Source organism: Solanum lycopersicum, chromosome 9 (genome assembly GCF_036512215.1).
Source record: "Solanum lycopersicum chromosome 9, SLM_r2.1".
Lineage (NCBI taxonomy): Eukaryota > Viridiplantae > Streptophyta > Magnoliopsida > Solanales > Solanaceae > Solanum > Solanum lycopersicum.
This window is the reverse complement of record NC_090808.1, coordinates 59,714,213-59,824,491: the sequence shown is the minus strand read 5'-3', so window position 1 is coordinate 59,824,491 and position 110,279 is coordinate 59,714,213. Positions and strand designations below refer to the sequence as shown.

The window sequence follows — 110,279 nt, the reverse complement described above, 5'->3', positions numbered from 1 at the left end:
AAGCCAATATTCAGAAAGCAGAGCAAGACAGACGTTTGATTCAATTTCTGATGGGCTTGAATGTGGTATATACTACGATTAGGGGAAGTATTTTGATGATGAATCCCTTACCATCTTTGGCACAAGCTTTTGCCTTACTAGTGCAAGAGGAAAAACAACGAGAGTTTAAGCCAAGTAATCAGTTGTTTACTGAGAGTAGTTCTCTAGCTGCAGTTTCATCAAATTCAGGAGGTAGAAGTTTTCAAACGAATTTTTCTACCTCCAACACAACACCAAGAGGAAGGCCTTTTTTTTATTTTTGTAGAAGGCCAGGACATGTTAGAGCAAAGTGTTACAAGTTTCATGGCTATCCATCTAATGACACAAATGGTTCTATTCGTGATCAGCACAATCCAAGGAACACAGTCCAAAACACATATCCAAATCCAAGGCATAACAATAGAGGAAGAGGTGCATCAGCAAACTCTATACATCATTCCTTTTCTCTTTACCCTCTATCCAGTGATAAAGTACAATGTACACTTCTCTCATGTAAACCTCATTCAAATGCAATAAACTCTTCTTTTGTTTGTAATAAAGACAATGTTGCTGACAACTCTTTTAGTTCTAATTTCTTTCCTAATGATAGTGTGGATTTGTTGTGGCATTATAGACTTGGACATGTACCTTTTGTGAATATAAAAAATATATCTTCCATACAAGTAAACTTCTCCTCAAAACAACCTTTCTTCTGTCCTATATGTCCCATGGCAAGACAATCCAGATTACCCTTTCCACCAAAAACTCACACCACTACTGACATTTTTGAACTATTACATATTGATATTTGGGGTCCATATCAAACACCAACTCATGACAACTTCAAATACTTCATTACCTTTGTTGTGCGGAATTTGAGATAATACGAGAAAATATAAACGCGAAAAACAAGACAACAGATTTACGTGGTTCACCAATAAATTGGCTACGTCCACGGGAAGAGAGGGAGCAGTTTTATTATGGAGAGGCAAAAACAGAATTACAGAATAGGGTTTCCCATAACGTCTATATATAGTGCTAAGCTACGCCCTAACAGGCTTGAGCCCAACATACAGAATCAACAGAAAATTAAGGGCCCAATACAACAACATTGTATACCGTCGGGACCCCCGTCCTTTCTGTTTGTAGCGGGTCCGATTCAAGGCATTCAACAACCTTAGTAGATGATTTTAGTAAATCTACCTGGACACATCTTCTAAGTAGTAAAAGCAATGCTTTTCACATACTTAAAGCCTTTATACTCATGGTTGAGAACCAGTTCAACACCACTGTTAAAACCATCAGATCAGATAATGGTTTAGAATTCACTAGTAGTGAAACCACTTTGTTTTTCCAATCAAAAGGGATCATTCATCAGAAATCTTGTCCTTATACTCCTCAACAAAATGGTGTGGTCGAAAGAAAACACAAATATATTCTTGAAACAGCAAGGGCTCTTCTTTTCTAGTCCAAACTCATAGTGAAATATTGGGGTGAATGTATACTTGCTTCCACGTGTCTTATAAATAGACTACCTTCTTTTCCTCTCCATAATAAAACTCCCTATGAGATCTTATATAAACACAAACCTACCTATTCACACTTAAAGAGTTTTGGATGTTTATGCTATCCTACTACTCCAAAAGCCCACAGAGCTAAATTTGATCCCAAAACCATACCACATGTGTTTGTTGGATACCCCTATGCTACAAAGGGTTACAAAGTCTTGAATTTGTCCACTCAGAAAATCCATGTCTCAAGGGATGTAATTTTCCATGAAACTATGATGTAATTTTCCATGAAACTATCTTTCCTTTTGTCATGTCTAAAGATCCTACTCACTTTCCAAAATTTCCTTTTCATTTTGTGTCTCTTCATGATTATCCAATATCATATGATGATCAAGATCATTCCAGTAATGAAGATGTCACTGAAGTTCCCACAACATCACCTACTATCTCTATATCACCTGCTCATATCACACCTGAAAATTCACTATCCATACCACAGCTTAGAAGATCCCAAAGACTACATAAGACCCCTGCATATTTGTCTGATTATATTCACAATGTACCATCCCCAACTGTTTCACATTCACAACCACCACAACCACCTTTATCATCCTTGAATGCCCTTTTTACTCTTAAACACCATGTGTCTCCTGATGTCTTTAATTCTGATAGTCAGTCCTTTGTAATGAACGCCTCTTATGACTGTGAACCTAATACATATGAGGAAGCATCTATGGATCCTGCATGGCAAAAGGCTATGACACAAGAGTTTCTTGCCCTGCATGACAACAACACTTGGACTCTCACACACCTACCAAAGGATAAGAAGCTTGTTGGTTGTAGGTGGGTTTATAAGGTCAAACACAAGGCTGATGGAGGTGTAGAGAGGTATAAAGCAAGGCTTGTAGTAAAGGGATATACTCAACATCATGGCATAGACTACACAGAAACCTTCTCACCTGTGGTAAAGATGACCACTGTGAGAACACTCATTGCTGTTGCTGCAAAGAAACAGTGGAACATACATCAGCTTGATGTTAATAATGCCTTCATGCATGGAGACTTATATGAAGAAGTGTACATGGACATACCACCAGGTTTGGTCACTCCTCACAAAAATTTGGTTTGCAAACTGAACAAGTCATTGTATGGTCTAAAGCAGGCTAGTAGGCAATGGTATGAAAAGCTGACTGAAGCACTACACACAAGAGGATATAAACATTCTCTTCATGACTATTCACTGTTCTACAGGAAAAGAGATGCATCTAATGTCTTTCTAGGTGTTTATGTGGATGATATTTTACTTACAGGAACAGACACTGATGAAATTGATGAGCTCAAAAGGTTTCTTGACAACCAGTTTAAGATCAAAGATCTTGGCAGATTACATTATTTCCTAGGCCTAGAAGTCTTGTACAAAGATGATGGAATTTTGATTTCTCAGAGAAAGTTTGTGTTGGACCTTCCCAAAGAGTTCAATTGTGATCACATGGCTCCTTTATCTTCTCCACTGGATCCAAATATTAAGCTAAGATCCCATGAAGGGAAAATTCTAGATGATCCTACTTACTGTAGAAAACTAATTGGCAAGTTGAATTTTCTTACACATACTAGACTTGATCTTGCTTATGGTGTACAACTTCTCAGTCAATACATGCAAGACCCTAGAGAGCCTCATCTACATGCTGTTTTTCACATGTTGAGATACCTCAAGAAAGATCCTACTCTAGGTGTTTTCATGTCATCTGCTACAAATTTTGAAGTACAAGTATATTGTGATTCCGATTGGGCTGCCTGTCCTGATTCAAGGAAATCTGTTAGTGGTTATATTGTATTGTTAGGAGACTGTCCTATTAGTTGGAAGTCCAAGAAACAAGAAACAATCTCACTTTCTTCAGCTGAAGCAGAGTACAGATCCTTGAGAAAAGTAGTAGGTGAATTAACTTGGCTGCAGAGATTGTTTGAGAAGCTGAATATATATCAGACTGCACCATTTCCTGTGTTTTGTGATAGCCAAGCAGCCATACATATTGCTAAGAATCCTGTTTTTCATGAACGTACGAAGCATATAGAAGTGGATTGTCATTTTGTGAGATCAAAACTTCAAGAGGGGCTTGTTACACTGCATCATGTTGATACCGCTGATCAGTTGACAGATGTTCTTACCAAAGCACTTACTGGGATTAAACACTCTACACTTTTGGACAAATTGGCTTCGATCACCTCTGCTCCAATTTGAGGGGGGTATTGAGGTTAAATTAGTAATTACACTAAGCTGTTAGTGTAGTTAATTAGCTGTTAATGTAGTTAATTGGTTATCAAATTAATTAGTTAGTTAGGTTCAGAAAGTTTGTTACAAAGTTTGTTTTGTTTGTTATATAACTACTGTAACTTTCAGTTTTGGCATTCAATGAAAACAGCACACATTTTCAATGCCTCTTCTCTAACCAAGCCTTCATCCATGGACGTTTCAGTCTTCTTCAACCTTTAACATTTATAATGGCAAAGTAAAAAATCGGCAGCACATAGTATTTTCATCAAATGGATATATTTCTGATATGTGTTTGTATATACACTTGATGTATACAACTTAACAATACTTAGTTAATGGATTGCTTACTAGATTAAATCATTTATTTAATCATGTTTAAGTGAATTGGTTAGATGTATTGATAATTGTTTACTGTTTAAATGTAGGTTATTTATTTCCCTCAACATACCGTGTATAGGTGTGGCTGGCTATATTGTCGTATCATATATACTTGTTGGATTTGATTGTATTCCTTTTCACAATTCTTGACCACACTCAGTGGATCATGTTTATGTGTGTATCCATTTCAACAACATTAACTTATGTGTCACATAATTTTTCAATGAAGAAACACCAAATCACTCTTCGTTTAAAGTAGCTCCGCTCATGTCGCCATTTCATAATCACAAGTATTACTCCCTCCATTTTACTTTACTAATTAGTGCTTATACTAATGGTGTATTTTTTTTCTTTTTACTTGTTCATTTAGCAAATCAAAAAAGATTCGTAAAATAAAATAGAGCGAATTAGAGTATAACATTAAAAGGGATTTCTAACCATATTAGTGTTAGAATATTCCGACATCATATATCCTGAAGTTTTGAGATAAGTTTTTTAAACGAATAAGATAATTATCAAGGGATTAGTTATTTTGGGATAACTTCTCCCACAATGTATATATATGGGATAACTTATCCAATCACTATAACAAGACACTAAAATTTTATTCCAAAACTATTTTTTTATCCCAGAATTATCTATTCTTATCCCTTGTACCATGCGATCCTTATGATAACTTAATTAGTTTTTAAATAGCAAACCTGATAATTTAGCCTAAAACATGAAGTACTAATATATTTATACTATTTAATGCATATAGTTTAGACTTTATAGATTGCTAAAAGAAATTCTTAATATCACTTTCTTATATCTCTTGTGTGTTCTACAATCCATTTCCCATTTGACCGACAATCAATGACATAAAACGTAGAAATTAAGATCCATTTTGGATATTTGATAGGGACCCTAACCCTTCCTTCGAAGAAATTCTTGATTTTGGAGATCTTTGGGTAGCATGTTTATAATCATGATTCATGAGATTCTCTTGTCTTCTTCCTACCAATAATATCCTTAATATTTATATATTAAATTATACTAATTTATCATTAATTATATCATAATTTAAGATATAAATATGTTTTTGTTATAAAATCAAGCTCATAAGAATATAATCATAAAGAGAAGAAGACAAGAGAAGTAGATAGTAGAAGAGGAATTTTCTTCTTATTCAAGTGTATGTAAGTCTCATCTGTATCTATTACAATAGTGAATGAACAACCCTATTTATAGAGTGAGAAATCACTCCAAAGGTCACCATATTAAGTATCATAATAAATAGATACATACTTATCCAAAAAGGTTCATGTAACCTAGTGAATATGAATGGTTGTTCATGTACCAACCTTATGGACTATCCACTTAATTCAATGTATTTATAACACTCCCCCTTGGATGTCCATAGATAATGTGCCTCGTTAAAACCTTACTAGGAAAAACCCTGTGGGAAAAAATTCTAGTGAAGGAAAAAGAGTACACATATCTTTTGATACGCACCATTTGTTGCCTCATTAAAAACCTTGCCAGGAAAACCCAGTGGGAAAAAACCTCGATCAAGGGAAAAAGAGTGCAACGCGTATTGTACTCCCCCTGATTAAAACATCACTTGATTTCTTGTGATGATGTCTCCAATCTTTGTACATTGTGGTTGGTATATTATTTTTCTAAAGAAAAACCACACATTTCTTGAATATGGTGTGTCATTTATCTCAACCAGACGCGCTTTTGACTTGCTTCATAAAGGACTTTTATTTCTGCAGAGCAACATTTGCTTCATTGATCCCCAGGATATTATTGTGCCTCCACATGCAAACACATAGCGTGATTGAGATAGAACTTTATGCGGATCAGATAAATATTCTGCATCTGCGTAACCAATCAATTTTGTTTTGGATTCCTCGGAATAGAATAAGCCCATAACTATGGTCCTTTGAGGATATTCAATCATGTGTTCAACACCATTTCAATGTCCTTTATCGGGGAGAAACTGAATCTTGCCAGTAAATTTACTACAAAACAAATATCTAGTCAAATATTGTTAGTAAGATGCACTAGTGCCCTGATTGCACCAAGATAGAGTTTCATCACCAAGAAACTCTTCATCCTTCTTTTGAGATCAAACTGAATCATCATTTATGCCAAGTGATCTCATAATCATTGGGGTACTCAATGAATGCGATATATCCACATAAAATTGCATCAAAATTTTTCAGTGTATGTGCACTGTTGTCTGTTAGACAAATATTTTATTTGTCAAATTAACAATCTGTAGGTCAAGAAAAAATTTTGTCTTACCAAGACCTTTTCATAAAAATACAAGGACTATTAGGGTCATTCTTTTGTACCCTTTTTCTTCCTTGACTATTTCAATCCATATAAGGATTCTTGAAGCTTTATTGGAAAAGTTTCTTTCAAACTCTTATATGCTTCAGACACCTCGATTGTTTCAAGGATTTTCATATAACCTTCATTGTCTAGCAAGACATTAAAATTATTCATTTACATGCATTCAAGTTTTCATATGTTGCCAGATCAAAACAAACCTCATTTCATCCACCAAAGGAGAAAACATCTCCACTAATGTCAGGATTTTTGCGATAAACCTTTATGCCCCAAGACACAAATCGTATTTGATATCTTACGGTTATACTATCGCATAATAATTTATTTGTACCCCACTGACATTATACCTTGATTTATGGACTACCAGTCCAAAATGTCACTTTTCTAAGTGAAACAAAATATACTTGAATTATGTATTTTACTTGGCCAACCATTTATCTGTCCACGCTATATGACAGATTTGAATTCAAGATCCTCATCACAATTTATATCATTGAGCGCTACCTCATGTCAAAGATACCGTCGACGGTTATTTGATATCGATTCCAACAAGACATAACTTATCGAGATCTCTTCATTTTTCATTATTTCAGGTACCTGAACCTTTTTCAAGATTGTATGAAGTGTTATGTCAATGTGCTCCTTTATAGAACTTGCCTCATTATCATGACCATATTGATCATTTGCTCCTTCCTTCTTCAAGAAATTCTATATTTGGAATCGATTGGTGTATTACGCTTCCGGCGTATCATAGACTCTGTCCTTCGAGGACTTCACATTGAAGCATTCGCAGCTGAATTATATCATAGGGTCAGTGCATTCCTCTGGCAACTGATTTGCAACATTATGCAACTGAATTATCCCTTGAACTTTAAGTTCACATATTTATTTAAATTGCCTTCACATTTTGAAGGACTATTTGAAGAACTTATAGTGTTCTTCCTTTTATCATTACCACAATGATGACTATTATAATTATGTCCCTCCACGCCCTTATTCATATCATTAATCATTTGTCATCTTTCAGACTAACATTCACTGCTACCACATTCATATGATTGAATGGAGCAAGTTAACAGGCGTATTTCAGAGTTATCACACGTTGCTACCACATTCTTTTCAAGGAATGAAGCAAATTCAATATGATCAATTTCAAGACATTTTGTCAAAAATATATTATTTTTCTTAGTCATCATTTTATCATCGCTATGGTGCATTGGCTCAAACTCAATGTCTTACCCATATAAGGCGTGTTACGCCATAATTCTATGGTCTTGAACCCAATCACGGTGCATCAAAAATCTAATTGATGTCTTATCCTTTTGGCGTGATAGAACTTGAATCTATCGTCTTATCCTCAAATATTTTTCATTATGGTGCATCCGGACTTTAACCTGATGTCTTACCCTTTTGGTGCGATGAAACTTGAATCCATCGTCTTACCCTTAACCAACGGTATAATAAACCGAAATACAACATGACTCATCCTTTGAGTCTTTCAAAACAATCAAAATAACATTCAAATTCATGCTATTAAAATTTTATATCTTCTTCTATTTAAGAAATTTTGTATAGCATGTCATATTCAACCAATAGTAGTATATGTCTTCGGTTCCTGATAATTGTTAGTGACTGAATACTATTTTATTCTAAATCATAAAAATATTCTAGAAAATATATACCTGATTTTATGCATATAATACTTTGATCTTCATAACGAGATCAACCAAAACATGAGTTTAAGAAAAAGTAAAACTCAATCTTAATTGGCTAGAGACTCGTGCTGATAACGTGTTATAAAATCAAGCTCATAAGAATATAATCATAAAGAGAAGAAGACAAGAGAAGTAGATAGTAGAAGAGGAATTTTCTTCTTATTCAAGTGTATGTAAGTCTCATCTGTATCTATTACAATAGTGAATGAACAACCCTATTTATAGAGTGAGAAATCACTCCAAAGGTCACCATATTAAGTATCATAATAAATAGATACATTCTTATCCAAAAAGGTTCATGTAACCTAGTGAATATGAATGGTTGTTCATGTACCAACCTTATGGACTATCCACTTAATTCAATGTATTTATAACAGTTTTAATGGTTTAATAATAAGGGTGCAAGTAAAGTATATAGAAGGAAAGAGCAAGTGTATTAGGAAATTGTTTTCTGGTTGCATTTGAGTATTGATGTTATAGGAATCAAATATGAGTTAATATGTCATTGCAAAAAAAAAAAAAAAGGAGCAAGATATTGTAAATGTCATGTTCACTTAAAAGAAAAGTAGATATATTTTGAATTAAGCATGACATTTCATTATCTAATTATGATTATTCATATGCTAACGTTGGAACATCACGATGTAAAGTTGATAATTGTATTACTTTGCATCATTATCGTGTTGATATGTTTTATAAAATCATTGATTAATAGATATAAGAATTTAATGATCGTTTCAATGAGGTGATAAGTGATTTGCTTAATGGAGTAACTTGCTTGAATTCAATTAATCTCTTTTGTAGTTTTAACTTTAAAAATATAAGGAAAATCTCTGAAATTATGTCCTAATAACTTTGATGGATTCAACATGAGATCTTTTGAAAATCAACTTGTTAATTTATTATTGATGTTTGTTTTTATTTATATAAATAAAATTATAATTTGAATAGACTTGGAGAACTTTCAAGAAAGTTGGTTGTGACAAAGAAAACTATTATCTTATATTTTTTGTGAAGTTTGCTTTGCTTCTACCCGTTATCAATGTAACAGTAGCTTTTTCGTGTAACGACCTGTTTAGTCGTTTTGAGCAGCAGATTTTATTTCTGGAAAAAACTGGCTGGGACGACGGAACCCACGATGAACCGTCATGGGCACGACGGACCGTCGAGGGTGTCTCGTTTCAAAACACTTAGAAATTCTGAAAAATGGATACTGAAATCGACTCTCTGAACTTCGTAACGGAATGGCAGGATGGACCGTCACAGGCGTGACGGACCGTCACAGACTCTTCAGAGAATTGAGTCTCTGAACTCTGTGACGGAGCAGCCGGACGAACCGTCGCAGGCACGACGGCCCGTCACAGGCTGCGTAATCCAAGGCTGGATCGGATTTCTGTAATTATTTTAAAGGGCGTTTTGGACTATTCCGGCTTATAATTATAAAGTTAGTGGTTTAATATTAATAACTCAATTACTTGGGGGTTAAAACAGGTAACCTTAAATTAATTAGTGGGTTATTATTGCCACCTTTTATTCTTAATTATATGCTAATTAAGGTAAAAGAAAGAGGGTTTGAATAAAGAAAATAGAAAGAACAAAGAGAGAGAGGATCGAACGAGAAGAGGAAAACACAAAGCTTTCGGGAATTTGCTTGCTTGATCACTAATTTTCGATGGAGGTAGGTTATGGTTTTATACTATTCGTAGTTAACTCTTAATAGCGAATGATATGTGTTGGGTTGTATTGTAAAGTCTTCTATATGCTTAATTGTATGCTTGCATGAATGTGATTATATAATTGTGATGAAATAAGCATGATGAAGCTATTGAATCCCAAATCTTGAAAACCCCTTGTTAATGATGATGCCTTGGTATAAAAGAAAGCTTGATGAACTAAAGTAATGAGATTGATGATGTCTTGTTATAAAAGAAGGTTTGATGAACTAAAATAATGAGATTGATGATGCCTTGGTATAAAAGAAGGCTTGATGAATTAATAGAATGAGATTAGGGAATCGGGTGTCACGAACCGACACGTAGAATTAGGGGATCGGGTGTCACGAACCGACATGTAGAATTAGGGGATCGGGTGTCACGAACTGACACGTAGAATTAGGGGATCGAGTGTCACGAACCGACACGTAGAATTAGGGGATCGGGTGTCACGAACCAACACGTAGAATTAGGGGATCGGGTGTCACGAATCGACACGTAGAATTAGGGGATCGGGTGTCACGAACCGACTCGTAGAATTAGGGGATCGGAGTGTCACGTTCTGACACATAGTAGTAGGGGAGCGGAGTGTCACGTACCGACACAAGAATAAAGGTGATGAATCTTGAAAGATGTTAATATACTCAATCTAATGAACCTAATTCCCAAATGAGTATGATATGGAGGCTTAAGTTCTCATGTGTGAACTTGGCGGTACTTATTAACGATCATAGTACTTGTTGTTGCTACAGATTGAGTATTGTAGTTGATTTATGATATTATTTGATGCATATTGTTTTCTATTTTGAGTTGGCCGATGATATCTACTCAGTACCCGTGTTTTGTACTGACCCCTACTTGTATGTTTCTTTCTTTGTTATTTGTGGAGTGCAGCAAACGTGCCGTCGTCTTCAACTCAACCGCAACTCTAGCCAGTCTTCATTACACCGGATTTCAGGGTGAGCTAATGCTTCTAGCTTGGACTGGATCTTCTTCTTCATGTCTCGATGCCTTGAAGTTCCGGCATAGACTAGCTTTTTGATTTATTCTAGCTTTAGTAATTTGAGGATAGATGCTCTTGTGATGATGACTTCCAGATTTTGGGGATAATAATAGTTGTTTATTTTTTAGAAGTTATTTAATTGGGTTTTATTAATGAGTTTAAGTCTTCCGCATTACTTTCTGCTGATATTATATTGAAATGTTAAGGTTTAGGTTGGTTGGTTCGCTCACATAGGAGGGTAAGTGTGGGTGCCACTCACGGCCCGATTTGGGTCGTGACAAACTTGGTATCAGAGCATTAGGTTCGTTGGTCTCATCACACAAGAACGAGTCTAGTAGAGTCTTAAGGAACGGTAGGGGGACGCCTTTACTTTTCTTTGAGAGGCTATAAGACTTTAGGAAAATTCCATTCTTTCTTTCCTTCTTTCGTGTTATTACTTGGGTCCAATTGGTATCTAGGTGATACAAATTGGTATCTGACCATCTTCACTCTATTTCGCAGATGGTTAGAACTAGAGCAACAACCGCGCCAACATCAACATCGGCAAGACAAGAAGCGTCTGAGCCAGCCACTGGGGCTGTAGCTTGAGGAAGAGTAGCGGCAAGAGGCCGTGGTAGAGGTCGTGGGAGGACGTCCTCTAGAGGAAGAGGACGAGCACCTAGCCCATCTCATACTAGGGCGGTGACTCCTCCACCGACTGAAGAAGTAGTAAGAGAAGAGGAGGATGGGGAAAATGAACAAGTACAAAATGAGGAATTACCACCCCAACCTACCCCAGAGATGATCAATCAGGTTTTTGCTTATCTTAGCGGGTTATCTGATCAAGTCCAAGCGCCTCCAGTGTTTTCTACACCAGCACCTCAGGCTCCGGATGTACAACAGGCAACTGCTACGGCTCCCCGCATGGATGCCTCATTGGAAATATGCACGTTTCCTCGTCTGACTACGGGGCCTATAATGACAAATGATCAATATGAACTTTTCAATAAGTTCTTGAAATTAAAACCTCCAGTTTTCAAGGGTGCTGAGTCTGAAGATGCCTATGATTTTCTGGTTGACTGTCATGAGCTACTACACAAGATGGGCATAGTAGAACGGTTTGGTATTGAGTTTGTGACTTATCAGTTTCAAGGAAACGCCAAAATGTGGTGGCGGTCACATGTTGAGTGTCAACCAACAGAGGCACCACCTATGACTTGGGCATCATTCTCTAGCTTGTTTATAGAGAAGTATATCCCCCGGACTTTGAGGGATAGGAAAAGAGATGAATTCTTGAGCCTAGAGCAAGGTAGAATGTTAGTTACTGCATATGAGGCTAAGTTTCGTGCACTTTCCAGATATGCCACTCAGCTTTGTTTCAGTCCATAAGAGCGGATTCGCAGTTTTGTGAAGGGATTGAGGTCAGAGTTGCGGATTTCAGCCTTACAGGAAGCGGCTACAGCGAAATCCTTTCAAGAGGTGGTAGACTTCGTGATAGAGGTAGAGGGAGTGAAGCCAGATGACTTCACCATGGCATCGACATCAAAAAGGTTTCGAAAGGGAGGTGAGTTTAATGGTTCTTACTCTAGAGGACAGGGTTCAGAAGGTTACTCAGTCCGACCAATTCAGTCTTCACTACAGACTGTAGTTGGGGGTCCACCTCAGACCGGTCAACACTTCTCTGAGAGACCTATGCTTGAATCCAGAGAGTGTTATGGATGTGGGGAGACTGGACACATTAAGAGGTATTATCCAAAACAGAGTTACAGACCTCCAAATGTTAGAGGTAGAGGTGGTTATGGAAGAGGCCATCATTCTAGAGGACGCGGTGGTCGAGGTAATGGTGGTCACCAAAACGGCCGGGGTGATGGGCAAACTGGAGCCACTACATCACAACATGGTAGGGGCAACGGACAGACAGGTGAGAGGGCCCATTGTTATGCTTTCCCTGGGAGATCTGAAGCGGAGACATCTGATGTTGTCATCACAGGTAATCTTTCAGTTTGTGATTGCATGGCTTCTGTATTGTTTGATCCTGGATCCACGTTTTCTTATGTATCTTCTTCATTTGCTACTGGTCTTAATTTACCTTGTGAATTACTTGACATGCCTATTCGTGTTTCTACTCCGGTGGGTGAGTCTGTAATAGTTGAAAGGATATATAGGTCTTGTTTGGTGAATTTTGTGGGGAACAATACTTATGTAGACTTGGTTATCTTAGAAATGGTCGACTTTAATGTAATTCTGGGTATGACTTGGCTTTCCCCAAATTTTGCAATCTTGGATTGTAATGCTAAAACTGTGACGTTAGCCAAGCCTGGGACAGATCCGTTAGTGTGGAAGGGTGACTACACTTCCAATCCGGTTCGTATCATCTCCTTTCTTCGTGCTAAGAGAATGGTTAGTAAAGGGTGTTTAGCTTTCTTGGCACACCTCAAGGATGACACTACCCAAGTACCTTCAATTGAGTCAATTTCGATAGTCCGCGAATTTTTAGATGTGTTTCCTGCAGACCTTCCTGGTATGCCACCGGATAGAGATATTGACTTCTGCATTGATCTTGAACCGGGTACTCGCCCCATTTCTATACCCCCTTATAGAATGGCTCCCGCGGAGTTAAGAGAGTTAAAGGCACAACTTCAAGAGTTGCTAAGCAAAGGCTTTATTAGACCAAGTGCATCTCCTTGGGGTGCTCCGGTGTTATTTGTGAAGAAGAAGGATGGGAGTTTTCGGATGTGCATAGACTACCGGCAGTTGAACAAGGTAACTATTAAGAACAAGTATCTCATTCCTCGCATTGATGACTTTTTCGATCAGTTACAAGGTGCTTGTGTCTTCTCTAAGATTGACTTGAGATCCGGTTATCATCAATTAAAGATACGGGCAACGGATGTGCCAAAGACTGCTTTTTGAACTAGGTATGGGCATTATGAATTTGTAGTAATGTCTTTTGGTCTTACGAATGCCCCTGCTGCTTTCATGAGCTTGATGAACGGGATTTTTAAGCCATATCTGGATCTCTTTGTGATCGTATTCATCGATGATATATTGGTATACTCAAAGAGCAAGAAGGAACATGAAGAGCATTTGAGAATGGTATTGGAAATGTTGAGGGAGAAAAAGCTTTATGTCAAATTCTCCAAGTGTGAGTTTTGGCTAGATGCAGTGTCCTTCTTGGGGCATGTGGTTTCTAAGGATGGGGTGATGGTGGATCCTTCTAAGATTGAGACGGTGAAGAATTGGGTAAGACCTACTAATGTGTCAGAAATAAGAAGCTTTGTTGGTTTATCTAGCTATTACCGCCGATTTGTCAAGGGATTCTCTTCCATTGCTTCCCAATTGACGAACTTGACTAAGCAGAATGTTCCATTTGTATGGTCGGAAGAATGTGAGGAAAACTTTCAGAAACTCAAGACTTTGTTGACTACCGCACCAATCCTTACCTTGCCAGTGGAAGGTAAGAATTTCATTGTCTATTGTGATGTATCCTATTCGGGTTTGGGTGCAGTGCTAATGCAAGAGAAGAACGTAATTGCTTATGCTTCAAGGCAATTAAAGGTGCACGAACGTAATTATCCGACCCATGATTTGGAATTGGCTGCGATAGTGTTTGCCTTAAAGCAATGGAGACACTATCTATATGGAGTTAAGTGTGAAGTATACACGGATCATCGTAGCCTACAGTATGTCTTTACTCAAAAAGATTTAAATTTGAGACAGAGGAGATGGATGGAACTACTGAAGAACTACGATATCACTATCTTGTATCACCCAGGAAAGGCTAATGTTGTGGCAAACGCCTTAAGTAGAAAAGCAGGGAGCATGGGCAGCTTAGCCCACTTACAAGTTTCTAGACGCCCATTGGCTAGAGAGGTTCAGACTCTGGCTAACGACTTTATGAGGTTAGAAGTAAATGAGAAGGGAGGATTTTTGGCCAGTGTGGAGGCGAGAACTTCTTTTCTTGACAAGATCAAGGGGAAACAGTTTGATGATGAGAAACTAAGCCGAATTCGGGATATGGTGTTGCGAGGAGACGCTAAAGAAGCAATAATGGATGAGGAAGGTGTTTTGAGGATTAAGGGAAGGGTATGTGTACCCCGCGTTGATGATTTGATCAATACTATTCTTAAAGAGGCTCATAGTTTCGGATATTCTATACATCCTGGTGCAACCAAGATGTACCGTGACCTAAAGCAACACTTTTGGTGGAGTAGAATGAAGCGCGACATTGTCGATTTTGTTGCCAAATGTCCAAATTGTCAGCAAGTAAAGTATGAACACCAGAGGCCCGGAGGAACACTTCAGAGAATGCCCATTCCTGAATGGAAGTGAGAGAGAATTGCAATAGACTTCGTGGTTGGTCTTCCAAAGACATTGGGGAAGTTTGACTCTATTTGGGTAATCGTTGATAGGTTAACTAAGTCTGCTCACTTCATTCCGGTCAAGGTGACTTATAATGCAGAGAAGTTAGCCAAAATTTACATCTCAGAAATTGTTCGATTGCATGAAGTTCCACTCTCCATCATATCAGATAGAGGTACGCAGTTTACTTCTAAGTTTTGGAAAACATTGCATGCTGAATTAGGTACTAGGTTGGACCTTAGTACTGCATTTCACCCTCAGACCGATGGTCAGTCTGAGCGAACAATTCAAGTGTTGGAGGATATGCTTCGTGCATGTGTGATAGAATTTGGAGGACATTGGGATAACTTCTTACCCTTAGCAGAGTTCTCATACAACAATATCTATCACTCAAGTATTGATATGGCTCCATTCGAGGCATTGTATGGGAGAAGATGTAGGTCTCCCATTGGTTGGTTTGATGCATTTGAGGTTAGACCTTGGGGTACTGACCTTTTGAGGGACTCATTAGAGAAGGTGAAATCTATTCAAGAAAAGCTCTTAGCGGCTCAAAGCAGGCAAAAGGAATATGCCTATCGAAAAGTTAGAGACTTGGAGTTCATGGAGGGTGAGCAAGTCTTGTTGAAGGTTTCTCCCATGAAGGGGTGATGCGGTTTGGTAAAAGAGGTAAGCTAAGCCCAAGGTATATTGGACCATTTGAAGTACTTAAGCGAGTAGGGGAGGTGGCTTATGAATTAGCCTCGCCTCCAGGGCTGTCCGGAGTGCATCCGGTATTTCATGTGTCTATGTTGAAAAGATATCATGGGGATGGAAACTACATCATTCGTTGGGATTCAGTGCTGCTTGATGAAAATTTGTCTTATGAGGAGAAGCCTGTTGCTATTTTAGATAGACAAGTTCGCAAGTTGAGGTCAAGGGAAATTGCATCTATCAAAGTTCAATGGAAGAATCGACCCGTTGAAGAAGCCACTTGGGAGAAAGAGGCTGACATGCAAGAAAAATACCCACATCTGTTTACAGATTCAGGTACTCTTGTTCGCCTTTGTTTTTCTCCTTGTGATCGTTCGGGGACGAACGATGGGTAAATTGGTATCTATTGTAACGACCTATTTAGTCGTTTTGAGCAGTAGATTTTATTTCTGGAAAAACTAGCTGGGACGACAGAACCCACGACGGACCGTCATGGGCACGACGGACCGTCGAGGGTGTCTCTTTTCAAAACACTTAGAAATTCTGAAAAATGGATACTGAAATCGACTCTCTGAACTTCGTAACGGAATGGCAGGACGGACCGTCACAGACTCTTCAGAGAATTGAGTCTCTGAACTCTGTGATGGAGCAGCCGGACGGACCGTCGCAGGCATGACGGCCCGTCACAGGCTGCGTAATCCCAGGCTGGGTCGGATTTCTGTAATTATTTTAAAGGGCGTTTTGGACTATTCCGGCTTATAATTATAAAGTTAGTGGTTTAATATTAATAACTCAATTACTTGGGGGTTAAAAGAGGTAACCTTAAATTAATTAGTGGGTTATTATTGCCACCTTTTATTCTTAATTGTATGCTAATTAGGGTAAAAGAAAGAGGGTTTGAATAAAGAAAATAGAAAGAACAAAGAGAGAGAGAGAGAGGATCGAACGAGAAGAGGAAAACACAAAGCTTTGGGGAATTTGCTTGCTTGATCACTAATCTTCGGTGGAGGTAGGTTATGGTTTTATACTATTCGTAGTTAACTCTTAATAGCGAATGATATGTGTTGGGTTGTATTGTAAAGTCTTCTATATGCTTAATTGTATGCTTGCATGAATGTGATTATATAATTGTGATGAAATAAGCATGATGAAGCTATTGAATCCCAAATCTTGAAAACCCCTTGTTAATGATGATGCCTTGGTATAAAAGAAGGCTTGATGAACTAAAGTAATGAGATTGATGATGCCTTGGTATAAAAGAAGGCTTGATGAACTAAAGTAATGAGATTGATGATTCCTTGGTATAAAAGAAGGCTTGATGAATTAATAGAATGAGATTAGGGGATCGGGTGTCACGAACCGACACGTAGAATTAGGGGATCGGATGTCACGAACCGACACGTAGAATTAGGGGATCGGGTGTCACGAACCGACACGTAGAATTAGGGGATCGGGTGTCACGAACCGACACGTAGAATTAGGAGATCGGGTGTCACGAACCGATACGTAGAATTAGGGGATCGAGTGTCACGAACCGACACGTAGAATTAGGGGATCGGGTGTCACGAACCAACACGTAGAATTAGGGGATCGGGTGTCACGAATCGACACGTAGAATTAGGGGATCGGGTGTCACGAACCGACTCGTAGAATTAGGGGATCGGAGTGTCACGTTCCGACACATAGTAGTAGGGGAGCGGAGTGTCACGTACCGACACAAGAATAAAGGTGATGAATCTTGAAAGATGTTAATATACTCAATCTAATGAACCTAATTCCCAAATGAGTATGATATGGAGGCTTGAGTTCTCATGTGTGAACTTGGCGGTACTTATTAACGATCATAGTACTTGTTGTTGCTACAGATTGAGTATTGTAGTTGATTTATGATATTATTTGATGCATATTGTTTTCTATTTTGAGTTGGCCGATGATATCTACTCGATACCCGTGTTTTGTACTGACCCCTACTTGTATGTTTCTTTCTTTGTTATTTATGGAGTGCAGCAAACGTGCCGTCGTCTTCAACTCAACCGCAACTCTAGCCAGTCTTCATTACACCGGATTTCAGGGTGAGCTAATGCTTCTAGCTTGGACTGGATCTTCTTCTTCATGTCTCGGTGCCTTGAAGTTCCGGCATGGACTAGCTTTTTGATTTATTCTAGCTTTCTAGATACTCTTAGCTTTAGTAATTTGAGGATAGATGTTCTTGTGATGATGACTTCCAGATTTTGGGGATAATAATAGTTGTTGAATTTTTAGAAGTTATTGAATTGGGTTTTATTAATGAGTTTAAGTCTTCCGCATTACTTTCTGCTGATATTATATTCAAATGTTAAGGTTTAGATTGGTTGGTTCGCTCACATAGGAGGGTAAGTGTGGGTGCCACTCACGGCCCGATTTGGGTCGTGACATTTCGGTAATGAAGTTTATCAAGAATGATCTGCAGAATTGAATGGCCAATGAATCCTTAGATGGATGCGTAATGCCTTCTGTAGAAAAAAAAAAGTATTTAAAGATATTTCTAATGAGTGAATTATGAAAATATTTTAAGAGATGAAGTATCTTCGAGTGATATTATAATTATCAATTTACATATTTTGTGTGTATATGAAGCTATCAGTTAATATATTTATCCGATTTCATCTTCTTCATTGATATTTTGGAAGTTTCTATTTTGAGATTATTTATTTTGAATAGTTGTTAATTTTGATATAAAACAGGGAAAATTATGAACAACTTGGAACACTATATAGAGATCAACAATTGAGGTATGATTATTTATAGTTAATCTTGATAATTTGACCAATAAGGGATTTTTTTTCCCTTACTTGTCCTAAAGCATGCAACTTTGACGAAAACTTTTATTTCGCTATTAAATTTAGTACGTGATAATTTTTAACTCAAGGGTCCAACGTCGTTGGGTAAGATGAGTTCCACTCTGATATTATGTAAAAGTTAGATTTTGAACCTCACTCACATACCAAAAGATAATTTAAATGAAAAAAAAGTTCTTATAAGAAAATCACATATCTCATTAATCGCCAAATGTGAAACTATTTTCTAAACTCTTTAACACCGATCCTAGTGGTATCAACTCATGATTCTTGCCAAACTGAATATTTTTTACTAATATCATCCCAAAGATGTAATTAAATGTTGTATTGGGCTGCTTTGACCTATCATGTATTCAAATTATTTCCAACTCATACAATATTACAATTTACATCTTAATAGTTAAATAAAAAGAGTATGACCAACAAAAAAGAGTTTCAAAGAGAAGGTCAAAAGCTATTACTATATATTCTTTTTCACAGGTTTCGACTTCCTATTGGATATATATATATATATATATATATACATGTATTTTCATGTATTTGTTATACATTATCCTAATGGAGTACCAAATAGAGTGAATAAGTTAGAAAGTTGAAAAAATGTGTCAAATAAAATATTAATAATATATAAAACTAATGCATAGATTACTTTTTTAAATATTATTACGAGTAATTGTTTGGTCTGATCCAAAATCTTTGAACAATCTATATATGAATCAACGAAATGGAGAAAAGTATTTATGCAAAGCTGCAACAAATCCCCAGCTTTGAAAACAAGGGCGCCGTGGTGTTTTTAGACTTTTATGCTGCATTTTCTAAGGGAAAATCCTGCAGGATCTTCTCTCCATCACGAGAGACTAAAGTAAATATTAGCAGATCTCATCGTACATTAATATTTTTCAAATGTTATATTGTAACATTAAGAGTAATAATTTGTTAAAGATCTTTTTATCTATGACATTAACCAATAATTTGTGTCATTCATTCCTATCATAACATTCCTTATACTTCCACATTGGTGGACCACAAAATTTGGAATTAGTAATACTACTAATTCACAGAGATAATACGCAGAGACGCACTGTTTATATGTGTGCACACATATATTTATATACAGGTAGAGAGAGAGCAGCATTTAAGATTTTATTTTTAACTCATTGCAAAAATTTATATAAAGTTGTAAAGTTTATTGTGTAAATTTGTTTTTTCCTTCTTTACTAGTCGGAGAAAAACGTTAATTTTATAATAAAAAAAAACAGAAATGAGAAAATTAATTACACAGATATCCAGAGAAGCAATTGCTAAAATCTAATACAGAGAAGTAACAATTCCCAGAATTGTTTTACCAGAAGTTTTCTAATAATCATAATCTCCAAAGTCCAAATGCCACCTAAAAAATTACATTACTAATAAACAATACCTCAAAGAGGTAAATTGTTCTTTCTAAAACAGAGTACGAAGAAGGAAAAATAGCGCCTAGCTGATACTTTCAACAGGAAATGGATAGGACCAGATAGACAAAACTGAAATAACCTTGAGGAGAAGTCTGACCGTACTCTATGTACAAGGACATTTAGCTAATAATCTGGTAGATATCAAAGGAATAGTGGGATAATTTTCTTATTAGGTCAAAAGGTAGACTATATGTTCTCGAGTAGACACATGACATTACCTAGCTTGAGGTATTCCTCCGTGCAGCATAAGATCGATATGCTGCCAGTCCAACTACAGCAACAGCAGCCACAACTGCAATTTTGGTCGAAAGTCAGATGGAATACAATAATTTGATTCAAAAAAATTGGCTCTAATATGCCAGGCCCTATCTTCAGTGCTAATGTTCATTCATGCAGTTCCATTTTCTACTTCTCTTTGGAGATATCTTTGGGGGTATTAGATTCAAAGTACCTGAAGTAAACATAAGCGAGCGATTAACAAGGTGACGATATCGTTTCTGGCTACGTCCAACTTCAGTTTCAGGAACACTTAAATGAGGGTGCTCTGCAGCAGTGACAATTCTATTGAACATGCTGTTCAGATCCCTCTCCTTCACACTAATGTGAATAGGTGCATCTATTCCAAAATTCTGACATATCTGGACAAATATTACAAAATTTTATCAAAACAGCATATGTAGAAATAAAAACCAAGCATAAAATCTTTTATGTTCAAATCATTTAAAACCCAGGGTGTATTCACAACATCCGGTCTCTGCACAAAATAAAACACAATTTGATCAAAATAAATACCTTTGCTGAATCTTTTATTGCCATTGGATATGAATCAAGATCATCCTTTGCAGCAACAAATAGACAAGGCACCATGAAACCACTAACTTCCCCTCGCCTTGCCACAGTCATCAGCAATTCTGATGCTCTTTTTAAAGAATATTCATCGGAGCTAAAGGGGGGAAAAGAAGAAAAAAGTACTCACACAAAAGCAAAGCATTATCAAGACAACGATGAAGAAGAAGGAACCTGTCTATATCCAAGGTGATGGACTATGCCAATGAATTCAACTATACTCTAAAAGCTGCTAGTCACTTAGATCTTGCATTACTCACCTGTCATATGCAAACACTGCTACATCACAAGATGCCAAAGATTCCTTAGTAGATAGAATCATCTTAACTTCATCTTCTGGAATCTCCCTGAGTACAAGTGTTTTCTTAGTTCCCTGCAATAAAACCTATTTAGTAAGATGGCAATTACTTGGATGACAATCTAAGGGTATTAAAGAGTCCAGGCCAACCCGGAACCGAACCAGCCAGAGGGGGCAGGGTTGGGCTGGGTTCATCACAAAAACCAACCTGCACGGTCTTAGCTGTACTATCGACAACCCGAAATCAGTCCAAACCCAGTAGCATCACATCACTCCTGAACTGGTTACCCAGAACAGCCCTGACCCAGTTCAACGGTCAAATTTTGTTTTTTTAATATGTATTAAGAAGTTACAAAACTAAAACTGGTCTAGCCTGGTCCAGTAGAACCCGGCCCTGCACCGGCCTAACTATACCCAGATAAACCCAGCTCGGTTAGAAACGGACCCTCCCGACCCGATAACCAACCCAGAGTTCTAGTCCCAGCCCAGCCCCTTAACACCCGTATGTCAATTTCGAAAGCATTCAGCAAGGGAATACAATTGTAAATGCAATGATCGCACATATTGCACAGGATGCGCATCCATGGATCAAAGAAAAGCATGACTTTATTAATTAATCCTATGCCTATTTGTAATGAATCATGTGCATAGAAGCTAACACGTGTAGAAGCTCTTACTCATATTTGCAGCACACTGGCACACCAGTTTTAGAAAGATCAACTAACATCCTATCAAGTCAAATGAGAATCTTCTGAGAGCACTTACCCCAAGACGGTCAACAACATTAACAGCATAGTGCTCGTCAGTTGTCACCGCATAATTTTCTGAGAAAGGCCTTTAGCGAAAAAAAAGTTATGCATCAGAAATTGCCAGGCTAAGAAAAGTTAAGAAAATGACAGAAGGGAGATATGGTCATTTGGCTGGCCAATTACAATAAAAATGGAAATCTGCTATACAAAAAAAAGAATTTTGAAAAAATGCCTAATAGCCATAAACAAGAACTATTATTAACAACAGCAATTCACTAGCTTAAATACCTTCCCAACAACGACTTCAGCAAGGCCGACTTGCCAGATCCTTTAGGACCGAAAACAAAACACTGGTAAACATTTCGATCTGTCTGTTGTTTCTTGCGATCAACTGATTTTCTCCTGGTAAGACGGAGTGCTGATGCAGCACCGCAGTTATACCCAATATATATCAAGTTGGCCAAACTCTGAGCTGGTTCCAGCAACGTCATAAGAGCCCACTGATATTGCAAGAACAAACAGTTTTGATCTTTAAAAACATGCCTTAACATAAATTTTTTTTTGTCCGATAGAAGTAGATGTCAACTAGAATATGTGACTTATAAGCATTATATATGATAGCAGACTAGTAAAATCCCATTTATTAATTAAAAAAAATCCTAGAGAGCAATCTATACATAAATATCCTAATGACATTGTACACAGTTTTAAGAAGAAAAAAGGAAGGAGAACCAAAGTCGATTAAATTTCGGGTATCTACTACATTTGACCAAGTTAACTGCGCAAAGCATGTAGGACATGTAAGCAAGAAAGGTATATTTCCAAATTATCTGATCTTGAAAGGAAATGATACTGGATCTGTTGGAAGAAATTTAAAAGTATTATGAAAGCCTCTTGACAGTGCAACAACCAGGAGAGGGGAATGAAGAAAGAAAGATAGCAGTAAGAACCTCAGATAGGAAAGCAGAAAGAGACAAGCCCCCCAATGGAGTTCTTTCGACAGCATCCTTGTAGGGAGCTTCACCCCAGGGACTGCAATTTTTCAAACAGAAAAAACCAGGTTTAGCAATCAGCTCAGAGGGAAGGGCAACTGCAATCAGAGAGAAGATGAGTCGAGAACACTTCTCGACATAAGATTTAAACAATGAGGATCGGCGATAATGAGAAAAAAATTATTTCACCAAACCTGTACTAAAAGAAAATAATGTAACTGAAAAGAGAAGTTGTCTAAATAAATCTGCAAGCATAATTCTAACGCATCCTTACTAAAGTAAAAAGATTGAAAACTTCACATCCTTGCAATTAGCTGCACACAAATTACTCAGAGCTACCATTTTCAAGGATAACTTTAAGAAAAGACTCGACACTCCATATGAGATTCATAATAGAGGTGTTACAAATCTGCTAAAAGCGGTCTCATTCGATCCATTTTTATGTGTCAAGCAAGAGCTTATAGGCATATTTCACAAATTCCCCCTATAGGATTGAAATAATTTTGTAAGTTACCTTAGGAAATAGATGTAAAAAAAGTGAAACAACTTCAATCAATGAACGGACAAGATTTGTAACAAGTAGTATCCTAATAACTAGACCTACAGTCTTAGCAGGAAGTGTGCACCAAAACCATCCAAACATACATAATTCAAAGAGCTCAAAGAAACTTTTTTACCTTTCCGGTGCAGTTGAAAAAAGATCATCAAGCTCAGAATTTCTGAGAACTCCATCCTGCATAAAACACAGATTATAGATTTAGGAACAAAAAAAGAAGTTCAAAATTTCTGCTATTATCCAAAGAATGTTAAGGCTTGGCAAAAGTATTTGCATAAGAACCAGTCTTACTAGTATTTTGTTTTAATAACTGTGATGTCCAAATCAGCTTGCACACACCAGGACACCTGCTACCCCCACCAGCAGGTATCGAGTTACTCTATTCATCAGAATTGGACAGATGGGGAGAAATCACCTAGTATTTTTGCATCCACTGAGACCTCATGGATCTCAATCCACTTCATTGACCATTATGAATAATCTCATTTGGGCGGCGGGTTGGGGCATAGGAAAAAACTCATTCACTGAAACAGGAAAGGATCAACAGACCACTGACATTTCAAATAGGAAATTGTTACACAACCAAATTCTGACATTTGTCTGAACTATCCCCAAAAAAATTCCACTCAAACTAGAGCATGCCACCCTACGTAGTGACATATTTGAAGGGGTTCCTAAACTTATCCAAAAAGTAGTAGCTAATTAAAACTTCAGTGATAGAATATATCTCAGACAGGAAAAATATGTAGAAAGCTATTTCCAAATCTCTCCTAGTCAATGATAGGAAAACCAACAACTTAGATATAGAAAAATAACAGTGTAAAAGACAAACTGAAACCACCCAGATAAAAAAGAGATGGGGATATTATTAAGAAAAATTGGCAAAAAGATTGCTTTCGTGTTGGTATATGATGTAACATGAAGATCTAAAAGATTATCCAGAACTCTGCTTCAGTGTTAGAAGTACACACCTTTTGGAATAGTACTGACTGAGCATATTAATTGGTTTTGTGTAACAATAAAACTTCTTCAAACAAAGACAAGAAGAGAGCTTCGGCATTCAAAATATGTTAGCCTCGTGAAAAAAACTAAAAATGTTTTGCCACCCTAAAGAAACAAAAATAAGGAAGAAAATAATACACCTGCAACTTGACAGGGCTTAATTCTGGAATCAAAATTGCGCTCCTCTTTCATCCAGATATGAGGACAGTAACGAGAAATAAATCCTTAATCTCTTTACAAATCATGTAAGCTTGGACAAATTCTTAGTGTTCTTCCAATGAGCTGAGTCTGAATCTTTATACAAGCCAACCAATTGGCGTCTGACCATCTTCCGTTCACTCTTTATCCTCTTCAAGTTCACTTTGAAATCTTTAAAAAACTGGGGACAAATGGAATTTGGCTCAATTTAATTCCTTGAGTTCAATTTTTCATTTCTAATTTGGTTAAATGTACATCGTGACTACATAATTGTTCATTAGTCTTAGCTACTAAGTTGAACAGACTCTTTAGCTTTGATGCCGCACCCGTGTTGGATTCTCCAAAAATACACTACTTTTGACGAATCTGAACGCACCCCTTGACATTTTTGAAGAATTCGAGCAACATTCTTATGGACTTCCTGTATCAAAGATTGCTCTCTATTTTAACGACCCAAGAGTTCTGTGAGATCAATTCACTGCATAACCTTTAGTTACTCAGAGCAACCCCACCCTCTAGAGACAATGGATGCATATAATGATCCACTTTATTATCAAGTCATATTAAATGCATAAAAGAAACGGTTACTCCCTTTCTCCCAATTATGTGATACTTTTCGTTTTTCGAGAGTCATACAGTTTAAGTTTGAGCGTGAATTTGTGCATGGAATCTTCAATATATTTGAAATGAAATTTATATATTTATAAACTACGTAAAAAGTACTATAAGTCATAATAATTCATATTCAAAATGTTTAAAAGATCCATGAAAAATTACCATCAAAGATAAAACTTGTTCGAATCTCGAAATTCAAAAAATTCCACATAGAATGGGACGGAGGGGGTAAGTACTTCTATGAAAGAAAATGCATGAAAAAATGGTGTCATACTTTATCAGTGTCAAATGTGCTGAAGACCCCTTTCAAGAACTCTACTGCTTCGCTGGTCAGTTCCAAACTCTGCAAGTAGACAAACATTATTGAGAAGGGAACTAAAAGTAAGACAGCGATCCACTAGAAAAATATGAGTATAGCACCGCAATTTTTCTTGTAACAAACAATATTCTTTAAGACAACTTACAACTTCAGAAAAATGAAAAAAAAATGAAGCAGCATTGGGACAGAGAAAGACGGTTCCTATCATCTGATCCTTGATAATTTTCCATTATAGAAACTGCGAACAATGGAGCTGATTCACCATGAACCAGAAACTCTGTGCAAACTAGGTCAACAAATTATTGATATTCGCCATGATTTTTCCTGTTAGCCTCAGTGCCAAGTTTCTTCCAAACACAGACAGCCAACTATAACCCTAACAAAATCTTGCACGAAACAAGTATCATAATAATCATCTGCTTCAAAAATAGTCTCACCTGATCGGGAGCTTTTTTGAATGGTATTGTGAGGTTATCATCCTTCAGCTTAATTTCATCATTGTACCCAAATTTCCTTAACACGGTCCAAGTGGTCTCAAGTCGACCCTTCTCTATAAAAAGTGCATGAAGAAAAAGAAACCCTGTCAATGTAAGGCCCAGGTCATTTACACCTTGAGGTAGCTTCTCCTGTACTACTCTTTTGACACCCACTATCTCAGCGGGCTGCAGCGGAGCATTGAAGCACTTAATCTGCCAATTTTGATGGAAATAAAAAATAGAAAAATGCTAGATAATAAGGTTTCTTGAAAGAAAGTAATCGAGTGTTTTAATAAACTCGAGGACTACAAAATGAAGAATAACCTGAAATTCATTAAGCTCTTCATCATTGAGAGCGTCATCCATGTCATGATCACAAAGAATAAATATCCGTTTCAGTGCTCTAACACAACAGGGTTTAAGAGCCTGAGTTTCATGATCAAAGAGTGGAGCCGTTGGATGAAGTACAGCTTTCTGAGCATAATAAAACACTTCAGGTACCTGTAAAGGTTAAAAGAATATCATTCTGTTGAACTAAAAAACCTTTGCAAGAAAAAATCCCTAGTAAGAAGTTGCACCCACCTGAACTAGGTTTGCAGCAGAACATTCTATGCAAGTCTCAATCTCGCGGAATTGTTGCATGATTGGAGCCATCACTTGCTCAAGATTCATATGATGCTCCTCATCTCGCTTATCTAGCTTACAGCCAACAACAATTACCGGCACCTTGATCTAACCATGGTAATTAAAGTGATTAAATGCATAGAAGTCATATTCTCATTTATCAATGCAGACTATAGAATTATCCATCCAAAAAAATTGCACTAAATTACTTCCCATAAAAATGATACTTGAACGACTATATAATAGCATGAAATAAAAACCAAACAACACTTTCTAGGAAACAACGCCACAGTACTAAAACTAACTCATGAATACATAGGCCTAATAATAATACAGTATTCAATCCATTTAGAGCAAAACCACTTAAACTATTCAGGAATTAGCAAATTTTGGCCAATATTTTTAAATGTGTGTTTTACCATTCCAATAGGAAGATATTCAAATTTTTTGTTTGATTTGAAAATATCAAAAAAGAAAATAATAGAAGAATGAACAAAAATATTTTTCAATTTAACTATATTTACAATGAAAGTAAGGCACACAAAATTGGACACCTCTAAGCGACGGAACTCATAAAGCCAGAAAGTAGTCAAACGATTGAGTGTAGAAGGCTGATCGCAAGCATAGGTAAGGACAACAGCATCGGCTCGCTTCAATTCTTCAGCAACCTTACCTCTGCTCTCCAAACTACATATCATCACATACATCAAAACATTGATAACATGTAAACAACAAATCAACTCTTCAAAATCCAAAATACACAACACGAACCTTGAGGAAGTATCAATGATCGTAACAGGAACATTATCGGGATAGAGATCGGCAGGAAGTCGAGTCGGAGGAAGTACCGGTGGAACTTCCTCCGCAAAAGTTTCACTAGCGGCAGCTGTAATGAGGCTTGATTTGCCAGTAGCACGGTCGCCGACGACGACGACACGGACGTTAGTACGGCCACTGGAGATTGAACCGCCGAGCATTTGAATGAGATATGGTAGATTTGACACTGCAAAATGGGAATCAAATCGAATCGAATCAAATAAAAATATATCAGTCACTTACTATTTTGTTCCTCTGTGGAGGAGGAGTTTTCTGTTGCTTTTAATGGAGGATGTGTATGTATGATTGAGGTGTACAACTACTATATGGAATTAGTGGGAAGGTAACTGTCGAGAGTCTAATCCATGGCGGATGGGTATTTTTTTAGGAATTGGGCTACTAGCCCACTATGAAAATCTTGGCATAAATAGCCATTTAGTATCAAAACCCTTGTTTAAGTAATAGCCAAATATGTTAAGATTTAAAATTTTAATCACCTCACGATTGAACTTTTATAATTGGGACACTTTCACATATAGCCACTTAAAAATAACTAACTACTCTTTATAGCTATAGTTTGATAATTATAATTTGTAGCTACATGTTATATGAAGGAAAGAGGCGAGCGAGACTGGGAGAGAGAGAGGAGAGAGGCGAGAAAGAGGGGGGAAAGAGTGGGAAAGAGGTGAATTATATGTATATTGGTTAGATAATTGTATATTATACATATGTATTTGTATATATGGCAAGAGAGATTGAGAGAGGAAGGAGAGAGGCGGGCGAGACTGAGAGAGAGAGGAGAGAGAAGAGTGATATCGAGAGAGGAGAGAGAGTGGGAGAGAGGTGAATTGTATATGTATAAAATTGTATATAACTATATATTATACATATACATTTGTATAAATGGTAAGCGAGATTGGGAGAGGGAGGAGAGAGGCGAGCGATTGAGAAAGCGAGGAGAGAGGCGAGCGATTGAGAGAGGAAAGAGTGTGGGAGAGAGGTGAATTATATATGTATATAAGTTAAAAATTGTACGTTATACATATTTATTTGTATATCTTGGCGAATTATACATATACAAACATGACTAATCATACAAACTCGAACACAGACCACGTAATTAATGTATAATGTTAGTCGCAAGTGGTAATTATAACAAACTATAGCTATGATGAGTAATTAAATAGTATAAGTTTGTTTAACTGCGTAATTTTCCCTTTTTACTTTGCCCATTTCTTTAATATTTTTTGTTTGACTTGACCAAAGTGTGACATGTTAATTCATAAGTATTGTGAGGAAGCGCTTGTTACTTACACGACATGATCGGATGAGGTCACAATTCACTCAATACAATTATTCGGGATAAACGTAAATTTGGAGTTTCAACTCATAAATATAATTCTATTCAGACCTTCCATGAAAGTTAGGCTCTAAGATATCATATTTTTATTTTTAGCCGATCAAAAGATTCATATGGAAGTTTTGAAGTTTAAATTTCTTACTTTAGCTTCTAAGTTTTTTTCTTCTTCTTTTGATATATTGCAAAACACAAACAAAAAAAATAAAAATATGCGTGTATTGCACTTCTTTGCCATGACAATGAAAAGTGTCTAATAGATATTTATTTTGAATAATAAAAGTGTTCAATAGGTACTATCTCAATTAATATGTCTAAGTGAATTATGCAAGCAATTTTGATACACTCAAAAAGAAGAAAAAGTTAATGCTCCTCTATTTCATCTGTTTTAATTGCTTTTGTTCATCTTTTTTTATTTGCTATATCCTTTTCTTTTATAATAACATTTCACACATAAATAAGAGATAATGTATTGTAGTGATTGTGGTTGTTCTATCTTAATTATATCACATGAAAAATATAGTATGAATTAGCATTTAATTTTCGTTTGATTTTTATTCGTTTTTCTTTATTTTTTTATTTTAAAAAATGTGCATTGAACATGGAACTAAACTAATTCGGTTCATTTTCTCAATTTCAATTTGGTTTAGTTCAACATTCTTAAAGATTTTCTATGTGAATTTAACTATTTGAATATTAAATCTAATCTTATTCGTTTATGGATAATTTAACTACTAATTAACTTTTACTATTTTTTAATGGCAAAATGTAATAGACTTTTCTACTTGTATGTGTTTATATTCTAAATTCTTCTACTTGGCTGTTTGTCAATTGAATCCTTAAAATCAATGAAACCCTATGTTTTCTGACCTTCTGACTGTTGACTAAGTTTAGATGACAACTTAACTATTGAGTTGGCACAAATGCGTGATGGCACGCATAAAGGAAGCGTAAAACATAAAATTTTAGACAAAAAATATTTTTTATTCTTTTTAAAAATAGATAAAAACTAATAAAAATAATTTCTTTTTTTCAGTTCTTTCTTCTTTAATTTCCCACCCACCCTTGACCCATTCCCATTTTTTTTTTCTTTCTACTCTCAAACCCCCATTTCTCTTCCTTCTCCCCTTTCCGTTCCTTTACAATTCTTGTTTCTCTCTTCTTCTTCTTCACATTTTCTCCCTATCGGATAGTAGATTTATATTTTCTTTTTATTTTTTGAGGCAATTATAATCCATAAAGTGATAAAAATTTAATAATCTTGAAAAATAAAAAGTGATTATTGAATGTCTTTGTGAAATTAGGTGAAATTTGTTATGTAAAATAATATTAGAGTATATTGATGTATTTTAATGGCTATTTGTTAACATCAATGAGAAAAAGAAATTTATGATAGTTCAAGTTGTAGATGTGAATATTGGCAAAAAAAAATACGATTGAAAGTTGTGAATGAAAAAATTTTTGGAAAAGAAAATGGAATGATAATGTTAGCTATTTAAGAATGTAATGATACTACTGAAAATGAAAAGTTCCGGTGGTATCTCAAATGTAAAAAAATGGAGAGAGGTGAATTTATGAAAGAGGAATGAAGTGAAAAAGAAAGAAAAATCAATCTTTTTTTTAAAAAAAATCATAAGAAATGAAGAGTCATTTAAAATGTGACATGGACAATGATATGTCATTTTTGTCAAGTGTTTGAAGTTCACACAGCGAAAGAGAATGGTCCATAATACAAACTTATCTATAGATCATTCTGTCTTTTTTTAATTAAAATACCAAAATCCATAGCTAAACATCAAATCAAAGAATTAAACTTTTCTTTTAAATATACCCACCTGATTATAAATGTGACTTTTCAAAAGAAGTCCTGACTCTAAACTTCCACATTCCCCCCCCCCCCACCCCAACTCACTGTAACTATCTCCAACCCTTTTTCCTCAACCCTTTACCAAATTTTCGGGGCTTTTTTCTCCAACTAAACAATGAAGAATGAGCGGATATTTATAAGGGGAGATTTAGGGCAGAAAGAGGGGGAAACCGATTGAATTTGAATTTCAAATTTGAATTCTCTTTAAGGAATAAGGTTACCAGCTCGAAAAATTGTATACCTCTTCAGCAGACTAATAATCGCAGTCGTTCGATTTCTAATGAGAGGACAAAGGCGATGGGATATCTCGACACCTGGATTCCGTGCAAACGGATAAGGAGAGAGGGAGAGGACGACGCCCTAGGCTGCTAGACTCACGCTCTGATTTTCATTTGGAGTTGGACGCGATTTTTTTCGTTATTTATGACCACTCATAAGCATAAACCCACACGAATATTTTTTTCTTTGCTATTTATGCCCCTAAAACCCACGCACTAATATTTTTCTCCAGTCGGTCTTCTATCTTTGTGACCTTTCTTGCTCGGCTATCTCTCACTCTCAACAAAAATACAAGCCAGAGAGAGCTTCTCTCTTCGTGTTTGGAGTGAGTTGTCGAGCTCCTTTTACCTCTCAGTTCCATAACTGAACCTCCGTCGATTGCCAAGTGCGACGTTTTCAGGGGTTTGTACCCTTCATTTTAATCTTTACCTTTTTTTTTTGGACTATTTGACATCCTATATTGGAAAAGCAATGAGATAAGGATTTGAGCAATTTTGATTTCGGAGCTCAAGGTTTAGAGATTCAAGTTCTGCCATGGAAGCCGCTATTCTCTGTTCTTATACACCGCTTTCCACAACGGCGGACCTTAGGATTCGAGGCAAGTCTGTATACTTTTTTTTCTTTTTTCGCTCTTTTTTGTTTTCAAATTAATCACCGGTTAGTCTTTGCTGGATTTATTGTTAAAACTACGAAATGTTAGAAGAAAATTAAGTAAATGGCTTTGCCATTAATATTCTATTGTGTACTTATTTGTTTAGCATAGTATTGTTTTCCTCAATTATGGAATGAGTGTCACATGCACTAAAGTTAATTTTCCGATAGAGACATTGATTGCTCTCTCTCGTGTGCGTGTGTGTAATGAAGGGAGATTATAACCAGCATTGATAAAGGAGTTCACTCCCTTCTTGCAACAAATTATAGAAACAAAAGAGAAAACAATGAAGGGCAGGGGATTCTAGATTGCACTAAGTAAACAAAGAAGAAACCAAAGATGACAAGTATTATGTACCCTATCAATGTGGTTTTGATAGAGCTGGCTTGAGATCATGTGTTCTGCAGTGTTGACTCATTTTCAACTGAACAAGATATGAAGAGAGCTGAGCAAATAAGTAGGTTAACTGGAGAACAAAATAATTTCTTCACAATCACAACATACTCTGCTGATATAAGACAACTATCTTTCGCTTCAGCTTTGGTTTTAAATAAATTAGATATTACTGGTTTTTCCTATTAAAAATATGTTACTATTACTTTAGTTTGATAAATTGTGAGGCCTTCTTTGTGTTTCTAGAATTTAATGATGCATAACTGAAGGAATGTTCTAGTAGGGTATATTTGTTACACTAGAATGCTCCAAGATCAGATTTTGAAACTCAATATGTATGTAAATTGCGAAGCAGCTGATCTCTTTCATGATCTACTCTTCTTTAAGTGAGCTTTCCAGGTTCTGTTTAGTTGACATAACTTTACTTGGCTTGAGGGAGTTATCCTATAATTACAATTATCATTACAGCACGTTTACAAGAGGATGTAATTATGTTAATACCTTCCTAGGAAAAGAAATTGGTAGAATTTTTAGTTTGGTTATGAATTTTGCGTATTTTGGACTGGACTATATATACTAGAACTCTTTCTTTTGCCATATACAAATTGTGGCAACATATAACTTGGATTATGTGCCAATCTTAACAAACCTAAAGCATATTTATTTGTTTCATCATCCTATTACTCAAGCTCTATGTTGCTCTTGCTGGTAGAAACACATTTAAGACCAACTTTTTTTTACTTTTGACTAGCAGGAAAGTTTGCTGGATGTAATCTCCACTTCTATAATTTGCCACTGAACAGAATACACATTCCTCTCAAGTTAAAATTTTCTGAATCGAGTAGAAGGCACTTTTCTTCACGCAAGGGGCTGATATTGTCTCATGGAAAGAAAGAATTGTCCAGCTATTTCACCCATCAACTTTCAAGCGACTATACAAGTATCAGGGCAGCATCAGGAGAAACACTACATTATGGACAGTCTTCATCAGTGAGTGAAGATGAGGGAGTGTCACTAACATCTACAGATGCCAACGAATGTGTGTCTTTGCAGCCTAAGCAGAAGCAATTTAGAAATAGATTCTTGAACTTTGTAAGACTGGGTTCCGTTGTTGATAATGCTGCTGAGTCTTTTTTCAAGAGTGAGATAAGGAGAAGGCTGTTTATGACTGCCATCTTAATTGTCATTAGTCGTATAGGATATTTCATTCCTCTTCCAGGATTTGACAGGAGGTTGATTCCAGAAGACTATCTCAGCTTTGTCTCGAAATCAGTTGGTAAGTTGTCGCCTTTTAATCTAGACGGATTGTTTCCTAGTTAATTTAGATCAGTTTTGAAGTAAGTTGGTTGAGCTTATTGGTTCTTCAAACTCGCTGAATGGAGTTTTCTCCCATGTAATTATTAATAAACCGTCCTTGCAGATCAACTGGGTGATTCCACTCCAGAACTTAAACTTTCTCTTTTCCAACTTGGGGTCAGTCCTCAGATAGCGGCATCCATTCTTATGCAGGTCAGCTTGCTTTCACCAGATATAAATTTTTCGAACCAGGATATCAAAATTTGGCTTATTATATTATGTGAAAAGAAGTTTTTGTTTCCATGTTTTGCTTAAGTAAATATATTTGTTGTGTCGGACCACCAGAGGGATGTACCAGAATAGCATTTCTTCAGAAAGTGAATTACAAAGATCTTTTTGTGGACCTACCTTAGTATGTACTATACAAATGTGAGGTGAAAAAATGTAGTTGAGTTCCCATACGTGCACCACTGGCCCTTAGGAAATTCTGGCGTATAAAAAGTTAGGAGGAGAAATTCTAGGCGAAAAATGCCTAAACAGCATCTGCATCTATCAAAGTGATTTCTATAAGAGATTTAAGGGATCCTGGAGGCAGAAATTATCTGAGTTGGATCTAAGTCACCAAGTAAAATAATTATCAGATTTGGATCTATAAAAAGGAGAGGTTATCATTTGAGTTAGGTAAAGTGAAAATAACTGCTAAATTTGCTGTTCAAGATAATAAGGAAAGGTATTTGAACAACAACGGTAATCATACTTAGTGAGTGCCCCCTTGCAAAAGTGCCTTATCCGTTCGTCCAACATCATTTTTTTAAATTCATATTTGTCGATTTGCGTAGCCATTTTACTGAAGGGTTTTATCTTCCTAAAAATAAAAGGAGTTCTTTAAAAGTATTTTTATAGAGGTGGAACAAAATATGTTTGCTCTTCAGTTGATTGATATTGTTGCTGAATGAGCAAGTGATTCATGTGTCCTCCTGGTTTGAGAGACCAAGGCATATGAAATTGTTGGATTTAGCCTTCTGTTGATGCCTCAATTTGTGCTAAACTAGTGAATGCCAACTTCCCTGTACAGGTATTATGTCACGTTCTTCCTTCTTTAGTGAAGCTGAGAAAAGAGGGCTTAGATGGGCATGAGAAGATCAAGGGTTATATGTATGTCTAGTTTTTCATCTCAATAAGTGAGATGGATTGTTTCTTTACTTTGGTGGTCAATTTTTTTTTTCATCACAAACTTGCACAAGCTTATGAAACTTTGGATCTATTTTAGATGGTGGATCTCGCTTGGTTTTGCAATTTTGGAAGCTCTTATTCTCTCTTGTCACTCACTTCCATATTCAATATATGCTGCCAATCATAGGTAAGAAGTACAATTTTTTCGTGTAATAATCAATGGGAGCATACTTTTGCTATTTTCATTTTCATTCTACACAAAAGGTCACTATTATTTTTATTGTGTAATTTGAGAGTTCATTTTCCAGTAACATCATTCTAACTCCATTTCTTCCAAAAGGTCACAAAAATTGTTCCCGTTCCACATTCTCAACAATAGTATACTCAGTGAAATCCCACTGTGGGGTCGGGGGAGGGTAGAGTATAGCATACCATACCCCTACCTCGTGGAGGTTACTATTTCCGAAGGACCCTCGGCTCGAGTACACATATCAAAGTAGGCATGAAAAAAAGAAAAACGACATTTGAAGAAAATAAAGCAACTAATAAAGAAACAATGACGACCACATAATAGTGCAATAACCTAGACACAATACACAACCGTCGATGATGGAATCATATCAAGATATTATAAGAATATGGCTTAACCCCTTGAAAAGCAAGACTACTAACATTCTACCCTAATACGTGACCTCCACACCCTTCTCAATGCTTTTTCAGCTTACCTCTACCTCTCCTTGTACCCACTATATTCAACTTCTCGCACCTCCTCGCTGGGAGCATCTGTGCATCTCTTCTTCACATGTCCAAACGGTCTTAGTCTTTCTCCCCCCCATCTTGTCCACCACGGAGGCTACTCCCACCTTATCCCAAATATCCTCATTGATGATCTTATCTATCCTAGTGTGTCCACACATCCATCTCAGCATCCTCATTTCCGCAACTTCCATCTTTCAAAAATGGAAGTTCTTGATTGGCCAGCATTCTGCCCCAACAAAATTGGTCCAGCCACCACTCTGTATGCTATTTGTGAATGACATAGCACTAATTGATGAGACACACAATAGAGTTAAGGCTAGGTTGGATATATTTACATCTTTCACAGTTGAGAGGGTTTGTAAATTATTGTTCCTCATCCCCAGTTGTTTAGGCCAAAGTTTTTTCATGCTGTTGATGTATTATTTGCATGATGTTGGCCGAAATTAGTACCACTCAGAATGACCTTCATTTTGCTGCAGGGTTAAGCATGTGTTCATGACTATGTCTCTTTTAGTTTCTGGTGCAATGACTATGTCATGGATCTGCGACAAAATAACAGAGTCTGGATTTGGTATTTATTTCCTTCGGTGATTCTTTCTGTATCTTAATTTTCTTTTCTTCCTTTTTAAACATCTCTTAGAATTCTAATTCAACTTTTTCCCCCAATTTTAGGCTTTTTCCTGTTAGTCTGTTAAAGACAAAGATCCTTGTCCCTCCGAAAAAAGAATAGAAATGGAGTTGCTTGGGGAAGAGTTCAAAGAAATGGTCAATAACCTTTTGAGTTTTGCCAATTGTGTTGAAACTTAACTTTAGGGGACGCGGATCACGTTTTGTGACCAAAAAGAAAACTAGGCCCGTTTGATTGAAACATAAGGAGTAGTAAACTAGTGAAATGATGACTCTTTTTTATTCTGATGAAAGTTAGTATCACTCGCTGTTGAAGTTGTTATGGCATACTTGTGGCAGTCCTATTATAATTCTTCTGCTCGAACCCGAGATTGTAAGAATTTTGAAGAATTATGTAATTGACTAGAATTGGTTGACCCCAATTTGGCTTGGATACTTGCTTGATTTATTGATGTATTTGAGGAATTATGTAACTGGCTGAAAATTAGCTGACCCCAGTTAATTTGGTAAGGGAACTTAGTCCATTGATTGATGTAAGTTATAACTGAATGATAAATTTGGTTAGTACTTCCTTTTTTGTTTCCTGCTCTTCCCTTTTATGTTTGCTGACGACTAATGGGGATGGTTCAGGTCAAGGATCAACTTTGATTATTTGTGTGGGCATTTTGACTGGCTATACAGATACATTGCAGAAAATGTTAACTCAAATATCAGGTGGGTTACAAATGAGATACTGTAGCTTTTTAATTTTTTCTGATCATTTTACTCTACTGGTAAGGATATCAGCATGCTATGTCTGAGAATTGATCCCTTCTTCTGTCCCGAACCCATTTTAAAGTTGTGGAGTTTGGTCATGATCCGAGAAATAGTCAGAAGTACATAACAATATAATTTGATACAAGTATTGCATAGTCCAGTCCCTCTAAATTGTTGATTAAAGTTCCCTTTCTCCTTAACATATACAGAAAGTAGTGGGAACTGGTGGCTCTATGTACTTGGAGTACTGGGTGTTTTTACTGTCGTTACAATGTGGGCTGTCGTTGTGAGTGAAGGGTGCCGGAAAGTTAAGCTGCAGTATTATGGTTTCAGAGTTGCTTCTGGTGCAAGGTGACTTGAACCCTGAATTGCTATGGATTGTGCATTTTCTTTTTATTGGAAGCCAGATTTTCTGTTGAGTATTTTGAAAGCTTCATACGCATATTATATGTATCTTAATGCTTATGTAAATGTTTTTACAAGCTAAGATTTCGGGGGACAGAGAACTCTACTTGAGTAACAAGGGAATTTTAAATTTAGAACCGGGCAATACTATAGTGAAATCTTATGATGGAATTTTAATTACTGCTGTAACTGGAGTTATATGTAGAGTGGAAATTTCTTTATCAAGGAATTATTGAGTAGCTCAATCATTGACTATCATAAATGCATCTAAACTCTATTATGTTTGTACTTCTCCCGATTGAAGCTTTCATGTGCATGCAATACTGAAGTAGCTGCTTTCTCTTGCATGCTTGATCATGTGTAAGTGAGTGTGAGTAATAAAAAGAATATTACTGCACGCCGTCATTAATATATTTGTATGCTCAAGGCATGTACTTGTCCACCAAATGGGAAAAGTTTGTGACTCTGCTTGAGTTTGTAGCCTTCTAGGACAAGATTGAACTATTTTTTTTCACTTAATTGACATTTCATGTTTGAAGAGAAAGGAATTTGCCTTGGTTTTGTTGATGATAAAACATGTATGGCTTGTGCCTGACGACTGCCTGCCATGTAAGTATGGATACATACACACACACATTCATACAAGTATTCACACTCACGTATACAGAAAGAGACTGTCCAGTTGTTACTTGTGAGAACCTGAATAATTGAGTTGGAATTAGATTTTTTATTTGTCTTGATTTGACTACAATTTATATTTGTACTACCTTTTTTTTTGAAACTGGAACTTTGTATATTTTTCAAAAGACAGTACTAAGACTGTACTAGTCAATAATTACAACATGTACTTCAAATCCTACTATCTTTTACTAAATTGAGTCTAGTACATCAATTATGGAGATAGTAGCATTTGAGGATAACTGATTACACCAAAACATAGTACTAAAGTGAGTCAATTACATCAATTTGTACTGCCTAAGAAGTCAGTTATGGTTGAATTAAGTTTTTTTTTTTTTTTTTATACAGAGATATATTGTACTCATTTGGGAATAGCATATTATATATTGGCATCTGATTTAAGTTACTCATCTTGAGCAGAGAAGATTCTCTAGTTCCAGCCGTGGAGCCTTATATCCCATTCAACATAAATCCAGCAGGAATGCAGCCTATCCTTGTTACCTCTTATCTGTTGGCACTTCCCGGCATTCTTGCAAGGTTACTTTATATTCATCTAAATTAGATTACAGTCACATCACTACTTTAGTGGTTATTTGCGTATAAAATATAAAACTTCAGTGGTTCTTTACCAGTGTTTTGGAAGTTGGATCTTACCTACATCAGTGATATGGAGCCATCATTCTACCTGAGCTTCAGTTGACTCAGTTTTTTTTGAGGTTTTCAGCTACAGATTTCTGACACATACTTCCTTTGGCAGTCTTCTTGGTTCAAGGTTTTGGGAACACATTAGAGACGCTTTGAATCCTGACACTTCACATGGCGCAGATCCATGGGTTTACTATACAGTTTATGCTTTCTTTGTCTTTCTCTTCAACATATTTGACATTGTAAGTTTCCATTAACTTAGCATGTAGAAGTAGATTTTTAAATGTTACATGCACAATATTTTTTCCTTGAAGATTGCTGTTCAATTGGAGTGGATAGAACATCAATGGAATCAATTCAATACACTAGGTCCTTTTTAACAAGGATGTTTCTGGACTGAGAAGTTTCTACCTATTCCCTTGGATGTAAAGGTGAATAAAATAAGTAAAAGATACAGAGACTTGCTGGTGAGTTTATGATGTTCAGGGCTGAGGTTGGGAAAATAGAAACTGAAATCAACCTTTTAAGGTTACTAATTAGGTAGCCAGGAAGTCAAAAAGGATAGAAGATCACACAAGGCTGAGGTTTCTCTGAGTAATAGTAGTGGGAGAAAGAGTAGTCATTTTAGGAAAGATGGAAGTCACTTAGAAAAATTATTAAAAACTGATTATTTGATGTCAATCTCATATCAATTTCTATGCTTCTGTCACTTGAAGAAAGAAAAGTTTTTGAAAGGTTTTTAGGGATATTATCTCTTGCTCAGTTTTACTTAACGGTAAACTTGTGACCAGGCAAACATGCCAAAAGAAATTGCTGATTACTTAAACAAGATAGGTGCTAGAATTCCGAGTATAAAGCCTGGAAAAGCCACAATTGCATATTTGACAAAGATTCAAGCTTCAACGCGATTCTGGGGTACATATCTTCTCTCTCTCTCTCTCTAAACCTATATTTCTTGTTTGTGCAATTCACTAACATGGTACTTTTCTTTTCTATTTTATTTTATTGGATTGTTGTATAGGTGGTCTGTTATTAAGTGTTTTGGCGACTACATCCTCCATTCTAGACCATTATTTGCGGCGCATCAATGAAGGATATGCAATAGGATTGACATCAGTGCTAATAATTGTAAGTTCTGGGTTTTATGGCATGCATAGTTTCTTTCGGAGCACACACAAGTTCCTCTCCCTCCTGCCAATAGGCTCTCTACCCAAAGGTTCAGGGAAAAGCAAATGAAAAAATAGGAACAAAAAGAATGTGTGTGGATACCTTAACTTGATCTTTTTTGACATTAGTACTAGTGATTGTAGGTTCATGGTTTTCATGCATGAGTAGTTGCTCTCCGAACACACACAGATCTCCCTCGCTCCCCCACTAGTTAGGTTCTCTAACCCCAAAAAGAGCATGATGCAGGTGCCTTTACTTAATCTATTTCAAGCCGATTTGATTAGCAAACAACTCTTGCTTCTACTCATCTTATTCTATTTAGGAACTAATTGAAGAAGGGAAATGACTGGTGTTATCTTTAAATGGATTCCTCATTCTCTTTTAAGCAACCAATAAGTGTTGAACACTCTCATTATGCACTTGAAATTGGTCTCATCTTGTTCCTTGGATAAGCTAAATGTCTCATCAATTGTCCAGCATTGGCATATACCTACTGTTGGATTGCTCTATAAGAGAGTTGGATCAATATTCAGTCAGTCGGAAGTTCTCCCAATTCACACCCAAGTCCATTTTTTCTTTTTAATACGACTGGTACTCCATGAATTGATCCTGAGCCAACTGTGCAACAATCATCTCTGGTCCTCCAAATATCTCCTTAACCCTATTTTAACCCTCCATGATACTATATATGTGGTATGGATTCAACTCCTCAAACGGTAATTGTCTCTATGCTGTGTGGGCTATCCAGAATTGTATCACTGCAATCTCTTAGTCTTGTCAATTCCTTCTAAGAGGAATGTGCCTGTAGTTACCTGCTCTACATTTTGATATATATGCAGAATGTTCTTGTAGTTATCTGCTTTATATTCTGGTTTACATGCATCATGTTGTAAAGCTATATTGTAAATAGCAGGGAATCCACTCCCTCATCTTTCAGGAAAATTTAATCCTCTGTCCATTGCGATGTCATAAAGTAATGTATTTATATTGTGGGGTTGCTTGGTAGAATATTATAAGCTTAGCAAGGTAAATATGAAATTTTACTACTGTTTCAAAGGATTTGTTGGAAAACATGGTTTAACAGTAATGAAGTAATTCACATGATTTTTGAGTCCACTATGAGGGGATATCTATTCCATATAGCAAAGGAAGTTAACTGCAACTGAATCCACGAGGAGGTAATATGTAATTATCCCGTTAACTTATATAGGGCAAGTTTTTCAGGTAGAGAACAAACTCAGATTAAAAGATGAGTTGTTTTTCTGAGGTTGTCTGGTAATTTTTATCAACCTAGTAGAAATTATTACTATTATACTCCTGGGAATGTAGTAGAATGGTCATTGTCTTACATATGTCGTACTGAAATATTTCTTCTTCCTGCCTTCTGCTTTGCAGGTAGGTTCAATTATTGAATTGAGAAGATCTTATCAAGCATATAATGTAATGCCAAGTCTAAGTATGGCTTTGAAGCGTTATGGTGTATGAGATTGGAGTGTGGCTCTATTCGAGGTATATCTACGGTGTCATACATGGTACATGGTCTATACCTTATGACTTCTCTCATACATTACTTGGTGTTTGTGCAGTAAATGGGATTCAGTTCTTGCTTGCATCATTGGTTCTGAGAATATATTGCATAGTCTAGGATGTTCTTGAGCGAAAACTTAACTGCCAGTCAACTTTTAAAACTTGGAAGATCGAAGATATCGCAATCAGTCAACTCTTCTCGGTGAAGACACATTTTCCATATGTAGCAAGCAATAACCCATCCTTTGGCTGACAACACAATTCATCTGCTTCCTGAAATTGTGTTTCCAGGATACAGGATAACTAGCATGAAATAGCTGAATTTAGACAAAGGCAAGCATGACACGGAGGGTTTATCGATTTGTTTACAGGGCATCATCATTTGTCTTTCTTACGTCCCAATGTTGCCACAAACTGATGAAGTGATGTCTGAGCGTTAATAGAGTTCAAGATACCTGCAGAATACGCGTGTTCACCTTGTATATAATTACATTTTTTTTTAACAATACTGTAGATGGCCAAGTTATGGCATGAAGCAAGTCTATTCTTCTCTTGGCATGCAAAACAGGATGTGATTTTGCTATATTTTTGAGGGGTATGTTTACAGTCTGCTTGTGTTTGTTGAAACGTGTACATCAGTGTGAGGTTTTAACCATATTTACGCGCTGAGCACTAGTCTGTACGAAAAATGTTCCTTTCTTTTCTCTCTATTTAATGGAGTTAGAAACATTGCAATTATGTCTGATTTGGTTTCCTCCTTCAGAAGATTTCCATTCTTCCCCAAATTAATTCAGAACAAAAGCAAGGAACGAAGTATTTTCGAATTTCGAGTTAAAGGTTAGATAACGGTCTGTTGATGAATAAAATGTCCAGTCACATTCAAATCTTCTATTTCCAATGAGTTTTGACAATTGTTAGGAGGCATTTTTGCCTATAGGTTTTAAATATTTTTTGCTTTATTTGAAATTTATGAAGGTGGAGCTGTGATTGATCATATATGTAAAGGAGAAATACAATTTATGAACATTGAGCTACAAAACAAGTCATGAGCAGCTTTCCAAACTAAAAAAATGAAAAACTATTCTAGAAAAAAAAATGAATACTTCTAGTGTGTTTGGTACGAAGGAAATGTTTTTCAAATTTCTTATGTTTGGTTGGGATAAAATTTTGAATTTTTTTTTAAATCATCTCATTTTCCTCAAAATTAAAGAAAATGACTTTCCTTTAAAATTTTTAAGGAAAACATTTTCCAAAACTCTCTTCCAATTTCAAATGACCTTTTTTTTTTTGGGAAAAACATTAATTTGAAAAAAATAATCAATTTCAAAATTTTATTTTTCATTCGATCCCTGACAGCCCCACCCACGCACCACCGGCCAGCCCCCAACCCCACCCCTCCCCAAAAAATTAATTTTGCTTTTCAAAATATTTTCAACTTCAAATTTTTATTTCTAAACTCATCCCCCCCTCGGCCAGCCCCCCATCCACCCCCAACCCCAACCCCCTAAAAAATTAATTTTGTTTTTTAAAAATACCATCAACTTCAAAAATTTATTTTTTCACTCCTACCCCCTCTCCCTGCCCCATCCACTACCACCACCCCACCCCCTCCACCACCACCACTCTAAAAAAATAATAATTTTTTTAAAAATATTATCAATTTCATAAATTATTTTTTACTACTAGTAAAAATAAAAAATGTCTCTCAAAAACATTTTTCATTCATAAATTAAACACTAAAAAATCATTTCTAGAAAATATTTTTCTAGTTACCAACCAACATGAAAAAATAAGTCTAAAATTTACTTGTTTTCGAGGAAAAATATTTTCTAGGAAAACATTTTCTCCACACCAAACAAACCCCTAAAGTTCAAATGACTTCAAAGAATTCATTAGGTTAGGAAACAAGTTATAATTATTTATCTCAAAATTAATTATCTTATGATTATTATTCCTTTCTTGAGATAAATATAACACTACAATTTCAAAATAAGTTATTTCACGATTTTATCTCTATCAGATATAAGATAAACTCATCTTAACGAACTATATGGTAGTATTGTTTATACAAGATATTTTGTTATTTGAACTTTTATTTCTCTTAGGCATAGATTTTTAAAGATACTCTCCCCATTTCAAATTAATTAAATTTTTGAAGCATTTTTTATTTTTCAAATTTACTTTATTGTTCAATTTTCAAAATTATTTTAAAAATATTCTTTCAAGTTTTAGCCTTTATTAGTTAGTATTGAAATTAGTTATTAATTATTTTAATCATAAATTTAACAATAATTAGTAAAAGTATAAATGAAAAATTATACCTTATTTATGTCTTAAATCTCCATTTCTTAAAAAAGAAATAAATCAATAACTCAATTAATATGAAAGAGTATAATTCTTGACAAACCAATATAAATATTTTGTGAGTATCATATAGTAAAGGGAAGAGGGAAATAGATCGGAGCCAAAACCAAACCAGTGCGCTAAAAATGTTAATTTGAATTTGCAATAGAGCTTCCTATTCTGCAGGCCTTAGAGATGGAAGATAAAGGAGAAGGGGAAACAGATTTCACCGTCATTGAAACAGCCTCAGATACCCTCGATAGCTCTATCAAATTCCATCTTGTTACTGATATCTTAGGTTTCGTCCTCTTTATGCACCAGCAAATCCCTTCGTAAGTATATAATTTATCGCTGTTTTCCTAATTTGATTTTGGTTTATGGTTTTTTTTTTGTTTGCTTGCTTTAACTGATCCTCTTTCTGTTGTTTGTTTGATTGTGCAGCTTACTGCAGGATCTCACTCTTGAATTTGATGAATTGAACACTGAATTTGCGGAATTGGTAAGTGAACACAAGCATTTTTGCTACTGTAATGGGCTATTTTTGACTTTGGGGAACAGATATTGGAGATTTTATCATCTCATATGGCTTATGTACTTTTACAAGTATGCTGTATTATTTTCGAAAATAGTCACAAGGCTTAATGTAAGGTACCTTGCTTTCTATGGAGTGAGATTTTGATATTCAAAGTTCCATATTGAATTTAGGTAAGATGATGTAGTAAATCAAAAACTAAATTAACTTATACTCCTTTGGATCACTTTAACTTGTCCACTTTAGACAAAAACGATGATTCGTATAAGTATTTTACCACAATATCCATATTAATTGACGCGAGTTGTAGTTTTGGACAATAAGTAATTAATGTTGAGAGTAAATAAGAAAAAAATAATTGCCATTTCTTGATATGTTAAAAGTGACAAGCCTATTTTTGAAACATTGGACAAATAAAAATGAACGGAGTGAGTATCTTCTTTTGATAAATCAAAACCAAACTTAACTACTTATTTCAAGTTTTGAAGTATATTATGAACAAATATGGTGTCTGATATGTATGATTAGATACTTTTTGCTTTTCTAAATGAATGTTTAGAACTCTAATTTTGTTTGTGTATAATGTAATTAGGTTTCAGGTTAAAAATGGTAGAAATAAAAGTAGTTAAGGAAAGAGACATGTTACTTGCTTTTGAAACCATTGTTATTTTCTTTAAGCATCCTTTACAGTACTCATATCTTTAGGCTTGGCAGTATGACCTAGTTCTTAATTTTTCTAGGAGACAGCAATTATACAAGCGGAAACATGTTCTTTACGTAGAAATCATGCTTCCAGAAAGAGGGAGGTGAGGATGGGAATAAGGAGACTGGATAAGTTAATGAACACTATATCCAGTCTCAGGACTGCTCTTCAATTAATGATCACAGAATTTCCTGCTATTGAAAGAGTTATTCTGATTCTTGGGTCCAGTCCTCTGCGCCCTCTTAATGTGTATGAACTCAACTTTTCGTGTGAAACGGCAGCTTCTGGAGGAGAATTTACTAGGAATCGAGTTGTGGAAACTCTTTCAAAGAAGGTTCCTTCGTTTGTTTATTTATGTTGCATCTCACATTTCTATATTGATATATCTGTATTTATCTTGTCTGCATGAATTTGGGGTTTCTGTTTTTATTTTACACAGGCCATCCGTGTCTTAGTTTCAAAGGGTGCAGGATCTAGCTCCTCTGTTGGTATTTATTGGAAATTACTATCCATTAGATATATGTTATACATAAAAGGTATAATTTCTGGCCATTCATTGCTAATTCTCATATCCTTTTAGGTCCTACCAAGTTGTTCCTCTTCGTTGAAGCTCCTTCATCAGTCAACTTGCATCTGCATTTTCTTCCAAAAAGGGATTTTAGGTACAGCAAAAAGGTAAATTCCCATAGATTGTCCCTATGATTTCTAAATTATTGGATTTCGGTTCTTCAGATGCATATTCTCCTGGTTAGCATTCTTTATGGCTGTTAAAAAATGTCATTATTAGCTGGTCCAGCTGTGCTAGTCAATCATTATTGTCATCATGCTTCTGTTATATCGATAAGATGAGAATGAAATTTTTTGTAAGCTGATGCTTTACGTAGAAGCTCCTTCCCCTATCTCTCTTTTTTTCATAACTTTCTTTGCCTCGCAATGATTGTGCTGGTTGATTGTTTTTACATCCCTTCTCTTCCTCACTTCATCTTGTTTGTATGCATCTCGCAAAATTTGAATCAGTATCTGGACCAAGATCTGATGTAAATGAGATGATGGACCTTGAAGCTCCTTTTAATTCTAAATGATAAATAATTGTCCTTTGAGAGTCCATCATACTTCTAACTTCACTCTCCAGAACCTTATAATTATGAGCATCACAATATTGATCTATCTTACTTCTGTATATGTTTTGCCTCACAAGCAATTTGCATGTTATGGTGCAGATAGTGCCTTTCAAAGTGCGGTTTAGTTGTCGAACCAAAAATCTTGAAAGAGAAGTGTGTGCTGATGATACTCACCCTACTAAAGCAATCACATCACATAGTTCTAATGTCGATGATGTTATCTGGTACTTCCAATTTTTTAGCTATGATAATTCTGTAACTTTTGTTTGACTATGATGATAAGTGTTTTCTTAGTCTATTCTTCCCATTGACATTGCTAGACAGAAATCTGCCTAGAAAAGTAAAATTCAACCTTTTGCTCAATATGTGTTTTGATAAATCTGGAAAGAGTTTTCTCAACCCTCAGCACTAAGATTTCAGTTTCACTGTTTGCTATGCAGATTGTCATTTGTATTGAAATTTAGTAAACCTTAGAACTTATGATGGCTCTCATTGTGGTTCTAACTAAAATGACAATTAAAATATTATTATTAAATTGAGCACTATTTGATGTAAACCTTCAAGTTGGTGAGAACTTTGTTATAACAATTCACCTTTTTTTTTACCTGCATCACTGGGATGAGATTTGAGTTTTGACCTTTTCCCTCTAGCTAGCTAGTGATAACCAAGGTATACAACAACAACATATCCAGTGGAATCCACATGTAGAGTTTTGGGAGGGTAGAGAGTACGCAGGCCTTACCACTATCTCGTGGAGGTAGAGATTATGTTTTCGAGAGACCCTCAACTCCAGTGTAGCAAATCCACGTACAAAGGAGTAAGAAAACAGTTAGGAACAGACATAGCACATTACAAGAGACGCTGTGCATATGCTGCAAGAAAGGAACAAGAATAACAAAATGGTGCCACAATCAAAATATATAAAAAAACCAACTACAATATTATAGCTAGTAAAGCGACAAACAACTAAACCATCAGAAATCAAGACAGCAGTCCACTGCCTACTAACCTTCTACCCCAATACACACGTCCTCCTCATTCTTCTATATAAGGCCATGTCCTTCGTAACCTGAAGTTGAGCCACTTGTCTAATCAGCTTTCTCTAATACTTTTTTGGTCTACCTCTACCTCTTCTCGTACCTACTATAACTAACCTCTCGCACCTCTTCACTGGGCATCTGCACATCTCCTCTTTACATGTCCAAACCATCTCAATCTCTCTTCCATCATCTTGTCCACTACAGAAAGCCCTCCAACGACTAGCTTAATCATCATCATCATCCTGTCATTAATCCTCCTTACCTCCACCACTTGCTCCCTAAGGTCCGCATCTACTAAGATGCCTACTTCATTCCTATCCCTTAAGCCTCCTGAGTACCACAACTTAAACCCATCCACATTCCGAGCCTTGGTACCTACCCACTTAGTTTTCTGGACACATGCCTTACCACTCCTACCCCTCGCCTTTCTAAATGCCTAGGAGAGACATAGAGGGAGGCTTGTATCTGTCTTGATCAAGCTAATGATTTCACTAGCATAGCACATAAGGTCAAAGAGATGTAATAAGTTTTTTCGCTGTAGACTGACTTTCCTGTTAGCAGTACCACGAGAACGAGGTAGCACTAAAGCTGTACCAATTTTATTTTATGAATCATTATTAAATATTCTTCCTCATGAGATGATATATTGGCTAATGATGCTTTTTGTTGCCATCTTTATTGTTTTGGTTTGAATTAATTTGTGACCCAAATGTTATACGCTGTCTGGCATCCTAGTTTAACCACTAGATGAGGATTAAGCATTCCTTTTTTCCTTTCCTGATTTGTATATAATGTTTGTCATATTGACATTTCCAAACTACTGGGGACCCTTAAAAGCTATGTTGCTCGAACTCTTCAAAAATGTCGACGTTATGTGTCAGATACTCCAAAAGTTCTGCATTTTTGGAGAATCCGACACTGGTATGACAACATTTTTAGAGAGTCTGAGCAACATTGCTTAAAAGTGTCAATATACTTACCAGTTAGATTAGGGCAGCAGGTGCAATGGCCTGTTATATGCGTAGGTATTTCCATGTTATGTTATTTCAACCTCAGGTTTAAGGCAAAAAATAGTGTTGAGATGAAGGATATTACAGAGAATACAGTACTGTATTGTTACATTGGCAAGGTCCACATCTGCTATTCTTAATGATATTAGCTTCAATGACCTGTCAGGTTTCAGTGTCGGCATATTATCAAAGGCTTGGCTTCCAGGGCATCCCCAACTGAAGAGTGAAAGGTTAGCTTCATCGCGCAAGTAGTCTTAACTTGTAGTAGCATAATGTTGATATTGACATCAACCATATACCTTTTCCTTAATTTCCTTTCCTAGATTCGAGTATAGTGATATTGGCCTAGTTTTATGAGTGAATCTAAACTTGTACTAGTGATTGTTTCTGGTGTCGCACCTTCATTTATTGAGTGGTGGGCTCTTCATCAAAATTGTGAAGTTCTTAAGATCTATACATACTGTTCAAATAGAATAGGATTTAACCGTAGTTACTGGTCTTTAGCTCAAATTGTGTATGAAATATATGTATTAGTTATATTACTACTAGCAATTCCCTGATAGTGTCGACATATTTCACAGGTAATGCCACCTATAATTTCACCTTAAAAAGCTAGAAAAATAGGGTTGAAACCGGCGGGTGCCTGTTGTGCTACGGTAAATCTGCACAAATAGGTAGTTGTTAAATTGCTATGTAAGTTTTGTCTCTGCTTATGGAATCTATGTGAAAATGACCTTTTTAAGTTTAATGAAAGAAAATTGAACTAAATTTCCTCCACCTCTCCGTGTATTCTTCAGAAGCTAACATTAATGCACACTTTTGTCCAGAGACCTTTTTAAGTTAGAAAAGTGAAAATGACAGATCCTTCAAGCGAGAAAGGTGCTACGCCGTGGCCTCCTTAAGGTCATTGGGAACTACTTTAACGCTGTTTATTGACCATAGCAACACAATGTTCAGGAGGAGGTAGCAATAGTATTAGCAGGATTTGGCTTGAGCTTCTTTCACCTACTGCATTACTCACTTCTTATTCCTTTTTTTTCTCAGCTTACATGTAGAAAAAAACCCAAAGGGTCGTTTGGTAGAGTGTATTAGAAAAAATAATGCAGCATTAGCCTTGTATATCACTAGTACCTTGTTTGGTACTCTTTTCCAACCTATGTGTAACTAATGCTTGCATTAGTCATACACTCTATAGTGTGTTTGTTGGGAAAGACAAGGCACTAACAGAGAATGCCTGACAGGATAACAGCGGAAGAATACTCAAGTCTATACTTTCCCTTTTCGATTTGAACCAAGAGAAGACAAACAACCACAAGCAATATGATAGTAAGGCAGCAAGTAATTCAATCAAACAAATATAACAAGACAATAATAAACCAATCACACAAGACACCAAGATTTACGTGAAAAACCCTTCGATGTGAAGAGTAAAAAACCACGGGACCAAAAGCTCCACTATAATCACCAAGAGTTACAATATTGTTCTCCAAAATTGGCCACAAAACAAGTGCCAAACAACGAGCAACAACAAAATAAGATTGCACCAAATCTAGAGAATTAAAGGAGCAAAATCACCAATTTCACAGCTACTATTCACGACAGCAAAACTGAAGCTGCAGGCCACCAAATCCAACTCTGTCAGTTCCTAATCAAAGATTGAGATGAAGATAATATGCTGTCCAAAAATCAGCTCAATCGGACAAGAAACGAAGCGGGAATCGCAATTTGAAGTTGGCTGTTAGGGCTGAATTTTGACTGCGAAAAACTGCTCTTTTCTCTCTTTTTGGCTGCTGAAAAACTCTCTGTGTATGTGAAAATAAGACCTAAAATAGGCTTATATTTGCCTAATAAGAATGGGCCTATGGGCAAAAATGGGTTGGTCCAAATTGGGCTTTTATTTATCCACATAGGAAGGGAAAAAAAGACCCATAACCCAACAATTCTCCCCCTCACGACTATGTGGAGGAGACCGCCATCCCGGCGACCATGCAACAATCTTCAAACTTCCCTCTTGGCAAAAATTTAGTCATCATATCGGAACCATTGTCATTTGTATGAATCTTTTCAAGCTCAAGCAACTTAAAATCCAACACATCTCGAATCCAATGGTATCTCACATCAATGTGTTTAGACCGACCATGGAACGTAGAATTCTTGCCAAGATGTATAGCACTTTGACTGTCACAATAAAGCACATACCTCTCTTGAGCACAACCAAGTTCCCCTAAGAATCTCTTCATCTAAAGCAATTCTTTACAAGCTTCAACGATAGCAATAAGCTCAGCTTCTGTAGTAGATAGAGCAACACATTTTTGCAACCTAGATTGCCAAGACACAGCTCCCCCTGCAAAAGTAACCAAGTACCCTGAAGTAGACTTGCGAGTATCAACATCACCAGCCATGTCTGAATCAGTATAAAGAATAGGCTTCCCTGTACCAAAACACAAACTCAGACTAGAATGCCACAGAGATATCTCATAACCCACTTCACAGCATTCCAATGTTCTCTTCCCGGATTAGAAAGAAAACGGCTAACAACTCCAACAGCGTGAGCAATATCTTGTCTTTGTACAAACCATCGCATACATCAAAATACCAACAGCTGAAGCATAAGGAACTTTCTTCATATCTTCCTTCTCATCATCACTAGAAGGACACTGTTTCGTGCTCAATTTGAAGTGCATAGCTAAAGGTGTACTGACAACCTTAGCTTTGTCCATGCTGAATCTGCGGAGTACTTTCTGAATGTACTTCTCTTGTGATAATACCAATTTCTTGGCCTTTCTATCACGGACATTCTGCATGCCAAGAATCTGCCTTGCTGGTCCTAAGTCTTTCATAGCAAAAGACTTACTCAACTCTTGCTTCAACTTCTGAATCCTGCAAGTATTATGACCAACAACAATCATGTCATCAACATAAAGCAACACAATAATAAAGTCACCATCAGAGAACTTTTGCACAAAAACACAATGGTCTGAAGAAGTCTTCTTGAAGCCCTGCTGACTCATAAAAGAACCAAACTTCCTGTACCACTGCCTGGGAGCTTGTTTCAAACCATATAAGCTCTTCTTCAATTTGCAAACATAATTCTCTTTACCCTTGACTTCAAAACCTTCCGGTTGCTCCATATAAATTTCTTCATCTAAGTCACCATGGAGGAAAGCAGTTTTAACATCCATTTGCTCAACCTCTAAATCTAGACTTGCAGCCAAGCCTAGAACCACACGAATGGATGACATCTTCACAACTGGAGAGAATATCTCATCAAAATCAACTCCCCTTTTCTGATTAAATCCCTTGACAACTAATCTAGCTTTGTACCGTGGAACTGGATTACCATCTTCATGTTTCACCCGAAAAACCCACCTGTTTTTCAAAGCTTTTCTGTCTTTAGGTAACTTAACCAAATCAAAGGTATGATTATCATGCAAGGATTTAATCTCATCTTCCATAGCATCAAACCACCTTTCTTTTTCTTCACTTTCCATGGCCTCATCAAGACTCTCAGGTTCTCCCCCGTCAGTCAAGAGTACATACTCATTGGGAGAATAATGTGATGAAGGAATTCTCTCTCTACTAGATCGTCTGAGAGAACTCTCTGGAGCATCTATAATTGGTTGTTGGACAACCACATCATCTTGCACTGGAGCATCAACAACATCATGCCGGTCATTCTGAACATGATCAACATCTTCATTATCAACTTGATTTTCATCATTATGAAGATTTTCTTCCGGTGCGATAGTCAAAGGAACTGGATTAACATCAACTAAGCTCTCACTACTCTGAAAATCAGCCTTGTCAGCTTTGTCAAAATCTTCAATTGTTTGGTCTTCAAAGAACACAACATCACGGCTTCTAACAAGTTTCTTCTCAACAGGATCATAGAAACGATAGCCAAATTCATCTTGACCATAACCAATGAAGATACACTGCCTAGTTTTAACATCCAACTTTGACCTTTCATCCTTAGTAACATGTACAAAGGCTTTACACCCAAAAACTCTAAGATGATCATAAGAAGCATTCTTACCAGTCCAAACTCTGTCAGGACATCACCATCTAAAGCAACAATAGGAGATAAATTGATAACATAAGCAGCAGTATTAAGTGCTTCTGCCCAAAAGAAATCTGACAGCTTAGCATCTGAAAGCATACATCTAACCCTCTCAACTAGAGTTCTGTTCATCCTCTCTGCTAAACCATTTAACTGAGGAGTCTTTGGAGGAGTTTTCTGATGCCTGATACCTTGCTCTCTGCAATATCTATCAAAAGGACCAACTCACCACCATTATCTGAGCGGATGCATTTCAATGTCTTCCCTGTTTGTCTTTCAACCAAGGCCTGAAAACTCTTGAACACATCAAGTACTTGATCCTTGGACTTCAAAGGAAATACCCAGAGTTTGCGAGAATGATCATCAATAAAAGTCACAAAGTAAAGTGCACCACCATGAGATCTTACCTTAAAAGGACCACACAAATCAGAATGTACCAACTCCAGCAAATCAAGCTTTCTTGAAGGCGGATGACTCTGAAAAGAAACTTTTTTCTGTTTACCGGCTAAGCAATGAACACATTTCTTCAACTTTGCTTGTTTCACTCCAGAAAGCAAATTTTTCTTAGCCAAACTATCAATCCCCTTCTCGCTCATATGACTCAGCATTCTATGCCATAACTCTGATGAAGTATCATTCTCCACCAAATTTACCGAGTCTCTGGAGATGGAGCCCTGAAATACATACAAGTTAGACAACTTGTCACCACGGGCCACAACCATCAAACCTCTAGTAAGCTTCCACTGGCCAACACCAAGTGTATTAACATAACCCTCATCATCAAGATATCCCACAGAAATCAAATTCAAGCAAACATCTAGAGCATGCTTGACATTATTGAGAACTAGTTTGGAACCATTGTTACTTTCCAAACAAACTGTCCCAATGCCAATAACTTCAACTTCATGATTATTTCCCATTTTCAACGTTCCCAAATTACCTGGAGTATAAGAAGAAAATAATTCCTTCTTTAGCGTGAGATGAGAAGTAGCACCAAAATCCACAAACCAGCTAGACTCATCACGAACAAGATTAATGGCATTTGCATCACAAGAAACAAGAAGATTATCAACACGATTTTCATTATCGCCTTCTCTCTTTTGTTGTCTCATATCTCTCTTGTGCTTGTAACAATATTTCATGATATGCCCATTCTTGTGGCAATAGTCACATGTAATATTCTTGTATTTAGACTTTGACTTGCTTCTACTTTTACCTTTATCATTCTGATCTCTGGACTTGTTTCTCCCCCTATCTTCAGTAACCAAAACATCGGAGTGTGAAGCTGAAGAAGATGAGGCTTGAGATCTTCTTCTCATTTCTTCATTCAAGACACCACTCTTAGTATATTCCATGGTTACAACACCACTGGGAGCAGAATTAGTCAAAGAAACTCGAAGAGTTTCCCAAGAGTCTGGCAGAGTATTAAGAAGCCAAAGTCCCTGTATCTCATCATCAAACTTTACACCCATTCCGGACAGCTGGTCAAGAACACCCTGAAAATCATTAATATGATCAGAAATAGGAGTGCCCTCTTTATACCTGATATTCATTAATTGTTTCAATAGGAACAACTTGTTGTTGCCAGTCTTCGAAGCATAAAGTGTCTCAAGCTTGTCCCACAAACTTTTGGCATGTGTCTCATTCACAATATGATTTCTAACATTATCTTCAACTCGTTGTCTAATATAGCCACAAACCAGCAGATGCTCAAATTCCCATTCTTCATCATTCAAAGTCTGAGGCTTATTAGAAGCAAACACAGGTAAATGCATCTTCTTGACAAATAGAAGATCTTTCATCTTGTCTTTCCAAATATGATAGTTACTACCAGTTAAACACACCATTTCACTCATATTTGCCTCCATCATTCAAAACGACAATCAACAATAACCAATGCTCTGATACCACTTTGTTGGGAAAGACAAGACACTAACAGAGAATGCCTGACAGGATAACAACGGAAGAATACTCAAGTCTATACTTTCCCTTTTCGATTTGAACCAAGAGAAGACAAACAACCACAAGCAATATGATAGTAAGGCAGCAAGTAATTCAATCAAACAAATATAACAAGACAATAATAAACCAATCACACAAGACACCAAGATTTACGTGGAAAACCCTTCGATGTGAAGAGTAAAAAACCACGGGACCAAAAGCTCCATTATAATCACCAAGAGTTACAATATTGTTCTCCAAAATTGGCCACAAAACAAGTGCCAAACAACGAGCAACAACAAAATAAGATTGCACCAAATCTAGAGAATTAAAGGAGCAAAATCACCAATTCCGCAGCTACTATTCACGACAGCAAAAATGAAGCTGCAAGCCACCAAATCCAACTCTGTCAGTTCCTAATCAAAGATTGAGATGAAGATAATATGTTGTCCAAAAATCAGCTCAATCGGACAAGAAACGAAGCGGGAATCGCAATTTGAAGTTGGCTGTTAGGGCTGAATTTTGACTGCGAAAAACTGCTCTTTTCTCTCTTTTTGGCTGCTGAAAAACTCTCTGTGTATGTGAAAATAAGACCTAAAATAGGCTTATATTTGCCTAATAAGAATGGGCCTATGGGCAAAAATGGGTTGGTCCAAATTGGGCTTTTATTTATCCACATAGGAAGGGAAAAAAAGACCCATAACCCAACAGTGTTAAGGTGTGTATTGCTAATACCATGGATTTCTAGGTATTAGCAAATCAATGGTTTTAATGAAGACCCAATTACCCCTCAAAACCTTTTTTTTACATCTTTTCCACCACAATAGTGGAGGTAGGATATCTTTGTAAAGTAAGTTTTTTATGCAATGCATACTCTTTTTATGCATCAAAACAAATGATGCATAAAAATAATCTATGTATAATTAATGCAAGTATAACTAATACATGCATTAGTAATACACTCTATTTAGTATTATTCTTATATATTTTACCAAACACCAGATGTACAAAATCAAGAGGTCCAATAGGTAATAGATGTTATACTAAACACATACAGTAGAAAAACACCTGGAGAAAAATGAGCATCAGACTCACTAGGCTATTTGACCATCTTGGCTTCAAAGAGGATTAAAATAAAAATGTTTTGCAGCAATAGTAAATCAATGTACATACTGCATACATGATAAGGTGAGGGAGGCCCTTTGAATCTCTTCCTTCGTTCTTTTGAACTTGAAATCCAAGATCAATTATCTGCCCTTGGAGTTGCACCGGGGCATCTATCGTCAGGTCAAAATTGGTATGACTAGTAGTTGGTACCATGTTCATTCTACCTATCTTGTTAAATTGTGTACTAGTAGTGTTATCATACGAAGAGCCCAAGGAACTTCTTAAGATCCTTTGGGGCTTTAAGAGCAAAGTGCAAATAAGAGTGATTTTTATCGGAAAAAGGTGCAAATGGACAAATCAAATACAAATATATATGTGTAGTCTAAAATTAATAATAACCACAAGCATGTATAACAAATGTATGGACAACAAAATTGAGTCCGGAGCCTAAAGGGTATAAAATATTAATAAAAATTACAAAATGGTATATAAAATTTTATATTAACCAAAATGGCAAAATCGCTGGAATAGCAGTGATTTTCTCCGCCGGAAAAAGCAAAATCGCTGCTACAACAGCAATTTTGCAAAATGTGACGCTGCCTAGGCAGATTTTCTTGCAATTTTTTAAAAAAATTAAATCGCTGTCAAGGCAGCGATTTAAGAATTTTTTTTTAATAAAACGCTCCAATTGGAGCGATTTACTTTTTTTTTAAAAAAAAAAATTTAGTTAAATCGCTGCTCAAGCAGCGAATTCCTATATATTCTTAATTAAATTAAATCGCTGCACGTGTAGCGATTTTTCAAAAAAATTGCAAAAATTTTACTACAAAAAAATAAGCAGGATTATTTTTATGAGCGATTTTAAAAATAAAATTATGGAAATAGGTGCCATTTAATTAAATTTTTTTTTTTGAAATCGCTGCTAGTGCAGCGATATTATTAATTTTTTTTTTGCAAAATCGCTGCAGCGATTTAATATATATATATATATATATATATATATATATATATATATGAAAAGCAGCGATTTAACTATTTTTTTTAAAAAAGGTAAATCGCTCCAACTGGAGCATTTTATTAAAAAAATTCTTAAAATCGCTACCTTGACAGCGATTTAATTTTTTAAAAAATAATTTTTTTTTGCAAAATAGCTGCCTAGGCAACAATTTTTTAAATTATTTTTTTTAAAAGAAAAATTCACATTTTGTTAAAGCGCTGCTGTAGCAGCCATTTTGCTTTTTCCGGCGGAAAAAACCACTGCTATTCCAGCGATTTTCCGTTTTGGTTAATATAAAATTTCATGTACATTTTTAAAATTTTTGTTAACATTTATATCCTTTAGGCTCCGGACTCCAACAAAATTGGACTTTTTTAATGATAAAGTGAAGGGAAAAGCGTCAAAAATATCCTCAATTTTGTTTTATTGGTTAGTTATGCCCTTACTATTAAAGTGAAGTTAATTTTGCCCTTGCCGTTAGTAATTTCACCATATATACCCCTCATTTGACGAAAAGCCCCAAATCATCTCAAATTAACCCGATTTCAATAAAAATTATCCGATTTTCTCTTTTCAATTCATACCCGACCCACTAAACCAAATGAGTCAATAGCAAATTAAAACCCAAACCCATCTCTATAATATTATTTCATCTCCATCATCTTCTTCATCTCTAATCCAAAATATCCAAAATTTAGATTACCTCAACACTTCAATTTTCAAGAACTAATGAATATGAATGAGAGAGGTCAGACAAGAAATCATTGACATTTCGTAGCTTTAATGCACCAATATCCTCAAGAGTCAAGAAGAACAAAAAACCCAACAAAAGCCTCGATCAAATAAGTCAAACCCTCCAAACAACTTTGATCTGTTATGGTATTATTAGACCAAACAATACTTTTTAGCCTTGAACCAACAATCTTAACCTCAGTACCACTAGTATACGAATCAAAACAACTCTTTACAGTCAATTTCTCCAATTTCGGACACATTGTATCTAAATTCTCCAATTAAAAATAATTTTGAAGATTTAAATTCGCGAGTACATGACAACTTAAATGTAAGTAAGTTAGCCCCGTACAATCATCAAGACTCAATTTCTTTAAGCAATGGGAAAGATGTCTCCTTGAATAAATCATGTAAGGAAGGTTGTTTGTACATAATAAGACACTACAGTGACAAAAAGAATAAATTTTTGAACCCATTTTTCATAAATGGTGAAGGAGGTAACCAGAATCCTGGATATTTTGACTTTAAATTAAAAAATCTTAAAGATTCACTATTTATAGCCCCAAATCAACTCAAATAGAGATGAAGAAGATGAAGGAATATTAGAGAGATGCGTTTGAGGTTTAATTTGGTAATGATTCATTTGGTTTAGTGGGTTGGGTTTGGATTGAAAAGAGAAAATTGGATAATTTTCGATAATTTCAATTGAAACGGGTTAATTAGAGTTGATTTGGGTCTTTCCGTCAAATGAGGGATATATATGGTGAAATTAGTAATGGTAGGGGCAAAATTAACTTCACTTTAACGGTAAGGGCATAATTAACCAATAAAACAAAGTTCAGGGATATTTTTGATCTTTTTCCCTAAAGTGAAATATCAATTGTTTAGTATAATGACTTCGGAATAACGCTCATTAAGAAAGAGAATTCCGTCTTAAAACCTTGATGATAACACTAAAACGTCCATAACGCTCAATGGTTCGCGCGTCAAAACTATTGATGATAACAATAGTTTTGCTAATAGGTCACGGTGGACTGGTATAATTAGGTAGTATCTTCATTCCACCTATCTTATTAAATTCATCACTAGCCATGCAACTCGATATGACTTGATATTAGGGGTGAACATGATCGAGTTGGTTCGAGTTTTTCAAATATCAAACCAAACTATTTGTGTAAGATTTTTAAATTTATAAACCAAGTCAAACTAATAAAATTCGGATATTTTCAGGTTTTTCAACCTCGGGTTGGTTCGAGTTTTTCAAATAACAAACCATAGTGTCGAATTTTTAAATTTAAAAATCAAACCAAACTAATAAACTTCGGATTTTTTTAGATTTTTGGATTTTTCGGTAAAATTTGCATACAAACATATAATTAACTTGTGCTCCAAATATTTCTTTAGTCCAACCAAAATACAATTATCTAATGTATTTCTTAAAAAAACACAAAATATGAGATGAGTATTAATGACATAAAAATATTCAATAATAAATAATAACGAAATCATCATATAAAATAAATATTGTAAAGTCATAGTAAAAATAATCATAATTTAAAAGTACTAAGTCACGCTAAAATAAGTTTAATAAGTTTTAGTCCCAAATATTTGAGGAAAACTAAAATTAGATTATGTATTTTATTTGTCTAAACCAATGTAAAACTAAAGAACAAATATTCAATATTATTGTCATCCTTAGTGTTGAACTGATTTTCTTTTTGCATTAGTGTTAATTTGATTTTGATTTAAGTTTTATTATAATTATCAACATCTATGAATCATAATCTTTATTGGACTATTCCGAATTCTAAGTTTTAAACTTGAAATAATATATTAAAAGATAAAAATTATGAATAGTATAAGCAATATTTTAAAATGATATCAAAATAAATATTTTTATGTATAAAATAAAATTTTAAAATTACATATATAATGTCGGATTGGTTTGGTTTGGGGTTGATTTTTTTTTAGTTGAAACCAAACCAATCCAAATATAGTCGGATTTTTTTTTTCCAATACGAAACCACTAATCATTTTTTTTATTTGACTCGATTTGCGATTTAATTCGATTTTCGATTCGATTTTATATCCCTACTTAATATTATCCTTATTCTACCTATCCAATCAATTGTTCACAAGTAATGTGGATTGCTATGATTTGGTACTATTGTCATACTATGTATCTTATTAAATTGTTCACAAGTCATGTTAGATTGTATAATTTGATAGCTGATATTTTCATTCTATCTATCTTGTTAAGTATGTATTTGGACATAAAAGGTGTGAAACTTAAAATAAAAAGAAAAAAATAGAGTAGCATTTAAAATTAAGTAGAAAAGGGATATTTAAAATTAAAAGTTTAAATTGTGAGCAAATGGACTTTACTTCAAGAAACTCATCTTCCATCTTTTTTAACAAATTAGTCCAATGTATAATCAAACAATGTCTTGAAAAAGGAAAATACTTCTATAAATCTTATTCTACACTCATCTCTAATTATAAATCATCTTATTCAAAAATAAATAAATTATTTCTATAGATATAATTCTGTATGGATTAAAGAAATGTATTAATTAAACAGAGACTACAGAAATACAAATGAGAGGGTAGGGGAGAAGATTTGCTAATTCAAGAACCACTTAAGGAAGTGAAGTTTCTTCTCATACTTTATTAGGGTAATTATGTTGAACAATTAGTAAAATGTACAACTGTCAGTTAGTGTTATTAGAGTTAGTTAAATTAACAATGATCAGCAGTAATAGTTAGTTCGAAGTTGTTAGTCAATTAGTTAGATATATTTTACTTCTATAAATATAAGAGTAATAGTCATAACAGAAGTGTGAGTTGTATAGAAACTTTCTGGAAGCTTCTACAGTTTAATGTGAAGCATCTTCTTCTTCTTCTTCATTTTTCTTCTTCTACATTGTTACTGTTCGTTATTTGATTACTCAATTCTCTTGAACTTTACATGGTATCAGAGCTAGGAGGACGATTTTAAGAGTTTTCAGTATCAAGTTTTGCTTAGATTCGCTTGATTATGGCAATCGAGGAGCAATCTGGAGGATCGGGTGACAGATCTCAAGGGGAAACCATTAATGGTAACATTGTGACAATTGATCACAATCATCCCCTGTATTTGAGTTCATCTGATGTGCCAGGAGCATTGTCAATTGAGATTCAATTGACAGGGATGGAGAATTATACACTTTGGAGTCGAGCTATGGAAATCGCATTGCTTGGGAGGAATAAATTGGGATTTGTTGATAGATCTATTCTGCGCATCAATTTTGAAGGAGATTTGAGGAAAACTTGGGATTGATGCAGTGCAGTTGTTATCTCTTGGCTCATATGCAATGTGAGCAAGGAATTACTCAGTGGAATACTATATTCAACCAGTGCATATCAGGTATGGCTTGATCTCAAGGAGCGTTTTGATAAAATAAATGGATCTAGGCTTTATTAGTTACACAGGAGCATTTTCACTCTTACACAAGGAGTTTTAACAGTATCTGCCTATTTTACGAAATTGAAAAATTTGTGGGATGAATATGATTCTATTTTACCCCCACCAAGTTGTGATTGTTATAAGGCCAAGGAGTATGTGGAGCAGATGCAATATCAACGATTACTTCAATTTCTAATGGGGCTGAATGATAACTATTCACAAGCTAGGGGTCAGATTCTCATGATGAATATTTTGCCTACTGTAAATCAAGCCTATGCATTAGTGATGCAGGATGAGAGTCAGAAAGGAATTGCAGGTACTATTAATCAAAAGATGGAGTCTTTAGCACTGTACACAGCTAGAAATAATAGGAATCAACAGTTCAATAACATGCCCAGGAAGAACTATCAATCTCTATATTGTGATTTCTGTAACATGAAGGGGCATATTAAGGCTTATTGCAACAAATTGAAGAAATGTGATCATTGTCATGCAACTGGACATGTAAAGGGAAATTGCTATCAGTTAATTGGTTATCCTGAAAATTTTAAAGGAAAAAAAAGGGTGAATACAGTGTTTGCAGGAGGAACTCTATATCCACATCAGTTGACTACTGGAGGTGGTGATTCTACATCATTTTCTATGCAAGAGCAGACAATTAAGATAGGACATATGACTGCACAGGAACATATGTACAATGATCAGGGCACACAAGAACAAGTGTTATTGCAGTTGTTGCATAAGACTTCACCAGAACAAATTCATAATATGATTGATGTCTTGAAGAAGACCACTAGCTCAATGGACTCTCACCACAGTGTTAACATGGCAGGTATTGATAATAGTAATCCTAGTTACTATTTGAAATGGATTATAGACACAGGTGCAATAGATCACATGATAAGCAATTCCAATCATTTACATGTTGGGAAGGTGATGAAACATGCAGGGAATGTCCAATTACCCACAGGAGAGTCAGCCACAGTTACACATATTGGAAGTATTCAACTTAATGAGACTGAAATGATCAATGGTGTTCTGTGTATACCATCTTTAAGTTTAACCTTTTGTCTGTACACAAGCTGACAAAGGAATTAAACTGTTCTGTTTCTTTTTTTCCCACATACTGTGTATTTCAGGATCTCTTGTCTGGGAAGGTCAAGGGGATTGGTGAAGTTGAGGATGGACTATATGTGATGAAATGGAACAAGATTAGAACATTATCTGCAGTTAGGAGAGTAGATGAAGATCCAGTACTTTGGCATCAAAGACTAGGACATGTTCCTATAGGTGTTATTAAAAGAATAAAAGAATTCAGAGCTCTAGATAATTTTGCTATTGATCAGTGTATTATCTGTCCTCAAGCTAGACAAACTAGAGTTCCATTTCCTGTTAGTAATACTAAGGTTGATGATGTATTTGATTTAGTGCATATGGATGTGTGGGGACCATACAAGATTGCTACATACAATGGGATGAGGTATTTTCTTACTCTAGTTGATGATAAGTCTAGATGGACATGGACTTTTCTGATTCATTTGAAATCTGATGTAATTGTTGTTCTGAAACATTTCTTAATACTGATAAAGACTCAGTTTGAAAAATGTGTTAAGGTGTTTAGGACTGATAATGGAGGTGAGTTTGTGAATTCTAATTGTCATGATTTATTTACATTGAATGGTATCATTCATCAGAGATCTTGTCCATATACTCCACAACAAAATGGTGTGGCAGAAAGAAAGCATAGACACTTATTGGAGACAACAAGAGCTATTAAATTCCAAGGTAAATTGCCAGATAGATTTTGGGGTGACTGCATAGAGAGTGCAACATATATCATAAATAGGATACCATTATTAGTTCTGGGGAATAAACCACCATATGAATTGTTATATAATAAACTACCTTCTCTAGCACATATAAGGGTGTAGGTTGTTTAGATTTTGCTACAAATTTGAGAAAAGATGATAAATTTGCAGCAAAGGCAAGGAAGGCTGTGTTACTTGGTTATGTTGTCAGTCAAAAGGGGTACAAATTGTTTGATATTGAATCCAAGACTATTTTTGTTAGCAGGGATGTAACCTTTTGTGAGAAGGAGTTCCCTTTTCAAACCAACAGTATTGATTCTACCACTGCTCAAGATCCATTATTTCATGTCTCACATTCACCTGTAGATGATTGTGAGCTTACACCATGTATTGTGATCAACAATGCTCCCCCTTTATCTAATCATACAGGTCATGATGGTTCACAATCTGATCCCAACAACACAACTACTACTTCAGAAGATGCAGATCCTATATTTGATACTTCTCCTCGAAATCAGCTGCCACAAGTTCCATAAGATATTGTTCTTAGAAGATCAAGTAGACCAGTCAAGCCTCCTCTTTGGCAAACAGATTATGTTCTGTCAAAACAGCCTGCTGGACATTGTTTATACTCTATTACAGATGTAGTTGACTATGACAGTGTTACACCAACTTATATAAGTTTTATCACACAGTTTTCTTTGGAGAAAGAACCTACATCTTATAAAGAAGCCATCCAAGACCCCAGATGGATTCAAGCTATGTAGGATGAGATTCATGCTTTGAAAGATAATCACACATGGGAACTTACAAAATTACCTACAGATAAAAAGGCTATAGGATGCAAATGGGTTTACAAAATTAAATATACAGCTGAAGAAAAGGTTGATAGGTTCAAGGCAAGGTTGGTAGCCAAAGGTTACAACCAAAAGGAGGGTTTGGACTATAAGGAAACATTTTCTCCTGTCGTGAAGATGGGAATTGTTCGAGCTGTCATAGCATTAGCTGCTGCACATCATTGGGATATACACCAAATGGATGTTTTTAATGCTTTTTTTCAAGGTGATTTGAATGAGGAGGTGTATATGGAGTTACCTATGGGTTTTGTCCATACCAGTGAGGAGGGGACTGTATGCAAGCTCACTAAATCACTGTATGGTCTCAAACAAGCTAGCAGACAATGGAACATCAAATTAACCACAGCCTTAGTCAATTCTGATTTTTAACAGAGTCACTATGATTATTCACTGTTCACAAAACATCAAGGAGAAAGTTTGGTGGTGATATTGGTTTATGTTTATGATCTATTGATCACAGGTAATGATCACAACTTGATATTGGAGACCAAGAAAAATCTCAAGGAAAATTTCAAAATCAAGGATCTAGGAAACTTAAGATATTTTTTGGGAATTGAGTTTGCCAGGAATGAAACAGGAATTCTCATGCATCAGAGAAAGTATTCTCTTGAAATGATTTCCGAGATGGGGTTATCTAGTTCTAAACCTGTTAGAACACCTTTTGAGCTAAATCAGAAGTTGACTACTACAGAATTTGATCTGCATTTTCCTCCTACAGATGAGAATTACAGATTGCTAAGTGATCCCAGTGTATATCAAAAGTTAGTGGGAAAGCTACTTTATTTGACGATAACAAGACCTGACATTGCATTTGCAACACAACTTTTGAGTCAATTTATGCATAATCCAAAAACATCTCATATAAATGCAGCAACGAGAGTGGTTAAATATGTTAAACATGCACCAGGATTGGGAATATTCATGTCTGCAGATTTAGGCAACCAGTTAACTGCATTTTGTGATGTAGACTGGACATCATGTCCAAACAATAGGAAATCTGTAACTGGTTATATGATTACATATGGGAACTCTTTGATCTCATGGAAGTCCAAGAAGCACAACACCATCTCAAGAAGTTCAGCTGAGGCTGAGTACAGAAGTCTAGCTTCAACAGTTGCAGAAATTATATGGTTGACTGGGTTGTTTAAAGAGCTGGGAGTACAAGTGAAGTTGCCTGTGCCTATATATAGTGACAGTAAGTCAGCAATACAGATTGCTGCTAATCCAGTTTTTCATGAGCGAACAAAACACATTGACATTGATTGTCATTTCATCAGGGAGAAGGCGCAACAAAGACTCATTCAACCTATATACTTAAACACAACAGAGCAGCCTGCAGATTTATTCACTAAGGGTCTTACTTGTGTACAACATACATATCTACTTACCAAGCTGGGAATGAAGAATATTTTTCATACGCCCAGCTTGAGGGAGGGTGTTAAACAATTAGTAAAATGTACAGCTGTCAGTTAGTGTTATTAGAGTTAGTTAAATTAACAATGATCAGCAGTAATAGTTAGTTAGAAGTTGTTAGTCAATTAGTTAGATATATTTTACTTCTATAAATATAAGAGTAATAGTCATAACAGAAGTGTGAGCTGTATAGAAACTTTCTGGAAGCTTCTACAGTTTAATGTGAAGCATCTTCTTCTTCTTCATTTTTCTTCTTCTATATTGTTACTGTTCATCATTTGATTACTCAATTCTCTTGAACTTTACAAATTAATGTCGTTTATTGAAGATCTTTAAAAAGTTTATCTAGTCTGTATACCATGAAAATTAAATCTTTTTCATTTTATTTGAAAACTTTAAATTGAAATAAAAAATGTGTTTAATTCTATAAAATACAATTCAGATGAGGTTATTTTGTTAAAATAATTTGTATATGGTAAATTTGATAAAGAAAATTTTTTTATAAAAGTGAAAATGAAGTTTCGAATGTTATTCAAATTTCAAATATAACTTCAAATTTCTTCTATGACCTTACACTAATTTTGGGATCATTTTTATGATTAACACTAAATTCCAAATTTCTATGACCTATCATTAATTTTGAAATAAAGTTTTGAAAAAAACTATTCTCAAAAGGTCTATTGTGTGTCTTGACATAAAAAAATCCTTCTCTTTGTTTTTCATGTGACTGCTGGTTGTTGGCCAAACAAAAATCTCCAAAATATTTTTCAACTAGGAATTGTTTCTTTCTGTTCTCTTTTATCTTTTAGTCTGTTAAAGAAAATAATTGTTTTTATTTTTTTATTATACGTTAGTTTTTATTTTCCACGTGAAATTTAAGATCATATGAATAAAAGATATTTCGGTATATAATAAATATTTTTTTTAAAAATCATATGATTGATTAATTTTTTTTTAAATTTCATGATAAATAAAAATCATATAAATAAATTAGAACGGAAGATTTGCATCGTCAATGAAATCGAAAGATAGAAAAGTATGTCTTGATGAATGAGACAAAAAGGTAAGACGATAAGGTTGGTGAGCTATCAAAAATGGAGAAATGAGGAGAAAAAGAAACTATAATTAAGTTTAAGTAACAGTACATTATTTCTTGCACTTAATAGAAACATTGAATTTTATTTATTCAAATTTTAGCTATTAATGCGTATTATTTTTTTAGTTCTGAACTTTAATCATAAAATGTGTTTATTTTTAATTTCATAATTACTTTAATGGAGTTCGAAGCCTAAAGGGCAAAAAAAATTATCAAAAATTCTAAATGGGTATATCAATTTCTTTTTTAACTGAAAGGGTTAAATTGCAACCTCCGTAGCGATTTTGTTTTCAAAATTGTATATTTTTTTTCTTTTTTATAAAAGAATGCACCGATTTTGGTGGATTTTTTTTAAAAAAGGAAAGCTAAAATCGCTGAGATAACAACGTTTTTATAAGAAAAAACTTTTTTTAAATCGCTGTTTAGGTAGCAATTTTAGTGGGAGTTTTTTTTTTTGGAAAATCTCTGTGTTGACAGCGATTCTGTACATTTTTTTGTTCTGTCATTTTTTAAATAAGGCATCTATTAAAGTATTTTTTTAAAATTTTTTGCCAATTATTTTTTTTAAAAAAAATCGTATTAAATATTGATAACTTTTTTCTTCTTCTGATTTTGATCAAAATAAAAATTGCATTACAATTGTTAATAAAGATTTCACTAAATGATTTTATTTTTTTAAAAAAAATCTAAATAATATATATATATATATATATATATATATATATATATATATATATATATATATATATATATATATATATACGCGCGCGAAGGAATGGCAGGATTTTTGTGAATTTTTTTTCTTCGGAAAATCACTGAATTTTTTTAACAAAAAAATCGCTGCCAACTTGCAATTTTGGTGGGTTTTTTAAAAAAAAATAAATCACCGCCAATTCTTATTTTTAAATCATAAAATTGTTTTTGAAAAAATTCGCCAACATTTAATGCGATTTTAAGAAATAAAATGACAGCAATATTTTTTAAAAAAATATTAATTGACGAAAATTGCAAAAGAAGAAATTTTAAAAAAAGAAGAAAAAAAGATCCAAGGAATCAATTTTTTTAAAAAAGAAAAAAAGGTGACAGAGCGCTGCCACGGTAGCGATTTCCCAAAAAAAAAATCCCTCTAGGCAGCGATTTAAGAAAATTACTTTTTTTTTATGAAAACGCTACATGGCAGCGATTTAAAAATAAATTATGAAAACGCTGCATGGGCAACGATATTCTTGTAAAAGTGAAAAAAGTTCGGAAACTATTGCTGATAAGTTAGCGATTTTGCCCTTTTAGTTAAAAAAAATTGATGTATCCTTTTAAAATTTTTGACAATTATTTTTGCCCTTTAGGCTTCGGACTCTACTTTAATGTTATAAGTGCAAGCAAAAATCTTGAGTCATCGTAAACCTAAAACACATTTTATTTCAAAGTATTACTACAACAAAAGAACCAGTAAGAGTCGTTTGGTGTGGAATACAATATACAATAATCTGGAAAACATAGGATTATTTCCTACATTTGGTTGGAGGTATTAAATAGTCATGAAACTATTTATCTCACCATTTATACTTTAGTGATGTGATAAGTTATCTCATATATATGTTAGGGGTGCTTTGCTAGTTTTTGCATTACATCTGCTTATTCGATCCTAACAATATATAGTGGGATAACTTGTTTTGAGATATATAGTTAATCGCAGGATAGCGTATTCTCAATTAAACGATCTTTTAGTGATAATAAATTAATATGCACATAAATAAAATTATTTTTTAAAAATATTTATAGACATTAGTTAAATTAATTTAGTTGTTAGTTGAAAGAAGCTCCAAAGTGAAGTCCAAAAAGGCATGGACATGGACTGCTTGGAGGAAAAATAAATGTTGTCTTAGTTATACATATGATAGACTCCACTTATTTGAAAATGAAATCGAACTTCTTTTGGGTTAATGACAAAAAAATTTATTTGATTTTGCACTATCTTTCAAAGATACCCTAGCTGTGTATTTATTCAATTATTGGAGTTTATCAACATCAAATCACTATTTGCCTTTGACGTTACTTATTTACTTTACCGTTACTTGCATCGTACTTTGCGGATTATATATATATGCTATCCGCATTAAAAGTATAATACATGGATAGATATTTTAATTTAGCCTTCGAAGAAAACTTAAGCTTGTAATATGTGGGCCATATATACAATATAATAGGACAATATATTTAAGACGTGCGAGTGTTCACACATTTTAATATGATATCAGAGTAGATTTTTAACGCGTTTGACTCGTAATATGGGAAATCTCAGTAATCATTGAATTGGTTATTTTAATTTTAGTTATCCATTCACTTCGCCACTAATCACTAACTATCATGAAATTTTTGTAGTCATTGATTAATTATTTGGATTTTCATGTTATTGATAAGGTTTATATTTTCATCGTGTAATTTTTTCTTTGTTTCTCCATCCTCGCTTCCATTTTTAAGTGCTAGCAAAAAGTTTGAGACTGAAGCCTAAAGGCATTTTTTAAAACAAACAAATCAAGATGAGTCGTAAAATTTTTCATGTGCTTAATTCGTGAAAAAAAATTAGACCTTTGTATGATGGGACACGTGAAAATTAAATACAACAAAATAATAATTGTTTGCTATCTTTAATAACTTGAGTTTTTGGATAAGATGATGGTTTGTTTAACTCTTCAATAGCCTCAACTAACAACTAAGTAAACACTTCACAATTTTGAGGATGCATATCGAAATACTTTAACCCATCTTTACAGTGTCAATTGAACACGCTCCAATTTACAAAATGATCATTTATACATTTTCAAAATTAAATTTATGTGTCATGTTAACATTGAGTAGCTAAAAATACAGTAAACATGAATTAAGATATCTATATCTACATTATCTTGTTTGATTTGCTAATACCAGTTTCTTTTGTCTTGTTTGATTTTGTTTCTGAACAAGGAGTAAAAATCTTGACGTTTTCAAATAATGAAAGTATTTTCCCTTTTTTATTTAATTCATGAAGCTTGGTATATGCAAAACAGTGTAGAAATGAAGTTTTAAAACATTTTTCAAAATGAAAAACAGATTTTTCAAAATGAAAAACAGACTTTTAAAACATTCTTTCTCAAGCTAAATACGAGTAATAATTGCCATGTTTTTACAAGTCAATAAAAACCAAGAACTTAAACAAAAAAGACAGTGACTACTTGGGAATTACATTGGTAATATAACCAAAAAAAGATATATTCATATGTATCACTCATAATTGCATTGTTTAAGTTATAGATAATTATACTTTCATACTAAATTAATTACTAGCTACTTATAAATTTCCATCATTTTCTTATTTAATTTAACTATATATATATATATATATATATATAGATAATCTCTCTTAGTGTGTCCCAAAAAAATTGTCTTTTCCAACTTGTCCAAGCTTAGTCACACATGACTCACTAGAGTTGCATTTATAATATTTATAATATGATTGGTGTTTAATTGTTTGGTTTGAAAGAGCTGAGCAAATTATAGACTAAACTTTTTGAGACAAACTAAGAGGTATTAGATCAATTTAATTAACTCTAGGGATTATCTGATTTATTGACTTTTTCACTTCCAATATGCTTGCCTTCCTTCCATATATATTTTCTTTTACCTGCAAAACAAATAACAAAAAGGATTTATAATCTATTTAGTCAAGCTTCTAATATCAGTTGTTCGTAATTAAAAAAAAATTGAAAGCGATAAAGAAAAAACTCTTTTTGCTAGGTAAATAAAATCAATTGTATATATAATATTAGTAAATATTGTAATTAATAACCCCCTCTTCGTCCCTAGATACTATCAACAACTTAATGCTCAGTCACTCTTTTGTATTGATACGTATTAAGATATGATATATCACTTCGTTTTGTACAAAAATACAAAGTTGTTGTTTAAATTCCAATTCTAAATCCGCTTCTATTTTTACTATTTTTTTTATTATTTTCAAAATTATAAATGTGTTATAAGTTATTTTTTGTTCATACCTTAGCTCTTAACTCAGCCAATAAGAGTCCAGTACTAAGAGATGATTGGATTGCTACAACTTCCACCTTTAGTTCCCTTAGAACTTGCATTACATCTAACAACAACCCTTCTTTGTACGGACACCGGAGCTCCACCAGTGCATCGTTTTCGATGATCGAGACTTCCACTTGCAAAACCTCCTCTTCCATCGGTGGAGAACCCGTCATCTTTGCCGGTGCTCCGACTATACTTCCCTCCACCGTACTCTTCATTCTCCTCTTACCCTTCACCGGAAACGCCTTTACTATTGGTGAACCACTCTTTTCATCTATTTATCACGTAAAAAATTCTGTATCAGTTATGCAGATATTAGTTATTCCATGTTCTATGGTATAAATTAATTCTAAACATTATCTCTAATAACTTGTACATGTTGATTATGTTGAAAATAAAACTAATATGACCTTCATCATGCATATTGTATTAAAAATGTCATGTTTCATATGAATAAAAAAATGATCAACCAAACAATGTGTAACTTATGCTGGATTTTATGTAGTTACTTTTCCTCATTTTTGTAATAAAAACAAGCATAATTTTCATACGTAAATAATTTATCTCTAATCAGGAATCAAACGATCCCCTTATAAGTATATTTTATGAATATAGTAATTGATAACTTGATAAAATGGAAGTAACCTATTAGTCTATTACTATTCAGAATTTTGTCATTGAATAAATATGTTTTTGTGAAATATTATTCAGGACACTATTATTTTGTTAACTAAGAAATGATAATGCTAAACTATATATCCTAGTGACAAAATTAGCTCATAAAATCATAATAATAACTCAGTCATTTATTAATTTAATCTATTTGATCTATTTAAACTCAGCTCAATCCGTCCAATTATCAACATGTAGTAAAATATAAATACCTGATTTTTTGGTAATTTCCGTGTGGCGATCACGCGCTTCGAGATCCTGAACTTTCTTACGTAACTGCTTCACATACTCTATTGTATCGCCAAGTATCGATGCTTTATCCATTTTCGTAACGAAGGGTACCAAGGACCTTAAAATAATAAAACGCTCATTCAGCTTCTCTCTACGACGTCGTTCCGCTAGTACATGGTTCCCGCTCGTCTCTTCTTGTTGTGTACAACTATTTATCGTACATCCTTTGCGGAATCGAGACGCTGCGGCCGAAGAGTCGGCCGCAGCAGCGTCTCGTGACTTTGGAGACAGAGCTTCTGATAATTTTTTAGTACTGTGGAGAAATGGGACAGTGAATAGTATGCTTTTGAGCAGCCATTGAGAGGTGGTCCCACTGCCATCGCCGATATCGTGGCGACGACAGTGGGAGAGATTTGGGCTACAAGTGACGGGCCATAATGTGAAAGCGGATTGGGCTGAATCAGGAGAAATAGAGCCCATTATGGTAGCAGAAGAGGCAAACTTGGAACTTGTGTTCGAGAGGTGTTCAAGTACAGCTGAAACTGTTTGAGAATAATGTGTATCTTCTTGTGATAATTCATCATAACTAGGTATACCTGCATTTGATTAAAAAAGATAATTGAACTTTTAATATTAAATTATCATAGTATAATTTACTAAGATGTTACATTTATATACTGATATTTGACGTTTAAATCTTATTTATTATACCTAGAAGAAAGAATATATTTGCTTTTTAAGATGAGATGATTATATAATTGCAATATATACCATCGTCTTTTTAATTAGCTATGTATTACACATTTCATGTGAATTTACCTTTTAACAACATAGAAATACATTATGAGATTATTGAAGAGGGTTGATTTTCCTTCTTTTATTATAATAGTGTGTAATATACAAAAATGATTCTAAATTTTATGATAGTTAAGCATAAGAAGTGTTAGATTAATAAGCGATCCAACTTAAGTAAAATGAAATATTATTTTAAAACAAATTAAATATTGAAATTAGAACGGATAGAATAATAGCTTAAGCTAATACCTGGTAAATGTTGAAGGTCTTGGAAGTTAGCCCAACTAATTGCAGTCTCAGCTTTGAAAGAGTCAGCCGTATTTCCAGCTTGGCTAATACCATCCAAATATAAATCAGTGTCCATATTATTAGAGCCATCATCCGGTGAGCCGAGCCGTATAGCTTCAGACATATCAAGCTGCATGAGCTCACTAGCCTCAGCCGCCATAGGATTAGCCGCTCCAGCCCCACTTTGAATTGCTATACCATCCGAGTCTAATTCAGCTTCATCATTTTCATCCTCGTCATCCTCAGCCTCGTCCTCGTCCTCGTCCTCATTTTCTTCTTCTCCAGTAATTCTACCGTCTTGATCCGCTGGACAAATACCCGCAGATGACGGAGTATTGCTGAAGTAAAAATGTGGCTCCGAAAAGGCGGCGGGATCCGAAGTGGAGTGCTCAGATAAAGCTGGCTTTGGTGGCTGAGCTTGTTGTGGCTCATTGAAGAAACTTTTTACGCGATGTATAAATCCAATATCTTCTTGAACCTGTGTGTGTATCATGTACGATAAATTCATCAATCGATTAAATTATATATACTGATAATATAAATATTATTTAAATTAGTAAAATCAAATTACTACAAAGTGTATCAATATAATGTATATATATTTGACAACTTATTTTAAGTTTTTACCTTTTCTATAGTTCCGAGTTCCACAACACCGTCCAAGAGAGGAATACAAACTACAGTCTGCAACATTTTGAACTTCATCAAATTTTATTTTTTTTACTTTCGTAAATTTCATATCAAATTAAAATTAATTAATCAAATTAATTGAATCACGCAAAATGAAATATTTATCCCAATAATTAAAATTTAATAAGTCAAAGGGTCTGCAGTTTATTACCTGTATGCGGGCACTCTATATAATAGGCATGTCAGTGTTCCATGAATTAAAAAACAAAAAAAAAAAAGAGTCAGATAATTAAATTGCTTTAAAAAATAATAACAATAAATTATTATTTTATCCGTTCAATAAGTTAGTTTAATTCGACAGATCTAAAATAATTTATATATATTTATGTGACTAAAAATAATTTCATATTAAAAGGAAATATTATAAAATTATTACTAAATATAAAATTTATTATTCTTTTTAAAAAAACATATAAATTAAAACCGAAAAGTAACTATTTATTTTTGGGCACAATTTTATAGTAATTTCAATCACGTGTAATGAAATTTTAACGAGCAGACTATACATGACCATATATAGGTCAATGAAATCTTATATGTCTATCTCTGTTTGATTCTGTGTGACATTATCTTTTTAATTGTACGTGGTAAAAGAGTGAGATATTTATATACTATTTAGAAACATTTAATTCATTATGACATAACTATATATATTTATATCACATTTTTATTATGAATTTCAAAAGTTTTACATAATTGCACAAAAACTATAATTCTGATTTTTATTTTAGTTTTATATATAATATTGAGTTATGTTATATCATAAAAATTTTAAATACAAGGAGTTTAAAAAAATATTCTTACACGCGATTTATAGATAACAAGAGTCACGTGGAATGATTTAGAAAATAAATTTACTATATCCTATATTTTCTTCACTCAAGAGTAGATCAACAATATATTCAGTTACGAGTGAAATATGATGAGGATGACGTATATAAAAGAACTTTACTTTTATTTCGTGAAGGTAAAAAATAAAAATTAAAAGATGGTAGTGATTAATACTTACCTTAGCAAGAATAGCTCTACAGAAGACTTTGCTATCAACATCATTTGCTCCCATTATCCATATGTGATGTTTCTTTGAATAAGCCTTGCCTGGTAATCTTTTTTTTTTTTTTATGAAAAAAAAATATCAGAGGTAATGTCATATGATACTATATCTTTATTAATTTATTTTTTAATAACATTATTTAAATATATAAAATGATTTAACAAACTTATTCTCATTTTAATTCTTGTTAGAGGAGGATGAAGTAGTCAATTATCTTGTTACTTAAGGTTGTCAATATGTTATTATTGTGTTGGTGAAAATAAAAGAGGGATTGCTCACTGCTCACCTGGTCATTCAATTAATACTTACTGTCAATTATATTTATTTTTTTTATTTTAATTTTCTTCAATAAAGAAAGTGATTTTCTAAAATGATAATCTGATTATTCAATTAATACTTATTATCTTAAGTCTATCATATTTTTTTTTCTTTTAATTTTCTTCAAATAAAAAAAGTGATTTTATGAAATAATAACTATTTATCGAGTAATCATAATAAATAATTAATCTAGAAATCTTCAATTAAACTGAAATAATAATTACTATATTAATTAAGTAACCATACGTTAAAAAATTGAACATTTCCTTTTAGATTTCAATAAGTAACAATTTTTTAATATGTCCCCACTATTCCTATAGTAATAAGCAACCCATTAATTGTAGAGCAATATTTATTAGACCCTCAACAAGGAAGAAGAGTAAGCATTGAAGTTACCACATTAATTAATTAACTTATTTTATCAGTAACATTTAATCTATAGCTAACGTTGACTTGTAAGAGTTAAATTTTCTATGAATATATGGTCTCTCATTAATCAAAGACTTAGGGAGGTCACAATTGAAGTTGCTTCTTTTGTGTATATATTCTTGCTTTTATTTCGATGTAACAACCCTCATTCACTCTCCAATTACTACTCCATTCATATTTACTCGTTCATATTTAACTCAACAGATTTTTAAAGGTGTTTCTTTTTATTTTTACGATTTTACCTTTTTATTGTTCATTTTTCCTATAATTATTGTCCAACTTTACTTGTTCAATTTTAAAATCAAGAGATAAGTTATATTTTATATCTATTTTATCCTTAATTATTAATATTTTCCAGCATTCATATTACTTATAATTAATTTAGGTGATATAGTAAATTAAAGTTACTCTTTTATTTATTATTTCTTAAGAAATGTGTCAAATTAAATATGGAGAACTAAAAAGATGGGCCAATGGAGTAATATACTCTCTCCATTACCTTTACTTGTAATGTTTCCACTGGACACACCCGTTTAGAAAATAGTAATGGACATGAGTATTATACCATACTATCCCCATAAATTGATGTTTAGTATTAGTTCTTGAAAAATGATTTTGAGAGTAATTAACCAATGATAAGAGTAAAAAACATGAATAAAGTAAATTACGTTTTCTTAATATGTTAAAAGTGACAGACACAAATAGTGAAAAAATAAAAATGAACAAGAAGAGTATAAAATGATAATTTTTCTACATCATCCTTATTATTATGTGTTAAGAAATGAATTGAAAATAATTGTAGTACTTAACTAAGAGTAAATTAGGTATAAAAAGGTAAATTATTTCTTTCTTTTTGTAAAAAATATTTAAAAAGTAAAACATAATTATATGTTTTTAATACAACGAACAAATAAAAATGAGCGAAGAAAATACTTTGTATGGTCATGAATATTGATCATATTGTTCACTTGACTGAAAATTCTTACTAGTAAGTTATTTGTGGTAATTTTGATATGACAATATTAAAAATACAGTAAAAGTCTTATTATTTTCTCTGTTTCATTTTGTTGAAATATTATTAAATTCACTTATATTTAGTTCGAAAGAGAGTAACATTTTTATATTCACGAATACTATGACATGTCTAATCTTATAATTTTCAAAATTTTATAAGCATACAAAATATCATGGCATTTAAATATAAAAAATTTCAAAAAAATATCTCTATTTTTTAAAAAACTAAAACTTCTTATCTGATAAAATTAATGTTAATATATAAATATTAAATTCTGATAAATGACGACTTACCCAATAGGTGGAGGAAAAGAGAAAGAAACACACATGAGATAAAACCACTCAGATTCCGTCAAATCCTCCGGCGACAATGCTGCGGACGGCCTTCTCGCCGGGGGATTTGAGTCACCGGCAGAAAGTGAATCATAAAGTTCTCTAAGTTGTTGGCTTCTATGAAGAGAAGCTTCTTCAGCAGTAACTTCCATTGGCTGCACAGTTTTTCTAGTCTTTATAGCTCCATTATAATATCCATCTCTCCACACTAACACCCTATCAAACAATAATATAGTATTATTAAAAATGTCAATAATGAAAAATTCAATCATGAGTTTACGAGTTTATACATAAAAAATAAGTATACTTTTAAGAATCATGAGTAAGTTATTCTAACTTTAAAATACTCATTACATTAAAATTCTAAATCTTTCATAAAATACATGATTCTTGATATTAAACAAAAGGAAAGAACCTTGATAGATTCAAGAGTTCATAAAATTTAGAGAAATACAAATATCTATAATATAAAATTTTTGAAAAATGATTGATTTCCAAAAAAATAAGTAAAAACAGAATGAAAGACAGTCCAATATTAATAAGGACGAGCTTTCTCATGAAGGAAGTTTCGCGCTCTACTGCTTGTATATCGATCGGGAAAAAGTAGTAAAGACATGGTTTCAACAAAAAAACAAGGTGAATAAGCGATAATGATTGAAGTGCATCCTTTTGTTCTCAGTTCGTAAAAATTACTTCTATCACTAACCAGTTCAGCTCGACTTTGGCTTTTATGTTATCTAGGTTAACTTAGAACTCATAATGCCCAAAGTTTATATCCTTTCATTATTTTATTTGATATAAAACAATTGTTGATAAAGACACACTTATCAAGGAATCAATCATATTTTCCAAAATATATATTACTTTATCAAAATCAAAACTCAAAATATTAAAATTCTGAATTTTATTCATTATTTAAAATAGGAAAATTATCGACATGAAAAAAGATCATATATTTTAAAAATCGACTTTTTCAAATTCAGAACTCAAAACATCTAAATCAATATGATAAAAAATAAAGACATACATACCCTTGTTTTGGACAAAATTGCCAAAAAATACTATAAGTCCATTTAACCGACTGGACGGAATTTTGCAACATGTTTTGTAACTGCAGGCTATTAGGCTGTATAATCTCCATCATTAATCTACTAGATTTAATTATTTGATTTTAAACCTTACACTAAAAAACTAATCAACAAAATTAGCAGAGAAAAATAAATGTATTTTTTTTTTTTGGAATTTTTTAAAGAAGACTGAAGAGATCTTTTAATTTTCTTGAGAGAGATATTGATGAAAAGAATATAGAAGGTGGTTGATTTTTTTTTGACTGGTTGGTGACTACCAGATGGTTATGGACTTAGTCTTTTTATTTTTTTTGTCATGGGTATTGATATCTTCATTTAATAGATTTTGTAACTATTATAACCCATGTTTTCTAACAAATCACTTATTTTTTTATATTAGAGATATGGTCCATTATTTAGGAATTATATTATTATTAGAATGATATTTAACCACGCATACTATTGACCCTATGTTTGCTTACTATCTATGGCTATATGTCAACATCTATGTTTAATTATAAATTTTATCATTGTTAGGAAATTAAGTAGATGAGAGGACTAAGCTTCCCTAAATGATTTAAGTAGGGGTGTCACTATCGAAGAATGGTAGATCGGAGTCAGAGATTTTAATAAGATATTTCAATTTATATAACAATAAGCTAGATTAAACCCTTGTTTCAAGTTAAAGGGATTCGATCCATATATTAGAACTTTTTCTTATGAGTTCACTTCTTCTTTTTCAAATGTATTCAAAATAGTGAACAAAAAATGTACCAAAACAACACCAAGAAGAACATACCATGAATATGAAGAACCTAACCACTATGTTGCACAAACCTTTGTGTCTCGAAGTGTCACTTGTTCAAATATATATCTGCAATGTTTTTGATGTGAAGCAGTGTCACGTGATACTCCTCGTACCTTAATAAATATGTCCTTCACAACTAATATTTGTACCACACTTGACCTTGAGCCAATCCAATTAGGCATTACACTCAGTAAATACAAATAGATATATCTTGGCTTAACAAAAACCCATATCGAAAAGGTCACTGAAGAAACCTATCCCCTAGAACAAGAACCAGGTTCTTGTAAGTTGCTTTTAAGTAAAGACACAAACACTTATTAAATTAAAAACCTTCCTCACTCAAGGAAGAAAAAACCTCGTTATATTAATTCAACTATAAGATTTTGTGATTACAACTCAATAATCAAAAAGCCTTACCACTACTAACTCTCTCGATTGACTACAATCGATTACTTCTACTCTCCAAAAGGTCAAACTCACCTTTTGTTACAACCCTCACTGAAACTCAACCCTACAAGAAGCCAAACCCACTCCTTGTACAATAACTCGTAACTTACAATCAAGAACGAAACAAGAAGATAGTTTTACACGTTTAAAACTTTCTCACACAAGAACTTTTTAAACTTAGCAAACCTATCGATCTTGAAGACTTCTACTCGATGAATACTTCTCACTTTTCTCTCTATGTGAAGTCGTGATCTTCTTCATCTGCGATTGTCCTCTTCTTATAGGGTTTTCTTTTGCCTTGAATCCTAATCAGATAAGGTAAGGATATTATAGTTAAACAAGGATTACCTTTTATAGTACAATCCTTATTACATATAACTTCCTTCCTTAGTAATATATTTAAGGTTTCCTTATTTTGTATCAACTTATACCTTTAATATATTATTTTTGGCTTTGACAAATAACTCTATTTCTTGACTACGTGGCTGCATCATTTTGTTACTTTATTTTGTATCGCATTGGCTGCTGCTTTGCTGCATTAATTATTTTGCATTTCTTGTCTATCATCAAAACATTGATTTCGATTAACTCTATTTCTTGAAGTATAATTATCGGTTCTATCATATTTCCCCTTTTTGATGAAGACAAATCTATCTGTGTGATGCAAACCTCTTCCCCCTTTTGACAAATCAAAAAGAGTCCAATAGCAGCTAAAAAAAACCAAATAACATCCATAGCAACAATTGAAGCTTAGCCAGTTGAGCACAATAAAATGTTCTGGCAACAAAAAGAAGAGTAATAACACAGAGTTAAACAACCAAAATAACCAGGTTCAAACAAGATGCTTTTCAAGTTGAAGTTTGACTAGGCTTGGTTGAAGCAGAAGCAAGCATATCCAGAACTCTGTCAACCCTTGCATTGTTAGCAAGTTGCTGCTGCACCAACTGATCTTTCAACCTGTGAATTTCAGCATTTGAAGTATGAAGTTCAGCACGTAAATTCTGGTTTTCTAACTCAAGAGTGGCATATTTTTCTTCAGCCACTTTGAGTTCCCTGAGTAACTAAGCAACAGGACCATATGTACGTGGAGAAACATTTGCAACCTGCTCCGATTCCATGGGAATGCCACAATCAGCAAAAATGGTTTGAGTGAACATATCTTCACGAGTCAAAATCCTACCTTCTCCCAATGGTACTTCAAATGCATCAAACACTCTAGTTAACAAATTTCCAAAAGCTAATTGATGAGAACCTAGTTTAGGATCAACAATTCTAGCAAGATGTTTGATAATCAGTGTGGGCCAGTCAATGTGTTCTTTGCACTCAAGAGCATTCATAAGTCCCATGTCTCTTCTGGAGGCAATGTGACGTTGGTGACCTCTAGGCAGTATCACCTTATGTACTATCTCAAAGAGAAGCTTATGCAATGATCTCATAATACCCTTTAAAACAGTTTGTGCCCTAGAATTGACTCTACCTTGAGAGAATTTTGCTGGCAAGCTAGAATGATCATCAAAACCCCAATGATACTCATTAATACCCACAGATGGTATATGCAAGATTTCCCCAAGTTTAGTTGCATCAAAAACAATGTCAACTCCCTTCACATTAGACGATACTACACCTCCTTCCAAGATTACCAAATTTGTATAGAAATCTACCACTTCTTGTTCATAAATCAGATTAGGTTCAAGAAATAACTCCTCCCACCCCTGAAACCTTAGTAGTTCCCAAACCTGCTTGACTATATCCATTGATAGTATATCAGGGTGAAAAGTTCTACCCCTAAGCACTGTTTTGGTTTGAAAATACTTTTTCTTTCCCACTTTGAGAAATTTATCCACATTTCTTTTTGCAAATTTTGATTTTGACTGAGGAGTTTCAGAATGTTTACCCTCAGAGACATCATCAGTTTCAGAATCAAGATTCATTGGAGAAATAGATGAGTGAACAGGAGACTTACCCAGAGACGACACTTCACACTAGATGTTGCATCATCAGTTGGTTTGACCACATTCGCACTCCGAGTCACTGGCCTGTGTGGACGAACCTGTTTAACTGCAATGTGCTTTCTTGTCCGTCTTGGTTTTTTAGGGTGAAGTGTGCTCAGAAGAATGTCATCATTGATTGGAGAATGTGGAGATGGTGGTGGATTTTGAGGAGTGGTTTTGTGAGATAGGGAAGTAGAGGGATTTTTTGGGACAGTGGTTATGAGAGTTTCTGGATTTGGTGGTAATGGGGTTTCTTGGACAGGTGGTGGTGGTGATTCTATGACAGGTGGTGGTGGAGATTTTGCAACTGGAGGTGGAGATGTTTCTTTCACTGGTGATGGTGGAGATGTAGACGGATCTGATTTGGGTAAGGATATAGATGGTTTGGTTGGGAGTTGGCTTTATTCCCCTTGATTAAGCACAATATCAACGACGGGGTTCTCTTCCCCCTGAGAAGATGCACTGTCATATGAATTTTCGTCATCTGAGTAAGCAACGAGTGGATTAACCATGGTGATGGAGAGGATTTTTTTTATTTTTCTGAAGAATGAAGATGAGAAAGAGTTGGTGCTTGTTTAGAGAGAGTGCTTTATTAGGAACGATTTTGATGTTGTATTCGAGGGGTTTGAGTAATTATGGGGGATTGACATCGAGGAGATGTGTGCTTTGACGGTTGCACCTGCTTTTCAGAGACGTGACATAAGAGAGAGAAGATGATATTGTTTCCCCCCCTCCCCCTTTTTTTTGACAGCTAAGTGTAAAGTAGTTGTAGAACCAACTTTACTGAACCTGGTTCATATCTCCTTAGAACTTGGTTGGACAGAATTCAATCTAAAAAGATGAGCCCTAACTCAAGTCTTTTTTTCTGAAATGATTCTCTTCCTAGTGCCTTGGTGAAAATATCAGCAACTTGATCCTCAGTTTTGCAGAACTTCATTACTATGTTTCCTTTTTCAACATTATCATGAAGAAAGTGATGTCTAACATCTATGTGTTTGGTGCGTTTGTATTGAACTGGGTTTTTGGCCATGTTCATAGCACTTGTATTATCACATAGAATAGGAATACAACCTTTTTCTATGCCAAAATCTTTAAGCTGTTGTTTTATCCAAAGATGTTGGGCACAACATGAAGCAGCTGCAACATACTCAGCCTTCACAGTAGATAAAGCCACTGAATTTTGTTTTCTAGTTGCCCAAGATATTAAACATGGTCCTAAAATGTGTGCCATCCCAGAGGTACTTTTTCTATCAACCATATGTCCTGCATAATCTGCATAAGCAAATCCTTTTAAATCAAAAGAGTTCCCAGTTGGATACCAGAGAACCAGGTTCATTGTGCCTTTTAAATATCTCAGGATTCTTTTGACAGCTTTTAGATGTGATTCCTTGGGACAGGACTGAAACCGTGCACATAGACCAACACTGAACACTATATCAGGTCTACTGGCAGTAAGGTATAGGAGTGATCCAATCATACCTCTATATTTAGTGTCATTTACTGGTAAACATGGTTCATCTTTATCAAGCTTTGTTGTTGTCCCAATAGGTGTGTCATTTGACTTAGCTTCATTCATATCATACTTCTTCAGTAATTCCTTGATGTACTTTTGTTGATGAATTGATGTTCCAACTGGGGTTTGCTTAATTTGGAGTCCCAAAAAGAATTTTAACTCTCCCATCATACTCATCTCAAACTCACTATTCATTAGTTGAGCAAATTCTACCCCCAGTGCGTCATTGGTTCCTCCAAATATGATATCATCTACATATACTTGGACTATGAACAAATCTTCACCTTGTTTTCGATGAAACAGTGTATTATCAATTTTTCCTCTCGTGTATCCATGTGTGAGAAGAAAAGTGGACAATCGATCATACCATGCTCTAGGTGCTTGTTTTATCCCATAGAGTGCTTTGTCCAGTTTATATACATGATCAGGATACATGGTATTCTCAAAACTTGGGGGTTGTTTCACATACACCTCTTCTTGCATATAACCGTTTAAGAAAGCACTTTTGACATCCATTTGGTAGAGTTTAAACTCCATGTGAGCAGCATATGCGACCAATATTCTGATTGCCTCAATTCTTGCTACTGGTGCAAAGGTTTCATCGTAGTCTATACCTTCTTCTTGGTTGTATCCTTGTACAAATAGCCTAGCTTTGTTGCGTACTATTTGACCTTGCTCATCGAGCTTGTTTCTAAACACCCACCTTGTTCTTATTACCGTCCTGTTTTGAGGTTTTGGAACCAGGTTCCATACTCTGCTTCTTTCAAACTGATTGAGTTCTTCTTGCATTACACTAATCCAATCAGAGTCTAGTAGTGCTTCCTTTATATTTTTTGGCTCAATTAGGGACACATAGGCAGAGAATGCACACATGCTCCTAATTTGGATCTTGTAGAGATGCCTGAGTTAAGAGGAGTAAGAATGTTTTGCAAAGGGTGAGAGCTTTGATGTTTCCAACTATGAGTTGGAATGTTTACTAGCTCTTGAGGTGCAGAAGAACCAGTTTCATTAGTAGACTTATCTTTTATTTCAGGTGTTTTATGCGAGGGTGTAGATTCTTCTCCCCATATTTTTGGTTCTGATGGCTTGGAGCAGGTTTCCTCATTCTGTTCATCCTTTGAATTTCCTTCAACTTCACTACTATTTTCATTAAATACAACATGAACACTTTCTTCGACACGGTTTGTTCTTTTATTCAGTACCTTGTAGGCTTTGCTTTGTGATGAGTACCCCAGAAAAATTTCTTCATCACTCTTGGCATTAAATTTTCCCAAATTGTCCTTGTCATTGTTGTGTATAAAGCATACACACCTAAAGGCCATAAGATGTGCTAAATTTGGTTTTCTTCCTTTTAGCAGCTCATATGGTGTTTTGTTTAACACTGATCTGATCATACATCTGTTTATTAGATAGCATCCTGTGTTTACTGCTTCAGCCCAATAGAATTTTGGAAGTTTGCTTGAGATTAACATCGTTCTTGCAATATCTTCAAGTGTTCTATTTTTCCTCTCAACTACACTATTTTGTTGTGGTGTTCTACGTGCTGAGAAGTTATGCTCAATCCCATTTGTAGTACAAAATTGTAGGAATTGTGAGTTCTCCAACTCCAGCCCATGATCAGATCTGATGCTAATTATTTCTTTGTTGAATTTTTTCTGAACCAGCTTTGCAAAGATTTCAAACATAGTGAATGTCTCATCCTTTGTTGCAAGAAACAATGTCCAAGTGAATCTTGAGTAGTCATCAACTATTACAAACACATATCTTTTTCCACCCCTGCTTTGTACACGCATTGGTCCACACAAATCCATGTGGAGCAGTTCTAGTGGCTTGGTAGTACTCACTGTCAACTTTGGTTTGAAGGATGATCTAACCTGTTTTCCTTGAATGCAGGTTCCACATACTTGGTTGTCCCTGAAACTTTTGGTTGGCAGTCCCCTAACCAGGTCTTTAGATATGAGTTTATTTATAGTTGTCATGCTAATGTGTCCTATTCTTTTGTGCCATAGCATGGAGCAATCAGAGACTGCACTTAGACATTTAAGTGTATCTTCCTTGGAGTTGGCTTTGTACACATTCTTGTGTCTCTTACCTAGTAGAACCAGGTTCCCAGTCACTGAGTTTGTTACTCTGCATTCTTTTTCTGTAAAGAGAACATTGTTTCCTTTATCATATATTTGAGATACGCTTAATAGATTATGTTGTAGGCCATTCACATAGTATACATTCTCAATTGCATGAGTATCCATTGATCCCACCTTTCCAATTCCCTGAATTTCCCCACTTTTTCAATTACCAAAGGCAACGTTCCCTCCTTTGATGTTCTTGAGTGAGAGGAAGCTTCTTTTATCTCCAGTCATGTGTCTGGAACATGCACTATTTAAGTACCATTGTTGTTGCTTCCTCTTCACTGATCCCTTTTCATTCATATCTTCTTCTTCTTTATCATCTTTAGAATCTGATCCAACCATGAGTGCTAGTATGGTTTCTTGTGATCTGCAGGTTTCCTTTTCTTCCTTGGTTTCCATTGCTACAAGAGCAAGAAAGTCATAATCATCTTCTTGTTCTAGTGCAAGAAGGGACTTGTTTTCTGTCTCATCACCCCCAGACTCTTCATCAGAAGAATTCTCCATTGCTGCAAAGGCTCTTTTCATTGAGATATCTGCCTCTTGAGTTGTCATTTTTCTGTTTGAGGGGACAAACTTATCTTTCTTGATGTCTTTGCCCTTCTCAAAGTTTGTCTTTTTCTGCTCTAAAGCCCATTGTGGACAGAATTTGATGAAGTGATCCGAGCTCCCACACTTATGACAAACCTGGTCTTTAGTGTTTTCAGATGGTTTTTGAGGAGTTTTCTTTTGAAAGGCCTGCCCTCTCTTTAGCATTCTGGTGAACCTTTTGGTTATGAGGGAAATATTTTCATCTTCAAAATCATCTGATGCAGTAGCCTTTGGAACCAGGTTCCTTTCCTTCCTTTTCCCTCCAATTTCCTTTTCTTGGTTTTCTTGAGTTCGTATGTGATGAGATTACCAATTAACTCATCCATGGCCAGTGAATCTAGGTCGCGTTCTTCAGTGATAGCCTCGACTTTGCTTTCCCAAGTTTCAGGAAGGACACTCAAGAGTTTTCTTATTGCCTTTCCATTAGGAACTATCTCTCCCAAGGAGTACATCTCATTGATGATGAAAGTGCCTGGTGTGCATGTCTTGTATAGTCTCCCCTTCTTCCATCCTGAACAGCTCATATTGCCTGTTCAAGTTATCAATTTTGGACTTCTTGACTTGCGTTGTTCCTTCATGAGCGGTTTGTAGTGTTTCCCATATGGATTTGGCATCTTGACAAGACGAGATTCAATTGTATTCGTCTGGTCCTATGCCACAGATCAAAATTTTCTTGGCTTTGGCATTGTTTTGGATTGCAAGCTTGTCTTCAGCATTCCATTCTTTTCCTTCCTTTGGAATTTTGGTGATTCCATCAGTTGTGGTTTTCATAGGTATAGTTGGTCCATCTAGAATTACTCCCCATAGATCAGGGTTTTCGCCAATAAGATGGTCCATCATACGATTTTTCCACCATCCATAGTATTTGTCATTGAACAGTGGTGGTCGTGTTTGTGAAGCTCCCTTTTGTGGGGTAGGTGGTGCTGCCATTGAGTCTTTTCAAAGTGTGAATCTTTTATCGAAAAGACCTGCTCTGATACCAATTGAAGAAACCTATCCCCTAGAACAAGAACCAGGTTCTTGTAAGTTGCTTTTAAGTAAAGACACAAACACTTATTAAATTAAAAACCTTCCTCACTCAAGGAAGGAAAAACCTCGTTTTATTAATTCAACTATAAGATTTTGTGATTACAACTCAATAATCAAAAAGCCTTACCACTACTAACTCTCTCGATTGACTACAATCGATTACTTCTACTCTCCAAAAGGTCAAACTCACCTTTTGTTACAACCGTCACTGAAACTCAACCCTACAAGAAGCCAAACCCAATCCTTGTACAATAACTCGTAACTTATAATCAAGAACGAAACAAGAAGATAGTTTTACACGTTTAAAACTTTCTCACTCAAGAACTTTTTAAACTTAGCAAACCTATCGATCTTGAAGACTTCTACTCGATGAATAATTCTCACTTTTCTCTCTATGTGAAGTTGTGATCTTCTTCATCTGCGATTGTCCTCTTCTTATAGGGTTTTCTTTTGCCTTGAATCCTTATCAGATAAGGTAAGGAAATTATAGTTAAACAAGGATTACCTTTTATAGTACAATCCTTATTACATACAACTTCCTTCCTTAACAATATATTTAAGGTTTCCTTATTTGTATCAACTTATACCTTTAATATATTATTTTTGACTTTGACAAATAACTCTATTTCTTGACTACGTGGCTGCATCATTTTGCTACTTTATTTTGTATCGCATTGGCTGCTGCTTTGCTGCATTAATTATTTTGCATTTCTTGTCTATCATCAAAACATTAATTTCGATTAACTCTATTTCTTGAAATATAATTATCGGTTCTATCAGTCACAATCAAAGAATCATACTACAAATATCTCGACTAACCAACATTTCAAAATAGAACACAAGTGATTGAACCCCTATGTGGATCCCACTGAAGCCACCATATATTCATAACACAGAATCGTTATGTGGTAGTACATAAGTAACAAGGTCAACATGAATGTACAACCATTTATGCTTAGTTTACAAGCCAAAACAAGCTTCTAAGGACGTGTTTGATAGGCGGTATTAGATTGAATAATTTATGGATTAAAATTTAATTTAGCTAATGAATTTTTGGTTACTTCATTTAATTTAATCCATGGATTGTTTATTCATCATATATGGTCTTATCTTATTCCTAGAAAATGGAGGGAAAACTAATCCAAGGTTTGTTAAACCTTGGATAAAACCTCTAAATGACTAAACTAACCCCTTATTCCTTTTTTTTTTTTTGTATTAGTTTCCTTTCTATTTATATTAGAATGGCTATAAATATTTTTTTTTAATTTTTCAAATTCGTCTAGTGTAATTAATGGTTTCACTAGATTTTTTACTCTATTTTTTTTCTTCAAGATAGTTTGTCAATTACCCACTTGAATTTTTTTTTAAGAAAATAAGCTTTAGGTATTGAACTATTTAAGTAGCCTTAAATCTATATTAAGTTTAAAATATATACTAGACCAACAAAAAATTGGAAATACATTATGCCATCAATGATCTTCTTAGTGATACATCACACCTTAAAATTAATAACAATTTTATGTATATATGTATTTCATTTAACTATTTAAATGGAATAGAAAATTCATTAAAAGAATTTATCCGATCAAGTGGTTATCTATCTTGATCCAATTACATGAAAACACTCATAATAACACAAGGGTATAATAGGAAAAAATTAATTTGTAGAGTTTTAAATCAAACACAAAATTAAGTGAAAAATAATGAACCAAACACTTGACAAAAAACAATTTCTGCGCTACTAATTTCTGCATTACTAACCATACATTACTAATTCATGTATTATTAATCCCTACATTATCAATGTTTATACCAAACAACGCCTAAGAGTTCTATACTTAATCGGGATAAAGTCCCTGCAGCCTATCCATCAAGGCATCACACTATACAAACCTTTGAATCATATTTGTTCATCTATATATATATATATATATATATATATATGATACAGTAATTCATCTTTCTTAATTTTTTTTTTAATTTCAACCGACCCAACTTTTCTCTAAACAATACCAATTGATGAAGCAAACAAAAATTTTTCTCTATAGCTCAATAAAGAAAGAAAATTCTTATAGAAAATCACATAGCTCAAGAAACAAGGATTTTTTATAGGAAATAATGAAGAAAATAATATTTTCAGTATAATAAAGGAAACTAATATATAGATCAAACAAAAGGAGGAAATTATGTACATTTGATACATACTCAAATATAAAATAGATTAGAAGCTAAGTGTTAAGTATAATTAGGATTAAGGGCATAACAAGTTTTGATATGTGACTTATGAACTAGGTTCAGCTTTTCTAAGGGAAATGATGTTAGTAGAATATTTTATTTCAAAAGATTATTTTATTAAGTTTTTTTTTACAAACCCAAATTATTAAATTATTTTGAATTAATACTTGATAAATATATTTGTGCATTGATAAATATAAAAAAAACATATACTCCCTCACATTTTCTACTTCTCTCTCTTTACATCTTTTCTATTTTAATGTTAATTAATTAATAATTTTGGCTTTGTTATTCCCCTAATATTTGCTGATGTTAATTAATTTGCTGATTCCTGTTGCCTCTATTAAAGATAGGGAAGTATTTGTTTAATCATGGGAAAACATTTCAGACCGTTGAAATAGTTTCTTAAGATAGTGCCCAACACGACCCAAGTATTTATTAATTTATGCACTATTTTTATATATCGTTATAGTGACATTTATCTTATTTTGAGAACCACCTTTTGTTAAATAATAAAGTTATTTGTTATTATTATTGTTGTGAAATTTCTTAATATTTCCCCAACAAATAAAGTTTTGGAAGATGATAACTTCTCATACACCCCATTTTTTTTCTTCATAAAAGAGAATCACCAACCTTGAATTGTATAATTTGCTATCTTCTCATTTGTCAAACCTTTAGGATGAGATGTGAGATTCTCAAGTTTCTGTTAAAGCATATGGAATTGGAGTGAGAACAACAGAATTGCTTTGAGGATGAGTTTGAACACAACAAAAACAACATAACCCAATCGTTTTGGATAAAATAGTATGTAGTAGGATACTCGAACTATATTTTTCATGATCATGAAAGTTGATCAAGGTGATACAACTCGTATCAGCAAACATTTTCTTTTGTATGAAAAAAGAAAAGGTAGAAAACCTTACCAGTTAAATCATTTTCAACAGAGAGATGATAAACCATGCAAAAGAACTTATGTCTCTTAAATATGTAATGCTAGAGTACAACTGGAGCCACAAAGTTGCTCCATTTATCTCGTTAAAACAACCTGCTCATAACAGTTACATCAATGTAATACACTTCTACATCCTTCTCAAATCAATCAATCGCTTTACGAGACAGAAAACATGTCCTTATTTCAGAGAGGCAAAGATACTCAGGTTTCAGGTGTATGTGAGATTAAATTTTGGCTAGCGAAGCCTGTGTTGGAGCTGAATGACCTGCTGCTGCTGATCTGGTGGAAGTGAAGTTAACTGTTCAGGAGTGAGACTCAGTACTTGTTGTAGCAAGGCAGACTCAACGTCTGAGGGAAGCTGCACCTGTTGAAAAGAACATCTTAATAAAAACTAAACTATACATCCTTTATGTTTCTTCTATGAAGTAATAATAGAGGCATTCACACATCCAGAGTTATACCTGACTAGCTTGGTTATCAGGGTTTGACTTTTGTCCTGGAGCTGAAACTTGAGTTGAGGGTCCTAACTTTAGAGGTGCATCAAGCATGGCATCATTAATCCTTGTCATTTTCGATAGCGGACTCGGAAGATGTACATTATTAGCCGCCGGTCTCTTCTTCTCAGGCAAACCTGAAGGGTAAGCTGGTCTGGTAATCAAAGATGAATTATTTGTATTATCCAAGATCCCAAAAACTGATGAAGGGTTTCCCTATAACCAAAAAACACACAAAATTATACAAACTTGTTTTAAGAAAGAATGTTGCATTTGCTGCTTCATATATAGAAGAGGAAGTTCCCACCTGAACTGGTGGGTTCATTGACACCACTACCTGGGGTTGTATTGCTCTAGAAGGTGTCGTTAACAGACTCTGCAAAACTTGACTCTGCCCTGGTTGCGCCGATGGAATCTGAGGCCGCGCCTTGGGGAGAAATCTAGGGGGAAGTGGGGGTAACCCAGGAGTTGGTAGCTGTTGACTATCTAGCAACAATGACTGCAGTTGAGCTTGTTGAATATTTGGTGTCTGCAACTGTACATTTTAAAGATGATTGATTAGGTGTAGCGCTTTGAAATAGTATATATGCTGATTTCAAATAAATCAAGAATTATTGAAACAGTCCTTAACTTGGCTTTGATACTAAAATAATAGGAATCAAATTCAAAAGAACAAAAAAAGTAAAGGAAAGCAGTATGAATTTGAATAGACACAACTTCACAACTTTAATCTATATCGAGAGAGAGAATAATACTAAAAAAAGTATAGAATCAGTGAACGAACCATTGATTGGGTTACCATTCCCTGTATTAGTTGTGCCTGCATTGGTAGACAAATCTAAATTTGTAAGTGTGCTATTTCAATAACCATACAGTGTAAAAAGAAGCAAATATTGCTATTTTGAAACTGAGAACTAGTAATATGACCCCTTTCATGTGGAATAAAGCATGCTCATCACTCTAGAAAAGAAAAAACGATTATGCAATTCATAATGTAGGAAAACATCAAGCATACAACACAAGTGTCAAGGTCATCATTGTGATGATACTGCAAGCTATCCACAGTACAAGAAAAACTCATAGCAGCAGTTTCTTCAATTGTTATTTATGTCACCTGTAAGAAAAATGGAAATATTTTCTTTTCTTTATTACACATATTATAATGAAAATACACAAAATGCATGTCCAAAATATGAGCTTTCTACTCTGCACCTCAAGATAATAAATATTAACATTTCGATCAACTAAAATCATATGTTTGATGTCACTCTTAACAGATTTTTAGATAATGACTGTAAATTCTTCCCCAAAAATATTAGCAGATGGCAATACAAAAATCAGCCAAGTAACACTAATGGTTATCTATTGTATCTTATCTATAAAAAAAACATAATAACTGCTAAAGTATGAAATGGCAACTGAGCAACAAGTGAGTAATGGTGAGAAATTCACTTTGTCACAATCTTCCCCTATGAGGATAATGTCTACTAATTTCACCGGGTACCTACTACCTCCCACCAACACATGTATCGGATAATTCTATCCATCAAGGCTTGGACAAATGGAAAGAAATCATCTAATGTTTTGTCTTCTCTGGGATTTAAACCTACAATTTCATAGTTACAAGCCCACTTCATCAACCATTAGGCTACACCCTTGGATGCTATCCCAAGTATATTAAAAAGGGTACATTTTTTAAAAATAGAAATTCAGTACTTCTCCATTGATCTAAAAGGCCAACATAATGTCAGATTATGAAACTGATCAAATAGATCATATAAACTTTTGATATGTAGCATATGGTGGTTGCAACACATCATTTCTCTCTTATTTCCCAATTTTATTTTTGTTATTCTCAATTTTGCACCATATATGGAAGAGCAAAAGAAAACTATCCATCAACCTCGATTATATCAGCATATACCAAGTTACCATAAAAATACATTAACAATGGAAACGAAAAAAGAGAAGAAAAGCAAAACAAGAAGAGTTCAAAATCTATTGTCTTTTGTTGCATATTCATTCCTTTTACTTTTGAACATAAATATTCAACTATACATGCAATTTCGTAGAATTATGTATTGAAGTTTTGTGATCATAGTCTTACTAGGGTTAAGAGAAGGTCTGAATTTGAATCTAATAACCTATTTAATCAAGTTTGATGGTCTAACTATGGATAAGAAAAGATTTAAAACTGAGTTATTTGGCCAAGCTGTTAGGAAACTAGAAGTGCAAATACAATATATAGTTAAAAAATCACTTTTTTTGGAGATATAAAGTGTTTGGTCAAGCTTTTGAAAAAAAATGATTCTAAATTGTAGCAGAAGCAGTTTTCTTTTCTGCAATTTGAAGGAAGTAGAAACTTGTAACATCTCCTTGATTGTAGTAGCAAACAATCAATTCTTCATGACAAAGTACCCATACTACTATTCATATTTACAAACTATTCCATGATTCGTCCGAGCATGAAATATTGAATTAATGGAAAGGTACGTGGCACCAATGTTGTCACACCAAAGAATTGGAGCCTTTGGGAGACACACGCCTAACTCAGACAAGAGAGATTGGACCCAAGTTAATTCAGCAGATGCATCGGCAAGAAATTTGTACTCAGATTCAGTGAAGGACCTAGAGACAGTATGTTGTTTCTTCGAGGACCAAGGGACAAGAGCAACACCTAAATATATTGCATAACCACCTGTGGATTTGCGATCATCTATTCAGAATGCCCAATCTGAATGAGTAAAAGCCTGAAGTAGCAAATTAGATGAACAAGGAATGTGAAAATGATGATATTGAGTGTGTTGTAAGTAGCGTAGTATCCGTTTAGCAGCAACCCAGTGATTTTCCGTTGGATTGTGCATGAATTGACATACTTTATTAACCATAAATGCAAGGTCCGCACTGTTGGGAAAACACGGACAAGCACAAAAGTATATATGGTAAATGTAATGGAAATAAAATGGGAAAATAACGACACCAAGAATTTTACGTGGAAACCCTTCTGAATAAGAAAAAAAAAAACCACGGGCCAAGAGGAGCAACTGATATTACTATAGTAAGGAATTTTACACTGTGTAGTCACGAATACAACACTCAATGTGACTACTACACACTCAAAAGGAACAACACTCTTTTGGTTTTCGTTTTACTAAAATATCGCTCACACTCTATTTTTCTTCACATACTATTTTCTTATATAGTCTATGGAATACCTCACTTTGCTCTCAAAATGGTTTTTCTCTCTAACTTGGTGTATCCTACAAATGAGCAAGAATGCTCTATTTATAGAAGGATAAAACCATACCTATGTCACTAATGACATATGTAAACATAGCAAAGTCAAAAATGGTTGCAAATCTTACCAATTTGCCAACTACCAAATCTTTTCTACTATTCCTTTTTAACAATTGCTTGTACCAATTGAATAGCTAAAGTTGACTAAAACAATGGGATGGATTCAACAAATCTCCCCCTCCAGTCCCATTTACTGGAAGAAGGTATCTTCAACTTCTTTATAGAGAGCTCATACCCACAGTTCTTTGCATAACTCGAACTTGTCTTTTGGTATCATCTTGGTCAGCATATCTGCAGGATTTTCACTTGTGTGAATCTTTTTGACGTGAAATGATTCATTCTCCACTTTCTCACTAATCCAATGATATCTGACGTCAATGTGTTTTGTTCTTGCATGGTACATGGAGTTCTTGCTCAAGTCTATTTCACTCTGTCTGTCACAATAGACAATATACTCCATCTGATTCAAACCAAGCTCTTGAAGAAATCGCTTTAGCCATATCATCTCCTTGCCGACTTCAGTAGCCGCAAAGCTTTAGTTGTAGATAGTGCAACACACTTCTGCAACTTTGACTGCCATGATATAGCTCCCCCTGAAAAAGTAAACAAATATCCAGTAGTGGATTTTCTGTTATCAAGGTCACCTGCCATATCAGAATCTGTATAGCCTTTCAAGATTGGATTTGATGCTCCAAAATACAAGCATTCATCTGAGCTTCCTCTGAGATACCTGAGTATCCATTTCACAGCTTTCCAATGCTCTTTTCCCAGATTTTCGAGAAATCTACTGACAACACCAACCGCGTGAGCAATATCAGGTCTAGTGCACACCATTGCATACATTAGACTTTCGACGACGGAGGAATATGTAACTTTGGCCATGTTCTCTTTTTCCTCCTTAGCTGTAGGACACATCTTCTTGCTCAACTTCATATGACCAGCAAGAGGTATACTCACAGGCTTTGCATTCTTCATATTGAAGCGCTCCAATACGCGTTCAATGTACTTCTTCTGGGACAAATAAATCTTCCTTTTATCTCTAAGACGAGTAATTCTCATGCCCAAAATTTGCTTGGCATGACCCAAGTCTTTCATTGAAAAAGACTTACACAACTCTTTCTTTAGCTCGTCAATCTTGGAAGTATTTTTGCCCACAATCAACATATCATCCACATACAACAAAAGGATGATAAAATCATTGTCAGAAAATTTTTGTACAAATACGCAATGATCTGAAGAAGTCTTCTTATAGCCTTGCTCCCCCATAACATATTCAAACTTTTTGTACCACTGTCTAGGAGCTTGTTTTAGGCCATAGAGACTCTTTTTGAGTTTGCATACAAAATTTTTTTTACCATCTACTTTGAAACCCTCAGGTTGTTCCATATAAATCTCTTCTTCTAGGTCACCGTGAAGGAAAGCCGTCTTCACATCCATCTGCTCAATCTCTAAATTAAGACTAGCAGCCAAACCTAGAACTGTGCGAATCGAGGACGTTTTCACAACAGGAGAAAATATTTCGTCAAAGTCAATACCTTTTCTTTGACCGAATCCCTTAACAACCAATCTAGCTTTGTACTTGGGCTTCAAGTTGTGTTCTTCAACTTTAACTTTGAACATCCACTTGTTCTTCAAAGCTCTCATGCCCTTGGGAAATTTTACCAACTCATAAGTGTGGTTCTCATGCAAAGACTTCATCTCGTCTTGCATGGCTTCAATCCATTGATTCTTGTGCTCATCTTCCATGGCCTCCTCATAAGATTCAGGTTTTCCCTCGTCAGTGAGTAACACATACTCATTGGGTAAATAACGGGAAGAAGGAAACCGTTGTCTTATGGACCTCCGAAGCGGAATATTTGATTCGTCCACAACTTCATAAGCAACAGGATCATCAATAACAATATCATTGTTATTATCAACATCAACATGTTGATTTGATACATGATTCTTGGCGTCACCATGATTAACAAACCCAATAACATCATGCACACTTGTGTGAGGAACTTCATCATGATGGACTATACCATCAAAATTTGAAGATTCTACCTTCTCCGCTTTGTCAATATCTTCAATTGTTTGATTCTCCATGAAAATAATATCACGGCTTCTCACAAGTTTCTTTTCAATTTGATCATATAGCCTGTAACCAAATTCATCTAAGCCATATCCAATGAAGATGCATTGCCTTGTCTTGGCATCTAATTTTGACCTCTCATCTTTCGGCACATGTACAAAAGCTTTGCAACCAAATACTCTCAAATGGTCATAGAAAACATCCTTTCCATACCAAACACTATTTGGTACATCACTTTGCAAAGCAACAACAGGAGATAGATTAATAACATGTGCAGCGGTTAATAAAGCCTCACCCCAAAATGAGTTTGGCAACTTTGCTTCAGAAAGCAAACATCTAACTCTTTCCATCAAGGTCCTGTTCACCCTCTCAGCCAAACCATTAAGCTGAGGAGTCTTGGGAAGAGTCTTCTGGTGTCTAATACCTTGATGCTTGCAGTATTCGTCAAATGGTCCACAATATTCACCACCATTATCAGTACGAATACATTTCAATTTCTTTCCATTTTCTCTTTCAACTGAATCCTGAAACTGCTTAAAGACACCTAACACTTGGTCTTTAGTCTTCAAGACATAGACCCAAAGTTTTCTCGAGCAATCATCAATGAAAGTGACAAAGTAAAGTGCACCACCCAATGTCTTTGTCTTCATTGGACCACATAAATCAGAGTGCACTAACTCAAGCAACTCTGTCTTTCTCGAAGGAGGGTAGGACTTAAAGGAAACTCTATTTTGTTTACCAGCCAAGTAGTGCTCACATTTTTCTAATTTAGCACTTTGGAAATTTGACAATAATTTCTTCTTGGCTAGAACATTAAGTCCTTTCTCGCTAATGTGGCTAAGCCTCTTATGCCATAATGTTGAATAGCTATCGCTCTCAACCGCATTCACCATATCAACACAAGCAGAGGCCATAGTCCAGTATAGACCACGACGTTTGTTACCATGAGCCACAACCAAGGAACCCTTAATGAGCTTCCATTTTCCATCACCGTTGGTACTAACATATTCTTCATCATCTAAAACACCAACAGAAATTAGGTGCAGACGAACATTAGGAGCATGTTTCACATTGTTCAGAACTAGTTTAGTTCCAATACTAGTTTCCAAACAAATTGTACCAATACCAACCACCGTAGAAACAGTCTCATTACCCATACTCAAGGTTCCAAAATCACCAAGAGTGTAGGAAGAGAAAAAATCCTTCCTTGATGTCACATGAGATGCGGCACCAGTGTCCACAACCCAGTTTGACTCATCACAAGCAATATTTATCATGTTTGCATCAAGAACGGTAACAAGATCTTCGATGGTGACGGTGTCTAGGCAATTTTCATTGCCATCTTGTTTAGCTTCCTCTTTGTTATTGTTCTCCCTCTTCAACTTCCTGCAGAACTTCTTTGTGTGCCCTTTCATGCCACAATGATAACACTCAATATCCTTAAGTCTGCCTTTGGATTTGCTCCTATTTTGTTCTCTATGCTGAGAACTACGAGTTTTATTTCTCCCCCTGGGGCCAGTTATCAGGACATCCGACGAAGAGGAACCTTGAGTTTTTCTTCTCATCTCTTCGTTCAAGACACTACTCTTGGTGGAATCCATAGAGATTACACCATCCAGAGCAGAATTTGACAATGACGTTCTAAATGTTTCCCAAGAATCCGGTAGGGAACCAAGAAGAAGCAAGCCTTGAATTTCTTCATCAAATTTGATGCCCATAGCGGATAATTGGTTCATAATCCCCTGAAAATTATTCAGATGGTATGTCATCGGAGAACCATCATGATACTTCAAACTCAACATCTGCTTTATTAAGAGCATTTTGTTGTTGCTAGTCTTTCGAGCATACAAACTTTCAACATGCTCCCAAAGGGTTCAAGCATGTGTTTCTCCAGAGATATGGTTCAACACATTATCGTCGACCCATTGCCTAATGAATCCACAAACCTGTCTGTGAACCAGACTTCACTCTTCATCTGTCATATTATCATGCTTTACAGTGGTAAATACTAGTTTATAAAAATTCTTATCATAAAGCAGATTTTCCATTTTCCCCTTCCAAATGGCATAATTAACACCATTCAAAGTAACCATTCTACTTGTGTTGGCTTCCATTGTTTTTCCCAAAAAATATAGTTATCGTAAATCAAAGTAAATCTTTTCTGATGTAGAAGTTCAGACTGTGGTGCAACCACAGAGCATACTCAGATAAAACCTTGGCTCTGATACCAGTTTGTTGGAAAAACACGGACAAGCACAAAAGTATATATGGTAAATGTAATGGAAATAAAATGGGAAAATAACGACACCAAGAATTTTACGTGGAAACCCTTCTGAATAAGGGAAAAAAACCACGGGCCAAGAGGAGCAACTGATATTACTATAGTAAGGAATTTTACACTGTGTAGTCACGAATACAACACTCAATGTGACTACTACACACTCAAAAGGAACAACACTCTTTTGGTTTCCGTCTTACTAAAATATCTCTCACTCTCTATTTTTCTTCACAGACTATTTTCTTATATAGTCTATGGAATACCTCACTTTGCTCTCAAAATGGTTTTTTTCTCTAACTTGGTGTATTCTACAAATGAGCAAGAATGCTCTATTTATAGAAGGATAAAACCATACCTATGTCACTAATGACATATGAAAACATAGCAAAGTCAAAAATGGTTGCAAATCTTACCAATTTGCCAACTACCAAATCTTTTCTACTATTCCTTTTTAACAATTGTTTGTACCAATTGAATAGCTAAAGTTGACTAAAACAATGAGATGGATTCAACACGCACGTGTGAGAGTGACATATTGTAATGCGCCAACAACATGGCTATACATAGTTGCATCAGAAAATAGTGGGTTGTCCTCTTTATGAGCTTTATATTCACTGTCATAGTGGTTACTAAAGGTTTGCACTGTTGCATGTCAGCCTTGAAAAGAAGATTGCTGATATGTTTGTGTTTAAAGAGGAAAATACCATCTGGCCCGGTAGAAACTTGAACACCAAGAAAGTAGCTGAAAGGACCCTAATCACGTATTGAAAATTCAAACCCGATCTTAGAAATAATGGAATCCAAAAACGAGGTGTGATTCCCCTTAATTACTATATCATCTACATAGACCAAGATATATATTGTTACATCATTTTATCAGTAAATAAACGGAGAAGTGTCTGATTTGGAGACAACAAATCCCATATGATCGAGAAAAAGAAGAAGTCGCATATACTAGGCCCTGGGTGCTTGTTTGAGGCCGTAGAAAGACTTCTTTAGGTGACATATATGGTTAGGATAGAGAGGATGAGTGAAATCTAATGGTTGAGACATGAAAACCTGCTCTTGAAACTCCTCGTGCAAGAAATCATTTTGGACATCCAATTGGTGTAAAAACCAATGATGTGTTGCTTCCATGGAAAGGATGATGCGAATTGTGGCTGGTTTGATGAGTGGACTGAAAGTTTCTGAGTAGTCGTGACCTTCCAGTTGATGGAATCCTTTGGCTACGGCGAGCCTTATAACAATCAATAGCACTAGTGGAATTTATTTTAATACTAAACACCCATTTGTACCCCAGAACATTCATTGATGGATCATAAGGGACTAAGGACTATGTATCATTGCAGAGCAAAGCATCCATTTCAGATGTCATGGTTGGTCTCCATTCTTTGTACTTATTTGCTTCAATGAAACAAGTTGGTTCAATTGTTGGATGGGATGGTGAGGAGGCAGAAGCCTAATGAGTGGAAGGCTTCATATTGCGAAGCTTCATGTTCTTGATGTTTCTAGCTTGGGTGGTAAAGACGGATTAGGAATAAGATTGAAATTAGAGAAGTCGGACACTGGAGGTGATGTAGGAGGCGACAAGGTCAACGATAAGAGAGGTGATGGGTACATTAGTTTGGTAGGGACCGTGACTAGTACTATTATGTGATGACGAATAATGATGAGTATTACGAGGTGCAGATGGAAATAAACTAGGAGGAGTGGGATGTTGTGGAGGACTAGAATTTGGAGGAATAGCAACAGGGAGAGAAACCCAAGGGTGTGATGAAGTTAGTAGGAATGGGGGAGGGCCAAGGATAGAAGGTTTGACAAATGGTAATTGCTCTCATCAAATTTGATGTGTCGGGCAATATAAAATCGTCTAGTGGAGCTATCAAGGTATCTATAGCCCAAGTGGCTGGGACTATATCCTAGAAAGATAGGCTTACATCAAAAATCAAACTTGTGCTTATTATAGGGGGTGTAAGTACGGATAACACAAACAATAGAAAGCTTTCAGAAAACCATAGTCAGTTATGGAGTGATGGACGAGTTCATATTGAGAAAGACCATTAGTTGTAGATGAAGGGAGTCGATTAATTAGATAATTTTTTATTTCGAATGCAAAATGCCAATAGCGAGCAGGAGTAAAACTTTGAGCAAAAAGACTAAGTCCAGTTTTGACAATATGTCGATGTTTTTGTTCAACCTTACCTTGTTATTAATGGGTATGTGGACATGATATATGATGTGAGATGCCAAGATTGGATAAAATAGGTGACATGTAACGAAATACCCCTCTCCAATCAGATTGTATAGATTTATTTTTAGTGTTGAATTGTCGCTCAGCAATAGTTCTAAATTTTGAAACACGGCTAAGGTATCGGACTTGTTCCAAATGGGAAATCCCCAAGTATAACTTGTGCAGTTGTCAACAAAAACTAAAAAATATTTATGGCCTTGTGACGAAAGAAGTAGAGCTGGACCCCAAACATCGACATATAATAATTGTAAAATTAAAGAACTTTTATTGAGACTCAAAGAAAGAGATAATTTGTGTGACTTGCCCAATTGACAAGCACTGCATAGATTATAAAATCTAAAACTACTACAAGGTAAATTATTTTCCTTAAGTATTTGTTGAAGAATTCATTTATACCGATGATCGAGATAAAGATGCCAACATGAAGGAGATGCCTTGATGGAATAACGAGATGACATGAAGGAACAGTCCACCGGAAAGAAGAGGCTTCTTGGTATCCCGATCCTTAACAATAAAGTGATATGGGTGAAATTCAAAAAAACATTATTGTCGATAGAAAAACGTTGAATAGAAAGAAGAGATTTTGTAATAGTGGGAACATGTAAAAGATTCTTAAGGGAAAAAAGCGAGAAGGAGAGGTAAGAAGAGATCTACCAGTGTGGTGAATGGGAAGGCCATGGACGTTTCCGACATGAACTTGAATTTGGTCCCTTGTACTCCTCAACTTGATGAATATTAATGAGATCCGGGCTGATGTAATGAGTAGCGCCTGTATCTGGAAACTATTGATTGTTGGTGAGTGGGGGGATGGATGAACTAGGTATGCAGTAGGATAGGGTGAGTTGTTGTAGCATTGATAACAAGTGTTGGCAAGATGATTGTCATCATTGCAAATTTGGCATCTAGGACGGGAATCATAAGAGTTCAATTTCTGATTGTTATTGGATAAAGTTCGTTGATATGAACGTCCTCCACGTCTACCACGATCGCGATATGAACAACCTCTACCTCGATTAAAATTAGGGTTGACATTACGGTCAGTTGAAGTACTTTTATCGCTAAGGTGGGCTGCTAATTGGTTAATGGATTCTGAAGGGGTAGAAGATGATAAAGAGAGGGATGAGAAGGAGGAGCCATTGGTGAACTCGTGATTTAGCAATAAACTATGATGTTCTGCGAAAGTTACTTGCTCAGTACGAGATGATAAGGTAGTAACAATATCTTTAAATTATGATCGCAACCTTTTAAAGATATTTTATTTTGGTCTGCAAGAATAAGTGGTCGTCTAGCAGCAGAAATTTCATCCGAGATGAGTTTGGCCTTGTGTAAGTATTACATGACAGAGAGATCATCTTTTTTTAAGCTCTATAGTTTCATATGGAGATTGAGAACCCGTGTATTAGATGGAGAAGATAGAGTAGCTGCAAGTGCATCCCAGAATCCTTTGATGTATTTATTTCAATGATTATTGGAAGTGTTTCTTCGAAAAAGGATGAGATAAAAAGACTACGGATTAACTGATTTTGTTGTATCCATTATGAGTAATCTGGGTTTAGCTTAGCACCAAAAGTGTCGCTGATAGTTGACGCTGGGCACGGAGTAGACCCGTCAATGTAACCATGAAGATATTGATCACGGAAAAAAGACAATAGTTGTGTGCACCAAAAAAGTAGTTTTTCAAGGTAAGTTTAATGGAGATAAAGTGGTGAGCATGGCTAAGATTTGTGGGTGAAGAAGAAACAGAGGATATGGAGGAATTGGCTCCTATCATGGCGTTTGATACCATATAAAACCACGAAAGATATAATTCAATTATTATTATTATGTAACTTAGTTTACTTCTGTACAATGATATGTATATATACACGATAGCATGTCTCTAATACTACAGTGGTGTAATAACCCTAAAAATGACTATACTAAGTTGCTTAATGTGTCTAGAATGCCTACGATTAGACTGAGTTCACACGAATTGATGTGCATAAAACTAGACCTCTGAACCCTGGCAACAGCCAAACCAACCAACTTGGCGAGTTAGTTGAGCTAGGACAGGTTGGGTCCATCCATGTAGGGACCTGAATATGAAGATCTACCCCGGATGAGTCTTAACCGGACTTAAAAAGGGGTAATCTAAAGTTTCGAGGGTCTCTTTTTCTAGGATAAGGGTAGTATTGTATTTACCCTAAATATTTAATTAATTAATTAATTATGATGGTGGAGGGGCAATTTGGGTAGAAAGGGATGAAATTGGCCCTTTGAGTGAAATCTTGCTCCACCCGAGTTCAAACCTAGGTGGGAGCAGTGATTTAATTTGATTATTTTATTTGGTGAATTTTTAATTTAATTAATTAATATTTAATTGCTTATTTAAGAAAAAGGAAAAATCAGATATTTATTTATTAATTAAAATTATTAATCCTAATTTGACTAAGTTTCTCCCTAATCTCGTAATCCTAAGCTACCATACCCACACGTTTCTCACCATCTTTTTCTCAAATTCAGGCTCAACTCTCTGTAAAACAAGAGAACGAACATAACTAAAAAGAAAAAAAACATAAAGTTTATCCAGAACGTGACGCTCAAGCAAGGTTAAAAACGAAAAGTAAAAATCAATTTCTCGACAGATTTTGCTTGTGGTTTCGGTGGTTAGGCGTTGGCTTAGTAGGGAGATAGGAAGCACGTTGAATCACTTTTGAACAACTTCAGGTATGTGTTTTCTTTCCTCTTCGTCCCTTTCCCGAGATACCCTTAAGGCTCAAATGAATCAACTCGAAAAACTAGGATTGTTCCACATTGCATGTCCTTGTCACTAGCTCCCTATGATCTTAGGTTGGGTATGCTTGCTGGTAGAATTTAGGGATACGGTGTTTGTGGTGATGATCTCGTTTTGAGTATGTGTTCATTATTATGTGCTTATGTTTTGTGTCTTTCGGAAATATGAATGTAGACACGTATGTATGTGTATAAGATTGTGACCATGACTTTGAGTCTTTGTTTGAGAATGTTAATAGCATAGAGATCACTCGTGTTTTATGTGCAATTAGATGTTCTTAAAATCGTGATGTTCATATGGTTGAAATGCTATCAATTCTAGTTAAAACAAATGACCAAATCACACCTCTAACTTGTCTTAAGAACCCTAATGAACGACTAAGAAAAGTGCTCAAATGACCCGTAAAATGCTGCATAAAAACGTGTAACAAAGTCCCCAAATCTGAAAATCTGCTGCATATGGACTCTGGAAATTTTGGGCATCTAAACATAAAAAAAAATAAGTGAGGTCTGCAGGGATCAAACCCAAGACCTCACTAAAGCATACCTTAATAAATTAATTAAAAGGGGTCTGCTAAGTGGGGCTCGAATTGGGGCTGGGGTTCCAGCGAAACTCGACAGAAAAAGGAAGAAAAGATATGCTTTTGTGGGGTTTCGATCCCACGACACGGAAGATCCCCCAAACATATTACTAAAAAAAAGTGAGCGCGTGGGATTCAAACCCGTGTGCCCTTAGCCGGACTCTTCTACTTAAAACATAAATAAATAAATAAATGAGAATAGTGGGATTCGAACCCACGTCCTCTAGGTAGGTAGCAAAGGAGAAGAGGAATATATATATAACATAAGGTTGTGGGGACTAGATCCCACAACCCCTCAACCAGTAGCGAAAATGAGAAGCTAAGGAGGGAAAAATTCATTAAGAGAAAATTATGGGGTCGTGGGGAATCGATCCCACGTCCCTCAGCAACTGCCAAAATAAAAAGTGAAAAGAAAAAAAATATTAACGTGAGCAATGAGGGTCAAACCTGGATCCCCAAGCCGAGTGACACGATGGTTAAAATTTAGGAATGGCTAAATGTCGTTCAAGGGATTCAAAACCGGGTTCCCTTGCCCAAATTTCGTATTGACACAGAAGTCTTACGTGATTAAATATTTAATGAAAGTTGCCTATAGGAATCAAATTGAGACACTGGCATACTTACAAAATGCATAAGACATATATCACATAATCTTGAACAATATGCACTAAAATGAATTATGAATGAAGCCTCACGGCTTGTGCATGTGGACTCATAAGTCCAACATACGTTATAAAGTGAACCTAAGATGTTATGTGATGAATGATTAAACCCCATAAGGGTTAACTAAGAGTGTGAAATACACTAAAAGGCCAATTACATTGGCATGTGATGAAATGAACATTCACGTAAAAAAAAGGGTGAGTAATTATGATGGGCAAATGTGCTAAGACTAATGGATGTTGTGACAACATAATAAGAGGCCAATGTGAAACATGTGAGCAATCTCAAATTAAGTAAATGTTACCAAAACGTACTCGCCTATGAGAGTGTAATGTTAATGAACAGAGCAGTCTCTATGAACACTCTAATGAAAGTATTAAAAGTTAATACATACTTAATACTAATGATGAGATGAGAAATAATCTAATGAGCTATGATGCCCTGATTCTAGAAGCCAACTTCTATGATGTATGAGATGAATGTAATGGAACTTTATAATGAGCACCGATAGGCTAGCTATGAGTTGCGATTCCTTCTTTCGGGAAGGCAGAGGTTAGTATAATTCTCATGAGATGAGATTGTCCATCTAGACGGTTATGGGTCTCCTTATATCTCCTAGTCTTTGAACCTATACTGCCAATATAGGGTTTTTGCAGGGTTCGACTCCCTATATATGCTAACATGTTTTGGTTCACTTTGGCCGGTGATTCCACCTCTTTTTGGTGTGGGTTTAAACACTGGATTTCATGATGCTCACATGATCTATGTTGGTTTAGGTTAAAGTTCCCAAATAAAGAATGAGGACAGCCTCAAATAATGCACATAATGAAATGAACGATACCAAAGGTATTAGGATAGGATGATCAAGAGTTGAGATAGACTTAAGTAATGACACTAGGTATGACTGGTGTTTACACTAGCTTACGAACTAATGAAAATGAAGTATGTATAAATGAATGAAGTAGACTCTGTGTTTGCTAAAGAAGACTCCCTAGTTGAGGTCCCATATGTTGAGCCTCATATTGGGAAGTCCAAATGTCAAGTCTATGATTCCAAGGTCTCATGACATATGATGAAATGATATGATCTATGTGATATGATATGTGCAATATGATATATGTTGTTTGCAAAATGATATGAATGATGATGCATGTTACTCTCATAGCATGACTTTCCTAATCCGATTTTGGCAAGTTCACTGACTTGACTTTCCATATTTCATATCGTTAGGAGAGAGCTCTTCTTAATCATGCATGTCCTTGGTGTGTGCTTGCATATACCCATACTTAGTACAAGTGTCTACTAATCTCATACAACTCTCTACTTTTAGGTGCAGTTGCAGCTGGACGCTAGAACTTAAGAATCAACGTTGAAGTTATCTGGACGTGGAGATCTCATCCGGATTTGGTAGGCCCTCATGCTTTCGAGGATGCTTATTATTTTATTCTAGCATTAGAAGTAGACATTATCTAGTGGATTATGTTACATTGGTGTTTCTTTCCCAATTATTTTCAGATATTGTATTGGTGCCATTTTGGCAACTCTATATTTTATACAGATATTGACTATGTCTTTCATTTGATTATCTTGATAATATATGGTTGTTGTGAACACTTATGAGTTTATGTAGATAGTGTTATGCGAGTTCAATGTTTCTCACTATGAAGTCTAAGTAAACAAAAAGTTTAAATTTTCCGCTAAAATTAACCTAGATGATGTAACGATTACGTATGTAGGCTTGTCTGCGACCTCTGAGAGGTCAACGACGCCGGTTTCGGCTAGGGTCTAGACTCCGATAGTGACAAGTAGTATAATCCAAATAGGTTTCAATTAGTATAACAATAATAAGACTATCCATACTCAGCACGTTATCTCTTTGTGGTGCCTGACTTGGATTCGGAATCATATGTATTAATACTTCTCAATTTGTTCCCGCTTAAATTGTATTTCACAATTTAATTAAATAAAAATTAGAAACTTAAGTAATGTTGTGACATTAATTATTTACTATCAATTATTTTTGTTGAAGTACTAAGAAATTTTATTGGTGGCATCAAGAAGATGTTGAATAGTATAACTATTTAACACAAATTATATATTTATCTAGTACTAAGTGTAAAGTGAATCTTTTTTGAACAAAGTTTTACTTGTAAAGTCAATTTTTAAGTCCTTTTTTTGTAAGTTGACTTAAAAGAACCCTTATGAGAGGATTAGTCAAATACAAAATTGTCGCAGTAGTGATAAAATTACCTCTCAGATAACCTGGCCAGGAACAAATTGGTATATTCCATGGAACTTTTTCTGAAACTCCATTTAAAAAGAAGTTATTTCAGATGAAGTAGACGCTAGGTCAAAGCCAAGCCAGCCCTTGTTTAGAGGGGTAAAAAATACAGAAGATAATTTTAAGTGCTCCAATATATTAAACTTCCTCACATAGTACCAACTCTTACAACTCCTTTTTTTTCAAACATAGTAGTCCCAACTCATATAACTCTCATGCACTTTGGTAAACCATATGATAAACATCAGCGGACAGGTACATTTGTACTAATATAGAAAAAAGATTTGAATTGTAACTTTAAAATACTGACAAATACAGCCGGGGAAAGAATACTATAAGTGCGATTTCAGAAGCCTTGCATGGATGCTTGACTATGCTTTAGTAATGATAACATAAGCACAAAAGTTATAATGACATCGAAGGGGTCACAAACTATGAAGAATATAGGTGATTATTTTTATTATTATTGAGAATTCAAAAATCGCAAAAATGCTAAGCAACACCAGAAGCTTGCAAATATGTTGAGCATCTAGCATAAGTCAATACCTGAAAAAGAGCTTTTGACAAATTTGGAATTGCTAGCAGCAGTTGGCGTGTCTGTTCCTTGTTTTGTGTACACATTGCCTGACATCAAAATTACAATAATTATGTCAAGGCATCAAGCAGTTATCCACGAGGTTCGAGGATTACATTCATTCATTGACACTATAATAAATGAAATAATATGTCAGATAAGAGCATTTGACTAGTTAATTCCTATACCTCCAGCCAATAAGAGTAGTTTTCTAGTTCTGTTACTTCTTGCATAACTCAGCAGAATGACTTGGAAGGCAATTCAAAGTTTGTCATTATATTATAGTTTTGCAACTATATTCAAGAAGGACTAGAAATATCATGAATGGGAGAAAGTTTTAATCAACATCCTGACCTTAAACTCAGACATAACATCATTAAGGTGACTCCTTGACAATTTGGACATATGTAATGTTAAAGGATCTACTCCAGACGTATTGAATGAGTTTCCACTCTGAGAAGCTCCAAGAGCTCCTGCCATGACAGCTGCAGCAGTCATAGCTACTTGCATGCCTAATGGCTGCTGAAGTGTAGAATCCACAGGGACAGCTGGTCCCCCAATGTGCATTTTGGGATCTGATAAGACATTACAACAGAATAGTTACATTAAATATTCTAAAGAGAGAAAATATAAAAAATAATTGATGATATGAATCTCATGCCCCTTCTCTTTTGCCAATTGGAAGAGAAAAGTGGAAAAAAAAGTGAGAGTGAAACACACCAGCATTCGCGACCATGCCAGGTCCACCACACTCCTGTATAGAAAAGAAAAACATGGTAAATTGAATAGATATTTATTCAAAATTAGAGAAACATAGTATTCGAAGAGAGTATTAGTTTGTTTTCCTTTCTCTTTCCTCATTGAACGGGTTCAATAAAGTATTTGCTTGTGTCTGAAAAAGTGATGTCCAGAAAAAGATGATAATATTCACACAAAAAGTTCTCTCACAATATTTGTCAAGAGGAGTTTAAATATTAAGAAGCACTCTTTCATCCTAACTAAAGATCATAATTATGTTTGGGCATGACTATTAAGGTATCTGTAGAAGCGTTGATGTATTTAACATAAAGTAGGTTAAAAAAGTTGATGAAGAAAACATGCTAAAGAATTTGGACTTTAGTTTAGTACAGAAATAGGTGAAATGCATCTTTTTTTAACAAAAGAACAAAAAAGTTGAATGTTATAGGTTGCAGGCCTTGACTTAGGTTTACACATCAACATGAACAAGAACCTTCTTTATCCAGTTAGCCAGGTTGAAATTAATCAGTAGTTAACTGTAATATAGGGTGAAAACAAGATAATTTCTGATACATTTGGAATAAAAACATAAATCATCTGATATGCGGCAATGAACAATATAAAATATGCGAAGAAGTTGGCTTGTGGAAATGCAGTTCTTATCCATGGCTGAAAGATTAGCATTTTTGCTTTATCGGGTACACCCCAAGGCATTGCTCTAGCAATAAGAGTGCATCACATGATATGTGGATTAGGCAACTAAAGTGTTTGAAGCAAAAAACACCAGATTTCACGGTCTTTAACAAGGATGAAAACCAGTGATGTTAGTATTGGATATCTAGAAAGAAGAATTTTTCTCCCACAGAACCTACTGTAATACCAACACCACCTTGCATGAAATAAATAGGAAAGCAGTTGTTCAAACCAGTGACAAGAAACTAAAAGAACAGCTAATGAAAGAAATATACCAAAGTAATTTTTGCTGACACTCATAAAATGGTTTAGGGTGTCTAAATATCTTACCTGTTCACGATTTCTGTCAGAATTTTTGTCATTTCCAGCAAAATCAACTCTTAGCTTCCGACCATTTATCTTGTAACCCTGAAGGTTGCGACGAGCACTCAAGGCAGTCTCTTCATCTCTGTATTCGCAAAATCCATAACCTTTTAATTTCCCAGTTTCTCTATCAGTCACCAATCTGAGGAAAATAAACCAAAAGAATGAAAAGATGGAAACGCTAGGTAGACTCATCCAAATAAAGAAGAAGAGGGGGAGGGGGATGGGGGTGGGGGGTCATCTCTTATAAGATGAAAAAATCTCCTTCAGTTGGTCATCCTCCACATAACACCGTCTAAACAAAACTTCAAAATTCTTCCCAATAAAAAGTTTTTCAACCAGCTGAGTAATAATTCAAAACAATCATTTTCATACTAGAAATGATATTAGGTACTCTAGCGGTCAAGTTTACTCAATCCATTAGTCACCTCAAATCCTCAATCAACAAAACAATATCTACAAGGATAGATTACAAAATAACATCTACAAGGATGCATTACAAAACAACATCTACAAGGATAATCACTACTATAATACACCGAATTTGTGATGAAAAAGTTAAAAGAGTACTCTTGTGAATAGACCAGGCAGGCGACCTAGTTAAAGTATTTTTTTCTAGAAGAGGATTTACGCGAGCCAAAAGAAGAAACAACCAAGCAAATCGTTACTAAACTATGTTTGGGATTCTGGTTGACAAAAAAAGGTGTTGAGAGTCTATTTGACAAGTTAAGAAGAAATATAGTTTCTACATAAGTAGTGCTATGTAGTATGAAGTAATTTATGAAATTTTTTTAGAGAATTCTTTGTCCTACTCATCCTCGTTATGTCAGGCATGTCACCTTCTTCTTTTAGCATCTCATCTCATTCTTATTATTGTTTTACCCCTTTCTTTGTTACTGTTTCATTTATTAGTTTCCCTATTGTAGTTTTCCTATTTTAGTTTGAAAACACAATCATCTTCTGTGTTGTTAAGTATTTGCAGTAGTATTTTACTACAACTATTACATATACTAGACATGTGAGTGCACTTGTAAGTAGAAAATTTGCAACAGAACAACCTGTTCTATATCCCTCTTCTGAAAACCAAACATCTGTCTTAACTAAATAAAACAAATAAAAGATAAAACTATTTCTGAGCAATATAAGAGAGTAGTAAGGAAAACATACTAACCTGAAGGAAACAACTGGTCCAACTTCCTCACAGATTTGAATTAGTTGCTCTTCAGTAGCATCATAAGGTATATTCCCAACTACATAATCCATAAATAAATCCAAATACTTACAAATTCTGCTAACAACTTACCAACAATCGTAATATTCTAAAATACATACAGAAGCAACACAAATTGGACCAAATTATCAACATCCAATACGCCCAATTGGTTAAAGTTTCAATCTTTTCAACAAATCCAGCAAACAATTGGTGGAATTACGTTAACCTGAATAGTTTTTAATAAAACCAATTGAGAGATAAAGAGAATTAGGGGGGAAATACTAACCAAAGACAGAACGACGCTGAGAATCAGAAGTGGCCATAATTGTTAAAAGTCTAAGAAGAAGGTGAAGCTCGAGTGATTCAACTTCAACTTTTCCCTCTGATAATTCAAGTGATTTACTCTATTCTTCTTTTTTCAAACTGTGATTAAGCGGAGAGGTCATTGCCTGATTTCCAGGACAAATGAGGAAGGAAAAAGGAAAACGGGTCAGGCAGATTTAATCGGGCAGCCCATTTATTTACTACTCATTCTGTCCCTAATTACTTGTTCACTTTTGAATTGACATAATTATTAACAAAATAATTAATGAACTAGTGAGTTTATTATTTTAGCTCTATTAATTATGAAGTGAATTAAGTAAAGACTTAAGATTTTCTAGAAGTTATATCTTTTTCGAACTAACTAATTGAGGGTATAAGATGCAAATTTTTTTTTATCCTTTTTTAATTTCTCAAAGTGGACAAGTATCTAATGACAACAAAAAAATGAAAAGCGGACAAGTAAATAGGGACAGATGAATGTAACAAATTAGAGACTCACCTCTCTTCTCCCTCTCCCAATCTCGCTCATATCTCTTCTCTCTCTCCTAATCTCGCTTGCCATATATACAAATGCATATGTACAATATACGATTATCTAACTAATATAAATATATAGTTCACCTCTCTCCCACTTTGTGCCTCTTTTGCTCGCTTCTCTCCAAATCTCGCCGACCTCTCTCCCCCCTCCCCCAATCTCAGTCGCGTCTCTCCCAACCTCGCTTGCCATATATACAAATACATATGTATAATATATCATTATCTAACTGATATAAATATACAATTCACCTCTCTTTCTCTCACTTTTTTCCATCTCTCTCGCTTCATTCCCCTCTCTCTCCAGTCTCGCTCGCATCTCTCCTCCCTATAACATGTAAATAGGAATTGTAATCATCAAACTATATCTATTGAGAGTAATCAAATTATTTTTGAGTGACTATATGTGAAAGTTCTCCATTACGTAACACCTTAAAAAACTTTTTTTTCTATTAAACACTCGATCCTTAAAAAATAAATACATATTGAACATTTTTCCGATACTTCATCAAAAGAGAAAGTGTGTGCAGTACCATGCATATAATATGGCGAAATAGTAAATTAAATGAAGACATGTAGAATTTAATTTAAAATAATTATAAAAATAAATTTTTAATATAAAAAAGTCAAAATCTTAAAAGAAAAGACTTTAAACTAAAAAAAGGAAAAACATTATACACCCCTAACTACACCCCCCCACCCCCCTCGAAGTCTCTCCCTTTCTTCTCTTTTTCTACTAGTCTCTTGTCCACCATTGTTACTTCTTTATTTTGAAAAATTGGAGGATTTTACACATATTATGTATGGATTTATTATTTCTTTTCTCTTTTTGCTTTCTTTCTATATTTCCATTTAACTTGATAGTGCTTTCTCAAAAAAATAATTTTTTCATTGTTTATTTTGATTTCAAATTTGTTTTTTTATTATTTGTACTTCGATTTGTGAGGAAG

At 34.9% G+C, this 110,279-nt stretch overlaps 7 protein-coding genes across 16 annotated transcripts; 4 read left to right on the top strand and 3 right to left on the bottom strand.

Annotated features, from left to right (window-relative positions):
• Positions 1-20,145: 20,145 nt before the first annotated feature.
• LOC101255430 (mitochondrial Rho GTPase 1) lies at positions 20,146-28,114 on the bottom strand. The gene is made up of 14 exons (XM_004247114.5): positions 27,718-28,114; positions 27,501-27,633; positions 26,905-27,054; positions 26,647-26,823; positions 26,284-26,535; positions 25,802-25,870; positions 23,834-23,889; positions 23,115-23,196; positions 22,453-22,664; positions 22,181-22,250; positions 21,378-21,490; positions 21,064-21,214; positions 20,723-20,909; positions 20,146-20,563 (listed from the first exon to the last, which is right to left on the bottom strand). Exons 1-14 carry the CDS (start codon positions 27,921-27,923, stop codon positions 20,490-20,492), a joined length of 1,932 nt encoding a protein of 643 aa, XP_004247162.1. The 5' UTR covers positions 27,924-28,114; the 3' UTR covers positions 20,146-20,489.
• Positions 28,115-30,877: 2,763 nt separating this feature from the next.
• LOC101255133 (preprotein translocase subunit SCY2, chloroplastic) lies at positions 30,878-42,081 on the top strand. Of its 6 annotated transcripts, none has more exons than XM_004247113.5 (14): positions 30,878-31,863; positions 33,065-33,586; positions 33,731-33,819; positions 34,682-34,761; positions 34,877-34,966; positions 36,018-36,109; positions 36,796-36,879; positions 37,131-37,272; positions 38,425-38,541; positions 38,762-38,891; positions 39,441-39,564; positions 39,671-39,777; positions 41,212-41,325; positions 41,403-42,081. In XM_004247113.5, the coding sequence occupies exons 1-13, from the start codon at positions 31,800-31,802 to the stop codon at positions 41,299-41,301; spliced, it is 1,731 nt and encodes a 576-aa protein (XP_004247161.1). In that variant the 5' UTR covers positions 30,878-31,799; the 3' UTR covers positions 41,302-41,325; positions 41,403-42,081. The 6 variants fall into 6 exon arrangements, with proteins under 6 accessions (XP_004247161.1, XP_069145200.1, XP_019071209.1 ...); XM_019215664.3 differs by having other exon boundaries at positions 30,989-31,863; positions 33,062-33,586; XM_069289099.1 differs by lacking the exons at positions 41,212-41,325; positions 41,403-42,081 and having other exon boundaries at positions 30,972-31,863; positions 39,671-40,022.
• A 1,631-nt stretch (positions 42,082-43,712) lies between these two features.
• Positions 43,713-61,978, top strand: LOC101254834 (uncharacterized). Of its 4 annotated transcripts, none has more exons than XM_010328067.4 (8): positions 43,713-44,018; positions 44,128-44,185; positions 44,959-45,255; positions 45,361-45,409; positions 45,502-45,596; positions 46,142-46,266; positions 48,259-48,322; positions 59,908-61,978. In XM_010328067.4, the coding sequence occupies exons 1-7, from the start codon at positions 43,882-43,884 to the stop codon at positions 48,317-48,319; spliced, it is 822 nt and encodes a 273-aa protein (XP_010326369.1). In that variant the 5' UTR covers positions 43,713-43,881; the 3' UTR covers positions 48,320-48,322; positions 59,908-61,978. The 4 variants fall into 4 exon arrangements, with proteins under 4 accessions (XP_010326369.1, XP_069145196.1, XP_010326370.1 ...); XM_069289095.1 differs by lacking the exon at positions 59,908-61,978 and adding an exon at positions 53,414-53,778; XM_010328068.4 differs by lacking the exon at positions 59,908-61,978 and adding an exon at positions 48,674-48,869.
• Positions 60,540-61,640, top strand: LOC138338293 (uncharacterized). Its single transcript, XM_069289096.1, has 2 exons — positions 60,540-61,206; positions 61,514-61,640. The coding sequence occupies exons 1-2, from the start codon at positions 60,540-60,542 to the stop codon at positions 61,546-61,548; spliced, it is 702 nt and encodes a 233-aa protein (XP_069145197.1). The 3' UTR covers positions 61,549-61,640.
• Positions 61,979-63,156: 1,178 nt separating the features above from the next.
• LOC109121092 (uncharacterized mitochondrial protein AtMg00810-like) lies at positions 63,157-64,697 on the top strand. The gene is made up of 2 exons (XM_019215574.2): positions 63,157-63,312; positions 63,412-64,697. The coding sequence occupies exons 1-2, from the start codon at positions 63,157-63,159 to the stop codon at positions 64,510-64,512; spliced, it is 1,257 nt and encodes a 418-aa protein (XP_019071119.1). The 3' UTR covers positions 64,513-64,697.
• Positions 64,698-68,671: 3,974 nt separating this feature from the next.
• On the bottom strand, positions 68,672-76,786 carry LOC101254527 (bHLH transcription factor AH). 2 transcript variants are annotated; one of them, XM_010328066.4, is made up of 9 exons: positions 76,469-76,780; positions 75,399-75,653; positions 73,299-73,395; positions 72,441-72,455; positions 72,227-72,283; positions 71,561-72,077; positions 70,498-71,112; positions 69,580-69,887; positions 68,672-69,206 (listed from the first exon to the last, which is right to left on the bottom strand). In XM_010328066.4, the coding sequence occupies exons 1-9, from the start codon at positions 76,579-76,581 to the stop codon at positions 69,123-69,125; spliced, it is 2,061 nt and encodes a 686-aa protein (XP_010326368.2). In that variant the 5' UTR covers positions 76,582-76,780; the 3' UTR covers positions 68,672-69,122. The 2 variants fall into 2 exon arrangements, with proteins under 2 accessions (XP_010326368.2, XP_019071360.1); XM_019215815.3 differs by lacking the exon at positions 68,672-69,206 and having other exon boundaries at positions 69,776-69,908; positions 76,469-76,786.
• An 11,335-nt stretch (positions 76,787-88,121) lies between these two features.
• On the bottom strand, positions 88,122-108,924 carry LOC101254235 (cleavage stimulating factor 64). The gene is made up of 10 exons (XM_004247110.4): positions 108,758-108,924; positions 108,430-108,508; positions 107,226-107,400; positions 106,185-106,218; positions 105,819-106,039; positions 105,437-105,514; positions 89,478-89,513; positions 89,001-89,228; positions 88,661-88,909; positions 88,122-88,563 (listed from the first exon to the last, which is right to left on the bottom strand). Exons 1-10 carry the CDS (start codon positions 108,792-108,794, stop codon positions 88,435-88,437), a joined length of 1,266 nt encoding a protein of 421 aa, XP_004247158.1. The 5' UTR covers positions 108,795-108,924; the 3' UTR covers positions 88,122-88,434.
• Between the last annotated feature and the right edge of the window lie 1,355 nt (positions 108,925-110,279).

What these genes read in the sequence shown, in the direction of transcription:
- LOC101255430 (XM_004247114.5), bottom strand. Translation starts at nt 27,923, where the DNA reads ATGCTCGGCGGTTCAATCTCCAGTGGCCGTACTAACGTCCGTGTCGTC. An exon ending in AAGAGCTTAATGAATTTCAG is followed by an intron (nt 26,536 to 26,646) that starts GTTATTCTTCAT and finishes CAAAATTGGCAG; the next exon opens with ATTAAGTGCTTCAATGCTCC. An exon ending in CAATAAAAGATTCAGCAAAG is followed by an intron (nt 20,910 to 21,063) that starts GTATTTATTTTG and finishes ATATTTGTCCAG; the next exon opens with ATATGTCAGAATTTTGGAAT.
- LOC101255133 (XM_069289098.1), top strand. Translation starts at nt 31,800, where the DNA reads ATGGAAGCCGCTATTCTCTGTTCTTATACACCGCTTTCCACAACGGCG. An exon ending in AGAGTTGCTTCTGGTGCAAG is followed by an intron (nt 37,273 to 38,424) that starts GTGACTTGAACC and finishes CATCTTGAGCAG; the next exon opens with AGAAGATTCTCTAGTTCCAG. An exon ending in AGCTTCAACGCGATTCTGGG is followed by an intron (nt 39,565 to 39,670) that starts GTACATATCTTC and finishes ATTGTTGTATAG; the next exon opens with GTGGTCTGTTATTAAGTGTT.
- LOC101254834 (XM_010328067.4), top strand. Translation starts at nt 43,882, where the DNA reads ATGGAAGATAAAGGAGAAGGGGAAACAGATTTCACCGTCATTGAAACA. An exon ending in AGGATCTAGCTCCTCTGTTG is followed by an intron (nt 45,410 to 45,501) that starts GTATTTATTGGA and finishes ATATCCTTTTAG; the next exon opens with GTCCTACCAAGTTGTTCCTC. An exon ending in ATTTTAGGTACAGCAAAAAG is followed by an intron (nt 45,597 to 46,141) that starts GTAAATTCCCAT and finishes GTTATGGTGCAG; the next exon opens with ATAGTGCCTTTCAAAGTGCG.
- LOC138338293 (XM_069289096.1), top strand. Translation starts at nt 60,540, where the DNA reads ATGCAATATCAACGATTACTTCAATTTCTAATGGGGCTGAATGATAAC. An exon ending in CCACAGTGTTAACATGGCAG is followed by an intron (nt 61,207 to 61,513) that starts GTATTGATAATA and finishes TGTGTATTTCAG; the next exon opens with GATCTCTTGTCTGGGAAGGT.
- LOC109121092 (XM_019215574.2), top strand. Translation starts at nt 63,157, where the DNA reads ATGGGAATTGTTCGAGCTGTCATAGCATTAGCTGCTGCACATCATTGG. An exon ending in ATACCAGTGAGGAGGGGACT is followed by an intron (nt 63,313 to 63,411) that starts GTATGCAAGCTC and finishes GATTTTTAACAG; the next exon opens with AGTCACTATGATTATTCACT.
- LOC101254527 (XM_010328066.4), bottom strand. Translation starts at nt 76,581, where the DNA reads ATGATGGAGATTATACAGCCTAATAGCCTGCAGTTACAAAACATGTTG. An exon ending in CAATTTTGTCCAAAACAAGG is followed by an intron (nt 75,654 to 76,468) that starts GTATGTATGTCT and finishes ATTGTTTGATAG; the next exon opens with GGTGTTAGTGTGGAGAGATG. An exon ending in AACTCGGAACTATAGAAAAG is followed by an intron (nt 72,078 to 72,226) that starts GTAAAAACTTAA and finishes ATACACACACAG; the next exon opens with GTTCAAGAAGATATTGGATT.
- LOC101254235 (XM_004247110.4), bottom strand. Translation starts at nt 108,794, where the DNA reads ATGGCCACTTCTGATTCTCAGCGTCGTTCTGTCTTTG. An exon ending in TGGCATGGTCGCGAATGCTG is followed by an intron (nt 106,040 to 106,184) that starts GTGTGTTTCACT and finishes ATGTCTTATCAG; the next exon opens with ATCCCAAAATGCACATTGGG. An exon ending in TGTCAAAAGCTCTTTTTCAG is followed by an intron (nt 89,514 to 105,436) that starts GTATTGACTTAT and finishes CTACCAATGCAG; the next exon opens with GCACAACTAATACAGGGAAT.